A 124,786-nucleotide genomic window follows, 5' to 3' on the forward strand; every position below is an offset into this window, starting at 1 on the left:
CCAAGTGGAAAGTAGGATTCAAAAACTGGTTTCTCCCTCTTTACTTTTTAATTTTGATTTTTAAGAGTCAATCTGTAACTCAGTTGCTCCTCATCCCATCACAAATCACATTAATTTAGCTGTATGACTGTGATTTACTCAATGTGCTGACCTTCAACTTTAAACACTTAAAATCTAAACCTGTCATTTTCAGGAACATTTGTTCATTTGTTCCAGGAACAAAGTTCTAGTGATTGGAACACTGGACAGGCTGGCAATCTGTCCAGGGTGTACCCCGCCTTTGCCCAAGTTAGGTAAAGCTCTAGCACCCCTGTGACCCAAAAAGGGATGCAATGGGTCAGGAAAAGGGATGAATAGATATTGTGAATGGAAGTTTATTAACTTTAAACCTTTTAAAAGGCTAAAATGGTTTAAAAACGTCCCACATGACTGAAAATTTTTGCAGTCATCTTTAAGGTTTATGGTGGAATGGACAGAAATTGTTATATATATGTGAACATATTGTGAGAACATTGAGCATATAGGAGTAGCGCTTTGTATTTTTCTGGCCTTCTATATATATATCAAGTAATACATCCACAAGTCTTCATGTCCATTGAAAAAAATAGTCAGAAAATTACAGAATGTAACTGTATAAAGTTTGCATTCAAGCCAATAACTGAGATTTAACAAGAAATGTTAGTTTTGCAACACACTAACATTTTATTTGGCACAAGCACATCAAACTCCCCTTAAAATAATATCTTGAAACTTATTGTGCTCTCGATATATTATTCAACCCCCAATTAACTTGAAACAATCCAGTCATGCTGATTTAATTTACACAAAGCTCTGTAAGACAATCATTGTTGCTCATCCACTCCAAAGTATCAGGAAATCATATTGGAAAGAGAAAGTGTTTAGGAGTGCACTGCAGCAAGTTTGAAAAAAATAATAGATACTGTTTTTTAGTAGACAGCACATAAAAGAAAAAAAATGGAAAGAAAATTTGATTAATGTGATCATGCACACCTACTAGGTCTTGCATATTTTTTTGCTAGGCCAAACTTGTTTGTTTGTTTATTTATTTATTTGTTTGTTTGTTTGTTTGTTTATTTATGGATTTTAAAATTTACAGTGCATGTTTTCTTGTTGATTCTTCTAAGTTGTGTTTAATTTTTAATTCTCTCTCTAACATGACATCACTTTTTCATGTTTTAACTGACATGGAGAATTACAGTTTGCCCTGAATCTGTTTGTTTTTATTTATTTATTTTATTAGAGACAAATTAAAAGTATTTCTGTTTGTGTAAATATATGTCTGTAGCTTTTTTAAGCATGTTTATTCACTGTTGTCACAAAGGTATAAATCCCTTAATGTATGACAGATGAAGTGAAAAAGGTTTAGGTTTTACTTTTATTTTCTCATTTTCTTATTGATTTATAGGTTTACTACAACAAGAGAAAGAACAATGGCTACTTTTGGATTTTTTGTGTGTTCTGTTTATTTTTTTTTGTTCTCTTTTAAGTAACAACCACATAAGAATAAAGGGGAGTTTGCTCATTTAAGTTGAATTTGCTGTTTCGAAAACAAAAAATCCATTATAGTCTGTGGTTTCTTTTTTTATATAATACAAGCACACAAAGAGCATGACAAACAACGTAAAATGAACATTTCTCCATATATTTAGAAAACTGTCAAAGTTCAAGATCTGTGCTCAAATTGTTTTCATACACTATCTATAGCATATCCAATCCTTTAAGGTCAAATTATATAATTTGTCCCTAGCTGTGAAATTCACCATACAATCTCCCATCATGCTGCAAAAAGCTATGAAAGCTGCGGCTAATGTGAAAAGGGGAAATGAAATGTTCAACTATGTAAACAAAACAACGTCTTTAAATTAAGTTGTAATCTCACAAATTTAGTGACTGAACGCTATTTGTTTCTCAAAGATACAATTTCAAGCAGTTTCTCTTCAGGACCAAGGACAGCGACAGGTATATTTCTTGCCTGAAACGAAAATCCTTACCTCATCTGATGTTTTTCTTCTGTCAGGAAGCACAAGTGTGTTTGCATGACTTCCAGGAACTATAGTAGATCCAACACTCATTCTGGGTCCTACTAACATGTAGCGTTTGTCTCCAGATCTGTACTGGATGCTGTGACACAGTGTTCCATCATAATTGGGCTCTGGCAGATATTTGGAAGTATAGTCTGTGGACTTGGAGCACTGCATTGCAATCAGCACGATGATGCTGATGAGAAAAAGCAGGGAAACGGAGCCCAAAGTGATGATGAGGTAAAAAGTCACGTGACTGTCCTCATCCTCTGCTGCTGCACTTTGAACATCAGAAGCTGCAAATGCCTCTTTGGGCTCCACAAGTTTGACAATGACAGTAGCTGTTGCTGAGAGGGAAACGTTGCCATTGTCTTTGACCAGGATGAGCATTTTGTGTTCAGCCTCGTCTGTCTCTGTGAACGAGCGGAGAGTTCGGATCTGTCCTGTATAGCGGTCCAAAGCAAAGAGACTGTGGTCAGTCACTTGCTGCAGTGAGAACAGCAGCCAGCCGTTATATCCTATATCAGCGTCATAGGCTCGGACTTTAGTCACCAAGTGTCCTGCGTTCACGTTGCGGGGAATCTCCTCCACCCCTTCAGCAGAACCGTTGGAGCTGACTGGATACAGGATGACTGGAGCGTTGTCGTTCTGATCCAGAATGAACACGTTCACTGTCACGTTGCTGCTCAGAGGAGGACTTCCTGAATCTGTGGCAACAACGTGGAACTGGAAAGTTTTGACACTTTCAAAGTCGAAGCTTTTCAGAGCTGAAATCGTACCATTAACTTCATTTATATTTAAAAATGACGTCACGATTGAGCCCGAACTTTTTCGATCGAGTGAATAAGTGATTTCGGCATTCTCAGCTCCGTCTTTGTCACTTGCACTCACTGAAAAAATGGACATGCCAGCCACGTTGTTTTCATTCACGTAAAAAGTGTATGGGGTTTGGGGGAAAACAGGGCTGTTATCGTTCACATCTTTCACATCTACCTTTATAACCTTTGTAGATGACAGAACTGGATATCCTAAATCTTGCGCTGTTATTGTGACGCTGTAAACCTCTGACGTCTCCTTATCCAGATAATCCTTAGTTATCAATGCGTAAGACTGTCCGTCGGGTGATGGCTTCAGTTCAAACGGCAAATCGGCTGGCACGCTGCAGAGCACCTGTCCATTCACCCCCGAGTCACGATCTGTTACCCCCATCAAGGCAACCACAGTGCCGGGAGGCGCGTCCTCTGCTATCTGACTTGACAGGGAGGTGATATCTATGTCCGGCTGATTGTCATTGACGTCCTCCACTCTTATAATCACCTTGCAGTTAGAGGAGAGAGACACGGCCCCTTTGTCCGCAGCCATCACGTTGATCTCGTACACCTGCTTTTCCTCGTAATCGAGGTTTCCGTTCACAGTCACTTTTCCAGTTTTACTGTTCAAAGCAAACGGATCAGACACTAATCCTCTGAATTTACTTCTCAAAGAATATTCAATCTCACTGTTCACGCCCTCATCAGAGTCAGAGGCGTTTACTGTCAGCAGATATGTCCCTGTGGGTGCGTTTTCTTTTACTGTCACTGTGTATTTTTGTTTGTCGCACACGGGTGGGTTGTCATTAACATCTGATATAATAACAGTAATATTAAGAATACCCGATTTAGGTGGTTTTCCTCCATCGATTGCTGTGATTATTAACGTATGCCGAGCTGTGTGCTCCCTATCCAAGGGTCGCTGCAAAACAAGGAAGGGGACTTTCCCTTCTTCCCCGAAATCTTCCGTTTCAAGAGCAAAATACTGATTATGGTTTATTCTATATGAATTGATGGAGTTCGGCCCAACATCCAGATCCTGTGCTCCCTCCATTTGAAATCGAGAGCCAACAGCAGCCAACTCCAGCACCTCCAATGTGCAATTTCCTTCTGGAAATGTCGGTGAATTATCGTTTATATCCAGGATTTCGACAGTTACCTGGTGCATTTCCAGAGGATTTGAAACCACAGCTTTTAGATTTGTAATGCACGGAGCGACGTTTGCGCACAGCTCCTCACGGTCTACTCTCTGCTTCACGAGCAAAACTCCATTCGTCGGGTTTACCTCAAACAGATCCTGCTTTGTTCCCGATACAACCCGCAGATTTCTATCCGTCAACACTTTTAGATCCAAACCAAGGTCTTTGGCCACGTTTCCAACACTTGATCCTGGTTTCAATTCCTCTTGGATGGAATATCGCAGTTGAGCTGAAATCTCCTGAAATCTAGTAAGTATTAGCAGTGCCAAACAAAGGGAAAAACGCGCATCCTTCCATTGTCTTTTGACATCCATTGTTTGAAAAAAATATTTTTAAAAATATGAACGTAAATCCTTGCAACTCGTTTGGATTGTTCCTCTCCTTAGACTCAAGAACATTTTTTGATGAATAAATGAATTAAAATGGTAGCTGCTAAAACGTACTTCAGCCCCTCTAAGGGTTTCCACTGTGAATAGGTTGGAAAGATGCTCTCTTACTCACATCGCAGTATTGACAGTGTAACAACGCCACCTACTGTTGACACTGTGAAGACAGTGTTTCTTTCAAATGAAAAATAATCAAAAAATGATTTAATCTCTCACCGAATGGCCACGTTTCACCTCAGAGATGCTCTGTCTGCTCAGATAGTCTCCCTGGATGGCATAAGTATAGCCCCCAATTCCACAGTTAGAAACATTGGGGTTTTATTTGACCAGGATTTATCATTTAAGGCTCACATATCTCAGGCGTGTAGAACTGCCTTTTTTCACCTGCGGAATATTGCTAAGATCAGAAATATACTTTCTAAGAGTGATGCTGAAAAACTCCTCCATGAATTTGTTACGTCGAGGCTGGATTACTGTAACTCTTTGTTAGCAGCGTGTCCTAAGAGTTCCTCGTCTCTGCTCACCTGACCGAGTACCTCCTCTCTGCTTCTACTCCTACACCTGGCTGTGGTTCCTGTCTCCGGCTCGACTCGCACCTTTGACTGTCCCCCCAACCACGGCTGGATGAAGATCGTCTGCTGGACTTTATATATGTAGTTGTAGAGTTAGATAAGTTAATTCTTTTCTCAGAGTTCTGGTAAATCCCCTGTCCGTCCTGGGGGAGGATCCCTCCTTCATGTGGGCACCCCTGAGGTTTCTTCGTTTTTTCCGGAATCCGTTTTTTTTAGGAGTTTTTCCTTACCGCGAAGGGGGGTCTAAGGACAGGGATGCCAGTATAGCTTAGTCAGTTTGTTAGTTCATTTTAGTATTTTCCTATTGAACTCTTTGTATTCGTGATCCTTTTGAGTTCATGTTTTACTTCGAAGCCCATCGAGACGACTGTTGTTGTGATTTTGGGCTATACAAATAAAATTGAATTGAATTGAATTGAATTGAATGTACTATACCAGAAGATACTTTTAAACAGTTTTTTGAGTGTTTGCAAGACAATCAAACAACAAACAACAAATGAAAGTTTATTTTACTTGTGTTTAATCTACATTTGTAATAAAAAGGATACATAGAATGTTTAGTGTTTCCTTTTAGTCTTTGCAGAAGTGTTGCTTTGTAAACCTGACGGATTTTAGCAACACAAAAAAAGAAAGAGAAAAGAAAAGAGAAAACTTGATTCAGTCCCATTGTGTATGTACTTTTTTCTTATGGAAGTTACATTTTAAGCCGTTGTGCTACTCTGCACTCTACCATAGACTCAATTTCTTAGAAGAAGTAGCAGCGACACCTTGTGGATCTAATCTGCAAATGTCTAGATGTATTTCCTTTTATTCAATTAAAAAGAAACCCTTGATTTGCTTTTATTACATATGTCCATTAATTATCTTTCAACAGCTATACATGGCAGTAAAGGAAAACATAGAGAAAGTAAGCACACAGTGTGGAAGCCTTGTGACCTACATACGTTTTTCTGTCTGTGCACCCCTCCCAACTGCCTCAGTTACACGTCGGTGCTGGAAATAGGCCAAGAGTGCAATGCGCATGTGCGATTTCTGCCGCAGTCTGCATCACCTCCACCCATCACTGCAATTTTAAGCCATGGTGCTGCAATGACTTCACACATTTTTGCTGTGCAGATCTTATTCTAACAGAAAAGGTGAATCCAGTGCAAACCTATGAAAAAAGAAGACATCAGATGAACTCAAAGGGTTGGAGGATACGTGAGCCCAAGGAGGTGGAGGGAGGAAAATCACAGCAGTCACAGCACTCAAAAGAGGACACATTGTCATGGCAACGCAGCATCCCTAGGCATTTGTTGGCCATGGTGCTGAAAGAAACAGAACTGTGAATTTTATAAACAGTTCAAAATTATTTGTCACATTTGTAATTTTATTTAATATACAAACATTTAATATTTTGTCGAGCTTAACTACAATCACTGTCAGTGAGACATCTGGTAGAAAAATGGTGGCCGCGTGTCAGCCTGCTAGTGCTGTCTGGTGGCTGTCTGTGTGCTTTGTTCCACATTGGTGAATGATTGCATTATGCACCATGTGTGCTAATCTGTCAGTGAAGCAAATCAGTGAACAACTGATGATGTTGTTGTTTCCTAAACGCTCCCTTGAATCTGCCATAGAAAAGTGACAATTTGGTGTACATTAATGAACTAAAATATTTTCCTTTCTCTTTTGTGTGCTCACGTGATTCCATCTCTCCTGGGAGACAGGGTCAGTTGGGTTCACTCATTACATGAGCTCACAACAAGAGACTGATTTGTCCATTTTACCAGTCTCATTCACCAGAAGATGTGTGTGTGTGTTGTTCTATACATTTCCCACATTTTGCGAAACAAAGTTTTCTCCATTTGTATTTTTATAGTTGTTTACGTCAGGGACGTTCATTGAACAAATACCTACTCAGCATACATATATATAGCATACATATATACATAGCATACACACACACATATATATATATATATATATATATATATATATATATATATATATATATATATATATATATATATATATATATATATATATATATATATATATATATATATATATATATATATATATACATATACATATATATACACATAGCCTTGAGTGGTTAAGCACCAAAACACGAGATTGATCTCTTGACTCATTATGTACCAGCCACACCTCTCCAGACGTCTGGATCCGGTCGTTTGTCCGTTCCTGGAGTCCAAACCAAGCATAGAGAAGCCACAGTCAGCTTCTATGCTCCACAGATTGAAATTGACTTCCAGAAAGCCATAGATCAGATGAAACAATGAGGTTTTTTTATTCCAGGTTAAAGACCCACCTGTTTTCAAAAGTTTCCATCTGCCCTTTTTTTTTTTTACTTTGAATTCAGTTCTTAAACGTTCTTTAATTTTGCTTTTTAATAGTCGTTCCTTAATTTGTTTTGAATGTTTCTTTTAAAATTTTATTTAAAGAACTTTGGATTGTCTTTGTACATGACAAGTACGAAACAAATAAACTTGCCTTGCCTAGATTTTATTAATGGTCAGTGCTACAAAATAGAACTAAGATAGTTCAATAAAATCTTCACATTATGAGCTTGCAGATAAAACACATCCAATATAGGCTTGAAAAGACAGAAAATATTAAAAATCTAATAACCCCTAGAAAAAAATAATTCAGAAATTATACAATTTTATACATGTACACAAAGCCAAAAAGAAGAAAAACTCACTTAACTCATTGATCTTTAAATTTAATAGTTCATACTGATCAGATCACAACAGGTATACAGAACTGACAACATGTTCTACCATTGTGGTTACACAATACAAAATAATGGTATTTATTTATTTGGCTGAAACAGATTCAGACATTGAGAGAGACACACAATGTATGCAGTGCTAAATGTTTGGAATAAATGGGTGTTGTTGGTTTTTCACCTCTTTCATACAGAATCAGAGAACACACTATTTTTTGCAATTAATATATGCAATAGCACAATACTGAAAATGAAAAGAAAATTTTGTAAACAAACATATGATGAAATAGATAAACCATTACATCAGAAAATGTGTTGGGTATACAGATAATACAGTTATCATTGATAAGCATGAACATAGTTGAATAGGTGAAAAATAGTACTGATGATATCCATGCTTGCTTCTGACTTTTCATAAATGATTCTGAAATCAGAAAACACCTTACACACTTTTTAACCTGAAATTGGTGCTTCAAGTGTATTTACAGTATTTCAAAGGTATTACAGTCTAAACCTCGAGATGCTTTCCCTAGTACAATCCCACTAAACATTCACACCCAGTATGCATTCATTGCACCTTCAACTTGCTGTTTTTGCATAAATGAATAAAAATACATCAAGTTGAACGTTGACTTCTTTTCTTCTGGATGCATTATAATGCATTCTTCCACCCTGTATTTAAACTTATATTGTGGCTTTTTAGAGTAAAAAGGATATGTTTAACACTTTAAAACACCAAAAGCTATCAAAGTACACAGATTACTTCATGCAAAAAATCTGAAAGGCATGGTTGCTGAAGGCCATCATTTGCGGGTCTTTTTCTGAACTTGGCACTCTTGTTCTTGTACTTAGGCCTTGGTCAGTTACAAAGCACAATATCAATGAAAACGTTTAACGTTTTTACATCTAGAAAACAATTCACCGTTACTTGTGTTTATATTGTACGTGGTCGTTCAGCATTTCTGTCATTTGTGCTATGTCGCTTTTTTAGTTTACTGATGAAAAGCATTAATGCAGGTAAATAACAAGATAAAGCACAGGGTAAATGCTTAAAGGCATTTTGACATTCCCAAGTCTTCCCCAATAGTCCTTGTTGTGGCTTTTTTGAATATTATCTGGTACATTTCCATTAACAGTTTGTTCATATTTGGGTATGTCCTTCTGAAAACCTTTTGCACAACAGTTCTACAGGAGGTTGAAGTCATGCAGTCTCATGCATCATGTAGCCACACAGAGCTATTGCTGATTTGTTTTCATTAGCTCAAAGAACATGGGAGTACTGATACAATATTTCTAGCTTTAGTTGTTGATATGACAGCATGACGACTACACACAGAGTTAAAGAACGAGGACCAGACTGAGCAAAGTGGATACGGGCTATGGATGTGGGCTGGTTGCTGACAAGGAGATCTCATTTTCCACAAATAGTTTTCGGTTTCCCTTTATACAAAAAGCAGCTTGGGGAACAGCCTCAAGTGGAACTGCTGCTGCTGGTGGTGGAAGCCTGCCAAGGAGATGAGACAGTCAAACAAATGCAGACATACAGCCTCCAGTTTAGGCCAAACTGACATAGCTCATGCAGCCGACGTCTGTCGCTCAGACAGGGGTTTCAGGCAGATGAAAGAGTGGGAAGTGAGGCTGAGTGCATCCTTTAACATTTAGTGGAAAACTGACAGGTCTATCAACCCCATGCTCCAAAACTATGGGAAGGAGAGTGGTTGCTAGGCAGCAGGGTTTCTCTTTGTACTTCTCCTGCATAAATAATTAGATCAACATTCATTCAACAGTAGATTTGTCACACCCGTTCAGAAGTGTCATTCTGTAAAAAGGACAGAAACAGCACACTCCAGTTCCACAAGAACACTGAAAAACTGGGCCATAATCCTAAAATAGCAGTGATGGGTCAGTAGGGGAGTGAACACACATTAATACATACAGGTACATGCATTGCATTCTTTAAAAAACATAGTGATTAATTCAAAGTCTAGATTTTCCCAAAAAGAAATTAAATGACAGCACTGTGAAATTAGAAATTTTTGTCTTACATGCATCCCTGTACTTTTTAATAGGCTTTAGACACAAGTACAATTTAAAATGTACTTTGGGGGGCATACTTTATGTATCATGGCCTATAACCTCACACAACTTCATGTCAGTGAAAAGTCAAATTCATTTCAAAATTAGGCCAAACTTAACTGAAGAAGAGACATTTGGTAGGGAGATGTGTTCACATACTATAGCAAAAAGATAAAGATCATTAAGAAAATATAAAGTGAAAGGGCAGCTTGTTAGTCTGATACTGAACTAACACTGATACTCATGAGCATGGAAAGCTAAAAAGGAATCTGGCAAAGTTTATGATAAGTCAAATTATATAAACTTGTAAGATAATAATATTAAATTAATAAAACATATCTCTTATAAGAAACATTTTAAGAAAAATGTCAAAAACAATAACTTAATGGAAAAAAAACAACAACAAAATAAAACATTAAAGGTTAGCAATAAAATCCAAAAAGATTATCCAGGGTGGGATCTGCATACCTCCAGCTGCCGAGTGGATTTTCCTCATTTAGGGTACTTTGGAAGAAAAAAGAAAAAAAAAACAGTAAAGTGGTTAGCTGATTGCAAGAACAACAACAGAAGTATCGCTTTTACTCTTTAATTAGACAGCTGCTGTCACTACAAGAGAGGTGATGGCAGTGAAACATATCCCACACCAAGAGCTGCTGCAGAATTCAGGAGAACTGATTCAAATATTTTGTTATGTGGGAAACCCGCGGGTAAACAAACACAGTTATGACACTGTTAGCTGGTTATTCTTTCAGCAGCATAGATACTTACCTCAAAGGAAGCACGTGTTGATATACACCTAATGTAATAAAGTTTCAGGAAGAAATCCACACAAATTATTTTTCAAAAAGTAAAAAAAAGGGGAAAATGATATCACAGGGTTTGCTTTTATGCGTATGAAAACATCAGCAAAATTGTATATACAAAAACAGCAAGAATCACACAAACATAAAAGAGAGTGTCTATCCATAGATGTCTGCAGTGTTGTAATATGGTATTTACAGATAAAAGATAAAGAGCCAACATAGCAAACTAAAAAAAAGCTTACATATTATTTATATTTGCTAAAGAACAATTTGATTACTTTATTTATTCATTTTATTAATTTCTTTTAACTGTAAAACTAAGGGAAATGTTTACAACTCAGTGATAGTTTTTTTTTATATTAAACTTTAATTAAACTTCAATTTACCAATGAAAATGCTTCATGATCTGGGAATCTTCTCCTCCACCACAGAGCCGTTGGCACGTGATGGAGACACAATGACAGGAGCGTTGTCGTTCTGGTCCACAATGATGATGTGGACGCTCACATTACTGCTGAGAGGAGGAGAGCCAGAGTCTCTGGCCTCGATGTGGAAAAGAAACTCCTTCTCAATCTCATAGTCAAAGGTTTTCAGTGCGTAAAGTCTCCCATTCTCTGGATTGATGGAGAACAGCATGGACATGGAGGTGTTGGCAATCTCCTTCTCTATGATGACGTAAACCAGATACTGGTTTTCATGGAGGTCAGGGTCAAACGCACTCAGAGACTCCAACAGGGCCCCAGGGGCATTATTCTCCATCACACGGATGGTATAAAAGGACTTGGGGAACTTTGGTGCATTATCATTTACATCCAGCAGCTCTAAAGTCATGGTTTCATTGTCGGACAAAGGCGGAGAACCTCTGTCTGTCACAGTGAAGGTGATGTCATATTCTGGGACCTTCTCACGGTCTAAAGCCTCTGAAACCACTAATTCATAATAGTTATCAGAGGACTTTCTCAGTTTGAAAGGCATATTATCAGGAATGTGAAGATCAACTATTCCATTTTCCCCTGAGTCTTTGTCACTCACACTCACTACAGCGATCACTGTGACTGTAGCCACATTTTCTTTCACTGGACTCTGAAAGGATTTGATATAAATTTCTGGATGATTATCATTCATATCAGTTATCTGTATTTTAACTTTACACTGTCCAGATAAGGAGCTCAGTCCTTTATCACTGGCTATAACTTCCATTTCATAAAGCTGCAAATCTTCATAGTTAATCATCTCTTTCACTCGTATTTCTCCATTCTCTGGATTCAACTGAAACACATTTTGTGTTCTCTCTGATGTGTACAAACTATAAGAATAAACAACACCAGCGTTGGATCCCTCATCTAAATCAGTGGCATTCAGTTTAATCACCAAACTTCCAATCGGGGAGTTTTCCATCACATCCACAACGTACGTGTCTTTGTCAAAAGAAGGGGCGTTGTCGTTCACATCGAGCACGCGCACAATGATGCTGGCGGTGCCTGTGCGCGTGGGAACCCCTCCGTCCACAGCAGTAAGGGTTAAAGTGTGAACAGCCCGCTGCTCTCTGTCTAAAGGTTTTTTGAGGATCAAGTCAGCGAACTTGGATCCGTCTCTTCCTGTCTGAATCTCAATAGAGAAGTGCTCACTGGCGCTCAGGTGATAATCTTTCACGGAGTTGGTTCCAACATCTGGATCTACTGCATTGCTGAGTGAAAACCTCTCTCCAACTGGGCTGGACTCGGAAATGTCCAACTCCATCGTTCCTCGACGGAAATGAGGAGCATTGTCATTGTATCAGTTATTTCCACCTCGATGTTAAACATGCGGATTGGATTTTCAAGTGTGGCCTTCAATTTAAGAAAACACGATGTGGTTGCCTTATTTGGATGGGCACAGGGACTCCCTGTCGATTCTTTCCGAAATAATCAGCTCCCCTGTGTCGTAATTGATATCCAGGTATCTTTTATTGGCTATAACATCCACGCAGTGGCGGTTTTTGATATGGGCGATATGGGCGGTCGCCCAGGGCGGCACTTCATAGGGGGCGGCATTTGCCGTGCCCGATGCGTAATGTGGTACACACTATATTCAAAGAGGTAGCTTAAAGCTTTTAAGTTGAAATTGCTTCAGTAGCCGACACTTAATGCTTTTATTTTGAAACATCAGACTCTTAATAATGTCTTCCTCCTATTTCCTCTTCACACTCATGGTGCAAAAAAAAAATAAAAAAAAAAAAAAGAATAATTCAGAGTGAAACAACGTAAAACAGGCACATGAAAAGGATTTAGGCAGAAAAAACATCCGTGCTCAACCCAATTTCGACAAAAGCAGGCAATGGGGGTTATTTCCCACAATTCTTTGCCCAGACACAGCAGACCCGATGCGCACGTGACCACCGCCCTCTGCTGCAAGACGCTTGCGGCCACACCTCTTTGCGGTAGTCTTTGGAACATTAGTAAAAAAACTCGAGAGGGGGGTGCAATTCTCCGGTGGCTGGGTGAATCACACTAACAGGGGATTGGGAGTCTTTTTCTATCTGACAATCAACTCTGAGCCGCAGCTGCACCTCCCGTCATAGAGACGGAGCCGCGTGTGTGAGAGGGAAGGGGAAGGGGGGGGGGGGGGGGGGGATGAGCGCAGACCATTCTTTTAGAATTGAGTTTTTTTGGAGGATTTCTACTGTTGGTGTTGCACAAATTTAGGGAAATGCCAAATATTTTTGGAGTAATCCCACTGATGAGTTCTAAGATTTAGTCTTTAATGTTTTATAAGACCTAAACATATTAATCACAATAAGTTTTATTTTTTAGATCTAATCCCTCTGATATGTTTCACAAAGACACACACAGGACGTCACACATTAAGAAATTATTGCTAAAAATGAAGCAGGAGTCCAGCTCTAAAAAAAATGCTCTAAAGAATGATGAAAGAGCAAAAAAAATGGAATTATTTGATATGTAATTTCTTATTAATATTATAATATTTCCAGGCTTTCTTTGTTTTTTGTCCTGCAGCATGTTCATATTTGTATAATTTTGACAGAATATATTTCTCTGGAGAGCAAAATATTACAAGGTTTTTAAGGTTTAACTTGAGTTATACTGGATTAATGTTCCTGTTTTTATTCATATTTATGTTCAAAAAGTTCAGTTTAAAAGGTTTAAAAGTTTAGCTTTAGTGTGTTCAGTTAATGTTTATCTTCTTCGGCCCAAAACCTTAAGCGTGTTTTTAACTTAGGCCCCTGTGTGACTGAGTTTGACCCCCCCTGTAATATGAGTCTAGAAAATTCATGCATTTTTTGAGTAAAATGGCTAAATAGAAGATAGGGAACACAACAGGATGTTGTCAAATTTTGTAATGTGTGCGGGGGGGGGGGGGGGGGGGGGGCGCTGGTGGGGTTACTCGCCCAGGGAGTAAGTTAGTGTAGAACCGCCACTGCATCCACGCGCATGTTCCTGGACTTCAGCGTTTCCACGTACAATCCCAGATCCGCTGCCACATTCGCGACCACAGATCCCTCCTCCGTTTCTTCAGGAACCGAATAATGGGTTTCGCAAAAGACCGAGTTCATGAAGGCAGAGGCGCACAGAAACAAGAAAACGTACCCCATCCTGCCGACGGGCTGCGTCCTGATGAAGAGCGCGCGGCTTTCTGGAGTGAGGATGCAATGTTCACGTGCCTCCTAATCCGATGAAAACTCACATATTTCACTCTTTATGATAAAGATGGTGAAACCAGAACTTTTACGAGAAGAGACGGACTATGAAGAATTCCCACCGACCCTCAACTTTTTCTTATTTTTTTCCCCTCATCTTTTTCTCTGACCAGCTATCGCGATGATTGTGACGTCAAGCCATAATAATTTAGTAAACAACAAATGTACTGTTTTCAATAAAACAATCACAACAAATTATTCTTATTCAATTAGAAAATCGTTTTGAAAACATGAAATACGCAGAAAAAAATGAAACATCGTGTTTTTGAATTAACTAAAATTAAGCCAGTATATGCAATTGAATGTATTCATATTTTATCTGTTAACGTAATTTAAATAAGTTAATACAATGTGATTAAATAAATTGTTAAATATACTTGATTGTATCATGTTGACTGAAAGTAATTCAATTCTAAAAGTAAATTTTAAGTATTTATTATCCCTCAAAACCGGAAAAGGAAATAGATTGAAATGCAGCGGAACTGCCCAAAATTCAGGAACTTCAGCTGGTAAAGTGTCTCTTCAGTGGCGCTAATCAAGACCTAGAAGTTAAAATGGTAAGTTTATTAATGTTGTTAATGATATTAGCAACATTACCGTTCGCGTTGATATATTTAGCCTTTGTTGACGCCCTAATTTGCTGGCTAACCACAACAAAACATGTTGCTAGCAAAAGTCTAATGATCATTCAATGGAAAAGCGATTGCTTGTCACCCGCCGTAGTACACAAATCGTTTGTGATGTGTGGTGTTTTACATAATAAGACGAGTTTCCACAAACCTCTGGCACGAAGAGCAACACTTACGAAAAAAAATGGTTCTGTGCATGGAAAAAAAAAACACTCGGTGTGCGTTTATTTAGCAATCACGCGCGCGCGAGTGACTTGTTGCTGTGTGAATAATAAACTTTCTGCCCGGCGAGAGAAAATCTGCGTGAGGAGTTTTATAATTCATCATGGGGGATGCTTTTTACAATCTGGGGTGGACGCTTAGCTCGAGTGGAACAAGCATGACGTTTTTTTGGTGGTGGAGTCAAAGCTAGCTATTCCTCATAACAATAACCCACCCAGTCTTACACCCAGAAATCCCGAATTGTGGTTGTTGAAAACAAAAAAAGGGGGAAACTTGATTATTTGATTAAGTTCTGGAAAATTATTTATGTTCCTCCAAAGTTTTGAAGATGCCTAACTCTTTCAATTGAAGAAAATGTATTTTTCATTGTGTATTCATTGTTGTAAAATTTTCTCCCTTTATTCTGAATTCAAAGGAATCACCAGGGCCCCCACTACAGTCACAGCTCATGTACAGCCGGACGTCTACATGTACTCTGAAAACCAGACGAGTATGTTTTTAAAAAGAGGTCAACTTGGTCAAAGGCTCATAACAATAGTTGCAAAAATGGATGAGTGGAAAATATTTGTTAGTTATCATAACTAATGTTGGCAGTGGAATCAGAATTTTTGATCATGTTATAGAATTTCTAGATTATAAGCAGCCTAACTAACTTGATTCTTAGATTTGAGAATTGCGCATTAAAGTCATCATTTATTTATTGATTTACATTTTAATTGGGTTCTACAATTAGTACCTAAACAGTTGAAAAATAAAGACATTTTCTTTTCTAGTTTAATGATGCAGATGCCGGATGAGAGTCCATTACTAAAGGAGCATGTATTTACATGGATGAAGATCCAGAAAACCTGATCCAGGAGTATGTGGTATGTATATATGTGTATGTGAGTCATAGCTTGATTTTCCCCTTATCTTTAGCGCACCTGATTACAAGCCGCACCCGCTCATTTTCACGTGTTGAGCTACCTTCATACATTCCTAAGCCGCATCAGTGTACAAGCCGCATATAATCAGCAATGCGGCCATCATGGCACAGCACGTCCAGACTCCCAGACTGAATGCTGCTTTTAATGCCACTGTGGGAGGAGTCGGCATAGCGTCAACTCATGTACTTGAAGCTCACATATCTAACAAACAGCATGCACCTCACTCCTGGGGCCTGTTTCAGAAAGGAGGTTAAGTGTAAACTCTGAGTGCGTTAACCCTGAAATCAGGGAAACCCTGGGTTTTCTGTTTCAGAATGGGAGGTTTGTTAAACCAGAGTAAACAGAGTAAGTCAAACCCGTTTCTGAAAGAGAGGTAACTTATACTCGGAGTCAGTGTCCATGGTTACTTATGCTGTGAACCTAACCTGGTCGGGAGCAGGTTTTATCCTCTAAACTCAAGGTCTCTGCCGGTCCCTCCCCTTTTTAAAGACGAAGCGGTATTTTTCGCTTTAACCTTCATTGCCCAAATTTCCGTCACACAGAGACTAAGTGACAAGAATGGCGTGTCCTTTTTTGGAGGACCCAATAGACGAGGAGGCTGCATTAATTCATAGAGAATTGCATTTACGTCGTGCAAGGATTTTGAGACCTAGACTCGATTTTTTTTTTGTCATTTCCCCATACGTTTTTGTTTGAGTGTTACCGTCTTTCGTTGCAGTCAATTACATATATACAATGAAAACAACATTAGATATGTATTGCTATGTAGATGTTTCATATGTCAAATATTGTCAACAAAGCCTACATCCATGACATGCTCAAATTTGACCTGATTGAATTATGTTTTTATACTTCATTTTTAGCTGCTGCCATGTTCTTTTAATTCCTGCAGGATTGCATCTACATGAAAATGAAATCAGGGACATTGAATTAGATTAATGTAACAATTACTTTTTGGAAACACAATTTGCTAGCACCGCTTACTTTCTTAATCCCATATAAACCTATACCACTTGATCAATACAAGGGTAGACAAAAGCTTACTTTTAAAAACACAATTCTGTAGCAGCCCATGCAGTGTCTCATGTTTATGCATTTACTACTGCAGTTACGGTAGTGGGACTGTAGGGGGCATGTGTTCTGCTGTGCAAGATTTATAATAAAGAGACCTGTGGAGTGAACAGACGTGTGTGTCTGAGCGCCATAATTTCATTCACATCTACCGACACCGAACCCTGTGAGGCCGGCTACAATTGCATGTATTAATATTAAACTGACCAGAAGTTTGCAAGAGGGGAAGGTTAACAAAAAAGTCCTCTAAACATTACCGACGTTAAATGCATTTTCCCCCAGATTGGTTCTGTACACTAAGCAGCATTTCATGCAATTACACCAGGAATGACACTTCAAAAGTACACCTAAATATCGCCATTTTTATTTCACACCTTACGCTATTTAAAAAGTTATTACAGTCAATATTTTCTAACAATGATTTAAATGCAAACTCATGCATTAACTTGAGCAGCTATGTTTTCCCACGCTAACTGTCTCTGTTTTGCAGATGCAGCGGTGTTGCTTTTCTTCCGGAATATGTGCTCAAATTTACTGTAACTCTGCAGCAGCACGTCAAGTTCAGCTGGCGAAAAATACGCAGACCTCTTTTTTTCACGGTTGCCATGGTGACTCGTGATATCTGCGCTCCATTGATAATGGCTTCTTATAGTCGCGGTGCGCACGCTTAACTCCGAATCAGTCCACTCAGAATTGATTGACCTAACTCCGATCAGCTTCTCTGAAACAGAAAACTCAGAGTTGTTAATCTCTCAATTGACCAACTCAGAGTTCAAGTTTAACCCCAGAGTTGGTTGAACCTCCTTTCTGAAACAGGCCCCAGATCCCAAGTTCCTCAGTTATGTTTTTTTTTTGTTTGTGTTTAGTTTTTTTTAACTTATTGACAATTGAGGTATCATACATAAAATTACAAACAGTTACCATATAATCAACATTACATCCCTCAGTTATGATGAGGAAATTTACATCCGCGATTCCCCATCTCCCATGAGTCTTAGGGGCTTAAGGCGGGGCTATTCCCTGGGTCACCACACTGTTGTCAGTGTTTATAGAATGAGCAAGGAGCAGCATTGGTGGGAGGGGCGAACGGGAGAGCAGCTCTCCTTGCGCTTGTGTCGCGGCAGCATTATGGTACTAAAAGGGCTGGTTAAAAAAACACACCAGTAAAATAAAGAAGCGGCAACTGAAAGCACGCGCCTCTGTGCGGCTCCCGGTCGCTGCGCGCGGCTGCTGGTGGACAGAGCGAATCCTGTCTGTGCAGAGCAATCAGACTTAATACTGTACGTTTTGTGGATGACGGGCGAGAGAGGATGCGTTGTTACGTGTGGGAGCCTTCAGACTGCCATCTGTCCCGCAGCTCTATGTGAACGAGCAGCAGGAGAACATCATCTCGTATATTACGGAGCTGCTAATAGATGGACTAGTGTCACTATGACTCTGAGGTAAATTCACTCTTGAGCATGCGCTGTTCTCTCCGTCACGCAGCTGAGCGGCTTTTCCAAACCCGTTGGTGATGGTGGATTTTTTTGACGCTGCTTTTAACTTGAAAGCTTCATCATATTGTAGTGGCGATCACGTGCACGTTGGGTCTAATGGCACCAAAGGATTCTGGGATTCGGCTGGGCATGCGTGTTTCTTTTTGTTGAACCATGACTGAAGTGTCTAAGACCTGAAGTCAAGGCCATGCTGTTTGGCTGCTTAATGGTGTGTTGAAAAACAAATGACTTGTTACTTGGAGTTGGATCACGCTTTCAACCCCAGCTCCGAGATCAAAAGTACGTTCAAGGCGGCCGTTCAAATAAATCCACAAATTAGCCGCGTCACTGAATAAGCCGCAAGGCTGTAAGCGCAGGAAAAAAGTAGCGGCTTATAGTCCGGAATTTACGGTAATACATTTTTCAAGTGGTGGACTTAAAAAAGTTATTTTACAGTCCTTTATTTTGTTTCCAACTACTAAAGGAATTGTGTTCTTTCATGTATTTTCTACCACCAACTGCTGAGAAACATGGTGTATTTGTTTAAAGTTGTACAGCTAATATTTCTCCTTTACTAACGTCCTATCTTTGGTGTCATTCTATTTGTTGTGGCACAGGGCATCTATGAAGAGTCCTTTCACCAAGCCATTGAAGACACCAGCATGGTTATCTCCTGAAACGGCAAACTTTAAGTGCAGAGGCAGAAGGCATTAGAATCGTCTCGGAGGGCATTAAGGTGCTGCAGGATCTGGACAATGTGGCACTGGCTGTCGCCGTGCTGTTTGGACTGATGTATGCTCGAAACCCCCGCTACACTTTTGAGGTACTGCAAAAATTAGTTATGGAACGGAATGAAGATGAACATTCCAACAAGGGGCGCCCGCTGAAAAACCGAGTCTTATACTGAGAAGGTCAGAAGGCCAGAACGGTGAGCAGTGTTTTCAGAAATGCACTTCAGAGCATGTTCAGCCTCACGGTGTTCCCAGTGGTCCTTTAAGTATGATTAAGCCGTTTTTAGCCTAAATTTAAAAACCTGTGTCGTTTTTTTAAAACATTTTCTGCCGTACAGAAGGAACTCTTAGAAATTCACCTTGGAGTTGCGGCTGGGACTGTTGATGCAGAAGTTAGCTCATTTCCCATCAGCACTTTGTTTACAGTTTAGAGCAGATGTCAGCTCAGATGAGGAAAATGCAGATGTTGGTGGATCAATTTGTCTGCAAGTGGAGGCATCCGTATTGGAGCGCAGCAGGGAGATTTTGGCCCGCCCAGCGAAGTTGCTGCATCACAAACCTGAGCTTTTTCATCTGGTCCTGATTCAACACGATTTGAATAAAGAAATACTCAAACGCAACTTTAAACACATCTTAATTTGTTTTGTGTATGTCCTCCATAGTGAGAAAAATGCTAAAAAAGAACATGTAAAAACACCAAAAACATGATTTTCATTGGAGTGGGTCTTTATTAGCTTTTGGTTTTAATATTTTGGAATGCACAGTGCGCATAACAACAAAACTCATAAACTTTGTAACTTCAGTCAAGTTGTATAACTTCTTATGCTGTTTTATTTTTCCAGCTGCTCTGTGAAAGTGAGGTGTGTGTTTTAATGAACACATGTGCTTCACTGATTTTTATCTCCAACATGTGTGTCACAGGTTTTTTTGTGTGTTTATTTATTAACTAACAATTGCTTCTGTAATGCTGCTGAACATAGATTTTAATGTATGTTCAGGAGTTCCTATTGTTCTCCACAGACACCGGATCATAGACTTTCAGCTTTGTAGCCTCTGTCACCCCTTTTGTGTTTCACTGTTAGGATAATGGGTCATGGGCTGTTTCACACTATAGATTGCAAAACGTTTGTAGCATTAGGGGATTTAAAAAAAATCAGATCTCTTTTTATTTGTTGTTCATTTTTGTACTTGTGAAGCTACATTTGTATTATAAATTTACAACAGACTTACTTTGTTTCAATTTAATCATGTGTAACTTGTCCTGTGCATTTTTAGAAAACGAAAGTGATGGTAATCATTCATTGTTGTATAGAACCGTTTTGTTTTTCATTTTTACTACTAGTGTATGACTAGTTAACAAATTCACAGTTTTGCAAACATAATTTCTTAGCAAACTGGTGTACCAGATAATAAAATTTGAGGTTTGCACAATTCTGACAGATTTAACTTCTTGTGTTCCTGCATAAACTTCTGCTGACTTATCTTTTACATAAAAAAAAATCATAATGTCTATTAGTTTTATTGCATCTTGAATTTTTTTTATTATTTCTTTTTTTCTGTTTTATTTTCCTACAAAAATACACAATGATTGTGTTTGTCCTGAACCAAGTGGATTTTCAGTAAAGGTGCTCATTTCGTGAGGCAGTCATTGGTCTATTTCAGATTTTTGTCCGCTAATAAAACAGTACAAGCATTCAACTTAGTAACTAGTGGAATTTTAAGACTTATATACCTGTGCATTTTTTTCTGTTTTTCCCATGAAAATTAACTTTTTTTATTCCAGATGTTTCCCTACAAAACAATTTGCTACTTGTAGCTTTACCCCCCAAGTATTAGGAATGTTTTGATTTAATGCTAGTCATGTCAGTAAAAGAATAGAAGTTTATTAAATTTTGTTAACTAAATATTCTGAATTTATACTTTTTGTTTTAAAATTGATCTATGTAAACATAAAGAAACATGAGCATTATATCATTTTTAGGAAGATGTAAGTTTTGAATGGTATTAGATGCATTACAAATTTAATGGAAATGCAACTGCCGGTACATTGTGCTGCACCAGTTTTAAACACATGCAATAAGCTGCTGTAGTGATCCCTGAAAACAATCTTTTCTGCAGGTAGCAATGCTACTAAAGGTCTACTTTTTGCCTGCCTTACTCCCATTCTTTTCATAATTGAGTAATGTGGTTGCCTCAAATGGGAGTCGGGTTTTTGCTTCTTTTTTTTTTCTAGTATTATCTTGACGGTTTGTTTTGCATGCTGGAAATGTAGCACATTTTATATAGAAAAAACTATTCACAACACTAGTTAGCATTCCTTTTATTGACCAAAACATTTGAGATGTTTCATGATTTTATGGTTTCACTGATCATTTGAGTCTGATAGGAAGGTTATATTCTCATGTCAAGTATCTTTTTTTTAAGTTGCACTGTGTAAGCAGTCTGATGTATTTGAGGAATATATTGCAAAGTCATAGTATAACTTGTCGAAACCTTTAAACAGTTATTCACCATTCAGCTTGATTGGAGGGGCTTTAGTGTGTTTTCTGTTTTATTCTGAAATCTAGAATTTTTTGGGGGGTTGGGGGGAGGATTATCTTAAGGGTATCTTTTAAATTGAGGACTCTCAAAGTCAAGGCACTTTTTTTTAATTTAGTTCGGCTGCAGCGGATAGGGGCGGGAGATACAATGGATTTAAAGGGTTTGTATGTTTTTCATCTTTCCGAGCTTTACCAGGAGGCAGTTTAGCAGGCAAAAAGTCTATTTAATCTTTGATCGTTAAGCATTTTTTATGCGAATCAGTGACATTTAACAGTTTGGGTTTATGTGTACACACCCAGTTTCATGCGGATATTTCCCTTAATGGCAAGCTGTCAAACTTCAAAAAATGGATGAACAAATTTCAACTATTAACAATACATTAATTTAAAGAAGAAAACTTCCAGATTAAAATAAACCAAAAACGTTAGTCTCTTGATATTTTTTTTAGCTAAATGATTCTACTAACATAAGTTTTTGTGTGTAGCCATTTTCATTTTCAAAATTGTGTTTTAATTTGCCATGTCATAGCTACATGTGAACTTTTATAGTCTATTTTTGTTGTTTTATAGTCCGTGTTTTATAGGGTAATGACAAATTTAGCCAACAAGAACCAAATATAAAGAAAACGCAACATTTAAAGAACACAAACAAGCTCTCTTTAAACATAAACTATAACACATCCAAGTGCGTGTAGCATTTCACAACAGGCATTTCAACTTCAAAAACTTTTCACTGGGACTTTAAAAGTTTAGCTTCAGGTTTCTTTGGAAAAAATAGACAGGATTCAAAAAATACTGTTAATGTTATGTAATTATCATTTGCTTACACGCTATTATCACCATGATATGTTTGTCTAGGTTCTATCTTTCAGTAAGAAAACAATGACCTGAAAAGTTCTGAATTATACAAGAATAGGATGTTCCTGTACTGCTTGATTGAATGACATACTCTTATGTTATCAACCCCAGCAACCAATAACACCAGGATTCAAATTGTACTTTGAGGTGCTCTGTGGACTAAAGATTATCAAAATTAGTCATTTTTCTGTAAAGACGTTTTGACTTGATAGGCAACATTGTTGAAGCTATCTATTCCCTACTTGCTCACAATACTTAAGTTATGTTTTCTTGCTCATACCTGCAGAGTGGAAGCAGCTGAGTCACTAGTGTCTGTGAGTCCTGTCCCTCTTGGAATGCTGGACACGATGTATCTGGAGCCCTTTGGCACAGGCTGTCTAACCACCAGCTTCCCTTTCCTGGTCTCTGCCAGAAACAGACTGTACCAGTAGGCATCATTGGACACCAGAGTGGAGTCTGCGATGGTGGAGTTCCTCTCACTGATCACACTGTTCCTGCTGGGAGGAGCCGCTTTGCTGGGCTTGGCTTTCTGACACTTCAGCACGATGGTGACCAAGATGGTGATGAGCAGGAGAAAAGACACCGAGGCCAGACCAATCACCAGATACAGGTTGAGGTCTGAAAAGATGTCATATTCCAGAGGCACCTCAGTCATGTCAGAGTAGGCCTTAACAGCAGTCTCCTCTGTTGACAGCTTGATGGTGACTGTAGCAGAGAGAGCCGGCTCCCCGTTGTCCTTTGCAACAATAACCAGTCTCTGGTGGCGCGGGTCTCTGTAACTGAACATCCTCATGGTCCGGATCTCTCCGTTGTATTGGTCCAGACTGAACAAGGTGGCATCAGTCACCTGGAGGAACTGGTATGTAATCCGAGAGTTGTGCACAGAGTCCGTGTCCAAAGCGATCACCTTGGCAACCAGGGAGCCTTTATCTGTGGATCTGGGAATCTTCTCCTCCACCACAGAGCCGTGTGCACGCCACGGAGACACAATGACAGGAGCGTTGTCGTTCTGGTCCACAATGATGATGTGGACGCTCACATTACTGCTGAGAGGAGGAGAGCCAGAGTCTCTGGCCTCGATGTGGAAAAGAAACTCCTTCTCAATCTCATAGTCAAAGGTTTTCAGTGCGTGAAGTTTCCCATCCTCTGGATTGATGGAGAACAGCATGGACATGGAGGTGTTGGCGATCTCCTTCTCTATTATGACGTAAACCAGATACTGATTTTCATGGAGGTCAGGGTCAAACGCACTCAGAGACTCCAACAGGGCCCCAGGGGCATTATTCTCCATCACACGGATGGTATAAAAGGACTTGGGGAACTGTGGGACATTGTCATTTACATCCAGCAGCTCTAAAGTCATGGTTTCATTGTCGGACAAAGGAGGAGAACCTCTGTCTGTCACAGTGAAGGTGATGTCATATTCTGGGACCTTCTCACGGTCTAAAGCCTCTGAAACCACTAATTCATAATAGTTATCAGAGGACTTTCTCAGTTTGAAAGGCATATCATCAGGAATGTGAAGATCAACTATTCCATTTTCCCCTGAGTCTTTGTCACTCACACTCACTACAGCGATCACTGTGTCTAACTTGATGTCTTCACTCACTGGACTCTGAAAGGATTTGATGGATAATTCAGGATGATTATCATTCATGTCTTCCACTAGAATTTTTAGTTTGCATTGTCCTGACAAACTTTTGGTTCCTTTGTCTGTCGCTATCACCTCCATATCATACACCCTGAAATGTTCATAATTTAACACTTCTTTGACTGTAATCTCACCAGTAACTGGATTTAAATGAAAGGTTTCTTGGGTTTTTTCTGATGTGTACAGACTAAATGAGTATATCACCTCTGAATTAGACCCTTCATCTAAATCAGTTGCATTTAATTGAAAAACAAGACTACCAATGGGAGAATTCTCCAAAATGCTGACCTGGTAGCTCTCTCTTTCAAAGGTAGGGGCGTTGTCATTTGTGTCCAAAACATGAACAATAATGCTGGCTGTGCCAGAACGAGACGGCATTCCCCCGTCTGTGGCAGTCAGGATTAAATGATGACTAGCTTGCTCTTCCCTGTTTAAACCTTTTTTCAAAATCAAGTCTGCAAATTTGGAGCCATCTCTCCCTGTTTGGATCTCGATTGTGAAGTAATCACTTTCGCTTAAATGATACGTTTTTACAGAGTTCGATCCCACATCTGGATCAACCGCATTGCTCACAGAAAAGCGCTCACCAGGCTGCGTGGCTTCAGAAATGTCTAAATCTACAGTGTCTCTCCTGAAATGCGGCGCGTTGTCATTTATATCAGTTATTTCCAACTCGATGTAAAATATGCGCTTTGGATTTTCGATGATTGCTTCCATCTTCAGAAAACATGACGTCTTTGCCGGACAGAGGGACTCTCTGTCGATCCGCTCCACCACATAAAGCTCGCCGGTCTCCCTATTCACGTCCAGATATTTCCTGTTTGCGATGAGCTCTAAACGCATCCTCCGCTCCACCAACGTCTTCACATCCAAGCCCAAATCTGCGGCGAGATTTGCGACGGCGGATCCTTCTTCCATCTCCTCGGGAATCGAGTAGTGCGTTACAGCCGTGGCGCATTTCAGAACCACGACGAAGAGCAGGGATATCCAGACGTACCTGTCCCAGGGTTCACGGCAGAAAAGCCCTCCCATTGTGAACCTAATTGTTGATTCCTAAATCGAGTTTTGATTCAAGCGTAAACGGAGTTGTCAGCGGAGCCCGCAAGACGAGAAACTGGGAATGAATCAATGAAGTGGACTAAACGAAAACCCGATTCTCCTTGTGCTGTTTTGCCTTCCTCCTTGTCTCGTGCCCGTAATAAAATCTGTTGGTGGTTATGACAGGAGCAGATCCGAGGAACAGCGCCTCTGTACGCAAAAGAGCGACTCTCTCAGACGTACACGTAGCCATAAACATTTTACGCATTCAAGAAAATAGGTTATTTAAATCGCAGTATAATTTAGCAGTATACTGCCTTGTGAAAGTTTTCTTTGATCATTCTTTCAAAATTTTGAAAGTAATTCGTACGTATTTTGAAGCATGTACCAGAGGCGGTCTTGGCTAATTTGATGCCCTGGGCGAAACCCCGGACGGCGGCCCCCATCCTCATCCCCCTTTCCAGCCCCGCTCTCAATAACTCAAAGCCTGCATAAATACTAACACATAAACATATATTATTTATTTTTACTTTATTAATCATATAACTATAATGTACGTTTATAGTTGAATTCACAATTAAGACATAGTATGTAAGTTAGTTCATACCTAACAGGAATCAGTTTGTGTGTTTTCTCTTTGAACGCTGTCTGGTTCTGCTAAAAACGCCCCTTTTTTCATGAGCTGAATACAACCCTGACACGAATTATGAATGAATTAATTCCGGTCATTTCTGTTTGCTTCATGACTGAACATCAATGAAACTAAACAACACATTCTTCTGTTTTTGTGCTACAGCGCCACATAAAACTGAACAAAACAAGACAAATGATTGTGTACATTGCATCTGAAGCATTGACTGTTAATGACAATGGCAGAACATCTTAGATTAAATAAGATATTAAACAGCTAATTAACAAGACAAGTCTAATTAAGTGGAAACGTTCAATAGCCAAATGTTGCTCAAAATTTTACTACTCAAACTAAATTTGGTGGTATTTGGTTCCTAGCAATTGTTCATTTTGGACACCGCCTGCATTCCTTTATTCTTGGAGTGTTTTTTTCTTCCTCTTCTCTTTTCTTCTTTTCTTTCTAAAGTCTGCACCTGATGTTTCCCTTGAACTATTGCCCATTTTCCACACCCTTACATAAACGTTTCCGTCTGTCAAACATCCACAGTCAAGATAAGTGAGATGATTGAAACAAATTCACTTTTATGCAGACTCGTTTTTCTTTCACTTCTCAAAAAATCCAGTAAACCCAATACAGTATATTAAAATTTATGAATGAAAAGTTTTTAAATTGTATTTGTTTACTTATTAGAAGGCAGCAGTTAGTTTGTTTTGGGGTGTGGTATAGAGCTGTGAAGGTGTCGGATTTTTCATCACCGCTGTGATGAACCACCAGGGGGCGCGGTGTCGCGGTTAACCGCAGCCCCCCCCCAATAAAAAAACAAAACCCGAAATTCCCCGGCGGCTGCATCGGAAATAAATCAATACTATTAAAACATACTATTCTTTATTAACAAATAACTGTAACAACTAACTAATACCTATCTAACTAATGACTTAACTATGTAGGTGTTGTAGATTGACTGTGACTGTGTCTGTGCGCTGCGTCTTGTGTAGGACTAGGAGGAAGAAGCGCGCACACGTGTGTTGGGGGGTGCGTGTTGATTCTTCTGCCCTCTGGCTGCATGTGAGGCTTCACCTGTGCTCTCTGGTACAGACATCTTCCCAAAATATTAGATATTGCCCAGTAATAAGCAGACTGCAGACACTTTGTCACCTTTCCAGTAGCCGTGAAGCCTGACACCCATGAAGAACGCGGGACAGGAGGCTCCGCCTTTGTTTATTCAGACACGTAACTTTGCTGCAAACAAAATAGTTCCCAACAAGAAAATGTAGTGATATTCATGGAAATCTAACAGCGCGCATTCATGTTTGGTGTTACAGAGTGACTGAGAACAGTAATACCCCCCCCCACACACACACACACAAAATCCTTCGGCGGGCGGCCGTGTCGCGCACTCAAGAATGCACGCAGCGTGTAATGGAAATGAATACAATGGAAATGAATAATTAGAACGCAGTAAATTTGTCGTATTTTCTCGCAAGACACAAACTTTTGTAGAACTAGGACATGTGTGTTTCTGAAACAGCGCACGTGTGCGTGTTTAAGTAGAGTGCGCACGTGCCGCGTGCTTCTCTGAGACAGTGACAGCCGCGGGCGCGCGCAGGCGGGTGCGACAAGGAGAGAAGAAGAGTGATAAAAGGTTTCCCATAGAAACCCTTTATGTCTGAAAACAGGACTTGCAGAGAGAGTAAATTATCAGCAAAGATTAATGTGTTGAATGTGTTTATTGTAGTTCCAATCACGCACCATATGCAAAACTTTCAACAACAAAAAAAAAACGTTCAAAAAAAAGATGCGGTGATGACCTCATCACCGCGGTGTGATGCGGTTATCGTCAAAGCCCTAGTGTGGTATCATAAGAGGTGAGTCTAAGCCCCTCCCCCGCTTCTCTACCTGCTTTTCCTCTACCTGTTCACATCCTCTGCAGCGGGTATTTGGTCCCCCCCCCCCCCCCCCCCACACACACACACACAAACGCACTCGTTCTTCCAGTTTGTTGTACACATGTACACAGAGAGCGCGAAATATTGTCATTTTGGCAGTCAGTTGACACGACAGGGGCGCCCTAGCGCAAATGTATTTAAGTTTACATGAAATTGACCGGTTTTAGTCTAGGAAAACTGCGGTGGGGTTATGGCAATGGTTTTTTTAGATTGCGCCCTGGGTCACTGCCCAGATTACCCATAGGAAAACTGCCACTGCGTGTTATTTTGCCCCAAAATAAAATCATATCAAACTTTCTCTTAGTTTACAACAATTTTAATTTTAGCTCCCATACATATATATGGCTCAGCGTAAAGCCACTAAAATGTAATAAATGAAAAAAATATAAAACAAAAATAAAGGCTGCATATAGTTACCGCCACATTGCAAAAAATTAATGCTTCTGCATGAATGTGAAGCGGAATTACAAACAGATTTCCAAGATTTATCTTCTCAAAAATGAATAGAGTTTTCCTGAAACAGTTTTTCTCTCTTCTTTTTGATTTAAAGGAGTAATTGATACTTTCATTCTGCACTTTTTTTGACCATCTATAACTGGACCCCTCAGATATTATTTACAAATCAGCTCTGTACTTTGTTTCCTTACCTAAAGTAGAGAAACCCTAAAAAATGCTGTTAAACTGAAAGTACCTTTATATTCGCCTACATAAAACATTTGATTGGCATGTTTTGTTTACAGTTATTCCCCCTGTGTTTGTTTGCAGTTTTAGGAGTAACATATTACAAAAGTATTATAGAAATAAATGTTGTTTTTGCTGTAATGAAAAAGTATAAAGCAATACTAATGAACTGTGAATATTAATGTGTTTATATTTATTTTTTCTGTTTTCAAAGTACGCATGGCTTATATTATCGTATTATTAACAAAATTGACTTAATTGACTGTATATTCTGTCATTAAACAAGACTGCTCCTCATCTAAATGCAAAGCTTTGCAGTACGGTACATATTTCCTTTTACAATTGATGTTCTTCTGCAGGTATTACAAAAAAAAGTATAAAGTCATAAATGTATTACCATTCTGAGGCAGAAGTACCGTAAAGTAAATATTTTTGAATTATATTATAAGTTATGTAATGCTGCATCTGTTAGAAGTTACTTGCAAAACACTTTTTAGTTGTCAAGGAAGTGGCATGACCCTTAATTTTCAATTCAGACCCACGGAGCTGTCCACACATGAGACATTATACTATTGTCTTTTCAAATTCTCTTAGTTTTATTTAATTTTTTTTAGAATTTTAATGAAATATTTAATTACTGAGTGAGTGAATATTGTTTGGGAATTCTCTTTGGAAACATATTCAAGTTTTAATTAAATTAATTTAAAGAAGTATTGTGCCTCCTTGAGCAGAGAACATACTGACCCACACTTTCTTTCAGGGGAAAGATATTAAAAATCACACAGTTCTCTCCGGTCACAACACTGAAAAGCAAAGGGAGAATTGATTATGATTAAACTTAAACTGCTTCAAAGATGCACCAACTGGTTTGTAAATAAATAAATAAATGAAAGTTTCCCACAGTATGGATGGACTTTGCAGCTATAATATAAATTTAAAAAATGCTGGAAAGCTTACAAACTGGCGCAATTCTTTTTATTTATCATTTGTACTATTTGTGCTACATTAAATATTTTCTGTTATCTAGGATCTGTTGATGTTCTACAAAACAAAACTGTGAGGCCGCTTCCATAGTCAATCTGTATTTCGGATCTAATCAACTGATGTATCATTTGCTCTTAACAAGGTTGGGTTTATTTCTGAAAACTTTTTCTGTTTCTTTCTGAATCTATCCCGTCATGTCCTCTTTGTCCAATGTTTTTTAAAAGGAAATTAACCCTTTTTAATGTTGTAATGCACCTTTATCATTTTCGATCTATATTTTATATTATTAAAGGAATTAATTTTCATTTCTGAAACCCATCCACTAAAGTATGTTCTCTGTATTCTGCATGGCACTGCTTTCAAATAGTTTATTGTATTAATTTAATTAAGGTTAAAAGAAGGAAAACAAATAATGAACCACTTTTTAAAACTTGTTTGAAGTACTTGGCAAAAAACTAAATGGAAATGTAGAAGAAGTCTAATCTGCTGAAACAGAAACATGAGTTTTGTTAAAGCCAGGTGCATGTGGGATTTAGGCAAACTTCAAAAAACATTATTTGGGACTTTAAAAGTTTAAGATTCAACATAAAAAACAGACTATAAGTTTTATTTAAACTAGATTTACAGATTATTTTTTACCTAAAATTGGAATGATTTAAATTAATTGGATTATTTTGAAAATACTTTGTCACAGAAGATAATATTTGTATTTGACCTTTAACAATTTTAACTTTAAACAGTAACAAGATGGAACTTATCCTTGTATTTTTTATTTAAATCAAACATATTGTTTCTAATTGGAATTTGCAGTGTTTTAAGTGCATATAAGGTTAGGGCATTATTTTAGGGAAATTGACAAAAACTGCTTTATTTTTTGTGCTTTGGTGATCCGATTTTAGTTAGCTTTATTGCCACCACTATATGAAAAAACTAATAACAAATAACAAAACAATGATTTTTCTGTAAAAACATGTAAATAAATCTTAGGTAACAGTTTTTTAAGTCTTAATACCTTTAATACTTCAGTTATGTTTTCTTGCTCATACCTGCAGAGTGGAAGCAGCTGAGTCACTAGTGTCTGTGAGTCCTGTCCCTCTTGGAATGCTGGACACGATGTATCTGGAGCCCTTTGGCACAGGCTGTCTAACCACCAGCTTCCCTTTCCTGGTCTCTGCCAGAAACAGACTGTACCAGTAGGCATCGTTGGACACCAGAGTGGAGTCTGCGATGGTGGAGTTCCTCTCACTGATCACACTGTTCCTGCTGGGAGGAGCCGCTTTGCTGGGCTTGGCTTTCTGACACTTCAGCACGATGGTGACCAAGATGGTGATGAGCAGGAGAAAAGACACCGAGCCCAGACCAATCACCAGATACAGGTTGAGGTCTGAAAAGATGTCATATTCCAGAGGCACCTCAGTCATGTCAGAGTAGGCCTTAACAGCAGTCTCCTCTGTGGACAGCTTGATGGTGACTGTAGCAGAGAGAGCCGGCTCCCCGTTGTCCTTGGCAACAATAACCAGTCTCTGGTGGCGCGGGTCTCTGTAACTGAACATCCTCATGGTCCGGATCTCTCCGTTGTATTGGTCCAGACTGAACAAGGTGGCATCAGTCACCTGGAGGAACTGGTATGTAATCCGAGAGTTGTGCACAGAGTCCGTGTCCAAAGCGATCACCTTGGCAACCAGGGAGCCTTTATCTGTGGATCTGGGAATCTTCTCCTCCACCACAGAGCCGTGTGCACGCCACGGAGACACAATGACAGGAGTGTTGTCGTTCTGGTCCACAATGATGATGTGGACGCTCACATTACTGCTGAGAGGAGGAGAGCCAGAGTCTCTGGCCTCGATGTGGAAAAGAAACTCCTTCTCAATCTCATAGTCAAAGGTTTTCAGTGCGTGAAGTTTCCCATCCTCTGGATTGATGGAGAACAGCATGGACATGGAGGTGTTGGCGATCTCCTTCTCTATGATGACGTAAACCAGATACTGGTTTTCATGGAGGTCAGGGTCAAACGCACTCAGAGACTCCAACAGGGCCCCAGGGGCATTATTCTCCATCACACGGATGGTATAAAAAGACTTGGGGAACTGTGGGACATTGTCATTTACATCCAGCAGCTCTAAAGTCATGGTTTCATTGTCAGACAAAGGAGGAGAACCTCTGTCTGTCACAGTGAAGGTGATGTCATATTCTGGGACCTTCTCACGGTCTAAAGCCTCTGAAACCACTAATTCATAATAGTTATCAGAGGACTTTCTCAGTTTGAAAGGCATATTATCAGGAATGTGAAGATCAACTATTCCATTTTCCCCTGAGTCTTTGTCACTCACACTCACTACAGCGATCACTGTGTCTGTAGCCACATTTTCTTTCACTGGACTCTGAAAGGATTTGATAGAAATTTCTGGATGATTATCATTCATATCAGTTACCTGTATTTTAACTTTACACTGTCCAGATAAGGAGCTCAGTCCTTTATCACTGGCTATAACTTCCATTTCATAAAGCTGCAAATCTTCATAGTTAATCATCTCTTTCACTCGTATTTCTCCATTCTCTGGATTCAACTGAAACACATTTTGTGTTCTCTCTGATGTGTACAAACTATAAGAATAAACAACATCAGCGTTGGATCCCTCATCTAAATCAGTGGCATTCAGTTTGATCACCAAACTTCCAATCGGGGAGTTTTCCATCACATCCACAACGTACGTGTCTTTGTCAAAAGAAGGGGCGTTGTCGTTCACATCGAGCACGCGCACAATGATGCTGGCGGTGCCTGTGCGCGTGGGAACCCCTCCGTCCACAGCAGTGAGGGTTAAAGTGTGAACAGCCCGCTGCTCTCTGTCTAAAGGTTTTTTCAGGATCAAGTCAGCGAACTTGGATCCGTCTCTTCCTGTCTGAATCTCAATAGAGAAGTGCTCGCTGGCGCTCAGGTGATAATCTTTCACGGAGTTGGTTCCAACATCTGGGTCTGCGGCATTGTTCAGCGAAAACCTCTCTCCAACGGGGCTGGACTCGGAAATGTCCAACTGCATCGTTCCTCGACGGAAATGAGGAGCATTGTCATTGATATCAGTTATTTCCACCTCGATGTTAAACATGCGGATTGGATTTTCAATTGTAGCCTCCAATTTAATGAAGCACGATGTGGTTGTCTTTAAGGGACAAAGAAACTCCCGATCCATGCCTTCTAAGATGAACAGCTCTCCGGTTTCTTTGTTGATGTCGAGATATTTTTTGTTTCCCACCACGTCCACGCGCATTTTCCTTTTATTAAGACTCCTCACATCTATTCCTAAATCGGTGGCTAAATTCGCAACGACAGATCCTTCATCCATTTCCTCCGGAACAGAGTAATGAGTGACAGTAAGAACCGACTCCATAACGACTGAAAGACACACCAACAAAGACACATACCCCTTCCACGAGAACACACGAAGATTTGGAGCCATGACCAAAAATAAAATCTATTTCGATCTTCAATCCTTAAAACTTCGATCACCACTCCTGCGAGTATGAAGGGCGACGAGTGTTATTCAGAAACAAATCCGCGCAGGAGCTTGAGTCAGAAATGTCCGCCTGCACAGCATCAGCATGCAGTGAACTATCGTGAGAAAACAGATTGTATGAAGGAGCGAGTTTTTGTAGACAACAGCGACATGAACAGCCCCCTTCAGCTACGGCACAAAATATAAATAAAATGTTCATTTAAAACTAGATAAAAGTGTTTTATTCTAGTTTTTATTTTTATTTAGAAAGTATAAGTTGAAACAAGCTTTCTTGTTTGTGATTGGAGCATTATATTTTCTTTGGGTTATATTAAAAAAACTGATAAAGTACATTTTCTTTTATTTATAAACGTTATTACGTCTGCAAGTGCGCGCCTAGTGTGCACATGCGCACTTGTTTGTGCGTGTTTGTACAGGCCACTATTTGTTCAGCACTTCATGTTTTTGTATGTTTTTTCTTTAACTTTCCTTAATTGTAACGCTATTAAAAGTCATGACATTAATGTTACATTTTTTACAAAAATAAATTAATCGTGACTGGAATAAAGATATTTTTTGTCATACAAGTAACGTCAGATGTGTCTATGTTTAAATTATTTAAAACACTGCATTTGTGAAATAAGCACAAGATGGATTATTTTTGAATGTCTAAAATAATATGGTAAATCTGTGATGGAATCATTTAGAAAATAAGAACTGCAACAATTTTCAAGTCAAAAGTTAAAAAGTAATAGATTATGAAACCTGGCTTTAAATGATGACTGGATGTTTGAAAAAATGTAATGGTTTTTGTTTGAATGGAACATAAAGCATCACTAAAAGTAACCACTGTTCATTTTAAGAGTTTACATTATTTAAAACTGTAAAGGATTATGCAGCAAAAATGTGTTTTGCCTCTAACAGCTGAATTGCGTTACTGTACAGCACACCCTCATTATGATATAGATTAGGCAGGTAAATTGAACAAAGATTGATCTTATGGTTTGGAATTTTGTCATACCTGGAGAGTGGAAGAAGCTGAGTCACTAGTGTCTGTGAGTCCTGTCCCTCTTGGAATGCTGGACACGATGTATCTGGAGCCCTTTGGCACAGGCTGTCTAACCACCAGCTTCCCTTTCCTGGTCTCTGCCAGAAACAGACTGTACCAGTAGGCATCGTTGGACACCAGAGTGGAGTCTGCGATGGTGGAGTTCCTCTCACTGATCACACTGTTCCTGCTGGGAGGAGCCGCTTTGCTGGGCTTGGCTTTCTGACACTTCAGCACGATGGTGACCAAGATGGTGATGAGCAGGAGAAAAGACACCGAGCCCAGACCAATCACCAGATACAGGTTGAGGTCTGAAAAGATGTCATATTCCAGAGGCACCTCAGTCATGTCAGAGTAGGCCTTAACAGCAGTCTCCTCTGTTGACAGCTTGATGGTGACTGTAGCAGAGAGAGCCGGCTCCCCGTTGTCCTTGGCAACAACAACCAGTCTCTGGTGGCGCGGGTCTCTGTAACTGAACATCCTCATGGTCCGGATCTCTCCGTTGTATTGGTCCAGACTGAACAAGGTGGCATCAGTCACCTGGAGGAACTGGTATGTAATCCGAGAGTTGTGCACAGAGTCCGTGTCCAAAGCAATCACCTTGGCAACCAGGGAGCCTTTATCTGTGGATCTGGGAATCTTCTCCTCCACCACAGAGCCGTGTGCACGCCACGGAGACACAATGACAGGAGGGTTGTCGTTCTGGTCCACAATGATGATGTGGACGCTCACATTACTGCTGAGAGGAGGAGAGCCAGAGTCTCTGGCCTCGATGTGGAAAAGAAACTCCTTCTCAATCTCATAGTCAAAGGTTTTCAGTGCGTGAAGTTTCCCATCCTCTGGATTGATGGAGAACAGCATGGACATGGAGGTGTTGGCAATCTCTTTCTCTATGATGACATAAACCAGATACTGGTTTTCATGGAGGTCAGGGTCAAACGCACTCAGAGACTCCAACAGGGCTCCAGGGGCATTATTTTCCATCACACGGATGGTATAAAAGGACTTGGGGAACTGTGGGACATTGTCATTCACATCCAGCAGCTCTAAAGTCATGGTTTCATTGTCAGACAAAGGTGGAGAACCTCTGTCTGTCACAGTGAAGGTGATGTCATATTCTGGGACCTTCTCACGGTCTAAAGCCTCTGAAACCACTAATTCATAATAGTTATCAGTGGACTTTTTCAGTTTGAAAGGCATATTATCAGGAATGTGAAGATCAACTATTCCATTTTCCCCTGAGTCTTTGTCACTCACACTCACTACAGCGATCACTGTGTCTAACTTGATGTCTTCACTCACTGGACTCTGAAAGGATTTGATGGATAATTCAGGATGATTATCATTCATGTCTTCCACTAGAATCTTTATGGTACACTGACCTGATAAACTGTTGGCTCCTTTGTCTGTTGCTATCACTTCCATGTCATAAATGTTGAATTCTTCATAGTTCAACATTCCCCTCACAGTAATTTCACCACTGGTTGGATTTAAATGAAATGTTTCCTGAGTTTTCTCTGATGTATATAAACTGTATGAATAAGTTATATCTGAATTGGATCCTTCATCAGAATCTGTGGCATTAAGATGAAGAACCAGACTTCCAATAGGAGAGTTTTCCATGATTTTAACATTATACAGGGATTTATCAAATGTAGGTTTATTATCATTTGTATCTAAAACATGAACAATAACACTGGCGGTGCCTGAACGAGCTGGTTTTCCTCCGTCTACAGCAGTGAGTGTTAAATTATGGACGGCCTGCTGCTCCCGATCCAGCGTTTTTTTCAAAATTAAATCTGCAAACTTTGTCCCGTCTCTGCCGGTCTGAACCTCAATGTTAAAATATTCATTTTCACTTAAATGATACGTTTTCACTGAATTTGATCCGACATCAGGATCAACTGCGTTACTGAGCGAGAATCTCTCTCCTTTTGGCGTCGATTCTGAAATATCTAAGTGAATAGCGTCTCTACGAAATTGTGGGGCGTTGTCATTTGTGTCCAATATTTCAATTTCAATGTTGAAAATCCTCAATGGGTTTTCTAGCGTTACCTCTAATCGCAGGTAACAAGATGCCGATGATTTTGATGGGCAAATATATTCTCTGTCTATTTTCTCCATAATATACAGCTCCCCAGTCTCTTTGTTCACATCCAGATATTTCTTGTTCGCAACGATATCAAGCCGCATCTTCCTCTCGTTCAGCGTTTTCACTTCCAGCCTCAGATCAGTCGCGAGGTTAGCAACGACTGAACCTTCCTTCATTTCTTCAGGTATAGAATAATGAGTCACGGAGGTCAAAACGAGCTGAATGACTAACAAGACGACAAAAACACCGGGAACAACGTACCGTCTGAAAGCCTCCATTGTTGTAGAAAAACCCAGGGTTACGCGGATGTGGAAAAAAAAAACTCAACAAACAATCTACATGGACGAGCTTACGTGTTTACTGCAAATGTGTTTCCAAGTTTTGTTTGTCAAGTATAATCCAGAAAAAGATCGAGGAGAACGTGGCCGTGTCTCTGATCGGGGTTCCAGCACCGCGGAGCTGTCCTTTTCCGCTACGTCTGAACATCAGAGATTCACCGTCACTGCCTTGGAGTGCAAAGCAGCGCCACCTCGGTGCTTAATCTACGGTCACAACATACGTCTCTGCTTTTTTTGATGCTCAAATCATAGTTTGACAACGCGTCCTTTTACGGTTTAGACCCTACCTAATTTGTTAATAAAAAATCTTATAATCCGCTGTGATTTTAAAGAAAGTCATAAGATAATTTACTATATACTGAAAGTTTTAATTCATATTGTATTCCATGCATTACTTTTAAATGACGGTATTTTTTCAAACCCAATCATTAATTAATATTTTATTTTTATGTTATTTCTTTATGCATAGTTTGTTCTGTAAATTATTTGTTTTGTGTGCTTTTAATCTCAACATGTAATTATGACAGTGTTGCCTGAATTTCTTTAAAATGTTGTTTTATTACGCGGTTTTGTTTTCTTTTTTTCCCAGTTAATCATCATTTTTATTATAGAGTTTACAGAAACAAGATTAACGCTAATTCAAGACTAACAATAAATAAAACTTGCTAAAACGACATGTTATAATTATTGATTTTGTGTACAATAAAATATGCTGTTAGGTGAAATACGAAGAACTGTTTCATTTCTCGGTAAATTTACTGAAGGGGAGGTGGGTATTAGTTAACAAATAAACAACTTAGTTTTATTTGATGAACAGTTTTGATTAATCATGGAAAACACGACCTCTAAAAAAGAGAATAGTGACAAAAGGACAAAATTAGAGTGGAAGGAAAGACAGTATTGTATTTGAAAACATTGTATTGTAATAAACTGTAAAGATAAATGTTGTTTCCAATAATATTTTGAAGTTGATGATTCATGAACCTGCAGTAACTGATGCAATCTATGCATAGCTTGTATTTAAAAATACTAATTTAAAAATGAAAACCATACATATTCCATGTTTAAAGAAACAAGAAATCTATTATTTCAGTTAACACTTGATTTAGTGTAAATACCTGCAGGGTGGAGGCAGCTGAGTCACTAGTGTCTGTGAGTCCTGTCCCTCTTGGAATGCTGGACACGATGTATCTGGAGCCCTTTGGCACAGGCTGTCTAACCACCAGCTTCCCTTTCCTGGTCTCTGCCAGAAACAGACTGTACCAGTAGGCATCGTTGGACACCAGAGTGGAGTCTGCGATGGTGGAGTTCCTCTCACTGATCACACTGTTCCTGCTGGGAGGAGCCGCTTTGCTGGGCTTGGCTTTCTGACACTTCAGCACGATGGTGACCAAGATGGTGATGAGCAGGAGAAAAGACACTGAGCCCAGACCAATCACCAGATATAGGTTGAGGTCTGAAAAGATGTCATATTCCAGAGGCACCTCAGTCATGTCAGAGTAGGCCTTTACAGCAGTCTCCTCTGTGGACAGCTTGATGGTGACTGTAGCAGAAAGAGCTGGCTCCCCGTTGTCCTTGGCAACAACAACCAGTCTCTGGTGGCGCGGGTCTCTGTAACTGAACATCCTCATGGTCCGGATCTCTCCGTTGTATTGGTCCAGACTGAACAAGGTGGCATCAGTCACCTGGAGGAACTGGTATGTAATCCGAGAGTTGTGCACAGAGTCCGTGTCCAAAGCGATCACCTTGGCAACCAGGGAGCCTTTATCTGTGGATCTGGGAATCTTCTCCTCCACCACAGAGCCGTGTGCACGCCACGGAGACACAATGACAGGAGCGTTGTCGTTCTGGTCCACAATGATGATGTGGACGCTCACATTACTGCTGAGAGGAGGAGAGCCAGAGTCTCTGGCCTCGATGTGGAAAAGAAACTCCTTCTCAATCTCATAGTCAAAGGTTTTCAGTGCGTGAAGTTTCCCATCCTCTGGATTGATGGAGAACAGCATGGACATGGAGGTGTTGGAGATCTCCTTCTCTATGATGACGTAAACCAGATACTGGTTTTCATGGAGGTCAGGGTCAAACGCACTCAGGGACTCCAACAGGGCCCCAGGGGCATTATTCTCCATCACACGGATGGTATAAAAGGACTTGGGGAACTGTGGGACATTGTCATTCACATCCAGCAGCTCTAAAGTCATGGTTTCATTGTCAGACAAAGGTGGAGAACCTCTGTCAGTCACAGTGAAGGTGATGTCATATTCTGGGACCTTCTCACGGTCCAAAGCCTCTGAAACCACTAATTCATAATAGTTATCAGAGGACTTTCTCAGTTTGAAAGGCATATCATCAGGAATGTGAAGATCAACTATTCCATTTTCCCCTGAGTCTTTGTCACTCACACTCACTACAGCGATCACTGTGTCTAACTTGATGTCTTCACTCACTGGACTCTGAAAGGATTTGATGGATAATTCAGGATGATTATCATTCATGTCTTCCACTAGAATCTTTATGGTACACTGTCCTGATAAACTGTTGGCTCCTTTGTCTGTTGCTATCACTTCCATGTCATAAATGTTGAAATCTTCATAGTTCAACATTCCCATCACAGTAATTTCACCACTGGTTGGATTTAAATGAAATGTTTCCTGAGTTTTCTCTGATGTATATAAACTGTATGAATAAGTTATATCTGAATTGGATCCTTCATCGAAATCTGTGGCATTAAGATGAAGAACCAGACTTCCAATCGGGGAGTTTTCCATGATTTTAACATTATACAGGGATTTATCAAATGTAGGTTTATTATCATTTGTATCTAAAACACGAACAATAACACTGGCGGTGCCTGAACGAGCTGGTTTTCCTCCGTCTACAGCAGTGAGTGTTAAATTATGGACAGCCTGCTGCTCCCGATCCAACTGTTTTAACAAAATCAGTTCCGAAATTTTTGATCCATCTCTCGCTGTTTGAACCTCAATGTTAAAATATTCACTTTCACTTAAATAATATGTTTTCACTGAATTGGATCCAACATCAGGATCAACTGCGTGACTTAACGAGAATCTCTCTGCTTTGGGCGTCGATTCTGATATATCTAAATACATGACGTCTCTGCGAAATTGCGGGGCGTTGTCGTTTGTGTCCAAAATCTCCACATCTAAATTAAATATCCTCTCAGGGTTTTCTAAAATTATCTCCAATCTGAGAAAACAGGACGCTGATGATTTTGTATTACAGACTAATTCTCTGTCTATTTTCTCCATAATATACAGCTCCCCAGTCTCTTTGTTCACATCCAGATATTTCTTGTTCGCAACGATATCAAGCCGTATCTTCCTCTCGTTCAGCGTTTTCACGTCCAGCCTCAGATCAGTCGCGAGGTTAGCAACGACTGAACCTTCCTTCATTTCTTCAGGTATAGAATAATGAGTCACGGAGGTCAAAACGAGCTGAATGACTAACAAGACGACAAAAACACCGGGAACGACGTACCGTCTGAAAGCCTCCATTGTTGCAGAAAAACCCAGCGATCACGCCGATGTAAAAATAAAAAAAGTGCTTTTTTGTCTTCCACAGACAAGATTATTTTCATGCAGCAGCCCTTTCTCCAAGACCTATTTTTCGTGAGTGTAATCCAGAAAAAGTTGGTATAAAACGTGTCCGGGTCTCTGATGGGAGCTTCAGCACCGAGGAGCTGTTCTTTTTCCGCTACGTCTGAACATCAGAGATTCGCCGTCACTGCCTTGGAGCTGGCAGTTTACTGACCAAGCAGCGCCACCTCGAAGTGTGACTCTGACTTTAATAATGTTTTCGAATATTTGTTTTTGCCCAAACTTAAATTTTTTGAGATAAAATGTTTGTCTTTTTTAATCAATTTTTTTGGTTGCATATGCAGTTTTCACTACTAACTTGAGTTAAAATAAGCATTTCCTATCTTAACGATTGCATTAGCTGAATTTTCCCATCTTTTATGGAGCAGTCATGTGCCTAGTTTTTGTGACAAAATTTTACTGCAAATAAGCCCATAGGTCATCACCATTTTGTCTGTGATGAAATAAACGCCGTGGCTCCTTAAGGCATATACTGTGTATGGTATGCACATCATTCTTTGAAAAAGTTCAGATGTTTTTATGTTTGTTTTTCTCGTGGGCATAACGCAGACAGCTGCCAAGGCCGGCAATAGGATGACGTCAGGAAATGGGCGGCACAAACAAGGAGTGAAAGGCGGTGCCTCAGTGGTCTTGCTTCCCGGTCGTAATATGAGCTGCAAATATAACTCGTATTTCATTAAAGAAAATGTTCTTTAGTGTGCCAAAGGTGATATAAGGTCCTGTATATTATAGTTTACTATAAAACGTTTAAGGAAAAGCATGACATATAGGCCTTTTAAAAGTTTACCATAAAGACATCGTTTTCTGTTACGGTTTCTGTTTCTTTGCCCTTGTGGTTTGTTTCCTTTTTGTTCTGTGATGTTTTGAGTTTCACTTCCTGTCTTATTTTGTAGGGTTTCCTGTTTCGTTGTTGTTTTGGGTTTTACCTTGCCCCATCAGTCCTGAGTGTTTCCACCTGTGTCTTGTTGCCTTGTATGTATTTAAGTCCTGTCTTTCCCTTCCTCCTGTGCTGGTCCATATTGTATTCTTCCCCGGTTTCAAACTTAGTGCATTTTTAGAGTGTTTCGAGTTTCTAGCCTGCCGTATGCAGTTTTTTTGGTTTTGTCTTTAGTTTTGTTATTAAAACCCCGTTCTCCTGCCTCCTCTCCTTCTCTGCGCCTGGGTACTTCCCTTCTCCCCCGTTACATTTTCACCAGAATTTCAAACTACTTATTATTAGAAAGAACTATACATAACTTTACTCTATCATTTTAAACGTGTAAAGGTGTGTTTATTCAATTATAAAAATGTGAATATTCCTCAGGCTTTGTTTTTTTAATTTGTCAAATATAAAATAAATGTTATTGTTTTTTAGCCAGTAAAATATCTTTTTAATGAAATCCTGCAGTTTAAAACAATACATTTTCAGGAATTTTTTAAGAATTGACATTTGTCATAAAAAAATAAAAGATATATATATAGAAAAAACATCAGCACAGGATAGACATTCATAAACAAATATTTTCAAAATTTTCAATTCGCTGTAAAATATTTTGGAGTTAATAGAAGAAGGAAAGCTTTTAAAATTTAATGGTAGAAAAAATTTAGAGATCGATTAATGTATGTGTCTAAGCTATTCATCAATATTTTTGGAATTAAATTAATTTATTAAAGAAGAAAATTCTGTTCACATCTATAACTTATACTCATGTATTAGTCTGAAAGAATGGAAAAGAAAATTTTGTCGGATAAAACTTTGGCATAATACCTGCAGAGTGGAAGCAGCTGAGTCACTAGTGTCTGTGAGTCCTGTCCCTCTTGGAATGCTGGACACGATGTATCTGGAGCCCTTTGGCACAGGCTGTCTAACCACCAGCTTCCCTTTCCTGGTCTCTGCCAGAAACAGACTGTACCAGTAGGCATCATTGGACACCAGAGTGGAGTCTGCGATGGTGGAGTTCCTCTCACTGATCACACTGTTCCTGCTGGGAGGAGCCGCTTTGCTGGGCTTGGCTTTCTGACACTTCAGCACGATGGTGACCAAGATGGTGATGAGCAGGAGAAAAGACACCGAGCCCAGACCAATCACCAGATACAGGTTGAGGTCTGAAAAGATGTCATACTCCAGAGGCACCTCAGTCATGTCAGAGTAGGCCTTAACAGCAGTCTCCTCTGTTGACAGCTTGATGGTGACTGTAGCAGAGAGAGATGGCTCCCCGTTGTCCTTGGCAACAATAACCAGTCTCTGGTGGCGCGGGTCTCTGTAACTGAACATCCTCATGGTCCGGATCTCTCCGTTGTATTGGTCCAGACTGAACAAGGTGGCATCAGTCACCTGGAGGAACTGGTATGTAATCCGAGAGTTGTGCACAGAGTCCGTGTCCAAAGCGATCACCTTGGCAACCAGGGAGCCTTTATCTGTGGATCTGGGAATCTTCTCCTCCACCACAGAGCCGTGTGCACGCCACGGAGACACAATGACAGGAGCGTTGTCGTTCTGGTCCACAATGATGATGTGGACGCTCACATTACTGCTGAGAGGAGGAGAGCCAGAGTCTCTGGCCTCGATGTGGAAATGAAACTCCTTCTCAATCTCATAGTCAAAGGTTTTCAGTGCGTGAAGTTTCCCATCCTCTGGATTGATGGAGAACAGCATGGACATGGAGGTGTTGGCGATCTCCTTTTCTATGATGACGTAAACCAGATACTGGTTTTCATGGAGGTCAGGGTCAAACGCACTCAGAGACTCCAACAGGGCCCCAGGGGCATTATTCTCCATCACACGGATGGTATAAAAGGACTTGGGGAACTGTGGGACATTGTCATTCACATCCAGCAGCTCTAAAGTCATGGTTTCATTGTCAGACAAAGGTGGAGAACCTCTGTCTGTCACAGTGAAGGTGATGTCATATTCTGGGACCTTCTCACGGTCTAAAGCCTCTGAAACCACTAATTCATAATAGTTATCAGTGGACTTTTTCAGTTTGAAAGGCATATTATCAGGAATGTGAAGATCAACTATTCCATTTTCCCCTGAGTCTTTGTCACTCACACTCACTACAGCGATCACTGTGTCTAACTTGATGTCTTCACTCACTGGACTCTGAAAGGATTTGATGGATAATTCAGGATGATTATCATTCATGTCTTCCACTAGAATCTTTATGGTACACTGACCTGATAAACTGTTGGCTCCTTTGTCTGTTGCTATCACTTCCATGTCATAAATGTTGAATTCTTCATAGTTCAACATTCCCCTCACAGTAATTTCACCACTAGTTGGATTCAAATGAAATTTTTCCTGAGTTTTCTCTGATGTATATAAACTGTATGAATAAGTTATATCTGAATTGGATCCTTCATCAGAATCTGTGGCATTAAGATGAAGAACCAGACTTCCAATCGGGGAGTTTTCCATGATTTTAACATTATACAGGGATTTATCAAATGTAGGTTTATTATCATTTGTATCTAAAACACGAACAATAACGCTGGCGGTGCCTGAACGAGCTGGTTTTCCTCCGTCTACAGCAGTGAGTGTTAAATTATGGACGGCCTGCTGCTCTCGATCCAACTGTTTTAACAAAATCAGTTCTGAATTTTTTGATCCATCTCTTCCAGTCTGCACCTCAATGTTAAAATATTCACTTTCACTTAAATAATATGTTTTCACTGAATTGGATCCAACATCAGGATCAACTGCGTTACTGAGCGAGAATCTCTCTCCTTTAGGCGCCGCTTCTGATACATCCAGATAAATTGTGTCTCTGCGAAATTGCGGGGCGTTGTCGTTCATGTCCAAAATCTCCACGTCGATATTAAAAATCCTTATTGGGTTTTCTAAGGTGACCTCTAGTCGGAGATAACAAGTAGACTTTGTATTACAGACTAATTCTCTATCTATTTTCTCCATAATATACAGCTCCCCAGTCTCTTTGTTCACATCCAGATATTTCTTGTTCGCAACGATATCAAGCCGTATCTTCCTCTCGTTCAGCGTTTTCACGTCCAGCCTCAGATCAGTCGCGAGGTTAGCAACGACTGAACCTTCCTTCATTTCTTCAGGTATAGAATAATGAGTCACGGAGGTCGAAACGAGCTGAACGATTGAAAAGACGACAAAAACACCGGGAACAACGTACCGTCTGAAAGCCTCCATTGTTACAAAAAACTCCAGCGATCATGCGGATGTGAGAAAAAAACAGTGTATTTTTGTCTTCCACAGACAAGATTATCGTCATGCAGCAGCCTTTTGTATAAAAACCCTTTTTTGTGAGTGTCCAGAAAAAGTGGGTATAAAACGTGTCCTTGGCCTCTGATCGGAGTTTCAGCACCGCAGAGCTGTCCTTTTTCCGCTGCGTCTGAACGTCAGAGAACCACCGTCACTGCCTTGGAGCTGGCCGTTTACTGACAAAGCAGCGCCACCTCTGAACTTCAATAAGGCTCTCTTAACATTTTCAATTTTTTTCTTTAATTTAAACTTTGTTGCTCCCTTTGTTTGGGATAAAAAATATGGGTCTTTTTTGTACTCCATTCTGTTTGGGTACATGTGCTTTTTTCAGTACTATCTTAAGTTAAAATAAGCAGTTCTAATCCTAACGATTTCTATAGCAGAATGCTCACATATTTTATCAATCAGTCATATGTCATATTTTTGTGACCGAATGAACTATTACCATTCTCTCTTTGATTAAATAAGCGCTGGGGCTTGCAAATGCAGATACTGCGTACACATTATTTTTTGAAAAAATTCAGATGTTGTTAATTTTCTTATGCATAAAGCAGACACGCAGCCGAGCCCAGCTCTAGGTTGAGGTCACGAAATGGGCTCCACCAACACGGAGCGAAAGGTGGTGCCTCAGTGATGGAGTCGCGTTGCTTCTTGGTAACAAAATGAGCTACGGATATAACTCAGATTTAATTGAAAAAAAATGTGTTCTTCAGTGTGCCAAAGGTGAAATGAGATTATATATATGGCTATAATTTACTCTAAAAGGTTTATGAAAACCATGATATAGGCTCTTTAAAAGTTAACAATAGAAACAACGGTTAAACACTTTATATGGAATAAAAGATTTTAAAACTTTTTCAAATTAGAAAAAAAGAATACATAACTTTTCTGAATTAATTTAAACTTGTAAATATGCAGTTTTTCAACTATAGAAATTAGTTAGAAGTCCTTAAGGCTTTGTTTTATTTATTTTTTTCAAAGCAAGAATGAATGTACTTCTTGTAATCAGTAAACATCATCTTAATATCCTCTTGCAGTTTAAAACATAAGACATATTCAGTGCATTTTTAAGAACTGACATTTGTCATAAAAAAACTAAAAAGCACAAATAAAAGTGTATTAAAGCAAAAAAAAACGTGTTGACATTTATAACTTATATAAATATATTTGTATTAAAAATGAAAAGTAGATTGAGTCTGATAAAACTTGATTTAACACAAATACCTGCAGAGTGGAAGCAGCTGAGTCACTAGTGTCTGTGAGTCCTGTCCCTCTTGGAATGCTGGACACGATGTATCTGGAGCCCTTTGGCACAGGCTGTCTAACCACCAGCTTCCCTTTCCTGGTCTCTGCCAGAAACAGACTGTACCAGTAGGCATCGTTGGACACCAGAGTGGAGTCTGCGATGGTGGAGTTCCTCTCACTGATCACACTGTTCCTGCTGGGAGGAGCCGCTTTGCTGGGCTTGGCTTTCTGACACTTCAGCACGATGGTGACCAAGATGGTGATGAGCAGGAGAAAAGACACCGAGCCCAGACCAATCACCAGATACAGGTTGAGGTCTGAAAAGATGTCATACTCCAGAGGCACCTCAGTCATGTCAGAGTAGGCCTTAACAGCAGTCTCCTCTGTGGACAGCTTGATGGTGACTGTAGCAGAGAGAGCCGGCTCCCCGTTGTCCTTTGCAACAACAACCAGTCTCTGGTGGCGCGGGTCTCTGTAACTGAACATCCTCATGGTCCGGATCTCTCCGTTGTATTGGTCCAGACTGAACAAGGTGGCATCAGTCACCTGGAGGAACTGGTATGTAATCCGCGAGCTGTGCACAGAGTCCGTGTCCAAAGCAATCACCTTGGCAACCAGGGAGCCTTTATCTGTGGATCTGGGAATCTTCTCCTCCACCACAGAGCCGTGTGCACGCCACGGAGACACAATGACAGGAGCGTTGTCGTTCTGGTCCACAATGATGATGTGGACGCTCACATTACTGCTGAGAGGAGGAGAGCCAGAGTCTCTGGCCTCGATGTGGAAAAGAAACTCCTTCTCAATCTCATAGTCAAAGGTTTTCAGTGCGTGAAGTTTCCCATCCTCTGGATTGATGGAGAACAGCATGGACATGGAGGTGTTGGCGATCTCCTTCTCTATGATGACGTAAACCAGATACTGGTTTTCATGGAGGTCAGGGTCAAACGCACTCAGAGACTCCAACAGGGCCCCAGGGGCATTATTCTCCATCACACGGATGGTATAAAAGGACTTGGGGAACTGTGGGACATTGTCATTCACATCCAGCAGCTCTAAAGTCATGGTTTCATTGTCAGACAAAGGTGGAGAACCTCTGTCAGTCACAGTGAAGGTGATGTCATATTCTGGGACCTTCTCACGGTCTAAAGCCTCTGAAACCACTAATTCATAATAGTTATCAGAGGACTTTCTCAGTTTGAAAGGCATATCATCAGGAATGTGAAGATCAACTATTCCATTTTCCCCTGAGTCTTTGTCACTCACACTCACTACAGCGATCACTGTGTCTAACTTAATGTCTTCACTCACTGGACTCTGAAAGGATTTGATGGATAATTCAGGATGATTATCATTCATGTCTTCCACTAGAATCTTTATGGTACACTGACCTGATAAACTGTTGGCTCCTTTGTCTGTTGCTATCACTTCCATGTCATAAATGTTGAATTCTTCATAGTTCAACATTCCCCTCACAGTAATTTCACCACTAGTTGGATTTAAATAAAATGTTTCCTGAGTTTTCTCTGATGTATATAAACTGTATGAATAAGTTATATCTGAATTGGATCCTTCATCAGAATCTGTAGCATTAAGATGAAGAACCAGACTTCCAATAGGAGAGTTTTCCATGATTTTAACATTATACAGGGATTTATCAAATGTAGGTGTGTTATCATTTGTATCTAAAACACGAACAATAACGCTGGCGGTGCCTGAACGAGCTGGTTTTCCTCCGTCTACAGCAGTGAGTGTTAAATTATGGACGGCCTGCTGCTCCCGATCCAACTGTTTTAACAAAATCAGTTCCGAAATTTTTGACCCATCTCTCGCTGTTTGAACCTCTATGTTAAAATATTCACTTTCACTTAAATAATATGTTTTCACTGAATTGGATCCAACATCAGGATCAACTGCGTGACTTAACGAGAATCTCTCTCCTTTGGGCGTCGATTCTGATATATCTAAATACATGACGTCTCTGCGAAATTGCGGGGCGTTGTCGTTTGTGTCCAAAATCTCCACATCTAAATTAAAAATTCTTTCAGGGTTTTCTAAAATTATCTCCAATCGGAGAAAACAGGACGCTGATGATTTTGATGGGCAAATATGTTCTCTGTCTATTTTCTCCACAATATACAGCTCCCCAGTCTCTTTGTTCACATCCAGATATTTCTTGTTCGCAACGATATCAAGCCGCATCTTCCTCTCGTTCAGCGTTTTCACGTCCAACCTCAAATCAGTCGCGAGGTTAGCAACGACTGAACCTTCCTTCATTTCTTCAGGTATAGAATAATGAGTCACGGAGGTCAAAACGAGCTGAACAACTGAAAAGACGACAAAAACACTCGAAGCGACGTACCGTCTGAAAGGCTCCATTGTTTCAGAAAAATCCAGGGCTCACGTAGATATGAAAAAACAGCGTTTTTTTAATCTTCCACAGACAAGATTGTCTTCATAGAGCAGCCTTTTCTTAAAAAAAAATATTTCTGTAAGTGTAACCCAGAAAAAGTGGCTTAGGTGTCCGGGTCTCTGATCGGAGTTTCAGCACCGCTGAGCTGTTCTTTTTCCGCTGCGTCTGAACGTCAGAGATTCACCGTCACTGCCTTGGAGCTGGCTGTTTACTGACAAAGCAGCGCCACCTCGGAGCCTGTTTCCGGCTCTAGTAGTTTTCAAATATTTTTTTTCTTAAACGTTATTTCTGTAGCTTTTTTGTTTGAAAAAAATGTAGCTATTTTTTAAAACGATTTTATTTTGTTTTATTTGTTGTTTTCACTACTTTCTTTAACTAAATTGAGCAGTTCTAATAATAACAATATCTTGAGCAAAAAATTTACATATTTTAGTAAACTGTCAAATGTCTTTTTTTTTTACAGGGGTTGAGTATTTTACAATTTAAATGTTTCTTGTTTATTAGGTTTATGTGTGTGTTTGTTTGTCTTTTATTTTATTTGTATGCCCTGAAAGTTACTTGTGTTTAAACTTTAGAAACATAATTTTTGGGGAGGCATCTTTGGTTTTCACATTTTAAACTTTGTCCAATTGTTTTTCCATTATCCTGTGTTTTTGATTTAAAGGGCCTACCACGCAAACTCCACTTTTTGAGCTTTTAAGTGTACAGTTTTCTCCGCTTATTTGCATTTCAAAATTTGCGGTTTGCGTATTCCCGGAGTTCTGTCGGTCACGTGACACCTCTGGTAATCACACAAAGTCAGAACTCAAGACGCTTGTATGAGCCTTTTGCGTCCGAAGGAGTTGCTTCGAGGGAGGAGGGGAGCCTAGATGAATGGCACAGCGGCCCGTCGGCTTCCTTGACGGCTTCTAAGTAATATTTCTCAACTATTTCCATCAGTTCCTGAATCAGAACAGAAGTTCGTACCCTTGCATGGAAAAATGACATCAGCTGACCCAGCAATGGCCGGAAAATATCCTGAAACGCCATGGAAGTTAATCGCGGAAAATAATTGTCATATGGAGCAGGTGTTAAATAATATAGATGAAACCGGTCTCTTCCAGAAGAAGATGCCTTTTTGCATCTAACTGATGAGCATGACTCCTGGACTCCTGGTTGTATGGCACAGATTGACAGAGTGACACTCCAAATGTGCGTTGTACGCTATGATATAGTCAACTGCTCTGGAAAAAAAACCTCTATGTTGAGCAATGTTCCCATGTTTTTAACGAATGTTTTATAAAGCATCAGAAATGTTTCAGAAGTGTTTTACAAGTACATTATTTGGCCGCGGTGATGGAGTGGTTCTCACTATATGCGGATTCGTGTGACTGGTTCCTAACTCCCACGAATATGGGGGGAAAACGGTATTATAATATTCTTTCATCAATTTAAACAACCCCAAAGCGGTGATCCATTCACGCATCTCTGAGTATTCCTATAAAAACCTGCGCTCTTGGCACCAGTCGTCCCCAAGCCAAGAAAACACGAGGTCCTCATGATGACCTAGACCAGGGAGGAACGGCCACTTCCAGCTTGCTGGCTCCGCCCCCAGGCTAACACCCACACCCACTTTATCCTAGAAGCTAGTTGTCCTGAACAATACACTTTCAGTTTGAAAGCACAATACCATATATCTTCCATTTGTGTCCTGTCTCCAATAAACGCCGGGTCTAACAGTTTCCCTTTACTTTAGACAGCAGTCCTGTGCCAAGATATGTTTCCCCTGAATTTGTTTCCCCTGTCGCAGCAGGACCTGGCATAGTTGATTTTTTCCCCAGCACTTTTTTTCCCCAAAAAGCATAAAAAGAAGGTGAATGTTTACAATATACTTTATTCTGTGGCTTGTGGGAGTTTATTGTCATCTTTGAATTTTTCTCACATATTTTACATAAAGCAACGACGGAGGGCACGGATTTGGTCTGGCCGCTGATCCAGCCTGTCAGAATCTGGGCCCCCCAATACTGCAATAAAAATGCAGTACAAGCAACAATTATTTACTCATTCTCCATTCTTAAATACGCCTGTGCGAGGGGATCACAACACCCATAAAAAGACACTTTCATAAATCGCGTTTCTTATTCTAAATTAGCCAAGCAAAAAGTCAGTTCTCTTTTCAACACAAAATGTGTTTTTGTTTTATGTAGAATGTGTAGAAAACAATGCAAATATGACAATAAACTTCCAAAAGTAACAGAATAAAGTATATTGTAAACATCAACCAATTTCATTTTACTATTTTTGGGACACAATATAAATGCTACGAAAAAAATCAATGATGCCAGAGACATGGGAGGAAACAAATTCTGGCAGAGGTATCATGTTTTGTCACACCACTTGTATCTAATAATGGCCGGGCTCCTGGTTGCTAGGTGTCAGTGTAGTGAGGGCCAAGAAACGTTTATTTGATTTAGTGTTTAAGCTTCGTGCGGTGGCATTCTGGTGAGGAATCTGCAGGACATTTAGGGGTGGATCCTAAACGTATCAGAGAATGGAACAATCAGAAGTTTCATATTTAGAAGATGGCTGTAGAAAAAGGAGCAAGCGATTTCCTGGTGGGGATATAAAGAAAACAAGTGACGAATTCCAAGTTTGAACGTGGATTATTGAGCAAAGACGGAAATCGGTGTTTGTCCAGAGGGAAATAATTTGCATGAAAGGAAAAAGGACTTCTGTTAAGGAAATTGATGATGGTTCAAAAAGATAAGAAATTTCAAAGCCAATGCCAACCACAACATAATACAATGTTCTAATCATTTCATTAATTTCTAATGTTCATCCGGTGTTGTTGTCTGCCTTTTGTGACAGAATTTCACTGCAAAATGAACCCATAAGCTATCACCATTCTATCTGTGATGAAATAAACGACGGGGCTACTAAGATACTGTATATGGTATGCACATCAATCTTTGTAAAAATATGAACATACATAGCTTGAGCATACATAAACAATATAAAGAAATATATATGTGGTTATTCCATTGTGAAAAATATTAAGTCCTTAAGACTTTTTTTAAATTATTATTATTTAATATAAAAATGAAAATGTGTTTTTTTAACAGTAAATATCTTCTTAAAATCCTCCTGCAGTGTGAAACATAATACGTTTTCAGGTCATTTTCAAGAAATGACATTAATCACACAACAAGAGGAGCACAACAAAAACATTCATGAACACAGCTTTTTAAAATACTTCATTTCATGCATATAAAACTTGGAGTAAAAGAAGGAAATCTGTTTGTTTTTATTATTAGAAGATCAAGACTCATTGATCATTCAGAGATCGATACATGTGTGCTTTTAGGCTGTTAATAAATATTTTTGTAATTAATGTAATGTATTTAAGAAAATACTATGTTAACATGTATACCATATGTCCATACAATGGTATAAAAAATGAAAAGTAGATTATGTCAGGTAAAATGTGTTCTGGCATAAATACCTGGAGTGTGGAAGCAGCTGAGTCACTAGTGTCTGTGAGTCCTGTCCCTCTTGGAATGCTGGACACGATGTATCTGGAGCCCTTTGGCACAGGCTGTCTAACCACCAGCTTCCCTTTCCTGGTCTCTGCCAGAAACAGACTGTACCAGTAGGCATCGTTGGACACCAGAGTGGAGTCTGCGATAGTGGAGTTCCTCTCACTGATCACACTGTTCCTGCTGGGAGGAGCCGCTTTGCTGGGCTTGGCTTTCTGACACTTCAGCACGATGGTGACCAAGATGGTGATGAGCAGGAGAAACGACACCGAGCCCAGACCAATCACCAGGTACAGGTTGAGGTCTGAAAAGATGTCATATTCCAGAGGCACCTCAGTCATGTCAGAGTAGGCCTTTACAGCAGTCTCCTCTGTTGACAGCTTGATGGTGACTGTAGCAGAGAGAGCCGGCTCCCCGTTGTCCTTGGCAACAACAACCAGTCTCTGGTGGCGCGGGTCTCTGTAACTGAACATCCTCATGGTCCGGATCTCTCCGTTGTATTGGTCCAGACTGAACAAGGTGGCATCAGTCACCTGGAGGAACTGGTATGTAATCCGAGAGTTGTGCACAGAGTCCGTGTCCAAAGCTATCACCTTGGCAACCAGGGAGCCTTTATCTGTGGATCTGGGAATCTTCTCCTCCACCACAGAGCCGTGTGCACGCCACGGAGACACAATGACAGGAGCGTTGTCGTTCTGGTCCACAATGATGATGTGGACGCTCACATTACTGCTGAGAGGAGGAGAGCCAGAGTCTCTGGCCTCGATGTGGAAAAGAAACTCCTTCTCAATCTCATAGTCAAAGGTTTTCAGTGCGTGAAGTTTCCCATCCTCTGGATTGATGGAGAACAGCATGGACATGGAGGTGTTGGAGATCTCCTTCTCTATGATGACGTAAACCAGATACTGGTTTTCATGGAGGTCAGGGTCAAACGCACTCAGAGACTCCAACAGGGCCCCAGGAGCATTATTCTCCATCACACGGATGGTATAAAAGGACTTTGGAAACTGTGGGACATTGTCATTCACATCCAGCAGCTCTAAAGTCATGGTTTCATTGTCAGACAAAGGCGGAGAACCTCTGTCTGTCACAGTGAAGGTGATGTCATATTCTGGGACCTTCTCACGGTCTAAAGCCTCTGAAACCACTAATTCATAATAGTTATCAGAGGACTTTCTCAGTTTGAAAGGCATATCATCAGGAATGTGAAGATCAACTATTCCATTTTCCCCTGAGTCTTTGTCACTCACACTCACTACAGCGATCACTGTGTCTAACTTGATGTCTTCACTCACTGGACTCTGAAAGGATTTGATGGATAATTCAGGATGATTATCATTCATGTCTTCCACTAGAATCTTTATGGTACACTGACCTGATAAACTGTTGGCTCCTTTGTCTGTTGCTATCACTTCGATGTCATAAATGTTGAATTCTTCATAGTTCAACATTCCCCTCACAGTAATTTCACCACTAGTTGGATTCAAATAAAATGTTTCCTGAGTTTTCTCTGATGTATATAAACTGTATGAATAAGTTATATCTGAATTGGATCCTTCATCGGAATCTGTGGCATTAAGATGAAGAACCAGACTTCCAATAGGAGAGTTTTCCATGATTTTAACATTATACAGGGATTTATCAAATGTAGGTTTATTATCATTTGTATCTAAAACATGAACAATAACGCTGGCGGTGCCTGAACGAGCTGGTTTTCCTCCGTCTACAGCAGTGAGTGTTAAATTATGGACGGCCTGCTGCTCCCGATCCAACTGTTTTAACAAAATCAGTTCTGAATTTTTTGATCCATCTCTTCCAGTCTGCACCTCAATGTTAAAATATTCACTTTCACTTAAATAATATGTTTTCACTGAATTGGATCCAACATCAGGATCAACTGCGTTACTGAGGGAGAATCTCTCTCCTTTAGGCGCCGCTTCTGATACATCCAGATAAATTGTGTCTCGGCGAAATTGCGGGGCGTTGTCGTTCATGTCCAAAATCTCCACGTCGATATTAAAAATCCTTATTGGGTTTTCTAAGGTGACCTCCAGTCGGAGATAACAGGACGCTAATGACTTTGAATAACAAACAAGTTCTCTGTCTATTTTCTCCATAATATACAGCTCCCCAGTCTCTTTGTTCACATCCAGATATTTTTTGTTCGCAACGATATCAAGCCGCATCTTCCTCTCGTTCAGCGTTTTCACGTCCAGCCTCAGATCAGTCGCGAGGTTAGCAACGACTGAACCTTCCTTCATTTCTTCAGGTATAGAATAATGAGTCACTGAGGTCAAAACGAGCTGAACGACTGAAAAGACGACAAAAACACCGGGAACGACGTACCGTCTGAAAGCCTCCATTGTTGCGGAAAAATCCAGGGGTCATGTAGATATGAAATAAAACAGTGTTTTTAATCTTCCACATACAAGATTGTCTTAATGCATCAGCCTCTTCTATTAAAACGTGTTCTGTGAGTGTCCAGAAAAAGTGGGTATAAAACCTGGTCGGGTCTCTGATCGGAGATTCAGAACCGAGGAGCTGTTCTTTTTCCGCTGCGTGTGAACGTCAGAGTTTCCCCGTCACTGCCTTGGAGCTGGCCGTTAACTGACAAAGCAGCGCCACCTCGGCGCTTCGATCAGGCTCTCATAACGTTTTCATTCTTTTTATTAAGCGTAAACCTTATTGGTCTCCATGTTTTAGATAATACAATGTAGGTATTTATTTACTCCGTTTCGTTGATTATATCTGCTGATTTCACCACGCTCTAAAGTTAAAATAAGCAGTTCTAATCCTAACGATTTCTTCAGCAGAATGCTCATATATTTTATTAATCAGTTATATGTATAGTTTTTGTAATCAGTTATATGTATTGTTTTTGTGACCGATTATCACTGCAAAATGAACTAATTAGCCATCACCATTCAGTCTGATGCAATAAACGCCGGGGTTTGCAAAAGTTCAGTTGTTTGTTTTCGTGGGTACACCGCAGACACGCAGCCGAAGCCGGCTCTAGGTTGGCCGGCTCTTTAAAAGTTTACCATATGATAAGAGTTTAACACGTTATATTAACAGATTTTAAAACTATTTGAGATAAGAAGGAAATATATACATAACTTATCTATATTCTTTTAAACTTGTAAAGATGTACTTATTCATCTACAGAAGTAAATGAGAAGTCCCTAAGGCTTTTTTTTCAATGCAAGAATAAATGTGTTTTTTAACCAATATCATATTGCAGTTTAAAACAGAAGACGTTTTCAGGGCATTTTTACGAACTTACATTTGTCCTAAAAAAAATTAAATATAAAAAATTAAAAGCTCAGCACAAGATAAACATTCATAAATAAAGCTTTGAAATTTTCCAATCAATTTAAAATATTTTAGAGTTAATATAAGAAGGAAATCTGTTTTTAATTTAACTGGTAGAAATCATTTAGAAATCAATAAATGTATGCGTTTGAGGTGATCATGGATATTTTTGAAATTGACAAAATAAATTAGAGGAAAAAAAGTTTCAACATCTATAACTTATATTCATATATTAGTAGAAAAAAATGAAAAGTAGACAAACTTGCTTTAGGATAAATACCTGCAGAGTGGAAGCAGCTGAGTCACTAGTGTCTGTGAGTCCTGTCCCTCTTGGAATGCTGGACACGATGTATCTGGAGCCCTTTGGCACAGGCTGTCTAACCACCAGCTTCCCTTTCCTGGTCTCTGCCAGAAACAGACTGTACCAGTAGGCATCATTGGACACCAGAGTGGAGTCTGCGATGGTGGAGTTCCTCTCACTGATCACACTGTTCCTGCTGGGAGGAGCCGCTTTGCTGGGCTTGGCTTTCTGACACTTCAGCACGATGGTGACCAAGATGGTGATGAGCAGGAGAAAAGACACAGAGCCCAGACCAATCACCAGATACAGGTTGAGGTCTGAAAAGATGTCATATTCCAGAGGCACCTCAGTCATGTCAGAGTAGGCCTTAACAGCAGTCTCCTCTGTTGACAGCTTGATGGTGACTGTAGCAGAGAGAGCCGGCTCCCCGTTGTCCTTGGCAACAACAACCAGTCTCTGGTGGCGCGGGTCTCTGTAACTGAACATCCTCATGGTCCGGATCTCTCCGTTGTATTGGTCCAGACTGAACAAGGTGGCATCAGTCACCTGGAGGAACTGGTATGTAATCCGAGAGTTGTGCACAGAGTCCGTGTCCAAAGCAATCACCTTGGCAACCAGGGAGCCTTTATCTGTGGATCTGGGAATCTTCTCCTCCACCACAGAGCCGTGTGCACGCCATGGAGACACAATGACAGGAGCGTTGTCGTTCTGGTCCACAATGATGATGTGGACGCTCACATTACTGCTGAGAGGAGGAGAGCCAGAGTCTCTGGCCTCGATGTGGAAAAGAAACTCCTTCTCAATCTCATAATCAAAGGTTTTCAGTGCGTGAAGTTTCCCATCCTCTGGATTGATGGAGAACAGCATGGACATGGAGGTGTTGGAGATCTCCTTCTCTATGATGACGTAAACCAGATACTGGTTTTCATGGAGGTCAGGGTCAAACGCACTCAGGGACTCCAACAGGGCCCCAGGGGCATTATTTTCCATCACACGGATGGTATAAAAGGACTTGGGGAACTGTGGGACATTGTCATTTACATCCAGCAGCTCTAAAGTCATGGTTTCATTGTCAGACAAAGGTGGAGAACCTCTGTCAGTCACAGTGAAGGTGATGTCATATTCTGGGACTTTCTCACGGTCTAAAGCCTCTGAAACCACTAATTCATAATAGTTATCAGAGGACTTTCTCAGTTTGAAAGGCATATTATCAGGAATGTGAAGATCAACTATTCCATTTTCCCCTGAGTCTTTGTCACTCACACTCACTACAGCGATCACTGTGTCTAACTTGATGTCTTCACTCACTGGACTCTGAAAGGATTTGATGGATAATTCAGGATGATTATCATTCATGTCTTCCACTAGAATTTTTATGGTACACTGACCTGATAAACTGTTGGCTCCTTTGTCTGTTGCTATCACTTCCATGTCATAAATGTTGAATTCTTCATAGTTCAACATTCCCCTCACAGTAATTTCACCACTAGTTGGATTCAAATAAAATGTTTCCTGAGTTTTCTCTGATGTATATAAACTGTATGAATAAGTTATGTCTGAATTGGATCCTTCATCGGAATCTGTGGCATTAAGATGAAGAACCAGACTTCCAATAGGAGAGTTTTCCATGATTTTAACATTATACAGGGATTTATCAAATGTAGGTGTGTTATCATTTGTATCTAAAACACGAACAATAACGCTGGCGGTGCCTGAACGAGCTGGTTTTCCTCCGTCTACAGCAGTGAGTATTAAATGATGGACGGCCTGCTGCTCCCGATCCAACTGTTTTAACAAAATCAGTTCCGAAATTTTTGATCCATCTCTCGCTGTTTGAACCTCAATGTTAAAATATTCACTTTCACTTAAATAATATGTTTTCACTGAATTGGATCCAACATCAGGATCAACTGCGTTACTGAGCGAGAATCTCTCTCCTTTAGGCGCCGCTTCTGATACATCCAGATAAATTGTGTCTCGGCGAAATTGCGGGGCGTTGTCGTTCATGTCCAAAATCTCCACGTCGATATTAAAAATCCTTATTGGGTTTTCTAAGGTGACCTCCAGTCGGAGATAGCAAGACGATGTTATTTTTGTATTGCATATATATTCCCTGTCAATTTTCTCCACGATGTAAAGCTCCCCGGTCTCTTTGTTCACATCCAGAAATTTCTTGTTAGCGATCACGTCTAGGCGCATCTTCCTCTCATTCAGTGTTTTCACATCCAGCCTCAAATCAGCTGCGAGATTAGCAACAACCGATCGTTCTTTCATCTCCTCCGGAATGGAATAATGAGTTAGCGTGCTTGATATCTGAGCCGTAAATGACGAAAAAAGGATTGTTACAAGCGGGACGTACCTTTTCCAGGCATCCATTGTTGCAACGGGTCTCGTTGTTTTGTGTTAGGATTAGACGGCGTGGAAAATATTGCAATCTGAACAGTTATCCCCTTCATAAAGAAAAAGCATTTAAAAAATGTGCGCCGATTTTTTGAGAAGAGGAACGCTTTTTTTGCCGCAGCGATTTTCAGCACCACGGAGCTGTTCAGTTCACTGTGCGTCCCAAAGACAACGGTTCCGCGTTATGGCGCCGTCTGGGTGGAATTTTATTATTTAAACAGCGCCACCCATTTGAAAATGACTCACAACCAAAATCAATTGAGCATCGCATGTTTAAAAAAATTATGGTTTCAGCTATTTTTAATATTAACACTTATCTTTTTCTATAGATAAGTTACTTTATTTTCTTTTTAATAAATTTTAAAAGTGTTTAAAAACCTCAAAGAAAGGTTTAAATGTGTGTCTTTTCTTTTTCTTGAATCGAATGACTATATTAGCAAAAGTGTAAAACTAAGTGAAGATCTTACCTGCAGAGTGGAGGCAGCTGAGTCACTAGTGTCTGTGAGTCCTGTCCCTCTTGGAATGCTGGACACGATGTATCTGGAGCCCTTTGGCACAGGCTGTCTAACCACCAGCTTCCCTTTCCTGGTCTCTGCCAGAAACAGACTGTACCAGTAGGCATCGTTGGACACCAGAGTGGAGTCTGCGATGGTGGAGTTCCTCTCACTGATCACACTGTTCCTGCTGGGAGGAGCCGCTTTGCTGGGCTTGGCTTTCTGACACTTCAGCACGATGGTGACCAAGATGGTGATGAGCAGGAGAAAAGACACCGAGCCCAGACCAATCACCAGATACAGGTTGAGGTCTGAAAAGATGTCATATTCCAGAGGCACCTCAGTCATGTCAGAGTAGGCCTTAACAGCAGTCTCCTCTGTTGACAGCTTGATGGTGACTGTAGCAGAGAGAGCCGGCTCCCCGTTGTCCTTGGCAACAACAACCAGTCTCTGGTGGCGCGGGTCTCTGTAACTGAACATCCTCATGGTCCGGATCTCTCCGTTGTATTGGTCCAGACTGAACAAGGTGGCATCAGTCACCTGGAGGAACTGGTATGTAATCCGAGAGTTGTGCACAGAGTCCGTGTCCAAAGCGATCACCTTGGCAACCAGGGAGCCTTTATCTGTGGATCTGGGAATCTTCTCCTCCACCACAGAGCCGTGTGCACGCCATGGAGACACAATGACAGGAGCGTTGTCGTTCTGGTCCACAATGATGATGTGGACGCTCACATTACTGCTGAGAGGAGGAGAGCCAGAGTCTCTGGCCTCGATGTGGAAAAGAAACTCCTTCTCAATCTCATAGTCAAAGGTTTTCAGTGCATAAAGTTTCCCATCCTCTGGATTGATGGAGAACAGCATGGACACGGAGGTGTTGGCGATCTCCTTCTCTATGATGACGTAAACCAGATACTGGTTTTCATGGAGGTCAGGGTCAAATGCACTCAGAGACTCCAACAGGGACCCAGGAGCATTATTCTCCATCACACGGATGGTATAAGTGGACTTGGGGAACTTCGGAGCATTATCATTTACATCCAATAAACGTACTGTTATCGTTTCATTGTCAGACAGGGGGGGCGTGCCTGAGTCTGTTACAATCAACCTAATTTCAAATTCTGGGACCTTCTCACGGTCTAAAGCCTCGGATACAATGAGTTCATATTGTTCCGGTTTATCTGATGATTTTTTCAAAATAAAAGGCATCGCGTGATGAATAGATATGCTGACTTTTCCATTTTCTCCAATATCTCTGTCACTTGTTTCCACTAGCGCAACCACACTCCCTACAGGTATGTTTTCAGGTACTGTGTTTTTGACAGACTGAATGGTAATTTCTGGGTAATTGTCATTCACATCTGTCACGTAAACGACTACTTTGCACGATCCTAGCAGTGGGTGTGTCCCTTTATCTCTGGCCTCGATGTGCATCTCGTACATTTTCATATCTTCATAATCTATCATCCCTTTCACGGTTATGTCTCCCGTGTTTGAATTTAGTGCGAACACATCTTGTGTTTTTTCTGACGTGTAGAGGGTGAATGAGTACACTATCTCTGCGTTCAGACCCTCGTCGAGATCTGTTGCGTTAAGCCTCGTCACTGCGGTGCCTATTGGAGTGTTTTCTGTCATGTTAATTGTGTAAATCTGATTGTCGAAGCGCGGAGGGTTATCATTCGTATCCTGCACTCTGACCACGATGATTGCGGTGCCGGAGCGCACAGGGACACCTCCATCCACGGCTGTCAGGATTAGATGGTGCGCTGCTGTCTCCTCTCTGTCTAAAGATTTGGTCAAAACCAAATCCACATACTGAGTCCTGTCACTGCCCGTCTGAATCTCGATGGTGAAATGTTTGCTCGCGCTGAGTTTGTACGTTTTAATAGTGTTTATGCCCACGTCTGGATCCACAGCGTTGGGCAGAGAGAACCTTTCCCCCGGTGCCGCAGATTCAGAAACGTCCAACTCGACTTTGTCTCGACGGAAATGCGGAGCATTGTCGTTTATGTCTGTAATCCCGAGCTCAATGTTGAAGATGCGTAATGGGTTTTCTATGACAACGTCGAGCTTTAGAAAGCAGGATGTGGGCTTAGCTGGACATAAATACTCCCTATCAATGTTTTCCACTATGTAAAGCTCTCCCGTCTTTTTGTTGAAATCTAAATATCTTTTGTTTGTAAATATATCGAGTTTTACCTCTCGGTCTTGCAGGGAATTTAGATCAAGTCCCAGATCCGCAGCCAGGTTGGCCACAACAGAGCCGCGCTCCATCTCCTCGGTTATAGAGTACCGTGTCACGGAGAACGCACAGGGCCACACTGCAGCGAAGACAAAAGAAGCAGCCCAAAGCGCCATCCTCTGCTGCGCTGTCCAAAACATGATGTTCTCACTTAAGATCCAGCAGGTTTTTGGGATTATTAGAAATCCGTCAAAACAAAAACGTAAGAATGTCTCAGAAAAGTCACGAGATTTAGAACGAAAATCATCTTATTCAAGCAGCTGATGTGATCCACACACGCCCAGTGAAAAGAACTGGGACGTCACCGTGAAAGAGGATGTGCTTTGGTGTTCAACAGTGACACCATGTGAACGACACTGTACATTCTCAATAACTCGTCTTGTGGTTTCGATTTGTTTAAAATAAACATTTAAAATGTGTTAGAACCTGTTCTCAACAAATTTTGTGCATTAAAGTGAGTTCCTTGTGTTTTCATTGTTTCTTCTTCCTGTTCAAACTGATTGTCTTTTTGGTAGAGGCGTGTCAAAAATACACTTAAACAAAATACTTTGTCCCCTCTCATGAATACTTGCCTTGTCCCTTTTTAAATCTTTGGTTTTAACTATTTGCTGGTGTCGGTTGGGAGACATCTTGATTTCAAAGAGGTACAAAAATAGGCACATTTAAGAACACAAGGATATAAGGCTGTACTTTAACTTGAAAAAAGAATGAATGAAGTGATACTAATAGTAGATTTTCCTACAGGTGTTTAAAATTTAGGATACATCAGAAAATTTAGAATATCTTAATTTTTTCTCATTTTTAAAACAGCAAAGCTGTTTGCGCTTCAAAACAAAGATTGTATATAAGTAAAGACGCTTCACTCTCTCCTTGTTGCCTAATTTATTACTTGTATGGAGGCCCTCGTGGTTGTCGCAGCTGGTAGTTCCAGGTTAAAGTAAGTCAGGCAATGGAGCTGCCATCAATGTGTGAATGTGTTTGTGTGGGTAAATGGGGCTGTGACCTTAATGCAATTGTAGTAAAGTGCTACATACATATACTCCTTTAACCTTTTACACGGGGGGGGGGGGGGGGGGGGGGGGTCAAGGGAGTATATACATGTACATAGGTATAAATGTATTAGTCGCTTTTTTTTCCCTTATGTAACGCATGCTGGCATATTCAAATAAAGTGGAAGCAGGGGCGGACTTACCATTAAATGTAAAATAATTCTTATGCCCAGTACTATTTCCCTTTGTAATATATAAAAACATCTATATTTGTTTATATTGTCTTTAGATAAACAGTGAAGTTATTTATGTTAAGGTAAACTGTTGGCAAAGATTTTAAATGAAGTATTATCAGTGTTTTATTATTTTTTTAAATTATTTTTGAAGTTACTGTAAGTGTATAAAGCAGGAGTCGGCAACCTGAACCTCTCAAAGAGCCATTTGGATCAGTTTCCCACAGAAATGAAAGCACAGGGAGCCCCAACAGTAAGGGTGTTAGAAAAAATATTTTTGCCAATATATCACGATAGTTCATTTAGCAATACTTGTATTGATTCACAATGTTGTCAGGATATTTATTTAATTATTTATTTTAATTATTTTTATTCTTTATGAGCGTGATGTTTCCTTTGATCTTTTGTCCATTTTCCACAACCTTGAATAGACTTTTCTGTCTGTCAAACACCCAGAGTTAAGATGAGTGAGATGATGGAAACAAACTCACTTTGATGCAGACTCCTATCTATTTTTTCTTCTTCTTTAAATCCAGTAAACCCAATAAATTTTATCAATTTTATGAATGAAGCAGCTGTTAGTTTGTTGTGCGTCTGGAATCACAAGCGGTGAGTCTAAGCCCTGTTCTTTGTTTTCACCCGCGTGCACGCTGGAGGGGGGCTCCAGCATGTTCTACACAGACAGCGCAACATACGGTCATCGTAGCAGCAAGATGACAAGATAGTGGGGGCGCCCTAACGTAAATTTAATTCATTTGATGTGGAAATGGGTGTTTTTTAGTCTAGGGGGGAATAAAGGCTTTTTTGGGGGGCATTCATGTGTCCGCTACGAGATCGCGCCACTGACTGTCTTTCCAGAAAAACTTTCTATCCCATACCAGACTCTGGTCGGCTTCACAGCTGCAGACACGCCCCCTCCGGGCGTTCACGCTGCTCTCTTCCTGCCTGCTCGCTCTAGCACAAGGGTTAAAGGCACCACGTCAGTCTTAGAACATGATAGTTATTTTACCAAAACACAGAGAGCCGCAGTACAGATATGAAAGAGCCGCATGCGGCTCCGGAGCCACCGGTTGTGTGGGCTTGAGTGTAGGCTAATCTAATTGGATGTCAGATTGTCCATCAAGGGATTTTTCTTTGAGTGTTATTGGTTGGTTTAGGATGTTAATCCAATCACAACATCTGAGGGCGGGACGACTGAAAAAACTGTGTGCGTGTTGAACAGACTACGGTCAGAAGCTGGAAGCGTGTTGAAAGTTTTTATTGATTTATATTCTCTGACGGTGGTGGATGCAGAATTTCGCCAAAGGAGTTCAGAGCGTATGGAATACTGTTGAAGGACCAGGACGCGCTCTTGGATTTTTCATGTGGATATCTGACGGGGATCCAGAAAGTTCCCGCTGGGACCAGGTTGTGCTCAGTCAGTCAACATCGAACGAGAGTCAGGGGGGTATTCCAGAAAGCAGGTTAGTTTGAAGCTAAGGAAGTTGATAACCTCAGCTTTCGGTTCCAGAAATGGAGGTATGTTTCAGGGTAGGTCAAGTTGCCATGGCAACTCATGCTCTGAACGTAACCTCATGGAGCAGGTTTAATGAAGGTTAGTTTGTTTTCAGAGAGGTGAAGCAGCATGGCGTGTCCATTTGAAGATACTTTAGTGGATGACGAAGCTCAGATAATATTTTTTCCACCGTTAAGACAAATCATTTTTTGAGTTCAGTCAACTTAAAAATAACACGTAGTTATCAGACAGTTATTTTACTTTCATTCAAATTAATTCAATTAAGTAAGTGTAATTTTGGTGCTGCTGTTAGATCGGCACCGCAAGGGATTGTGGGATACCATTCCCTTTGCCTGTCTGGACTTATTTGGGTTTAAGTGTGTGTTTAGTTGTTTAGCTGTTTTACTGTGTTTTGACGAGTTATGTTGTCCTACATTGCTTAAGTCTCTGCACCATGAGTGAGAGGGAGGGCGAGGATGATGAGTTTATATAGCACCCCTACTATCAATTTTGTAATGTCAATGATGGAATTTTTTTGAATGAATTTATGCACTCTGTGCATATTTTTTCATTCATTTTATTGTTATACAAATGAGTACATCTGCCGGCTCAAACTTAGACATATGAGAGTTCAAGAATTATTATTAATTAAGATGGAAAAAAAATTAATTGAATTGGTAGTAATATGACATTTAGTTAAATAAATATGTAAATTTGTGTTGTATAAACAATTATTGAGTTTTATAGACGTAAGAAATTAGGTTGAATACATTTAACTCAATTACTTTTTACCAATAGAAGTTCCAGTTCCAGTTTTGGTCAAGCTCCTCTTCCCTCTTTCATTTCCAATACAAAACACCATAGAATCCGCAGTGACTGAATTAGGAGGCCGTGAGTACAAAAACACTGCACGTGCTTATTTTGTTTTGCTTTTGAGTGAAGCGGTCACCAAGTTTTAGACCTCAACGCTGCTGAGCGACGACACAGGCCTGCAAAGGGTATTTTGTTTATTTAAAAGGGACATTTTCTGAGTTTGTACTTTGTTACTTTTGGATTTATGAACTAATAAGATTCATACCTTGTACTGATTTTTTGTATTCGTTTTTACCCAACTAAATTTACATTTTATTTAAAAGACACTTCTTGTCTGGAGTTGAAGGTGTTTTTTTGAAGATTGGAGAGGGTAAAAGAGACAAAGTTTTAAGTTATTAGATTCGAAGTACATTTTGAAATTTTTCAATTCTGAATTTTGACAGTAATCAACTACAAAACAACTAGAAGTTGATAGTGATTTGTGATGGCACCAAACCATAAAAATCACACCCATAGTATTACAATATATGAGTTGTTTACCGATTCGTTTGTTACATGGAACGGGCGCTACACTGCTACGGGGCGGCCGTGGTGCAGCGGTAGGGCGGTCAACCCATGATCGTAAGGTTGCAGGTTCGATTACCGCCTTGCACGCCCATGAGTCGAAGTGTCCTTGGGCAAGACACTGAACCCCACCTTGCCTCTGGTGGGAGGTTGGCGCCAGTGTTTGGCAGCGGAGTCGCCGTGAATGTGTGTGTGCATGGGTGAATGGGACTGTGACTGTAAAGCGCTTTGGGCCTTCGAAAGAGGGTAGAAAGCGCTATATAAGTATACGCCATTTACACTAACATGTCCAAACAGTAAGTTTGGCAATGTGTTATGCATGCAGGTAAAACATTTTAAATATTTTTTACAGGCTTACAGTTTTAACATATGTTAACTAACTAACTAACTACTAAAAAAAGAACTGAGGGGAGAATAAAAAGACACTGGCCCTCTCATACAACAATCAAAAAAGCAACTAACTCAGGGGTCTGCAACCTTCAACATCTCAAGAGGCACAGCCTTTCTTCACCCTTTAGAAAAAAAAGACACTGGTTTGTAGACCTATTTATGTTATTGTTACTATGATGAATATAATTAAAATGTTGTTTTAGACCAAAATAAAATGTGAACACAAAGAGAAAATAACTTTTCAAGAATATGAAATAGTTTGTAACTTTTGACAGCGGTTCACATGACTTCCTTTCTAAACAAAAGACACCCTGTGTCGGGATCATTGCAATGCAGGAAATGTAATGTCAGAAGTGAAAATATGGACCTAAACATAATTATGCAACCCTCACTGTATTTATTTGAGCCACGAAGCGCACTTAAAATCCTTAAATTTGTTCAATTATAGGAAAACTTCTATAACCCTGTGTGCCTTAAGTATGAATTCTGGTTGAACTTATTGACCTCCAATGGATTTTCTGTGATACACTGCGCTCAAAAACTTCTCCAAATGTTTTAGTTTGACTTGTGATGTACTGTCTTTCGACTCTTCATGAATGACTCTATTAAAGCCTAAGTTAGTTTACTTTACTACTTAGATTTCTATTTTTTCTTTACAGTTACTTTTAAAGTTAAATGCGTTTTATTTTTCAGGTTGCCAGTCTGTTGCAGGGCCACGCACTCATGCACACCTATAGGGTAATTTCGAGATAACATTCAATCTTTAGGCCTGTTCACACCGGGACGAATTTCGCCTGCGATTTTCGCCGACGTTTAACGCTTGTGACTAAACAAAGGGCACCAATGTGAGTGTGCACACCGACGCGAAAAAACACCACGCGTCAAAGCGTCAAAAAAAAACCCGCCTCGGGTTCGTTTTTTTTTTTTGACGCCTCGCGTCGAAATCTATTCGACCAATGAGAATGGCGCTTTTGCACACGTGTCTGGAGCTTCTGAAGTTACAGTAAAACACAACTTGGGGGCGCTCAAACACAAAACTGCCTTGCTGAGCACACATACCAGCGAAGAAGATAGACACCAAGTAGCGTCTACACTGCCGCGAAGCAATAATGACGGACATTCTAAAATATCCCCGAACCAAGCACCAGTTGGAGCTACTGGTGCTTGAAATATTCATGTTTTCTTTGTTTGATTCTGACAAGCGCGTAAATACTTGCTCTCTTCTTCTGAGTGAAAAGCGACTTTAAGAAGCGTAAAGTTGCGCGGCGCCACCTTGTGTACAGGAGTATTTCTGTTTTACATTAAGCACCATCTAATGTCAGGGAATGAAATTGCATGTTCACTCCGCTCATCGTCAGCGAAAATCGCCTGGGTGTGAACACAAAAAACGTGGCGAAAAACGCTGGCGAATAACGCCTGGCGAATATTCGTCCCGGTGTGTACGGGCTCATTGAAGTATGGACTGTGGGAAAAAGCTGGAGTGCCCAGAGAAGACCTACACATGCATGGGGGAGAACATGGAAATTCCACACAAAAAGGTCTCAGCTGGGATTTGAACCAGGGCCTTTTCTGTAAGGCGATCACTACACTGCCCCCCCAGTCCCTGACTAACTATATGTTTATTTGTAAATATAAAATAATATATCTATTTATCGTAAATACAAAAATGTGTTAAAAACAAAAAACAAACAAGCTAGAATCTGAAATATTTTAAGGGAAGTTCATGTTTTGCTTTTTGATACTGTGTTCCGCAATGCAAAAATAGTCCACAGTGAAGAGTTTAGTGAAAAAAGTGAAACTATTGTGTCATTGGTTTGAATTTTTTCCCCTGGATTAATGTAAAGGATCAATATTTATTCTTGTTAGTGACTATTTTGACAATTATTTAAGTCTGTATTTGTCGGTTTGATAAGTTTTCAGTTTGAAAACCTCAAAGTTATTTTTCTTTAATCATGCAGAACGTTTGTTATAAGGTATTACTAAACTGTTTCTATTCACAAACAAATCTGTTTCTGATATTATTTTTTAATAACTTTGCCAACCAAAATGCTCCTTACTTTATGCATCTGCATTTTGTATTTTGCCAAGCTAGTTGTAGCTTGGCAGACCTATTGCCAGTTTAGCACCAAGTACATGTGCTCAAGATGGTGATGTAGTTTCCAGTGTTGTCGTTTTTTGTCTTGCTCTTCAGAAAGGGTTTCATTGTATGAATTTTGTTGGTCACATTAAGACTAACCTGTTGTTACTATACATGCTTATCTGTAGCTGGGTGGTCTTAAGCTTTTAGAGGCTTCTTGACTATGTCAAATTTAAGATTGTTTCTGTGCTTTCCATTGGTGTGAAATTGCATGTAGTTTCAGGTTTAGGCCAGCAGAAAGGTTCAGGTGTTGTTTGTCTTTGTAGGCGAAGCACAGACACGCTGCCGTGGACGGCTCTAGGATGACGCCATGAAATGGACGGCAACTACAAGGAGCGAAAGGCGGTGCCCTCAAAGATCGGCATCCGGGTAGGAGAATGAGCTGCGAAAATAACTAATATTTTATTTTAAAAATGGTTCTTTAGTGTCCCAAAGGTAATATATTATCATGTATATGGATATATTCTAATTTTAAAAGGCTTAGAATACGATATAGACCTGTTCGTATTAATGGTTTTCTAAAAGCTTTTGTATATCACAGTCACACTGCTGCAATGTGCATTGTGTCTAAATTGTGTCATAAAAATGTGTCATCTCCTTTATAGAGTCATGAGATCAATTTAAGAAGAGTGTCTCATGAACGCCTTGATTGTATACCTCGTAGTCGGAGAAAGTCTTGAAGGAGTATCCGGTAAGCCAATTAAACTCACCAAGGTGAAGTTAGTTGGATATTGGACACTCGGCAAACATTCTCTCCGGGAACAATGAGGCACCAAAGCCAAAAGAAGAGCCAGGTATGCTGATTGTACTTGGAAGAGGTGTCGGAAGGCGTTCTATTCATATTTAGAGAACGTCAACAAATTAAGAATGTGTAAATATACCGATATGAAGCCCATCTTGACGACGGTTGTTGTGAATTTGGGCTATACAAATAAAATTGAATTGAATTGAATTGAAAAATGTATATTTTCGCATTTTTCTATAATAACTTCTACGTTATTTCACCCAATCATGCCAAATCACTGTAGAATAGGGAAACTGATTGAGCACTATCGGGGACAGCAGGTTACATTTATTATTCTAGAATGATTTGAAAAGAAGAAAAACGTTGACATTTACACAAAAAAATATTTAAAAATATAAAAAGCTCATGTAAACCGTTGTCCCTGATAGTGCTCAATCAGTTTTACCATTTTAGAGTGATTTGAACCAATTGGGTTCAATAACATAAAATCTATTTAAGAAAAATGTACTTAATTTCTTGACGGTCCCTAAATATGAATGCAAACTTTTACCGACACTACAAAAGACCACTAGAAATGCTTCTCCGTTAAAAAAAATTAAAAACAACAACAATATAGTTTATGCGACTTGAAGCAGAGTTAACTACTGTGGTAATATAACCCAAAATGGAATGTCCAGGCGTGTGGATTCCAGATCCTAAAAGTTCAAGTGAAAGAATAACATGTTGAACTCCTTACATTACTGTATTAAATGTCAACCTTTCCACTTATTTTCAACCAAGTCAAAGAATCCAGAGCTGGATAGCTGTGCCATGGCAGTGGTGGTTGGATCCCCCATCTATCCTCCACGTGATGTTGGTATTGTTGTATGTTGTCGACAGCGTTAAAGTGATCAAAGATTTGTCACGTCGAGCACATGGTTGTGCCGTGTTGTTTGGTTTGATTTATGCACCGAACTTGAAATATCCACCTGAGTTAAAGCACATCTTTAAGACTCTACAACATTATTCATGGAAATTGAGCCAAAGATGATGTCATGTTCAATACATGACATTGCATTACATTAGCTTTGCTTATGACCAAGGAATAAGTTATGTTCTATATTAGTAGATTGAGAATGTTTTGTCAAAGTTGTTAAAGCATGAAAAAAACAGCTGGAAAAGTATATGGTCTGGAGAATGTTATATCTGAACGTGATGCATGTTATTTATTATTGTGAACGTTTCTGAGTTCTTCTAAATTGTTCAGGGGCAAAAAAAACTGAAGAGGTCTATCTTTTGAAAAATCATCTCAATTTGATGCATTTTATCATTTTATATTGTGATACTCTCAAAGGGTTGTTAAACCAGGGGGAAAAAATAACTGGAGAGAATAATTTATTTAAATTAGATGCATTTTATTCAATATCACAATGCAATAATCTGTCAAAAAGTTGTAATGGCAAGAAAGAAAACTGGACAGCTTGATTATTAACCTTTTTTATGCAAGCGTGCTTAATGTTCTGAGCAATAAAGAAATTTAAAAGGAATTTGCGTTTTTGTTCGTTGTAAATTAAAGAAACAACACTTTCTGGATTTTAATGACTTGCACTGAGTGACATTTTGATCTGCTATTAAAAAACATTGATTATTGTGAACATAAAAAAATGGATTGTGGTACTGAATCCAAAATGTTTACTTCAAATAATATAATTAAATTACATGTAACAAATTACAGCAATTTTAGTAACTAAATCTAAAGACATGTTAAATCAATCCAAGTTCAACCAAAGTATAAAGAACGGTTGTGTTCACTGGAATAACTCAATTAAGCAAAAGAAAATGTTTGCATTTGTGTATTTTTAAAAAGTACTTACATCAAGTTAAACTTGATGATTTAAATCAACTAAAAAATGTAATTTGATAAAAACTAATAATTTTAAATGTCACAGATTACAGAAATTGTATTAATTGATCCAATTTTTCAGTGATTTTTCCCATTAAAACACCAGTTAATAAAATATTAACATATCGAGATACTGACCAACTTTTATATGATGATGGGGACACTACAGTCGAAAGAGTTTCCAAAAGATCCATTAAAAAAAATCTAATGTATGCAGTCAAAGACCATGAAATAAAGACCTGTTAGGTTTCCTCAACTGAACTTGTTTAGTAGCTAAAAGTTAACCTGAAATTGATATAAAGTCAACATTGGTTCATGTAAATGCGACTTGATAAATGTGGGTTAAAAAGAGGTTAAAAATGTTTGCTTTCGTTTTTTTTAACAGTTATTATTTCTGCATTGATCTATCAAGTTGTTGCTTGAGTGAAATTACACGGTAGCACAAAGATTTTAAAAAAAATTATGTAGACAATTAAAATACAATTAAACAATGATATCATTGCAGTTCAAGATAATGTGAACTGCTTCAATCAAACTAAAACAAATTCACAATGATGCACACACGTTTATAAGCCTAATGTGTAAAATCAGTTTGTACACAGACAGATTTATACAGAAAATGCTAAACTAATTCTTTCAGCTGACCCTGGTGCAGTGTGGTGTGGCTTAGACCAGTCACATACACACACACGTGCACACACAAACACACTGAAGGAGGAGGGTTTGGGGAAGAGAAGGAGGGAGTTAAGAATGTGTGCCCTGTCTAGGCTACCCCACTTTGGTGGGACACAGCCTGGGTATATAGATACATAGAAATCTTTCACAGAACCATCACTTACGGGGCTGCCGGAGCCTGAAAAAAGTTAGACTTAAAAAATGACATCATTATATGAAATGAGACTAAAACTATTCTCACAATAAACTGAAAAAGAAAACTCTGAAGCCAAACTCTTCACTTGAGATCAAATGATTCCTACTCAATGATGCCATCTGCTGGAGAAATACTTCAACACGGCTGAGTAGAAATAAAGGGACAGACTTACAAATAAAGACTATTTATTAATAAACAAAAAACATATATATATATATATATATATATAATCTTTTATTACAAATTAAAAGTATTCAATAGCTTAGCGTTTAAAATGTTGAATTATTTTCCTGATAAACAAGCATAACTAGAGAATTAACTATTTTATTAGATTGATTTATAACCAACTTTTTATGTTCTCTTTCCAAAAAAAAGAAAAGAAAAAAAGGTTGTATTTTACTCCTTGTTATTATTATTATTTGATACATTCTGTTAATTTGCTTGTTCAGGGTAGCACAGATTTAATATTGAGCTTGATTATTTTATCTTTTGTTTCTTTTTTCTTCTCTTCTTCTTGTTAATGAAGGACCCAGTTCAGCCTAAGGTGGTTGAACTTGGTGTGTTTCGAAGGGAAGAGAATTTAAATATTTGGACTTTTTTCAATTGAAATTGATATTGACTTTTCAAGGCGCCCTCTGGCGGACATCTACTCACTTTACATTTTTCAAAACAGAAAATGTGATCAACCACTGAGATATCAGCACCACAGAAATGGACAGCTCCTGTTAAATAATACAAAGCATTTTGGAGATGTGAACTTTTGTGTTGTGTTTGCGTAAACATTACTTTGAAAAAGTATATATAATATGAAATTCATCAGGTCTTTACCTGTTATACAGGTGACAGTAAAAGATGCAGAACAATCAATTTAAAAATATATTGATACATTTTTATTCCATGTTTTAAAGATGTTTAAGACACATTTATATATTTAAAGTTTGATTTCAAAGCATTTGCCCTAACTATTCTGAAAATAAGCCAAGCTGACCTAAATATGGCTGCCCCTGCAGTCAGCCCAGTGGATTGCCTGCTGCAGAAAAGGTTAGTCTGCCTTCTCCCCATCCACCAACCCCATGCTCTCTGTGGACACCAGTTTCCTTATTAACAGAATTATTTCAGTTCCACTCATAGGACAACCTAATTACCCTGCTCATTCCTGGCCGTTGGCCCACTCTCATCTGTTGCTGATAGGAGTGTGTTCCCCTAGAAGTTTGTAAAAGGGCACGGAGAAAGAGTAGCCACTGGCCCCTGTGGCTTTTATTCAGGTGTGGCATTTGCAGTTGATCCCCTGCTTCTCCCAAAGCTTGTATTCATGTTCGTGGTCTTAATTAAAGTGATATTTCAAGAGAGGGGGGTTCTGTTTGTTCAGTTAATGAACCCTGGTATTCTCTGCGGGCAAATGGAAATGCAAGTGCTCCAATTAGCATATGTTAGCATTTTACGATGTTTATTTCTTACCATGAAAAAACAGCTTAGCAAGGCAAAAAAGCTTGTGAAAGTCTCTGCAAAACTTTTTCTGCTGAAAAAATAAAAATAAAACGTGATCTAGTTTAGCACAAATGAGTAAACGTCGTAACTATATCTGCTTTATTGATCCAGCAAACATAGCAGAGAAAATCCTGGTCTTATTGAATCACCAATGATTTCATAGGCATGTGAAAGAGTCAGAAAAGACAAGGTGGAAAAAATACTTTACTTTGATAAATGTATACAGTACGTGTGAGGAGGTATGCCCCCCCGTTATTTCAGTATAGTCTGCATCATAATGCAGCTTGCATATACATTTACACGATATTTGTCATATTTACAGAAGCTTTGTTAGCAATCATACATACAAAAACAAAAGACAGTTATTATTTGTTTAACCAAAATATGAATTCATACAAATGTGCAAAATAATTCATGGTTTTAAAAACATTTGGGTGGACCTGCTGTTCTGTATTGATTGTCTAAATAATATAATCATAGTAACAGTTTAAATGACAGTAACAGTGATAATACTAGTCATATACATTGGTAATGACACGGTGCCATGTCAGATTAAACTTCTCCACAATAGATTGTCCACTCACTTAATCCCCTTTTCATTTGTCATAGTAGGTCTAAATCATATGGTAATTCATTTATGCACTGAATGATGCCTCCCTCTGTTTTCACAATGTCATCCATCACTGCGATTATCCAGTCAGGCTGTCGCTGGAACCTCAGTCATTGTACAGGTCATTATTTATCATCGCAGCCTCGCCCTGGGGGGACATCTGAAGACGCCGCTTCTTCCCGAATGTGGAGAAGGAGTTGTGAACGTCCAGCTCGCTTCTCTGCACGGCGGGCCGGAGAGTGCAAAAGCCTGATGGAGTGCCGGGAATGTACACATTGTGGTGGTAGTCGGGTGGTGGGTGCGGATGGGGGGGGATGGGCGGCTGCTGCTGCTGTGGAGGGGGTGTGCATCGAGGAGTCCAGGGGCGAGAGGAGATTCCAGTTGGTGAGGGTGACATCTTATACTCTGTAAGAAAGGAGGGAAGAGGTAACAGCTTATTATACACTACTGACCTTACTGCAACAAGGCTACGTTCATTTGCATACGGCTTATGCAAATCAGGGTCAGGTGGATTGCAGTAAGGAGAGAAAACAACTTTATGCAGCTGAAGAAGAGGTCAGTGAGAAAATGATTAAAACAGCACATTTGTGCTGAATGTGATCCTTTTCTAGGAGAACAGAACATAATTACTTGAGGGAAAAAAGGTTGAATGAACACAAAAAAAACTGCTGTTTTTTTGACGATCAATATCATCCGGCCTATCTTGCCTTTCATGCTTTTCATATGAGTACCCCAGGTCCAGTACTGGCCAGGTGCCATGGAAGTCACATAGTTGTCAGGGTCTGCATGCATGGCCTTGCGCATGAGGGTGCCATCCATGTTAATGGAGTTGTAACTGCAGATAAATGACAAGAGAACATGTCATTTAAAATGATAATGTTGCTACACAATCTGTGTTGGATTATTTAAAAAGAGTCAGAATGATACCTTTTGATGGATGAATTCTGATTCTTTGTGAGAGTCCAGTCTGTGTTTGGCTGCTTCAGCTGAAAGTACAAAAATATAGGCATAAAAAACTACATTATTAAAAGATTTTAATTGATAAACATTATGTTGTCATTAATCTGTTGATTTGTTTAGTTCCATTAAAAAATAATTCGTTTACCAAGTGTGATAGCTTGTTATCTTAGTCATGAAGGCTGTTTGTGCTGAACTTGATCATAATTTTTGATGGACCTTTGCTGCCATCTAGTGGCAGTTTGGCAGAGTGCGCGGTCCCTTCAGCAACGAATCTTCACAGTTTGGGCTTTAATCGTCAGTGTGGAGGGAGGTAAAGCAGAGAAGCGAAGTGATATTTACTCCAGAGCTGACGGGTCGTATTAATGCATGCTCTATTAATATACCCACAGCTATAAACAAAGAGAACGCGAGGTAAGCGTATTAGAATCGGTATTTAAAATGCTCTCTTTGCAAACTATGCACAAAACCAATTAGAACCCCACCGGGATGAAACGAAACACGATTTTAATCTTCAAAGGAAACCGTGCCAAGCAGCAAATTAAAATAATTACACACGTCATTGTTTTGTAGATTTTTATGCATCATTTTGCATTAATATTTTGATGCTCCTCGAGCAAGGTTTTTAATTAAAACTCTCAGAAAGAGCCTCTTAAAAGTTTGCTGCCCTTGCAGCCGGAATACAGCATCTCTGCGCTCTGCATGGAGCCGGGCGCAGCGCGCATCCTCATCAGTCCTGCAGCTTTTAAATGTGTTTAATCCTTTCACCTTGGAGTTGCTATAGCTTAAGCAGGCCCGTGCCTAAGATTTATATATAATACCTAAAGTGTTATCCTGTCATTTGTCTTTTATGTGCCACTGCCGACCTCTGGGGGGCTCGTGTAAGTGTGAGCCGAGGGACTCGGGTTGAATTAGTGGAACCAATTTGTAAGAGGAAGGACACTCTCTCCTGCAGGAGCATCGCTGCAGGCGGAACAATCACCGTGACCTCGAAATCCCTCTGGTGGCCAGGGGTGTTTGCGCGGGTGACATCTCGCCCTGCCCGCCGGACTCTGGCGTGAGAGCGCTGACTCTGTGTCCTCTCTGCGTTTTGGCGAGAATCCGCATTACGCACACATTTACGGTCTGCTGCTCCGTCTGTTAGGATTAAGGCACAACGCTGTAGACATCCTGCTGCTGTGAATGCCCTCTCTCATTGTCTCCTTCCCTCTGTGTTCTTCGATTACACCCCCGCCCTCGCTTGGCAAATATGAAACCACATCTTCTCTTTCTCTCTCTCTCTGTCTTTCTAGCCTCTCATATCCAGAAAACAGCAACGTGTCCGATCTACAGGCTGTCCACGTTTCAGTTCAGTCATGTCCTTGCACCCCCCCCCCCCTCTTTCTCCTTGCCCCCTCCCCTTGATGTCCTCCAGTGTCTCTCCAAAACCGGCCATTTGCCATTTCTCATCAATAATTGACACACACCCGCTCCTCCTCCCCATCACGCACACACACTAAACATACACACTTCCCCATTCCTCTACTTCTCCTCCTCCTCCCCTTTGAGTGGCTCGGTCGTCCTTGTGCCCTTGAGGCACAGTTAGTGAGGATAGACGTCCTACATTGTTAGTTCCAGAGTAGAAAGACGCGCTCCACAGCTGACCGCTCCATTTGTCTGGAGCCAAACTATTTACTTTAGCGCACAGAGCATCTTCTTCAAACTTAAGTGGACGCGCTGGAAGCAGGTGCGCGCCGTCTCTCCCCTTCATTAAACTGAGGTAGTAACACTGATTTACGCAGATTGCCAATTCCAGTTATTTTAAGTGAGATTTAATTATCACCAGCACGGAAATGGGGGGAGACTGTTCGAGCTGCACTCACATCTGAAGTCTCACTTCATTCTGTGCACATCCTCCTCACAAGAATGGGCTTTACACCTTCATTAAAGTGTCTATTAAAATGTAATCCCATGTCGTTTCATCGTGTTCTTGTGTGCAGAACGTTACCACAATGGAGATTAAATTAAAATAGAAACTGTATGATGAGTTCCATCAGTAGAAGGGAGGGGAGGGGGAGTATGTCCTTAAATTGACTTTGAACCTCAGTGGCATGGATTTGACCTTCATGCTCCCAAAGGTCAAAGTCTGGATTTGGATTCTTTTTGTTGTTATAGGAAACAAAAGGTATGGATAGGACTGTACCTCGCTGGGAGTTGTGGCTCCGTTGTTCACGGATGCGCTCCGGTTGTGCGCGTTCCACGAGTTTTCCGCGCTCTTCGCCTCGTTGTTCCTCGGCGTGCTGCTCGGGCTGCACGGCTTCAGAAACATAAAGTCACTTTTGGCTGATTCGGGGGTCAGACACACTTTATAACAATATGACTGAGACACACTGCTATTTCCATTCACCTCCATACAGTTTGGAGGCACTTTGGCTGCGGACGAAATCTGCAGGTTGATGTTGGATTTTTTAAACACCTCCGTGGGCGGCTCCGGTTGAAACCCCCCGCAGCAGCAGCAAGAGAAGGGAGGCAGGTTGTAGCCGCTGTGGGTCTCTCTGTCCTTGTAACACTTGACCGCAGCCAGGATGATGATGACAACCAGGAATATAAGGGATATCGTGCTCAGTGACACGATCAAGTAGAGAGCAACGTTTGAGGGGGGCTGTGGACTGAGCGTGAGGTCTCCGAAATCTGACAGCGACTCAGGGACGCTGTCTACCACCGTGAGGACAATGGAAACGGTGGCTGAGAGCGGCGGCTGCCCGTTGTCTTTGACTAAAATGACCAGCCTCTGCCTTGTTGCGTCTCTTTCTACTAATCGGCGTATAGTTCTGATTTCCCCTGTGTACAAAGCCACACTGAACAGCCCCGGGTCTGTCGCCTGGAGCACCTGGTAGGACAGGCGGGAGTTCTGCCCCGCATCTGCGTCTAAAGCGGTTATTTGAGTCACCAGGTATCCCGCGTCCACTGAGCGCGGAACCACCTCTGAGGCCACCGTGCCGTTTTTGGGTAAAGGGGAAACGATCACAGGTGCGTTATCGTTCTGGTCCAAGACAAAGACGTTAACTGTGACATTGCTGGCCAGAGGGGGGAAACCAGCGTCCTGCGCCTGCACTAGAATCTGAAAGTTTCTCAGCTGCTCGTAATCAAAGGAGCGCAGAGCGTAGATGTTGCCGTTGTCTGAATTGATGGAGACATAAGTGGACACTGGCATGCCCTGGATCTGACCCTCCAGAATAGAATAGGAAAGATATGCGTTCTGGTTGGAATCGGGGTCGAATGCATTAACGGAGCAAATGGAAGCGCCCGGGGCGTTATTCTCGGTCACATAAACTGTGTATGAAGGCTGAGAGAACCGCGGGGGATTGTCGTTGATGTCAGACACTTGAACCAGGATTGTTTTCCTGGTGGACAAAGAAGGGGAGCCCAGATCCCGAGCTGTGAGGGTCACATTGTACTCAGACGTAGCTTCTCTGTCCAGAAACTCGCTCGTAACTAAAGTGTAATAGTTTTTGAAAGACGAATGGAGCTGAAAGGGGACATTGCTGGGGATCTGGCAGTCCACGTTCCCATTCTCCCCCGAGTCTCGGTCCATGACGCTAATCACGGCTATCACCGTACCCGGCGGCGCGTCTTCCTGCACAGGTGTGGAGACTGATGTGAGGATGACTTCGGGGGCGTTGTCATTAACATCCAGGATGTCCACCAGCACTTTACTGTGCACCGCCACAGCGGATGGCCCCCTGTCTTTTGCCTGCACGTAAAGCTCATACACGCTGGCTTTTTCGTAGTCCACAACGCCTCTGACTCGGATTTCACCCATGTACGGGTCCACGCTGAACAGTTCGCGCACCTTGAGCGGCGCGTGTCCACTAAACGCATAAGTGACCTCCCCGTTCGTGCCCTCATCCAGGTCTGTTGCGTTTAATTTCAGTACCAGCGTCCCTCTCGGTGCGTTTTCCACCAGGCTTGCTCGGTAAACTGAGCGGTCAAACATGGGCACGTTGTCATTTGCGTCTAACACTGTGACCGTTATCAGCGCAGTCCCTGAGCGCTCCGGCGAACCTCCATCCAAGGCAGTGAGAACCATCTCGTGCCGTTTCTGCTGCTCTCGGTCCAACGGTGTGTCCAGCACGAGCTCGGCAAACTTGCTCCCGTCATTGCGCGTCTGGATGTTCAACACGAAGTGCTGGTTTGCGCTGAGCTGGTAAGAACGCAGAGAGTTGGTGCCCACATCCTGATCCTGCGCGCTCTCTAACGGGAAACGTGAACCGGGGGAAGCGGACTCCGTGATGTCCAGGTTGAACTCACTCCACGGAAAAGTTGGAGAGTTGTCGTTCACATCTAAAATTTCCACTTCCACTCTGTACAGCTCTAGTGGGTTTTCAATCACCACTTGTAAGTGCAGAAAACAGCTCGGACTTCGTTCGCAGAGCTCCTCTCTGTCTATCTTTTCGTTGACGAAGAGAATGCCATTTTCCAAGTTCACCTCTAAATACTGCTTCTTTGCGCCAGAAACTATTCGAAATCGACGGGCTGACAGTTTGGCAACATCCAGACCCAGGTCCTCTGCAATGTTTCCCACAAAGGCTCCGTGTTCCAGCTCCTCTGGAATGGAGTAGCGTATTTGTGCCAGAACCAAGTCCACCACACAAGCGCAGAGCAGCAGGCATATAACCAGACTTGTCACCGGCAGCCAGCTGCGTCTGGAGAGTCTGTGATCCATGTCAGAAGCGTGCGTAAAATCACCTCATCCAGACATATTTGGCTTTGGAAGAAGCGCAGCGGACAGCCGGCAGAGTTTGAAAAAAGAAAAAAATCAAACAAAATCATCAGATGCAGGACTGTCACGTCACGTCTGTGTGCGCACAACTTTGGAGGGAAAATGAACAGTAAAGGAGAAAAAGAGGCGCGTCTCCCAGTTTTGCCTGTGCGTAACGCAGCCGGTGTGTGAACAGAGGAGGCTCGGGCTTTGATTTTCCGGTGTATTAGGCACACAGAGGAGCTGTAAGGATGGGGAGCGCACACTCGCTCTGTTTGCGTGCGCGCGTGTCTGTGGATAGAGGAGAGCGTGAGTTAGGGAGAGAGAAAGAGAGAGGACGCAGCTCCTCGAAGCTCCATTGGAGGACGCCGACACCAAGTGCGGCTCTAATTACTGAAGACGTTTAACTCTTTCTCATCCTCGCGCCTGTTCCGTCTGACCCATTAAAGAGACGAGAGGGCGTAAGTTTTGACAACAGACGTCAGAGCCAGATTTGGATTAGAAGACAAATTGTGTCGTGGGTGTCGTTTTCTGAGGATCTCCTCGCCAGATGAGGACGGATAAGGATTTGTCTCGATGTCCAGGGAATCTTAGAAGATGACAGTGATAGTCAACAGGATTTAAATGCCTTTCATCGCATCTCGTGGGGAGGGGGGGGGGGGGGGTTGAACTCTGTGGCAACAATAATACAGCAAAAAAAAAAACTCTCATTCCATTTCTCTCAAATGGTCTGGTGGCCACTACAAGTGTACTCGTGGGACTTTATAATGCTTTTTAATTAGATCCCTTTGAAGATGAATGCCCGCACTGCAAAACAGCCCCATCCATTAATCATCACAAGCGCGTTGGGCTTTGGTGTGTGACAAAAAGAATCTTTGATAAGTCAGGACATCCATTTTTAATCACCGTTTAAGCGAAAGCGCGAGACCTCGTGGAGCTTAAAACTATCTTTTTTTTTTTTTTACATTTATATGACCAGCAAATAAACACGCATTACACCACTTTAATTCACTTGAGTGGGCTTGTTTCAACACAATCAACATAAAAGCAGCGGTATAAAGCCTTAATCACACTTGCCTCATATCAGGTATTATGGCAGGGATTAGATAAATATCCCATAGGTGATGTTTTTGTGGCGTTTGAAAAGGAATGAAAAGGCTACAAACGTTTGAATCAGATTAGAAATGACGGCAGAGGATGAAAGCACACCGGCTTTTGTGTGCAACTGATGAGGAGAACACTTTAGAGTGCAGATCATGATTTTTTTTAATGCTATAATCAGTGCTGGTCAGTTAGATGGATAAGAAAGAGAGGCTAAAAGAGGAATTAAAGGATGCCTTTGTGAAATGGAGTTCGTCTCCAGTAGGACTGGAGCTGCATCCTAATGGGAAACAGAGCTTCAGATGTGAAAGTCTCTTCTTGGGACTGACGACACAGCCGTGGCCCCCCGGGCCCGTTGATTAGAGAGTGTGTGTGTGGGGAGGGGGGGGGGGGTTAAAGGGAAAAAAAGAAGCGGATATGTTATACTTCCTGCAAGAGATGGAGTTATCTTTTTATACATTTTTTTCCCTAATATATTTCCCCCCAAACAGGAGAACTGCACCCTCTGTTGAGAATTGGACGGGTGTGAGATCTGAGGCGGTGCTGATGTTGCTGTGATCTTTCCATTACAAAAGAAAGGAATCAAACGAACGCAGTGGGAGTGCTTCAAGTGGAAATAATGGTTGTTTGTGACTCTCTCGAGCAACAAAGAGAACAACTTCAGCAAACAGAAGCTTTTTGATTTATTCTCCTTCATTCAAGGAAATCAAATTCTCTCAACACAAGTCCCAAGTTTCCCCTAAATAAAACAATCACCTCCTATATGAAAAAAGCATTTTAGGAGCAGACACTGTACACAAAGTATCACTTTCTTTTAATAAAAGAAAAAGTTCCAACCAACAAGCAGGCCCTAAATGCAACACTGGTGCTTTTTCAGGAAAAAAAATGACAAAATGAAATCCCCAGGTTTAAATAAGCAGAGAACACAATCTGCTTGTAGACTTAACCTCAAGCAGATGGTTAAGCTTCTCCAGAAATGATTACATTTCTGGAAAAAGAAAAAATCCCTGCCACCAGTTCCATTGCTTTCGCCTTCCTTTTTAATTAACAGAGTAGGGGATTAGTGTGCAGCTATCCGGGATCAACCGTTCTCCGACGGAAGAATACAAATATTTTGTGATAAATAATCCCGAAACCCTCCGACTGGCACTCCCTTGGTGCATGTTACATTAACATGCATTACACGGAACATTAAGCCGGTTTCATCCGCCCCGATCGCTCGGCTCACTCAATTGTTTGACAAAAAAACAGCCATTACTTTTAAGGAATTTCAGCAAACTCGACCATGGAGAGAGTCAGGACAAACCGAGACCGAGAAGAGCTGAAGAAGTAGGTTTAGAAATACTTTAATAGTCCCAGGACAAATACATAGCTGAATGAGGGACAGGATGTTTTTTATCTGTGCAATAATTCAATAATGTGAGATTGAAAATGAACTTTTTCTAATTATTCCTGATCCAATGGCGCCATCTACTGGATTTAATCTTTAAATGTATAAAAGGTGGAAAGACCCTTTTCTAAATAATAATAAGTTATCATAGGAACGTGTGTTCATTTCCATAATTCAAAACAACTTCCATATAGATTCAGGCCACAATATTTATTGTATGTTTTTTAGTACAGAAACTGGGGTTCCAGCTCATAAAACCCACGAAAACAGAATTTCAGTATATTAGAATATACCGCAAATAAACATTTACATCTAGGTTTTTACAAACGTTTTTATGCTTCAATACTTCAATATGGGCAGGGGGAAGGTCCTGCTGGAAGATAAAATCTGCACCTCCATCCAGATCCTCAGCAGAAGGAATCCTGAAGTCCTTTAGAACATTCCGGTAGACTGTTGCAGTGATTTTGAATAGAAGAAAGCAGAGTTTACCAACACCAGTGCTGGAGCCAAAATTATAACTGACTGTAGAGATTTCACACTAGACTGTAAGCAGCATGGGTTCTGATCCTTACCAGTCTTTCTCCAAACCCTTGGACCTTGATTCGCCTTGATTGTGGTGAAATAATCAAAGCTCTTTTAATCACAACCAATGAGTATTACATTGTATAATGTGCAATAATGATTACTGAAATGTTGCAATTACATCAATAAGCTATTGATTTTCTTTACTTGATCTACAATGTGTGGCAATAATTACCGATCTGATTTGATAATATATTCCAATAATCATCAATGATTATTACATATCAGTTACTGTTACTCTTTACTGAAATCATGAATGAATGTTTTCTGACTATAATCCATCATCAATAAGCACTTGATTTTGTAATTTGAAAAGTATCTGTCTGATCAGAACCAGATTAGGAAAACTGTAAAACTATCAAATGAATTCACTCAGTAGAGGTGGGATTTTATAAATCCACTTATTCCCTCTCTTTTTCAAGCAATTAATCAAGCTCTACCTGACATTATTTATTGATCACAAATTAATTGAGCAACTGTGTTTTACATTTTTTTTTACGTTTTTTTATTTGTTTGATAAATTTGTTGAGTTGTTTCCTCCGTTGGTCCATGCTAAGAGGTGGTTTGACCAAAGGAACCCAATAGATATAGTTCATCTCCTAAATGTGTCTGAATGTGGTTTTTGAAGCTGTTCCTCCACCTCATTCCCCTCTTTCTGGATGTCTGCAGGTTCTTCAATCTTGTTCTTTTGATAATTTGCTGAAGTTCATGGTCGTCTCTTTTGCTGCTGCATCTTCTCCTTCCATTAGACTTTCCGTTGGTCTCCTTGGACACAGCGCTCTGTGAACAGCCAGCGTCCTTAGGAACGTCTGTGGACTATGGAGGAGATCAATGATGACCTTCTGGCTAATTGTGAAGTTGGAGGTCTTCCCTGTTGAAACTGAACTGAGACAACTGAACCGAAGTGAACCGAGTTGATGACATCTGGGGAACTTTGCAGTCGCCTTGAGTTGAGGAACGACAATCCATGACAGAGTTAGATCCCCTTGTCCCTCAGTTGATTGACAATCTCCACGTCCTTGATCAATCCATTTTAGGTCACTCAATATTGTTTAAAATGAACAAAATTGAAAGTAAATCGAATCGGCAACCACAAATATTAAATCAAATTGTTTTTAAAATGAATGGTATGGTCCTCTTGCTTCCTCTATCAAGCCGTCTGTCAGGAACCTTGGGGTGAATCTGGACCCGGTTTTATCAGACTCACATGTTGGGTCACGTTCTTGTTTTTATCATTTAAAAAACATTGCAAAGCTGAATCCAATTGTTTCACGTTCTGAGATGGAGATGTTGATCCACGCTATTATTTCATCTCGTCTTGATTATTGCAACTCCATCTTCACATGCTTGAGCAAAAAATCTTTAGAACGGCTCCAGGTTGTCCAGAACGCTGCTGCAAGGCTTTTAACTAAATCATCCAAGTTTTCACACATCACCCCGTTGTTAATCCAGCTGCACTGGCTCCCCATCCGCTACAGAGTGCATTTTAAAATTCTGGTTTTAACATACACAGCTCTTAATAGCCAAGCACCGGTCTACATAAAAGACCTTTTGCAGCCAAACACTCCCAGCAGGTCCCTGAGCTCATGTGACCAGAGTTTGCTGGTTGTTAAGAGAACTCGGTTAAAAACTAAAGGTGACAGAGCCTTTGCAGCAGTGGCCCCATCCCTCTGGAACTCCCTTCCTCTCAGCCTAGGATCTGCTGACTCAGTGTTTTCTTTTAAAAAGCAGCTAAAATCCTATCTTTATAAAATAGCATTCTCTTAATTTTCTATGTACTCTGTGTTTTACTGTGTTTTATTGTGTTTTACCGTGTTTTACTGTGAAGCGCTTTGTGCTTTTTATCTTGAAAGGTGCTGTACAAATAAAGTTTATTATTATTATCATCATTATTATTATTATTATTATTATTGTTATTATTATTATTATTATTATTATTATTATTATTATTATTATTATTATTACTATTATTATTACACCCCTAGAAATTACCCATGTTCTGCATCTCAATGATCTCTGTACGTAGACCACTTCACTTTTTAGCTACTTGGATGATGATAGGCTAAACTGAGCTCTTATGTCTAATCCACATTCAGGTGCAGGAGGTTGGCCTGATATTACTCACAAAATCAGGAGTTTCTAAAAAAAATATTTTATTTTTGATACTTCCCCCTAACTTCTAAAATACTAAACTTAAAAAAAACATGAAGACTTTTATATTTAATAGGTGTAATCTGTATCTAAATCTTCCGTTGCCCCACAAGTCTTTGGACTTTTTAAAACAGTTTGAAGGCTATTAATTGCAAACGTGATCTCGTGGCGCCATCTGCTGGATACTGGACTTCATTGCAATTAAGCGTGTCAACAGAACCAAAGGTCTTCACTAAACGTTCAATTTGCTTTTTTTATTATTTAATCCAGTGGCCAATGATTTGGCCAAATAACTAATGCAATTACCAATGTAACTATAGTATTCAGCTTTTGTTAAATTATGTAAAATGACGCTTTTGTGACCTATTTCAGACTTTTTAGTTAGTTTGTTTTTGTTTTTACCTTTCTTGCACAACAAAATGACCGAAATTATACAGATACAAAACTTTATAATTTTTTTTGTTTGTTTTTTTTTGTCTATTGGCTCAATCGAATTTTCAACTATTTCAAATTTAAACCGTAAAATACATTTTACCCTACAGTACAACCTAAAGTGAAAGTATTTTCTTCCTTTGTTACCCATCAAAAGTCAAGAAACGTATAAACGTTTTAACAGTAAGTCCATTTTCCTTTTCTGTCAATCATTTAATTACCACAATAAAAAAACATCGGACGGCACCCGCGGTCGAACCCGTCTATGCGAGGACAGACAAAGTTTTTCGTACACAAACGATGAAGTAACCGCTGAGCTAAACCGATGCAGCAGAACAACGTGTCTAAAATTTATATAGTAATACTATTGGTTCAACACTGCCAACTGAGCTGTTTTAACGTGGTGTCACCAAGAAAATTACACGTGTTCTTCCGGTTGACACATCACTTGTCATGAGAACTGCTAAGTTTCGGTTCTGATTTGTTCCTACTGTATTTACTTTTTTTTCCCAAACCAATCAAAGTATTGGCACTAAACAGCGGTGCTTCATTTTGAACCGAACTGAGACAATGTAACCCAACTGAACCAATTTAATGACAGGTGGCAAAGTCTTGCTGCATTGAGTTTAGGAGATGATTAGTTGGTGAAACTTAATTAAAAAATATGAATGATAGCGACATTTGGGCAGATTGCTGCAGAATAATCACATTTCTTGAAAGTCCGTGTTCTTGTGTTTAATGAGCGCCAATTTATGTACAAATAAACAAGTGAATACTTCAAATCAATTAAACAGTGGGCTCCCTTTTTAATTCTGCTTAATGAACGGCTGGGCAGCTCGGTTGGTAAGGGGGAAGGCTGCCACGCAGGAATCGGACCCGAGCTCCCCCAGGGGATGGGCCAAATGCAGAGAACAAATTTCACACACCTGTATGACAGACAGTGGGAGTTTCTTCTTCTTTAGACTTTTTTCTTTAATGATTACTCTTCATGATACTATAATTTTTTGCAAAGGATGTGATCATTTAAAAAATATTCACTTTTATTGCTGTGGTAAAATACCAGATATGATTTAAACAATTCAATGTTGTCTATTAAAAAAAACGAAAAATTTCTATGTTTTATTCAGGAAACTAAAACTAGAATTTTAAAATAATTTCATTTTGATTCTAAAACTGTGGGAAAAATTATCAACACAGATAATGTTTGTACTAGTATTAGTTTTATTATTATGATTATTATTTTTACAATTTTTACTTATTTTTATTTTCTTATAGCTTTTTACATGGGGGGGGGGGGGGGGTAAATTAGTTGTTAAAAAAATGTATATTGTCTTTTTTCTGCAAACATATTTAAAAGCCTATGGATTACTTCATGAAGACACCACCACAGTTAGGAAATAAAAAGTTTATATCTAGAAATGCAAAATGAAATAAATATTAGATCTAATAGGGTCAAATCTTCAAATAATTGCTGGTATTGGGAACCATATTAAAAGATTTTGAATTTTCTGATGAATCCCAAACTTCTGAGCTGCACCCATGATGTCAAGTATCCAGAATGCAAACCAGTAGAAGCAGTTTCATAGTCTTTGCTTGATTTATCATCAATGTGAGCCCAAATCAGTTAATTCATTAACATTTTAAATACAAAAATGCCACAATTTGGTAGCTCAATTGCTAAAAGAGTAATGTCATGAAGTATCATTGTCACACACTATGTACTTAAAACCTTTCCAGACTTCTAGTGATGTCTTGGAAATAGAATACTCATCTATATGTCTCTTTGGACATTATTTTTACTAGATTTTTGCTAAAATAATCATCCTGATCTGACTAGAATGACACATTTTATAAAAGATTTTATTTTTTAGCCATGCATTTACATTACACTCAGGTTGCATAAATCAAGAATAAAACATTTAACACCTTCAAGCAAAACATTAAAGACTGGTGCTTTTACATACAAAAAGCGTTGTGTTGTTTCAAAAGGAATACCCAAAAGCAACAAAGGAGTTCATGGAAGATTGGCTGGAATTTAAAAATAAAAATTTTCATTAACAGTGAAATTCTGCTTGTAGGTAAGAAGAAGTAACCACTGAACTAAACCATTGCAGGAGGTGAGGAGGAATCCATAATTCTTAAGTCATGACATTTGTCAACACTGTCAACTTAGCTGTCTAAAGGTGACATCACCAAAAGAATTTCAGGTGTTCTACCAGTAGACAAATCATAAACTGCTGATCAGACACCGTTGATCCTGCTTAAACACATCACAGAAGAGAGACCAAAAAAGATGGCTTCAGGTGGAATGGGAGCCTTAAGAGTAACGGGAAGAGCTGGTGGAGAGGAGCTGAATTGTTGGTCAGAAGAAATTGAGGAGGTCTTGCTGGAGCACTATGACCTTAGAAAGATTGACGATGATCAGTTAGGCCTGGAGCACAGGGGTGACTTCCTTCACAAGAGCTACTATTGGAGATTATCCAGGAGAGACTAGAGGAATACTCCTAAATCTGAAAGGATCTTTAACAAAACCCACCTTTCTCTGTAGAAAATCTTTCAGGCCGTCCAGAGCAACCAGAGGCTTCCACATGACTCACTGTTTGTAGCACCATTAAAGATGTGGCAGAAGTCTTCTTTTTTTTAAACAAACTTTAATAACAAATCTCAAGGTGTTTTCAGACGGGACACATTTGGCTCGATTAAAGTGAACCAGTGTTCGTTTCCCCCGATAATCTGGAACAAATTTTCAGTCTGAGTTAGGGGTGTAACGATACGCTAAAATCTCAATTCGCTTCGGTTCAGAATTTCATAGGGATCGGTTCGATACGATTCGGTTCGGTACTGCTGTTTAACATATCTGCCTGAAATTAACTGCCTTTTTATGAACTATTATTTTGTTGTTATTTATTGTGTGTGTTTCTGTGTGTTTTGCTGCCGGACACCTGAATTTCTCCCTTGGGAGATTAATAAAGTTTCTATATCTATTTATGGTATTTTTTCATTACAAAAAACTAAGGCAGAAAAAAAATTATTTAAAAAATGTACAACATTTATTGGTTTTACATTAAAATAAATAACATTAAGCCATAGATGATCAGCTTAATAAAATAAGAAAAACTACTAGCTGCCAGGAACCAAAAACTTGGCCTGAAAAAAAACATTTGAACTTGCACATTTTTTTCTTGTAGACCCGATTGTTAAAGTCGCGTGATGCAGTTTTAAGTTTGTTAACAGATTGGATGTGTTACTGTGGCATACGCTATCTTTGTGTAAGTAACAATGTCAACACACATCATTCGATTAATCCAACTGTCTTTTCCTTTCCTGGATGCTGACAACAAAGCCGTAGTGTTCCCACACAGGAGAACATAGGGAGATGGGGGGTCCTTATCTCTGGCCTCGCGTCTGCATTAGCCATTAGTTGACATGCTAACTGTCCGTCACCTAAAAGTGTCTCGGAGGGAACTCACGGCTAACATTACTTCCGCCTCGGCGCAAAGTTAATACAATGGCGACCCGTGGGTTAGCCCCGCCTACAGCCACTAAGACTAATGGGAAGTGTGAAATCTTGTGTGTTGAATTCTTCACCATCACCGAGAGAGCTATGAAGAGAAGTGAGGTTCATGTTCTTACGCAGTTTACGTGTGTTCATAATAAATGGGTTTACATGCTGGTAAGGAGATGGAACAATCTATTTCTCTGTCTCTCTCTCTGTTTGAGGGCGTATGGAGTGTGGGGTAAGGACAGCCAACACAGCCAGTTAAGTAGTAGCTTAGCTCTCGTTTCCCCGCTACGAGTGACAAAGCAGATGGGTCGTAACAAAACAGAAAATAACGTACCGAAACAGTACAGAAGTGAACTGAAGCGAAACTGCCGTACTGAAACAGTTCAGTTCAACTACGTGTATCGTTACACCCCTAGTCAGAGTAAACCCAAGCAGACCCTGATCCGGGACTAGAAACCATTCTAGGTCCCATCTTTCAAGATGGTGCCGGTTTGTTCCCAATCTGACTGAGCTCGAGTTCGTTCTGAGATTCCTCAATCTGAATCATAGACTGAAAACAATGGACGAATCGGGTGTGACATCACCCATAGAAAATGTCTCACCTCCGGCTCTCGCAAAATTCCTCACCATTGCTACCTGACACGGGCGCTGCGATGTCGTAACCAGTCGACAGTGATTGGTCCGAGTCACTCTGAGTCATCGTATCTACGGCAATGGCGACAGTAGTTGCTATAGATACTATGACTCAGAGCGACTCGAACCAAACACTGTCAACTGGTTTTAACAGGGCAGCGCCCGTATCAGGAAGCAATGGTAGTTTCTATTTGGGAACATGAGTAGGGAGAGGTTCAGGTGTCCATATTTTTTTACTGTCAATGGACTAAATACAATACAATCCCGGAACGGAGCAACTGAAACAAAATGGCCACCGTAGCAGATGTAGACAGAGTAAGAATGTAGCAACATGTGAGCCATGGACAAATGCAAAGCAATGATTTTCGTGTTTTTAAACAGAAAAAAGGATACAACTTTTTATTTGTTTGAACTTTTATTAAACACAGATGAAAACGCTTCTTACCTGCTTTTCTTTCTCGTTACGTTGCAGGCGCCCGACAGGTGCTGCTGTGACGTCATCGAAAAAAGTACCTTGTAGATCCTTACGAATTCTCTCAAAACAATGCCATAACACCACAACGATGAGACACAATTCAAGTAAATTTAGATGTGATCGGATGAGTTCCAACTCACCAAAATGATTTTTTAATACAGTTTAATACAGTCAATACACACATTGCTTCTCACTGGTTTCCCAACAATGTAAATGTCATAAACACTCAGTAGCGCACCTTCTTAGCCGTCTTCATGTCAGTAACGGCCCAGAAGCACACCTCCACCAGACCATATTGAGCGAGTAAAAAGTGTTGAGCCTGACGGTGATACAGACGTTCAAAACTTGTGAGCGAAATACAAAGTTTGAGTGAACTAAAAGTGGAAGACTTCCATAATTTCTGCATCTACGGTAGTTGCTTTGCCCCGCCCTTGTAATTCCTGACCAAAGAGATCTTTAGTCACATGGTTTTGTTTTATAAGCTTTAGTCCAGAAGAACACAAAGAGAATAAACAGGGGGCCAAAAAAAAAAAAAAGAAGCACAGAGCACATCTGACTAAATCAGCATAATGGGAATGGGGGAATGTTGAGAGCATCACCAGCTATATTCTTGGAATAAATTCCAAGTTTTTATAGCTTTCGGATTGTTTGACGTTTTGAGGTTTGCTGTATTTTTTTTTATTTTCACAAATCAAGAGAGGTAAAGAAGAAATAAAAAGTAGAAAAACATCAGACAGTGCCCGTGGTCGAACCTGTTAACCTGCAGATAGAGAGGAGCCACATTGTTGGTCAGAAAGAGTAGTGAAGACAGTAAATAAAGTGCTCTGTTCACAATGGCAGCAAAGTTGGATGAGTCTGTTAAATTAAGAGCACCTCATTCTGTGAGGTTTGGGGAATGAGAATCCATGACAGAGTAGTTTCTGCCCCCTTGTCCCTCGCTGGAATAACAATTCTCATGTCCTTGCAGTGACCAGCTTCAAGTATAGTGCTTCGTTTACTGCAGTAGAGCACAGCTGAATACAATCACTTACAATAGAAAGATATCAAGCATCTAGCTGCACAGAAACTACCAATGTTCTGCATCACAGTGATCTCTGCAGTCCAGCCTGCCTTTCAAGTGATCTACCTCCTTTTCTTCTTCCTTACTTTGGATGACGGTAGGTTAACTGACCACATATGTCTAATTCAGACACTGGTGGGTGGCCTGGAATCACTCAACAGTCAGCTGTTTCTGAAAACTGTTCTACTGCAGAGTCATTAAAATATTTCTGATACTTCTTTCATTTCAAACATACAAAACGCCACATCAAAAAGAAAAGAAAAACATGAGGAGTTTTATATGTAACCGGTGTGACTGGCTACCTATCTACATTTCCCTTTTTTCTATTCAAGTCAGGTTGTCTTGTCTGCCACCGTGATCTCATAGCGCCATCTGCTGGATGCTGGTCTACATTGCCGAATTCAGCAACGGAGAAATGAAGATCTTAATATCGGACTGAACGTAGCTGAAAATTACATTTTTAGTGGATTTGTCTTATTAACTCACGTATTCACTTCACTAATGTAACTAGAGTTGCATTTTTGTTTAATGATCATGTCATGACTAGTTTGTCACTTATTTCAGACAGTGTTTTTGTTTGTTTTTACATTTATTGCACAACAAACTGTCTGGAAAGTATGCGGTTCCATTGAAAAAACATGTTATTGTTTATTTACATTATTTTTATCATTGAATGTTCAATAATTATATAATTTAGTGTCCCACAGTTCAAATTTATTTGTTTTCTGCTTCTGTTCCACATTGGAGCTCAAGTATTATACATTTTTTACCAGTAAGTCTATTGCCGTTTTCTTTCCTTCACTCGTTTAATATTAAAAAAAAAAAAAAAAAAAAAAACATCGGACAGCGCCCGTGGTCGAACTTGACAACCCGCGGATCGTCAAAGGACAACTGTCGATTGTTGGAAGTAACCACTGAGCTAAACCGATGCAACATCGACGGTGTAAAGAGCATATATAAACTATAAAAAATGCGTGTTCAGTTTCATTTTTGTTCTGTTTTTTATGTCTATATACCCAAGACCTGTAATGATACAAGAACCATATTGACAATAAATGCACCCTTAAACTGTAAAAAACAAAAACATTTGTTCGACTTTGTCAACTTATCCGTGTAAAGGTGACGTCGGCGAAAGAGTAACACGTGTTTTACCGGTAGATCACGTGTCATGCGCACTGCTTAGTCTCGGGTCTATTTTGTGTTGATAGTAAACAGCAGTACTTTTGTATTAAAGCCACAAAAATTCTCTAAAGAAGCAAACCCTCCTAAATATATATTTTTTAGTTATCTAGTTATCTCGTGACCCCTTTTACCAAATTAGTTGATCATATGTGATGATTATATATGTAAAATATATATACAATATATATATATATAAATATATATATATATATATATATGGTCAAGTTCGACCACGGGCGCTGTCCGATGTTTTTATTTTATTTTATTTTTATTTTTTTCCTGTGATGTCATCGCGTTCGCTCACCAGAAAATTAATGACGTCTCTGCTGTCACAAAGACATCTGCACTGTTCCACAATGGCCACTAGAAGGAGCCAGAGGCAAATAAACTTGAGCAATTGTTCATCTTCCTCAGTTGTGTCGTCTGTCTCCCATAAAAAAAAGCCCTAAACTAAGATTCACGTAATGATGTATGTGTATCTTCTTAAAAACATGTAAGTATGTGTATCAGTTTAGCATCATCTAGTTTGTTTTTGGTTGATAAATAAGCTTAATCTATTTGTTTTCATTTCCCCCAGCATGTGTGTGTGTGTTTGGCTACCGGTTTTAGGGTCAAGGGTGAAAAGAAGGCTATGGGAAGTTAGCGGGGGGAAAAAAATACAGAGATGTGATGAAAAGGAGGGTGATTTCCACCTGCAATTAGCTTCAGCTCATCACTCTGCAGTTTCCGTAATAACCTGCTGAACTTTGTCCACTGTCCGCAATATCTATCAGAGAAGATAAACACAAAAGAGACATGGGAGTGAAAGGTAAGGTGGGAGGTCGTGCAAGACGGGGAGATATGAACAAGAAATCATGAGGGAGGAAGGCAGGTGAGCGGAGATAAGACAGGACAAAGAGCCAGCAGAAAAATGCTAGACACCCAGTAGCAGACCAAGCAGTGATAGGAAAATTTAAAAAAGTAAGGATAGGGGGAAAAAGGGGAGGAGAAAAGGTGGAGAAGAGAGGTTTTAGTCCACATGCTCCTCAGCTGTGTAAACTGAAGGTCTTGTGCTGCCTCTCGGATTCCCCCAAAGAAGGGGGATATTTATAGGAGACTGGCAGTAATAGTGAATGGTCGCTTGCACTGTCACACCCTCTACTATTATTATTATTACTTTATATGTGCAAAACTGGAAAATGTCAGAAACCTGAGAGGCCTTTAGAGACATGGACTACGTCCCATGTGTCTGTCTATGCATTAGTGTATCAAGTGGGATGCAATGTTTTTCGGGGAAAAGGTAAGAAGAAACTAAATTAGAGAAAACTGACGTACAAGTAGAAGTTGGCATGTATTAGCGGGTGTAACCTAATCTCGCAAACTTATTAGAGCTGTCAAAGAACAAGGAACCGAGTGAAGATGGAAAAGAGCTATGTGGAGCGGAATGGGACAGACGCAGACGTAAGCACATATTCCACTTCCAGGTTATAAGATTCCCCTTAAGTTGCAGACATGTTGAAACAGACTACACACACATGCACAAACACTGGCATTTAGGTCCTCAGCCACTTTGTAACAGATGCAAAGTCAGGCGCACATGCTGAAACACAAACAGTGCGATAGACATAACAGACGTGCACGCGCTTGAACACATGCTGGGAAAAGAGGAAATTCCAGAGGGAACAGGTAGGAGTGGCGATAGCAATCTATCAAAATGACTTTGATCTCCTCCATGCTTCTGTCACCGCTGCTAAAATGCCTTCGATGGATCAGGTCTGCCTTTAATTAATCATAATGCGCATATGCACGCAAAGATGAAATAGCAGCACCATGCTGGAATCCTTTTTTTGTAGAAATGGCTGTTTTTATTAAGTGAGCTCTAGTTAGAATGCCCACTGTGATGTGTTCTTATTAAAACTGCACTGTTTCTCAAATTACACATGCATTTGTTTTATCCAAAGCAAATTGAACTGGCATCTCATGTTATTTTTCTCTTATATTGTTTTTTTTTTATGTTTTCCACAGGAGAAAACTGTCTGAAGGAGGCAGTGTTGTTAAGGATGCCTACAAAGAGGCGAGGTGGGTCACGCTGGAACATTACAAATAACTACAGACCAATGTTTGGTCTAGATAGGTGAAATAAAACTAAAGTGGGCGTGCAGTCACTTTGATAATGCAATTTTTTTTATCATGATTTCCACCAAGATGATCTGAGTGGAGAGTGCAGAGAAAAACAAGAGGAAGGAAGAGAGATTGGGAAATGGAGGGGAGACAGAGACTGGCTCTGGCACCACACCAGAGGACAGAAGTCAACAGACTCTTTGTAGGTAAATGTGCATGTGAGTGCATGTGAGAGTGCATAGTTGCAGGGTTGCCTAATTTTGAGCAGAATGACTAAAATGTCAAAAAAAGTAAGTTGTGTTTGTGCATCAGCCAAGACTGTGTGTGTGCATGTGGGTGAGTGCCAAGGCAGAGGTGAGAGTGGAGAGCCCCTGCCTCAGGGGCCACAAATACAACAGACATTCAAGCTGCAAGAACATGAATGTGCGTGTGTAATCCTCTCCCTAACAAATCCTCATAATCACTCCACTTTTCATCTTTTGTCCCTTCACTCCACCCATCCCAGAACACCCCTCTTCCCGCTCCCCTTCACTCTTTCACCTTTGTCCCAAACAGCCCTCATTTATCCACTTCTCTGGTTCCTTTAGGTGTATTATTCTTAGACACAAGTTTGTATTTGTGACCCCCCTCCATTGGATGAGAGGGCGTGTTCCTAAACAGGTTTGCAAATAAACAAATTGGCATTGAACGAGCCAAATGTTGTAATCAAGAAAAGATGCAAGGAGGAGGAAAAAAACTCAATTGTGACAAACTGATTGCAGAAATGATTCATTTCCCCTTTTTATGTTTTGTTTGTGCTGACTGTACACCCATCCCACTCTCCAGTCTCTCTCTTTTACTCTCACTCTTTTCCTCACGCGCATTCCACCATGTTTTGCATATCTGACTGCCCAACCGCCCCACTCGCCGCTCTATACCTCGCTACTTTTTTAAAGCAGCTCGCCTTCCCTCTCACATTCTCTCCTTTTCTCTTTCTTTCCTTGCGCCTCATTCCCAGCCCTCCCCTCACTACCTGACATTGTGGCACTGTGCCCAATGAGTCACACCTCTGCTAAAATCATCAGAGATGGAGGGAGGAGGGCGCAAAAGAAAGAAATCATCAGGGAGAGAGAAAAAGCACGAGTATGACAGTGAAAAAAAATATAGAAAATAAAAGTGGGAGGGGAAAAAAGTTAGGGAGGCAGTAAGAGGGAGCCTCTAGGGAGAGAAAAGAGCATAGAGTGCATTTAACTTTTTGACTCCAGTAGTCAGAGTGTGCATGTCAGTAACAGTTAGCCTGTTGACAACAACAATTTCCACACGCTGCCCTGGCACCCGCTTGCATGTACAAATGCACATGCACACACAAGCAAATGCAAACACTGCCATTCAGTGACACGGTGCACAAACCTACCTGCATCCTCTGCAGACGCACACACATGCACAGCAATCAGACATGCAAACAAACCCAAAGAGAACAAGCAGCCGCAGCCCTGCCTCTCTGCATCAGGCTCCCCTTCGCTCTCCGGTCGTTGCCATTGGAAACCACACAAACACTCCCTGTTGGGCAACACTGGGAGTCAGGAGAGGACGTACATGGGTCGCACACCTCCCAAAGCCCCATAAGCTTACAAGCAATGCTAGTTTTGATGTGTTTGTGAATTTTGTGTGTGCGACTTTTGCTCTAGGGTTGTGTTCTTCAACTGGACTTTAAAGGTGGATCTAAAATACTTTCTGCTGCTCATTCAAAATTTCAAAGCAGTTCTGCCAGAGCTGAAGAAAAAACCCAGATGAGCGGCAAAATCTCCACTAGATCATCCTTTTAAATCCAGCTGTCCTGGAGAATCTTGTGAGAAACATGGATGACTGAGAATCTCCACAGACTTGGCTCATTCTGAACCTTCTGAAATTGTGCGGACATGCTCACAAACACACAATCAGAAAAAGCAGGGTGTGTTTTTCAAAATAATTTCAAAAAGATGTGGCATGACGGAAGAACAGGAGTGTAAACAATCAGAGACAAAATAGGATTACAGACAAAAATGTGAACAAAAGAAGAAAACTATGAATATCAATAGCAGTAACATTTTTAAAAGAAGCGTTACTGAAAGCATGTTGTTGTTTATTATTTTATTCTCAATAGATGGTCTCTTTTCCAGTGTGATTTTACCAATGATAAGCCTTACCCCTGAACTGTGAACTTGGCTTGCTTGTCACAGTGGGGGTGCTGGCTTTAACTAGTCTCGTGTTTTATGAACCCTGAGAGATCGCAGCAGGCTGCGCAGATGCTGCAGTGTGCCACGTGCCTGTCATCATTCTGCTGTGTTGTTTTGGGCCCATTTCTGCCTCGGTCAAACAAGCATACACTGTTCCGACAAACAGGCTTTCTCTTTCTGATGGGGAATTGATCTGTTTGTTTAACAATCTGCCACGCCGTCAGGTGGTTTTTCTGTCTTAAGGGGCTTCAGGGTGGCTTGTTACCACATGTCCAGAAGGAAGAAACAACCTGGCTTCATGTTTCCTTTATCTGTAGCTTTCCGTGAAGGGATCATTTGGATTTTTTGGAAAAACTGAAAGACGGCCCGCAAACTCTCCAGTAAGTCTTTTAATGGCACAATCTATGCTGCTTTGATGGGGTCAATCCTAAATCTGAGCTTAGGAAGTGGAACAAGCTTCTACCCTTTGCTGTAATGTTTTTAAAGCCATACCAGCCAGCCACAAAGCTCCTTCTACCCTTTGTGCTGAGCACACCAGACAAAACCTTGGAAGCCATCCACTACAAAGCACATTCCCCAAGTATTTTTTCTTCTTCTTCTCCTTTTTACAAGTGTGGGATGGGGTCGAACAACAATTACGGTAAAATGTGACTAATATGTCACAGACATACTGGTGTGCTTTTTTTCTGACCTCCCTTTTTTTTCTCTTTCCCATCCATCCCTTTTTCTCTTCTTGAAAATTCTTCCCTCTCACTTCAAACCCCTGTAATTACAAACAAAGGCGCTGACTCTTCTCCAGCTGAAACAATGATAATGATGGAGAGTAGTGTGTGTGTGTGTGTGTATGTGTGTGTGTGTCTTCATCAAAGCAGCAATTACGATGATGGGTGTAGAGAAGTGTGTGGAGGACAGTAAAGATTTACACAATCCGGGCATGAAGCCCCACAACTGGGAGAATAGTGTGTGTGTGTGTGTGTGTGTGTGTGTGTGTGTGTGTGTGTGTGTGTGTGTGTACATATGTTGACTCTGTCTTGATAGCAACAATCCAGCACACAGCTGCTCTCTGAGCTTGGCATTGAAAAAAGGCAAACAGACACTTAGAGCAAATGAAATACAGATTGAGGCGATGACAACAGAGAATGATGGAAGAGATTTTAGGAGCAAACTTAAGAGCAGGTTGCTCTCAAACATGGGCTCTAAAGGTTGTGAACAACAAACAGCTCTGTTGATGCAAACAGAGAAATCGAGGTTCGTCAAGTGTGGGGTTCGCATTCTCAAAGCGAAAAATACGCAATGTGCTTTCGATCATTAAGTTTTGAGCAGTGTGCGTGTTGCAGTCGTATCCAGGCCACATGTATGGATGGTTGCGAGGTAGAGTGTGTACTGCCTGGTTGTGCTTGGAGCAGGCCCAGGCCAGAGGAGCTCAAAGAGCTGAATGTCATCATCAGAGCTGTCGGAGAGCCAAGCAGTAATCACACCCAGATCACCTACATGCTCAGGCCAACTTAAAACACCAGTCACTCCACAGTAGTGTGTATGTGTGTGTCTGCTTAAGAAAAAGAGCTCTGATTGAGGAAAGGAAAGAAAAAAAAGACGAAAGACAAGAAGCATATGTCTGCGCAGAAACCATGCATTCTCTCTTAGTTTAAAAAGTGTTTGCACACACAGGCATGATGTGGCCATGGTGTTATGCTAGGGAGTGAATGAAGGCCAGAGATGTATTTGCTGGAGAAGAGGATGTATTTTTTCTTTCTCTCCTCCTTCGTCCTCCCTCTGTTCATGTCAGTCTCGTATCCCACCCCTCTATTTTCCATTTTTACATACAGCTCCAGATGTGAAGGCAGTGAAATATTAAATTACTGAAATGGACATGTTTCTGCACTTTCACTACATCAAAAACAACACAGTCTCTGCTTTCTGCTGACCTAACACACATCCACACCTTCACACACACACACACAGCAGGGGTAGAAACACTGCATTTCTGATCATGCTAAAAAATGTTTTAGATCATTATGTAACACAGATATTCAGTTACAGTGAGGCAAAAAAGTATTTAGCCAGCCACCAATTGTTCAAGTTCTCCCATTTTAAATGATGAAAGAGGCCTATAATTTTCATGTATACCTCAGCTATGAAAGACAAACCGAGAAAAAGAAATCCAGAAAATCACATTGTGTGATTTTTAAAGAACTTATTTGTAAATTATGATGGAAAATAAGTACTTTGTCAACTACAAACACGCAAGATTTCTGGCTCTCACAGACCTGTAACTTCTTGTGAAAGAAGATCCCCTGTCTCCACTTTTTACCTGTATTTATGGCTCCTGTTTGAACTTGTTATCTATATAAAAAGACACCTGTCCACAACCTCAAAAAGTCACACTCCAAACTCCACTATGACCAAGACTAAAGAGCTGTCTGAGGTCACCAGAAACCAAATAGTTAAACTGCACCAGGCTGGGAAGACTGAAGCTGCAATAGGTAAGCAGCTTGGTGTGAAGAAATCAACTGTGGGAGCAATTATTAGGAAATGGAAGACCACTGATAATCTCCTTCCACCTGTGGCTCCCCAAAAGATCTCAAATGATCAAAAGAATGATGAGCAAAAATTGCAGAATCACACGGTGGGACCTAGTGAATGACCTGCAGAGAGCTGGGACCAAAGTACTAAAGGTTACTATAAGTAACACAGTACGCTGCCAGGGACTCAAATCCACTGGAAGGGAATCAGCCAATCACTGCGAAATGTGACACAAGCTGATGACAGCATCCTTGTTAAAATTCCGCAATCCAGAATTTTAAGCCCGTAGTACAATTATGTGCATATCGCGCCATTTAACCTTTGCCTATTTCAAGTGATTAGAAGACGCAACATTAGAACAAACTCAATCCAGAAAATCTGTTTCCACATCCCAGGATTTCAAAGACAAGGCCACTATTACCGCATTCTAAATACAAGAGGGGTTAGTCATTTTTTCAGTTCCAAAAAAACATGCACTGAATATTTACTTTCTAATGCAACTATAACTTCAGCTATATTTGATTAAGATATGGAGCAGGTAGCAATTCATTTCAAATTTAACATTTTTTTCAAAGTATAGTTATTTGGTATGTTAGGGCTTTTAAAATACAAAAAAAAGCCTGATGTACCACTTACATTCTTTTGTCTGCACCGTTAATTAACCCCAAATATACATGTGTCTTTGGAAATACTTTGCATATGAAAAAAGCAAACTTTATATATATAAAAACAGAATTTCAATCATCTCTTTAAATCATTAAAACAGAATACCAAACCCCTGAAACCCTGCAGATAATCGTGTCATCAAGCTTGAAAAGTGTAAATGCCACTCAGAAGTTCGTTGCAGTTATCGCAGAGAGTCTCAAGCAATGAACGACACCACATGAGTGCAGTAGGTGCGCATTACGACTGATGTGATGGCTGATTTCTATGACGTATAAATCAGGCTTTAAAAGGACACATAACACAACTGTTCATATCCTAGCACTGGCTTCTTGTGGCTGTACACTTCAAAATTTAAACTTTTGCACTTCTGAATTGGTGCTTCATTATAACTGATTGGCTGTGTCATGAAAAATGATATTAACATGATTGCACATTCTTATTCGCAAGGTTTAAATGTCATATTTAAGACATTTCTGGCACATCAGAATGAGTGCATTTGATGAGTATTAGCTTACCAAGATATCTTAAACACATCACCTTTACAGATTAGGTATCAGTAATACTTAAAAGATAGTTTAAAGTCCTAAAAAAACTAAGTAAACTATTTACCAAATTTGTCAAAAATGACATAACACACAATGTGACACTACTTACTGTTCACAGACAAGCAAGGATTTCATTAGAATTTTGTAAAAATGAAATTATTGTTAATACAACCACATAATTAAACAGAAATGAGTCACCTGCTTTTTAATCTAATGCTAACAAAATTGCGATGTTTTGCATCAGGGTGCTTTAATGAGCTAGAAAGTTGTGCGGTCATTGTTGGAAACTTTCTTCTTTGATTGTGATGAGTGTGAAATGCAAAGCGCTAACTTAGTGCAGTGATTAGATTCATAATCAATGGATCTAACCTCACGGATAACTACTGATTACGCATATGATAAATACCATGTTTACTGACTCACAAAATTTGGTTGATACAAATGTTTGTTTTTACAGTTTTTCTCAGTCGCTTTAGTACAATTCTCAGATCAGAATGAAATTCCCAAAACTATTTGTTCAATCTTCACATCATGATGTGACTTGTGCACATCATATAAGCAGTTTCTCATTTCTTTGAACAAGTTGCAATTGCTTTGGTACATCCATGCAAATGATTATGTACAATTCTCTGCTCTTTGCTACATTATCAATTGTTTATGCCATGTTGATCAAAATGTATTATATAGTTCACTGTGCAATAGTCTTACTCCTCAAAACACTTAGTCATTATTTCATCGTATAAGTCATTAACGGCAAAATGGTTGACCAAGTTGTCATAATGTGACAAACATATTTCGCTGCATTGCAAGAGAGGATATTCGCTGTGATGTGGATGAGAATTTGTGGCCTAACATACAGGAACGACAAGAGGTGTAGGAAGACCACACCAATTCCTACTGCACTGCCTGTACTGTTGTACAGAATATTGTCCTATATTTTTTTCCCTTTGTGTTACTGTTTGCAGTGGGTTTTTTCTATGTTGGTATGACATGGTCTGTCAACAAATTACAATATGAACAATAAAAGAGTAAATGTGAATCTTGTCCAGTGTCTTGGAATCAAACAAAAAAGGTGTAACTTACATTTTACAATAATTGTCATCAAAACTTTAGCCATAGTTTACATCAGAACCTCCCTCTAAAGTACACAGTTATATTGACAACATGACTAAGTAATTTGACTGTCTTGTTCGTAGACAATGACACAAGGACTTGACATTCTGATGGCACTGACATGTTCAATGACATGAAGACTTAGTTTTGAGAGATGCACTAAAGATTTTGAGCAAGTTACAGGCTTTTGCAAGAAATCCATAGTGTTTTGCTGTTTGTACAAATTGTTTTGAGAAATGCACACACGTATTTGCAAACTTCAATTCTGATCTGAGAATTGTACTAAAGCGACTGAGAAAAACTGTATTATCAAGAGTCTTTGTAACAGTGGTATTACTAAGCAAATTTGCTTTAAGACAAATATTAAAAAGGATATTTAATCAAGATGTATTCCCAGAGGGTTAAACACTGCAAACAAGATTGCAGTTCATTAAAAGTAGAACATTTTGACTAATTTCTGCGAGTTTCTCTTCTATATCTGGTTTTTCTAAAACATGGAACTGCTAAAAGTTCCTAACACAATTCTGTACTAATATTATTTTAATTTTGATCTGGTAAGAACCTAATAAAAATAGATTCACTATGTGCCAGCAAGTCATTTTACCAATTTTATTGTGAAATTTATGAACAGTCACACATTTTTTGATAAAATTCAAAAATATTAAAAAAGAGCCATGCATTGGTTATAAAAAAGAAATCTATGTCTCGTTGAAATAAAGTATTTCCTCATAATTATTAAAGTTGTATAAAAACAAGCTTAGAAATTTCTGGAATTATGTGTTGTTTTATAAATTGAAAAAAAAAGAGTGGCATGTTGTTCTAGAGGTTGGTCTCATGCTTGGTAACCAAACATGGAAAAACATCACAATCATTGTCTGCGATATATAAATTATGGTGTTCCAGGAAAATTATTTGGGGATGTTTTGCTATCATAAGGCCAGGGCACCCTAGAGACAATAAATTGAGAACTAACTTTTAGTAATGACAGCATTTCTGTAATCTTTGTAATACACAATATAAATGTAAAAATTTGTCATAATCATGGGCTCTTTTGTGACCTTGGTGCAAGTAGTGTTAGGATTTTTTGTAGAGGCAATGCACAACAGTGTACACAAAACCCTCCTTTATGCTTAAGTTTGTGAGTATCCTGGTTTTTCAAAAGACTGAATATTGAGGAAATATGTTTTCTTGGGGTTGAAAAAAACACCTGGTCTGTTATTGTCCATAGTCATTGCATCAATGGAAACACACATTCACAGCTGCCTTGAGTACCATCCGTCAGTTGTGGGATAAGGCAATTGTAAATCAAATACAATGAAAATCCTAGAAAAAAAGAGTAAGTCTCATTAAACATTCAAATGTGAAGCTGTCATAACGATCAAAGCTTTAACAAAGTCTGCATGGCAACACATTTAGCAACAGAATGGCAAAAAGGTAAAGGCAGCTGTGAGTCCAGACCCTCACTAAGCTGATATGTTGTGATCAAAATTTAGAAAAGCTAGGCACAAAGAAGTTCTCAATTTTTAGTTAAATGAAGATCATAAAGAAAAAAAACATTAAACATTACTGTAAACATGAGCAGAGTTATAAAAGACAGATAAAATCACAGATGTATAAATGGACAGACAGACAGACAGACAGACAGACAGACAGACAGACAGACAGACAGACAGACAGACAGACAGACAGACAGACAGACAGACAGACAGACAGACAGACAGATAGATAGATAGATAGATAGATAGATAGATAGATAGATAGATAGATAGATAGATAGATAGATAGATAGATAGATAGATAGATAGATAGATAGATAGATAGATAGATAGATAGATAGATAGATAGATAGATAGATAGATAGATAATGTTCTCTCTCTGTCGAATGCCCAACAGTTTGCACCTTGACAGGGACACATGAGAGTAACATGCAGGCCTTTACTGGGGTATGTAATACTTAGCATTGCATATGTAAGGGGTGAGCATGCAACGAATGCGTGTCTTACGTGTGTGGGAGTAGAGTGTGTGCATACGTTTGTTTGTGTGTGTGAGGACTACCCTGCTCAGGGCATTGAAGGAATTGTTTCCACATGTGTCTTAACGCAGTGTTCTGGGCGGGTTTGGAGGACATGGGAGGAGAGGGGGCTGCTTTAGTTGGTGTTTTTTTTGGGGGGGTCAGGTTTCATAGCACCATGCAATACATCTGGGAAGCAAGAGTAAAATTAAAGTTCCCACGATTGAAAAAACACAGGCTACACAAACTCGTGTATGTATGTCCACCTTTATAAAGCACTTTTGCTGAGCAAACATCCAATATTTGTAATTAGTCCATGTGTGCACATCATAAACACAACATTGCATAACCAGTTAAATAGCTCCTCAATTAAGCTGCGCTTGTACATCACATTGCATCATGCCCTGTTGGTTTATAACCCTTGCTTTCTTGACCCTTTACTCACAAACTTCCATGCATGCTCACACTTATGCTCATTGCACACATAAACTCAAACACCACTTCTTCCCTGGCACTGAAGTGCCAAATGCTGTGGGTACGCGGGCATTTCACTGGCATGACACATGGAAGGAAAATCTGAATGTGTTCTTACTAATCAGTCCTCTGTTCCACCAAGTGCAAAAGAGACGTGGAGGCCTATGACTATAGGACTGTGCAACCTGTATAGCAGGTGTTGAAAGGTGACGAGAGGCCGGAGATAATGTGAGTGTCAGAGTTAAAATGCAAGAAGAAAGACAGAGTGACAGGATGAGATAAGAGCAGGTTAGAGGTGAAGCAAAACGGAGATAGAGCTGTGGGAGAGTGAGATGGGATAAATGGAGGCATACCAGATCCATAAATGTCTTAATCGCCGGCAGGTTTATTCATGTTAGACTGGAGTGAGGGAGGGAGAGAAGTCAATTTCTTTTCTTTTTTAAGAACAAATGGTGAACAAAATCTGTCTAGAGCCCCTAATTTACACAACAAACAAAGACAGGAGAAAAAAGACCAAAAACAGAAGAGAAGGAGAAGAAAGAGAAAAGGAGAAAAAAATGCTAATTGGCTACAGTTGGGCATGCCTGGCCTAAGATAAAAGAAGACGGCAGCCCTCAGAGAGGGCTGGGAGTGCACAATGATGAGTAAATAAAAAAAGGGAATAGATAAATGTACGAACGGATGGATACATGGATGAACAGGCAGATTAATAAGCATCTGCATAGAAGGTGTAGAAGATATTCTGCTCCTTTGTTGTTGTTTTTTTGTCACTTATATTAAAGACCCACTTCGATGAAAATTGAGTTTTTGATCTTTTTAACATGCTCTTGTGGCATTTTTCCAATATAAAGAAAATTCAACTTAATATTGCATGTCTGAGTATTTCTTTGTTCAAATTTTTGTGAATCAGGATCAGAGAAAAAAATGCAGTTGGAAAAAGCTTGTAAGTATAACGTAGAACCTACAACAGCAAGCCACAAGCTTACTGCTCCATTTTGTTGCATCCATTTGCAGATAATTAGATCCATATACATCTTCGTTTAATTATTCTCAGCGGCATCTGGCTCAAAATTGTACTGCTGGACTGTAAGCTAGTGGGAGAGCGTGTAAACAGAGGGAAGATGGGAAATGCGGCGGGCTCACTTGCCAACGGTCAGAGACGAATTTTTAATGAACTACTGCCACTCGGCAAAAACTTTGTTCAAATTTTTTTTTCTTTGGCAGAATCATAATTATAGGACTACTGGTAACACTTTTACAATTACTCAGTATAGGATTGGAGTGGGACTTTAAATCTTATTTTCATTCAATAATCAATCAATTATTTCCAAGTAAGAGGGATGGTTTTTTTTAGTATTCACATCACGTAGAACAACTTGAACAGCTTTGAGATTTAATTAATGAAAGGAAATGTAACTCACAACTTCAAAACACCTTTGGAATGAGGAAAAGGCATCACATCCCTGAGTAACCACTTATCCATCTTTATATTTTATTTCTCAAAACATGTACCTGTCGCCATCAAAGGAAAACCTCAAATGAGTCACAATGGACTTTCCCAGCTATAGAGGGTGGTATTGCCTGCTGCTGGTTCTGCAACACTGGAAGTATTTTTGAAAAGTCTTTCCCAGGTATTAGGAGAAGAGGTGTGGAGCACAAAGTCTCCTTATATGCAGATGACATATTGCTCTATGTCTCCAATCCAGCTCAGTCTCTTCCCTCTGCCTTGGCATTGCTCAGTCATTTTGGCAGTTTTTCAGGCTATAAGGTGAATATTAGTAAGAGTGAGCTCTTTCCAGTCAATGAAGCAGCACGGAACCTAGACTTTAATGGTTTCACTCTGAAAGTCGAGCGCAGTAGATTTACTTACCTTGGAGTCACAGTTACCCAAAAATATAAAGATTTATTCAAAGAAAATTTTGCTATTTATTTAAACCAAATCAAACTGATAGTCCGGCAGTGGTCTTCCCTATCAATGTCCTTAGTTGGACGAGTGAACCCTGTTGAAATGATTATACTTCCTAAACTTCTTTATCTTTTCCAAACTCTCCCAATATTCATTACTGGCTCTTTTTTTCAGCAACTAGACTCTCTTATATCTTCCTATATATGGCATGGTAAACATCCTCGTCTAAATAAAATCTACCTTCAAAAAACTAAAATATAAGGGGGGCTTGCCCTGCCGAACTTTCGCTTCTATTACTGGGCATCCAATATAAGAAATATTGTGAATTGGTCTTTCTACCATGACAACTTGGATTGTCCTAACTGGATAACGCTCGAGCTTTGCCAAGACAACAATCTCTCGCCTCTGACCTATGTTGGCTCTGGTTTGCCTTTAAGTTGTATTGCATCTCTTAACAACCCTGTAGTTAAACACACACTGAAGATATGGTCTCAATTTAGAAAACAGTTTGGCCTGCACAGTTTCTCCATTTGGAGTCCTATTGCCATGAATCACCTTTTTAAGCCATCTACTGTGGATCCAGGTTTCCTGCGATGGCATCACAGCGGTATCACTCGCTTTAAAGATCTACTTATAAAGGATACCTTTGCCTCATTTGCTCAACTGAAAGAGAAATTTGATCTTTTAAATTCAGATTTTTTTCCGTTACCTTCAAGTACGTCATTTCTTTGTTTCTCAACTACCACAATTCTCAACCACCACAGAAACAGAAATAACTGACAAGATTTTTTCACTAGATCCATCCAGGAGGGGTCTTATTTCTATACTATATAACATTATGTTGAACTTTAAATGTTCCTCTGTGGATAAATTTAAGATGGCTTGGGAAAAAGATATGGGCCTTGCTATATCAGATGATACTTGGGTTTCTGCTCTTAAACTGGTAAACTCATCTTCATTTTGTGCTCGACACCAACTAATTCAGTTCAAGGTGGTACATCGGGTCCATATTTCCAGGGTAAAGCTGGCTTCTATGTACCCCACAGTTAGTCCACTATGTACAAGATGTAACCTTACAGATGCCTCTCTGTATCATATGTTCTTTTCATGCCCTCATTTGAATGCATATTGGAGGACAATTTTTGACACAATGTCTCATGTATTTAACATAAATTTAAAACCAAATCCATTAACAGCCATTTTTGGGGTTGTGGAGGACCAATCTGTTTCAGGTACTGCCAAAAAACACTGTATAGCCTTTGCATCACTCCTGGCACGACGTGCTATACTGCTTAAATGGAAAGATACCTCTCCCCCGTCTTATTCACAGTGGCTACAGGATATCATGTCCTGTTTAAAACTGGAGAAAATTAGGTGTTCACTCAAAAAGTCTCCTGATATGTTTGAAGAATTATGGGGTCCCTTTTTGAGAACATTTCCAGCTCTTTAGTCATATAAGCCTACAGCAGCTTACCTGCATGTGGTATCATATAGTACAGGTCATGCGTGATGGAGTGATGGTTTGACTGTGGCAGTGACAGGGAATGGTATGGGTTTTTTTTTGTTGTTTCTTTTTGTTTTCTTTCCTTAGCTTTATTATAAACACTTCTTGTAGTAATTTGTCTTTCAGACTAACAAAACTCTGTAATTGTGTTTGTATAATGTAAAACTCAATAAAAATACTGGGTTTAAAAAAAAAAGAAAAGTCTTTCCCAAATTAAAACAGCTTGTTACTTAAATTGTAGCATAAAAAATCTCTGCTGGTCTTTAGCACACTTTGTTCTAAGTTGTTTATGGTGGGACAATCTTTCTCTCATCTCACCAGATTTGGATTTTTACTTCAAAAGTCTCCCCCATTGTGTCTCTCCTCATCTCCTGTTTCATTGCTTTCTACAACTCCTCTCTCTTTCCAGTGTTTTCAGTTATTCTTATTCCTTTAAACTCTCAAATCAAACCATATGTGGTGATCGCAGAGCAAATGTCACAAAAGAAAAACGTATACCAGCTTAAAAAGTCACCTTTATCCTGAAAAGTCAGCCGTTGCCAGGTCAGGCTGTCAACGCAAACGTGTGCATTTTGTGGCACTATCCATGATAAGTAGGGACATTCTTCAGAAGTCTCTGTCGTGTCTTTCTTCCTCTGTAACACACATGTCTTCAGGCAAAAACGGCATCTGTGGTTTGTTAAACATATTACTGTTATGCAAGAATCTAGGGCAAAGAAAAACAACACTAACTAAATATGTTTGTTGTTTATTGTTATTGAGAATAAAAAATGCATTCAAATGTGGTCAAGTGTACTTAAAAATGCTTAAATATAATACCTTCAGCAAGTCAAAGGTAGGCTTTAGTCTTTGGGGTTTTACCTGACTGCATTTGGATACGAGCCAGAATTAGCCGCGGAAAGCAGGTCAAGAGGTGCTCTTCTGCTGGGGATCTCCGGAGAGTCTGCTCCATGTGTGTTTTTATGTTTAGCGCGATTTAGTCAGTCTCCAATTTACAAACATTTAAGGCCCCGCTGCTGCACTGTTTCATTTTTCATTTAGTTGCAGCCCAAGGCCATGTTCCAGATTGGAGACTGTTACACAGCACACCACTGCAGTCTGCTCCACAACAAGCCACTTCCCTCCTCATTGTCTGGTCTGGACGGAGGAGATGAAGACCTGCCGGTGACCCCAAGGAATGAAACGCACACACAAGATCCCGGGCATTTCTATGCCCTCACTGAGATTCAAACCTACTCTGTTTGCAGACATGGTCCTAACTGTGCACACACACACACATAGGTAGGTGAGGAACACAGACAAAGTGTGCAGACACACACAACAAGAAGAACAAGCCGCCTAAGTCCACTAATGCGAAAAAATCTGCAGAGACAGACAGGCATAAGAAAACAGCCATCGCAAACACACAGAGACACACTGAAGTGCCGCTATGTATTTAGCACATGAGAAAACACACAGTAAGCACTCACACAGAAACTCAAGTGAACCAGTTTCATACACAGTAACGCACAAATGAAAAAAATAGACCACCAGATAAAACCCTGCTCCCGTTAAAATTGACATAAACAAAAGATGTACACACCTTCTTAATAGACACAAGAATGCTTGCACATGCACACACCTGTGGTTTCAGGCCAGCACACAGAAAACTCTTTAGTCTTTAGGCTGTCTTTCCCACTTAAAGTGAGCAGCGCTAGTGAAGAGGACCTGGCAGAAAGAGAAAACACACTCACTCACAGACACTGTGATGAGTACACCGTTGGAGCAGAAGACCTGACTAAGCTGAATTTCACACAGCTCCCTTTCCTATTTTCCATCTGCCTCAGCGTATGAGAACCTGCCGAGGGAAAAATAATGTCCACCATACGCACACCACTCTTCACTTTCTCTTCTCTCGTTGTGACTTTCTCTTAAACATATACACACACACAAGCATGCATACACTCAAACTGCTAATCCAGACTTTCAGCCTCCATTTTCCCTGGCTTTTTATTCACTGATTTTATTCTGATTTAGCCTCCTACTAATGCCTTTTTACTCTTTCTTCCATATTCCCTCAACTCGAGTTTCATCTTAGCAATATCCCATCGCCTCTAAACCCATTTTTCATTTATTTGGTGCTGTGTGGTTGACCAGCATCCAGAAAGAGACAAGTGCAGCAGTCTTGGCCAAATTTGCCTGCCTCTCTGCCCAAATTACACAGGACAGTACCAATTACCCTGTGGCCTACCAAAGCATTTCCTAGTTCAGCAATGTTGACATGCGCCCCTCCCCTTTGCTGTGGTTACAGGGGGTGTCATTAGACGCTTGTTTTACTGCAACCCCAAGAATGTGCCTGCCAGCCACATCCACGCCACGAAAGGCACAATAGCTTACATGGGGTTTATGGAGGACAAACTGTTGGGGCTACACAGAAGCTCATAGTAATTTCCTGATAACCACGAGAAACATAGAAAGGGAACAAAGTAATGATAAAAAATTTTTTTGAGAAACAGGCTGGAGACAAAGTAACTGAGCTATTGGTTTTTTTTGGACCACCAGTATTTTTCCCAAAGTGTTAGCCACAGGAAATAAATGTTTAGTTGGGAAAAAATAAGGTTTGAACAATGGGTTTTTCGAGAAACATGCAAAAAAGACTTGATAAATGAAGGTAAAACAGTTATAATCCAGTGATTTTATAAATACCCTTATATTTCTCACATGCATAGGATGTACCTTTGCAAACAATGTGCATGTGCATGGAAGTTGACTGAGGAACAACTGAAAGGGAGGCTTTTTTTCGGTTACTTGATAATCATATAGATTATGTCACAAACGCATTTTTTTAATAAAACAGAATTAAAAAGAGAAGTTAGCAATTGTCAAAGACCACAAGTATTTATACTAAACAGTGGCATATAAAGCACACACATCTAAAAGTAAGAGATCTTCTATACATTTCTTAAAAAAGATGACATTTTTCACAAGTGTAATAACAAACAGAATCACTTGAAAAGAGAATCTCACAATTAGTAAGGCTGACAGCTTGCAGATGAATGGAGGCAGGTGATTTGCTGCGGCGACCCCTGAAGGGAGCAGCTGAAAGGAAAAGAAGAAGAAGCCAGGAGATGAATGACATGTTGGATAAATAAAAAGCAGCCATAAAGAGGCAGGTTTTGCCAGAGGTAGACACCAGTCGCTGAATACATTTTTTAATCCAAGAGGGCAAAAAAATTCTCGCAAAGCCTTTTCTGTTTAGCTTGCAATCTTTTTCCCCACCTCTTCTCTACTTTTTAAGTCTATGAAACCTCAAAATGAAAATACAAACAATTCCAGTCTTCCAATAAAGTACATATATCAGCACTGAAGGAGCTCAATATTTTTCTGTTTTCCTAGTAGATTAATAGTTTATTCACATTGTTTTAATTGATGAAGTGAGACAGAGAACTAAAACACTCATGCGAGTAGTTTCATTCTGCCCCTTATAAAATTTTCATTCACACTGACATCACTAAGTGTATTGCTTCATTTGTAGAAATATTTTGCCGAGCAAAAACAGTCATACGCATACCATCCAACATACCTAAACTATTGTAACACACAATATGATTTTCAAATGTCTTGTATAACCACACATGCCTCCGGTGTTTTTCTCCGTTTCACATTTTTTAATGATTTAAAGTTCCATAAATGCTTTGCTCATTTATAGGATTGTTCTGATAACAGCTTGCCTCCTCAGCATGCGAGCAGCTGTGGTTCCATAAAGTTGTTGTTTACGTCGTTGCCATGGCTGCTCTCCTACATTATTGATCACGTGATAAGAGGCTTCCAGATCAGGAAAGAATTCTTGTGACTCAGAGAAACCAGCAAATGGGTGAATGTAAGCTGTAGTGACACCACTGTTTCAAAAGTCTGGCTTTTTCAACGGTTAGGCCCTGAAATGGTGTCAGTAGTAAAGACTGATCAATTTTTTCAACTCTAAAATTCCTAGATTGGCCAAGTCTACATGGGGAAAACGTCCATTTTGAAATCAAAAAGGTGCACTGTGGATATTCCAGAAAATTAGGATCAATGTATATGTTTGGTTTTGAACTCCTGAAGCTGTTTAAGGTGTGTTCTGCCTAGCAGATGTTAATTTTGGAGCCATAGAGTCAACTAAAGAAAGAAAAAAGTAAGCATGTTATATTTTTTGTTCTGGTCCAAAGTGTTTTGGCATTTTTTAAAACACTTCAGAGCTGCATTTTGGGTGATGATGGCTTCTGTCTTGAGAGCTTAACAGAGCAGCTCTGTTGACAGGAGGTCTGGAAGTCTTCTGCATGGTCAATTTTTCAACTACAAGATGCCAAAATGCATTGATTTCAAATCAAGCCAGAGTCATCACTGTCCAATAACTGTACTTGAACAGGGAGTATTGAGACTTTGAAATTCTGTTTGTTTGGCAAACATGGCTCCTTTCATTGGTTTCATATGCCCAAAAAACAACATGCTTAGAAATATGTTGCTTGTTCAGGTGCAAGTTTGCAAACCTTATTTGTGCCTCTATGCTTCCACATTCCCTTTGAGACATGGGAAACATCTTCCCTCCACGAACAAACAAGCAAAAAAATAGAAAAAATTCAGGCGTGACTGAAAAAATCTGGGATGTTCATTGAGGCTTGTGGAACCCAGATAAGCTACTTTTTGTTGTTTGTTTTCTGTTTTGTTCCTTGGTTTTATGTGTTTCTGTCAGCCTTTCCCAGTCAGACCCTGGGGTAAACTTGCTGGGAGGTCCTCTCTGTGTTTTGATTTGTTTGATTTGTCACTTTAGAATGTTGGACTCCAGATTGTTTGGAAATGGTTTTATAACCTTTTCCAGATTGATGTGCAGCAACAACTGCTTCTCCAAGACCACTGCCTATGTCATTACCCTTTTGGCATTAGGTCAACACACCTGAGTCCTCCAGAGCAGGAAAACTGACAAAACTTTCACTTTTACAGAGGTCTGTTGTTAATCAAAACATCAAAATGTACCAAGGGCCATTGATGAATAGAATTAAGCTACAAGTTACCCTCTTCATGAGAAAGAAGTAGAGAATAGACAAAGTTCTTTTTTTGTGCTTTTATTACTTTATTTAAACAAACGTTATTTTTGTTAATGTATTTGCCAACTTTATGTTTTTAAAGAATTTTTTTTATTTTGAGAAAATGTATGGGAAAAAATGTCCTGTGATTTCACTTTTTTCTATTCTAAAAGCAACTAATATTCACATAAAATGCATTTTTTTAAACGGATTAATCATTACAGAATGCAGTTATAGAACCTCACTCCATAACTTAGGAGATGGTTGTTTTTTTCACCTTGATATGTTGTGAGTTTCAACTACTGTCTTCTCCTCAGAGGTTATGCACTCTCTGTGACCCATTATGATTAGACTTCTCTCTGACTTTTACCCACCTGAGATGCTTTCCTCCAAGCACCACCTGGCAACGTGATCAGTCGGAGAGACCCAACAGGTCTTTTCGGATGACCACCCCTTGAACAAACAGCTGATAGTGATGCATTACAGCAGGTGTGGGACCCTTTTGAAGATGAGTGCAGTCGTCAGCCCAACATTTGGCCTTGGTGGTCGCATGTCATAAAGTTCGACAGTGGGAACACAAAGGGAAAAAGACTGGGATTGAGATCTTGCTTGAGTCCTTCAGTCATCTGATGGAAATAAAAAAAAGAATACCTTAGAAACCCTATGAAGCCTATTGAATTATGCTCATTATATTGCTATTAGACCATGATCCCTGTTCACAACAACAAGAATGACAGTGCTACCTGATGACAGGAAGATTTCTTTGACAAATTTGTCCTGGCTTGGGAAGACTTGCAGGCAGCTACACTTTTTTTTACATTCTTTCTTATGATACTGTATATCACCAGAAACTATGCAAACTCCACAATGTGGGTGCTAGTTATTCTGTAAGAGTGACACCAGAGTGAGCATCCTGAGTGGCATTTAATACTCCTTTTCCAAATCTGCTGCTGGTGAATGTTAAATGAGCAGAAAACAGATGGATAAATTCAAAATCTTGCAAGATGTCAGAGGCCTCATCATGATGAGACAGAGCTTCAAACTTTCTTTTTGTTTAAGCCAGTGTGATTAAACAGAGAAAACCCACATAGTTTATAAAAAGCCTAAAAAGCCTTGCCAAGAATTTTACCTCCTAGCTGTTTGTTTAGTACCTTACTGTGTGGTCATTCTTCCAATGTCTCCTTGACAGTTTATGCTTCCCCATCACCAACTTCATAATTTCTCTCAGTTTAAGTTAGACAGGTATGCAAAAAAAAAAAAGAAAAGAAACGAAAGGATATTTGTTTGACTGACCATTTAGAAAAAACAGCCCCCATTGCCGTATCTGAATCGTTTAAGTCAGCAGCAATCATGCTTGCAGAATCGAGCATCTGTTAGGAGATTTAGTAATTTATACATTTAACAAAAGTGTGATTAGTTTCCAGACTCCAGATTAGAGAAATGAACTCCAGCAAGAGATGCTGTCAGTGGAACTACATAAGTTGCATTCTAACTGCTGAACACTATCATTAGCGCTCAGTATCAGGGATGGCCTGGAAATGCATCATTGCACACAAATCAAGACATCCAGATTATAACAATTTCAGGTACATTCTTCCCTAATTCTACTACATTGTTTTACAACTACAGCAATTGTGCAAAAGAAGACCTTATATGATAGGATTGCATGTTTGGTCTCCGCTCTCCCTGGCCATGTGTGTCAAAGTTTTCTTGGACAAGACACTAATCCGCTCATTGCTACTGGTGGCTAGGTTCCATGGCCCTTTAATGGATAAATGTGTGTGTAAATGAAGGAAAAGAGTGTCATTTGTAAAGCCATTTGGGCCTTGAAGAAGGTGGAAAAGCACTGTATAAGTAGACATTGTTTGCTGTTTTCCAGTTTACATATGTGTGAAGAGAATAATGTAGGCTATCAGTATGCCTGGAAATACAAATGACATTCCAATGAATACAATAACTGGCAAGTCTTTGTAAAGGTAACCTATTTGTAAAAAATACCAATAAATGCCTTGCATCCTTGGGGTTTTTGGTTGAGTATCCATCTATAATCAGTGCTCCCCCCATCCGGGGGGTGGAGGTGGGTACTTCAGCTTATTCCACCAATCACTAAAGCAGTGGGCACATTGGACAAGTTGCCAGTCCATTAAAAGGCAGCCCTTTGGAGAAAGAGAAAATGCAAAACTTAACTTTAAAAGAACAAGAGCCGACTTGGTACTAGGTTAGAAACATAACTAAGTTAAACAAATGTAAAGAGTACTAATAAAAACTTCAAATACGGATTTGGAGCAACTTCTATTCCTACATTTGGAGAGGTGTTACATAATTTTCCTTTGCTGCTTCTTTTAAATTAATATATTATAAATACTGGTTAATGTCTTATTGTGTTGAAATTTATCAGACCGGTAAAGGTGTTCTTTCATTATTTTCATGTTTTTCTTGACTGTGCATTATGCACCAATTATTGTAATAAACCATGCACCAGGGGGAAAGGCTAATTGTCAAGTTTCACCTGATTGCTCAAACTATGACTGTTAGTATAATAATACTGGGAACTTGCGAATGATGAGGATGAGTCGGTCACAATTAGAGGAAACCTCAGGAAGAGGTTGCAATTGATTGGTGGCATAGGGAACGCTGTGAACTGGAAAGAGTTAGTGAATGAAGCAACAGAATGTTTTTACTGAATGCTCTTGGGTGTGTCTCTTGATGGAATTGTTGTTTGCTGAGTTTTCTTTATAGGCAGTAAAAATGAGGGTAGATTGGCTAAACTGCTGCAGGTGAATCATCTTGTGCATCTATGTTACGCATAACATTTGTAAATTCAGTATTATGCCTCAAATTTGAAGTCAAAATCCACACTTCAAAGGTGGAGAGTGGATTAGCCTAAATTTGAGCTGTACAAAAGCACAAACGTACGTTTGAAATACATCTGAAATTGGGATAATTTGAGAATCATAATTAAATACCCCACATAGACCCAATGCACATCTACCCTAAAAACACCTGAAACAGCAGCCACTATAAAATTAACTTAAATTCTTTCTAATATTATTCCAATTTTGAGGGGGTTTTTGTTGTTATTTTTTAAATCCATTTTCAAATATGTTAAACCCTTGTAAGACTATTTTATTGTAAACACATGTGTTTTTCTTCTTTTTTTCAATAAACTCAGTCGATCTTATTGAATATATTACCAGGCAACAAAACATATGAGTAAAGTAGAATGTTGGAGACTAAAGTAAGAAAACAGAAACGGGAAAGAGTAACTCAGCGGCACACCACTGTGAGTGCTGGAGAGGTTGGCGAGAGGTAGAGTGATGTAATGGATGAGAGGGTGAAAGGGATTAGCTGAGTGACAAAGATGAAGGGATGCTCTCCAGTGTCATCCATCCTCACTCTCACGCCGTCCATCATTCATCAACAGCATCATGGGGCGTGTGTCTGGCAGCTGTGGATGCCAGCTGTGCGCAAGTGTATGTGTGTGTAATCAATTTGTTTGCGTTCATTTTAAAGTCTATTTATGCACATGTGTGTATTGTAGGCATTAATATTCCTTCTGTCAGTTTGTCAGCATTAATATGCAACATGTGTCTGTGTGTGAAGTGTGTTCATGTATGTATGCAGAGTGTGTGCTTTGAGACTACTTCTGGTTGCCCATCTGGTGCTGCTATGCTGTGCCGCTCAGCCAGCTCTCTAATAGCTCCAATAAGCCTGTGGTTTGCTGCCTCATGCACACATACATACCCAGTTATGAATGCACTGGCACATAAATGGACATACACACTTGACACAAACTTCTACTCGCATGCTTCTCTTGTTGTTCTTTTTCCAAGAGAAAGAGGGCGAAAAATGACCATTTATTTACTTTGAGGTCTTGGACTATAGTAACACCGCCTGCCACTGCCATGAAAAAAAGGATTGAAAGAGTCAGAGAGCACAACAGAACAGGGAGTAATAGGGCAAAAGAGAAACCAAAGAGTTGTGGATGGATGAGACGAGAATGAGCCAAAGAAAGCTAAAGGTTGAAAGGGAGGCTGAGACTTTGCTGGTCTTGTAGGGTAGTAAGCTGTGGTTTGCACTAGTTCAGGAGTTGGTTGTGTTACAGTCTGCCCCTGGCCTGTGTGGGTTGGACTGCAACAAGCTGGGAAACAATCTCAACTTAATTTGCCTCAATTATGAAAATATATATAAATATACATTACAAAGTGTCCAATAGAACTTATCTTGTGTACTTAAATTATTTAGTGCACGATGAGGCAAATTAAAGGTCACCTCAAACATTCCAAATATTTTGAGGAACATTTATGTTTATCCAGCTCTGCTGGAGCGAGCACTCAGCCTTAGCCAGCCTGGCCAGCTGTTGGGGTTCCATTCAGTAGCAAAGTGTCTTTCCAGCTTGCACTGCCACACTGGGTCCAGATCCAACAAACCGAGAACTTATTTACATTTTAGGGGAAAATATGCCCTTTCAAAGAGGCCAAACAAGCCCTTTCTTGCCAGAGAAATATTTCTACACACGTAAACAGGACAAATTGTCAGCTTTACTTTGACGTGATTCCCCTGGATGTGGTGGATTACGCTCAGATTCAAAGCGCGGTCGTTCCAGTTTACCCAACAAAACAGGTCTCTCTTTAACAAGATGTTTATTTAAATCCCACTGGGAAAAGCCAGGTGTTGGCAGTGTACACAGGACTAATGTGGTTTAGGGAGTTTACCTTTGAGTGCAGAGTACAGGTGCTTGTAGGAGTGAGCTGCGGTGCACAGAAGATAAGATGCTAAGACGGGAGGTTAGCATGTGTTACCAAAATGTAACATGGTCTGGGTCAACACAAGGATACAAACAACTGCACCGACTGACAGACTGACAAATGTGTTCATGTGCTGCACACAGATCGCTTTTGCCACATTTACCTGCTTTTTATCTACTTCTGCACCATCTCTTTCACATCCTCACTTCTCCCCTCTCGGTCCTCTGTTAATTTGTTCCAGAGCATTGTGATCACATGGAAAAAAAAATTAGCAAGTGCACAGATGACCCCTTTTGCCAAAAGTGAAAAAAACGACACAGGGGTGGAGCGGGCTCGGGCAAGGGGGGAGAGAAAAAAAGAAAAGCGAAATAAACTGTTTATTCAAAGGCAGTGCTGAGAGCTTTTGTTGTGGTGAGGACCTGTCTTTTATTAGGTGCCTGAAAAGCCTTCAAAGGCTGGAAACACAGAGGACATGCCAACAGTCGAGTGTATACAAGGCAGAGAAGAGGTGGGGAAGAGGGGCGGGGACGGGGGAAATGAAGGGGACACGGCAAAAAAGGTTTAGAGAAAGGCAAAATGAATGGGGTCTGGGGACATAAAGGGTAGAAAGGTCACATAGAGGAGCTGATGGAGGGTTGAGAACTTGAATTTGTGCACATAGAGCAGCACAGGAGGAAAAGGGGGATGTTGGGGGCAGCTACAGCACCAACACAATATGGGGGAAACTGTTCAGGCCTCTCATGTGTTTTTTCAACTTTTTACACTAGAGCTTTCACAAGGCTTTTGTTCCTGACTGTGTCAGTGTGTGAGCATGTTTCTGTAATGGAGAGGTTGAAAGGATAATGACGTGTTGGATCAATCCTTGTAGCAGAAAATAAAAAAAGAATGACCTGTTAATACAGAATATTTGCTGTCTTTCTGGTTTAATCTGCACTTGCTAAGAAGAAACACTTGTTGTCGATATGTTTGGTAACTGTTAGTGAACATAATGTAATATGAAGGAGACAGATTTTTTAGAGATAACTTAGAGAAGCAAAAGATGTCTTCTTAACTGTTTTAACTTCTCACTCTTGCCTGTGCTTTACTAGCTGATGATAGGAGCTGTATGCCTGTATGTAATGTGTTCAATCTATTTTATGTCTGTGTTGTTCATAAGCATGTGCATGTTGCTCTTGAAGTTAAATCAAAGTGCTCTGCTTTCAATAAAAGTCACAATCAGTGAAGTGGCAGCAGGCAATGACATCACTGCAGCTGGGTCCCCAGCTGGAACACAGAAAGGACTTTGGCAAGTGTGAGTTAGTGTGTGAGGACATATGCATTACCAGAGTTTGCATTATTTATTTGAAATATGCATATTTCATGCAATGCTTTAAAAAAAATGTGCCAGGGCATTTTGCAGGTGGGTTCAGACAAATGTGGAGACTTTTTACTTGCAGAATTTGCAAAAAGAAGTGTGCACGTGTGTCTATTTGTGAGTGTGGGTATGTGGCAGCTGAGAGAAAAAGTAAGATTTCCAACCTCAGTCGTCCCCGTCATTCTCTCTTCAAGTTCTGTACCTTGTTTCCATTGGAAGCAGACAGTTCTGTGGTGAGAAAAACAACAAGAATTTCATCTGTCATTGATTAAGCCCATTAAAGGTGGTGTCTGAAGTCTTTTACACTCATTCCACATAGACCGGTATGCAGCTGCACTTAAGGTTAAAGACACTTTCCTCGACAACCCCCACCCCCCCCACCACCACCACCAAACCACAACCAAGACTACCATACAGTAAAGTACACAACATGGAATACCATCAAGATCTACACCATTACCATATGAGTGTGTACATGTGTGCATATGTGTGTTTGTGTTGGATGTGAATGGATTTTCACACGCTAAGTCATGCACGCCGGAAAATACTGATCATAAACTTCTAACCGGCATGAAAAGCCGACAGCCCCACTGAGAGCCAATGCACACACACTCACACTCAGCATGCCAGTGGGCACACAGCCTACGGAATTGATTTGCAAGCTTACAAGTGGACATACACCTTGTGTGCCACACTAAGATACTGTAAGTAAAGACTGTTTTAAGCACACACTAACCTGCTTCTGAGCAACCTGTGCAACCAGACACTCCAAACTCTAAAACAAACGTCTGATGTTGCCATTCTGGTATTTTTACCACTCCACCACTGTCATTTTATAAGCCAGCTTCACTATGGTGCATCTATGAGCGTTGTGATTCTAGCTGTGCAATAAAAGCACAGCTCTAATAATATGATAGTTAATAGTTGGGAGCACAAATGCAGATTACATCACTGTTTTTAGAGAAGAGAAGAAAAAAATGAAAAAGGTTTCCTTATTTTTTAATGGCTTTAACACCTGAATTTTGGGATGTTCAGGGAGATATTTCAAAATTAAACAATGCTGTAAATACACATAAAATGTTCCAAGAAATTACTTTAAAAGAAATCTGGAAAGGCAAATAAATCTGCTGCTGGCCATTTTGCCAAAAACAAAAATAAAACTGCAACTCAATGTTTCTCACTTTCTCTTTTCATAAATGTTGCTGTTCTTGCTTCAGTCATTAAAATGTGAGTCCATTCCTGAATTTAAAGGACCTATATCATGCAAAATCAACTTTTTGAGCTTTTAAGTTTACCAGTCACATACACACACGCGCGCACACACACACACACACACTGAAGGAGGGGAAGAGAAGGAGGGCGGTAAGAATGGGTGCCCTGTCTAGGCTACCCCACTTTGGTGGGACACAGCCTGGGTATATAGATAAATAGATAGATGATGTTAATTTCACTCAAAAAACAAGCCCAAAGTGGTATTTTGATCCATTCACGAATCTCTGAGCGTTCCTCTTAAACCCTGCCTTCTGAGCACCAGTTCCTCCCAAGCCACTAAAACGAGTTGGTTCTCACAAACATATGTATGAAAGTGAGGAACAGCCCCTTCCAGGAAGAGTCTGCGCTGCCAGGACTGCCCCCAGGCTAACGCAAACACCCATTTTCTCAATGGAGCTGGCTGTGACAGGCAAGAGTGCGTACATTTTATCTGCACAATGTGCACTTCCATTGTCTCAAAAGTTCGGATGTTGTTTGTTTTCGTGTAAATGGGTTAAGATTCCAGTTTAAACCCGATGACTTTTTTTCATTTATAGTTTAAATATTTTCATTATTTTGTTCTCATCTATTATATTGATTTTATCAATTGAGTTATTGGTTAATGAAGGTGCAGAATGTAACAAAAACTCATATGAGTGTAGCAGACTTTAGATCACTGACACAAAGTCGATGTCATTCACTCTGTGTAAGTAAGAGTTCTTAGCGGGGATGTGGGAATATTTTTATGGCTTTGCTCCCTACAAAAGCTTTTGGAATTTGGATGTTTAGTTTCCGATCTTGTCCAATTTTCCATTTTCAGTTGTCTGTTCGATGTGTTGCCGTTTCTTGTCTCTAAGGTTTCCTTTTACTTCAGTCAGTGCAGTTCTTAGAAAAATCGTTTGGGTAAAAAAGTTACTCTTATGTGAAACACATACATGTTTTTGAGCCGAAGACAATAATTCAACTGAGGGGTTGTCCTCCAGCTGTCACTACCGGATTCTTTCTGTGTTTTAGTGCAGAAGCAACAGGGAATGATGGCTTGAATTATATAGAAATAGAACTTTCAGAACTAATTCATGGTTACTACAATTCAACTAAATATCATTCCAACTTTAAGTTTCAAAAGGAAGAAAAAATATTTTATCTGTGGTATAAAACACACTGTAAGCTTCTTAGATGTTGTCTAGATACATAACCTCAAAATAACAGAACAGAAGAGAATAAAGCATATAGCTGCAAAAGAGAGTGTAGCCAGAAGCTGGGACCCAAGGGAACAAACCAGTGATGAGGGACGGCTACCAGAGACACCCAGAAAGCCATTGAATGTGTAAGGCAGCCCGCACGCACACAACCATACACAGCCCAGGAAAAGAACATACACAAAGAGGCAGTACTGACATATACCTGCACGCAAGCAAAATTACACAGGCAACACCTGAAACAGGACACATTGAATTCATCAAGTCGTTTTTATCATAAATCTTTTGTTATCTGCACGTCTCCTCTAATGTTTTTCCTCTGGCCTTCTTTCTCCATCGCCATCCCTCTTCTTCCTCCTCCATCAAATTCCAGAGATCAGTCACATTCCATATTTCCATCACAGGAGACATCGCCACAACACCGCTGCTCTCCAGGGCTCCACAGATTTGTCCAACCTGCCAGTCTCATTCTAGAGTCCTGTTGTATACCCAGCTGTAGCTCAATTCCAGAGCACCCTACTTTCTTTTGATTTTCACTATTTATATGTCATCGTCATTCATTAGGAGTTCCAGTGAAAAGGGAAGGGGCTGTAGGAGTGGAAGTATCATTAGATTCCTGTTTGAAGCTGTTGAGCATGACTGAAACCCGAATGCACTCGAACACGCCAGACGTGGGTCAAAATGACGAAGGGCAGAGATGGAAAGGCAGGTGGGTTTACACCTTTTAGGGAGGAAAAGTGTAACAACAGAAGCCAACAGAGCAAGGGAATGAGGCGAGAGAGAGCATGTGAGAAGAAAAAGAATACAGGAAGAAGGAGGGAAAAAGGGAAGAATAAAACAACAGGCAAAGTGGGAGAGTAAAGGAGAAGGAGAAATCCTCCGGAGTGCTTTTTTACTCCATTGGGACAAAAGGTTACAGCATGACGGGGGTAGGTGTCAGATGATGTGTGACAAGTCCAAATTAAGGCTGACATAATGGTGGGGGTGCGGATGGGGTCCAAACAGGGTCTTGACTGAGAGAGAGGTTGGGAACAGTCTGTGGCAACCAAATCGAGCTGGACCATGCTGAACTGGGCTAAGCTGGAACCGGGCAGCAGGGGGCTACCCTGCAGGCTCCTCCATATGGAACGCGTTAGCCTTGGGATTGCTAATGAAATGCAGGCTGACGTCAGGCAGGCACCCACCCATTGTTTTCCTGCTTAATTTGTTATAATATTTGTCTTACAAATGAGGATTTTGCAAGACGAAAGGATGTATAAGATACGTCTATAAAAGTAAAGAACTTGGGCGAAGCGTGTGGCAGTTAGAGTCTAAAGTTTTCATTTATTGTATAAGAAGAAAAAAAGATAGGGGTCTTAGCACAAGTGCTAATACAATAAAAGAGCCAGATCCTGAGCTGCCTAAGTGGGAGGTATCGTGTCTGAAGCCCTAAGATGGGTGGGTATGCTGTGAAGGGAGTGACTGCACTACGATCGTGTGTTTAAATGCATAATGGTAGTTTTTAGTCTTAAGACCTTCTCTGCTATACTCATGTGTTCCGGGGCTGCATCATCCATTTCTGTGAAGGTTTCCGTTTTTAACGCATCCTCATTTGCACTCATCCAGTAAGTGTCATTTCTTGTGAATTGCTCGCCTTTCCACCCATTCACCAAGTTCCCAACATACGGAGAATTTTCCTAAAATAGGCTTGGAGCAACACATTTAAACATGCTTTTGTTATTCCAGGAGGAGTTGTGCAGTAACTGACCACCACCTGGGTATCTGGCAGAAGTCAGTCATGAAAAAAGGGATCCAGAGGGAAAGGAAGGAGGTGTGAATGGAAAGAATGAAAGAAACAACAAAACAAAAATGAACAAATGTGGGCTGAGGAAAGACAAGAAAAAAAAGATTAATGGGGAGAGGTAATAAATGATGGAAAGTTTTTCCTGTGCTCCCCTCTTTCTCTCTTCTTTTTCTCATTCTTTCACTCTGACATGTAAATTCGGTGGTGCTTTATTGGCATGAGTAATGATGGGAGGTGTTTCAAGAGTAATTACATAGCACATTAAAGGGTTTCGTGAAAATTACAGTTCCTCCTCTGCCTGGTGGCAAGGCTAATAAGACAGGAAGGGAGAAAAAGAAAAAAAAAACAGAATGAAAGAACTGGACACAGCGAAAAGCAGTAGAAATTATACAAAGGAGAGCAGAAAAGAAGAATTAAGAGGAAATGGAACTTCCTGGTATGATAGAGGATAAAAAGGGATGTGTGAACAAGATGTACCGAGAAAAATGACAAGAAAGAAGGTTACCATCCTTATGGATTCCTTTGCTCAGTGCCTAAACATGAAACAGGAAGAAAAAAAAAAAACATGCCGGATCATCGTCCAACACAAACCACAGCTGCAATTCACATCACAGTGCACAGAGAGCACAGGATAGCTCTCACACATACAGACATGAAACACACAAACACAGCTATACCCTTGTTGACACAGTCTTAGCACATACCCAGGAACCATTCACACTACAGCCACAAATCCCACACACTCAGCTGTGCAGAGTCTGTCACTGAGGGTCATGACACACTCACTCAACCAAACACACGCAACCACAAGGACCATAATTAAACAAACATCCACCCAGCCGCTGAATGTTGCATATTTATATACAACCTCATTGGTCAAAAGTAATTACCTTATACACGATCTTAGAGCTCACAAAACGGCTCCCGCCAATCAGTGTCAGGCAGCATGCAGGGCCACTCCTACGCTTAAATCTTCTTCAGGTTTCATTGTGTTTACTCTGGTGCACTGTAGCATCTGTCTTAAGTTTTGTACATCTAAATGTCAGATATGATATTCAGATTGTCCTGGTTGTTGATGAAATTCATGACTGTCTCTGTTTTATTTTATTGGGATGTTCATTGGATCTCAAATACTTGGCCTGGAACTTGAAGTTCTGTCACGAGTTCCTGATGATATTGATTTATGAGCCAGGTGCATAACGATGTTGCCTTCCAAGTTTGATGTCTTTATGATTTGAACATACCACTTATTCAATGCAAAATGTCCAAACTTCAACAAATAGTCATGCCAGATGGCACAGAATCAAAGATGAGACATTGTTGCTGCTGGATTCTATTTAACTTTGGATGTTACCAAAGAATTATGTTCTTAGTTGATATGAAAGTTGCAGATGTTTCGGATTATTCAGCACTTTAGTTAACCTCACCCACAACAGCGACGATGAGCTTCTGAAGTCATTGAATATTTGCATTTTAACATTATACACTGCTTTGCCTTTAAGAAAACAGGTGGAGCCTGAATTGGCACATTTCTCTTGGTTAAACTAGGATTTGGCGCAACAATGACAAGCAAGATTATATGAGTAATTACCCTGACGCGTGTCCAAAGCACCATCAAATCCTCTAACTTGAATGTGTCAAAGTAAAGTTATTCCAGTGCTTCAGCTGGGCTATGTATAGAGACAACAGCTGCAGTGGATTTTGGGATGGAACAGAATAAACGTTCATATTCGTTGGATTAATCTTGTTAAGCGAGAGAAGGGAGCAAGCTGTGCACCACCAACATCGTCTCTAATAAAAACAATATCTCGCTTTTCCCTTCATCTCGCTTATAGCTCGCTATCGCCCTGCGCTAATTAATTCCTGCTCTTACTTAGCTGCAGCTGTCGATTCTCTCATCTCCCAGACGCGAACAAGTGGCGAACAGGTTCTCATTTCAAAGCCCGGCAGACTGTACACATTCTTTAACTTCACATGGGCCCCCTTGTCATCAAAGGACCTTATTAAGTGTCTCATACATTTACACATTGGGGAACAGTTTAAACTTGGCCCATGATTAACAGAGTGGGTATATCTATTCCAGAAGCCAATGTTAGGCTGACATCTCAGCATCTTATGTGAGCTTTAGGGTCCATGTCTGCAGGTATAAATCAAAGCCACAAGCCTGACTCTCCTTTCAGAATTCCCACATGCCTGCCTCTCATCTACACGTATACAGCCCATAACTTTTAGACAAAGCTAATTGGACACAATCCTCTGCACTTGACACATCTAAAAACTACAAATCTGAGCCTTGTCTCAACAGAATGATGGATTGCATTTGGTTTGTTTGGGTTTCCTAGAGTCAAACATATCAGAGTGTACAGCAAAGGAACTCAGCCAACATTTCTTTGAACACATTCGAGTTTTATCTGATTCTAACATCTTACTCACACTTCCACGCATGCATACACAACTGCTTTAATGAGTCAACAACTGGCTCTGAGCTCTGCTTCAGGTTGTACTCCAGTCACCCATAACTCAGAGTAGTGCGTGATGACCTTCAGGTCAGGCCATAATGCCCTCATATAATGAGAGTGCTGTTTTGGGATTTGTTGGGCTGTGATAGAGAAAGGGCACATACACACAATGCACCCTAAGTCTTTGTCTGGGTACTGAATGTATTGACCAGCACTGATCGATGTTAATTGCTAGACAGAATGGTCATATTGACCCAGCTCCCCGGATGAGGAAGCCTGAAGGCCCAGTCAAAGCAAAAGAAATAAGAAGAGAGTTGGGCCTAGAACTACAGCGGATAGCTCCAGATGCACACACATGCACACGGGTCTCATTCACTTTAATGAGCCAAGAGAGGAGTACAAAGGTATATCGTCCATCAATGCCAAATCTAATCAACACATCAGAAGGCTTATGTTAAAAAAAAGAAATATGTACATCCTGTCCTTGTGTGTGTCACTTTGATGTGTTTATGCACCGTTCAGTATATGCACATGTAAAATGATAAACTTTATGTGTGAGAAAGTTTATCTGTACTAGGGGGAGAAGATTTTGAGTTCTGGAAAACCTGTGAGGATGTTTCTGCATGCAGGTTTGTGTGCGTGTGTCTGCATGTGTGCCTTTTCCGTGGATCAATACGCAAAAGCTGCAGAGGCAAAGACATGAGCAATCAATATGCTGGCTGCAAACAGAAGGAGGGACATGGTAGATTAGAAATTTAAAAAAATCAGCAGAGATTGAGGACAGATTTCAGATATATAGGAAAGAGAGAACAATTAGGATGAAGAATTATGTGATGTAGAAACATCTATAGAAACATATTTGATTTAAATGAGCTTCTATTATTTTGGAAAAAAGTGTTTGCAGAAGGGAACATTTGCATTTTTATCTTTGCACAAACCCTATTGCACATATAATTGGAAATGTAAAACTTCTGCAGGTGCACATTTTGTTTTTTAAGTAGCTATTTCTTTTTTTATTTAGTGGTTGAGTCTCTTAAACCAGATGTCTAATATTCCCTGAGGTATGCACCATTACATGTG

At 40.0% G+C, this 124,786-nt stretch overlaps 6 protein-coding genes and 1 long non-coding RNA gene across 11 annotated transcripts; 1 reads left to right on the forward strand and 6 right to left on the reverse strand.

The window, feature by feature from the left end:
* Positions 1 to 7,717: 7,717 nt before the first annotated feature.
* LOC105354900 (protocadherin alpha-C2-like) lies at positions 7,718 to 27,172 on the reverse strand. 4 transcript variants are annotated; one of them, XR_002873996.1, is made up of 4 exons: positions 23,048 to 27,171; positions 10,284 to 10,319; positions 9,936 to 9,973; positions 9,132 to 9,243 (listed from the first exon to the last, which is right to left on the reverse strand). XR_002873996.1 is itself a non-coding variant. In XM_023959181.1 (3 exons), the coding sequence occupies exons 1-2, from the start codon at positions 25,448 to 25,450 to the stop codon at positions 10,308 to 10,310; spliced, it is 2,415 nt and encodes an 804-aa protein (XP_023814949.1). In that variant the 5' UTR covers positions 25,451 to 27,169; the 3' UTR covers positions 7,718 to 9,243; positions 10,284 to 10,307. The 4 variants fall into 4 exon arrangements, 2 of the variants coding, with proteins under 2 accessions (XP_023814949.1, XP_023814948.1); XR_002873997.1 differs by lacking the exons at positions 9,936 to 9,973; positions 23,048 to 27,171 and adding an exon at positions 14,206 to 14,398 and having other exon boundaries at positions 7,718 to 9,243; XM_023959181.1 differs by lacking the exon at positions 9,936 to 9,973 and having other exon boundaries at positions 7,718 to 9,243; positions 23,048 to 27,169.
* Positions 14,765 to 20,884, forward strand: LOC111948010. The gene is made up of 4 exons (XR_002873998.1): positions 14,765 to 14,872; positions 15,582 to 15,656; positions 15,940 to 16,032; positions 19,256 to 20,884. It is a non-coding gene; the product is annotated as an uncharacterized LOC111948010 (long non-coding RNA).
* Positions 27,173 to 41,941: 14,769 nt separating the features above from the next.
* On the reverse strand, positions 41,942 to 54,758 carry LOC111948008 (protocadherin alpha-C2-like). The gene is made up of 2 exons (XM_023959178.1): positions 53,713 to 54,758; positions 41,942 to 44,113 (listed from the first exon to the last, which is right to left on the reverse strand). Exons 1-2 carry the CDS (start codon positions 54,025 to 54,027, stop codon positions 41,957 to 41,959), a joined length of 2,472 nt encoding a protein of 823 aa, XP_023814946.1. The 5' UTR covers positions 54,028 to 54,758; the 3' UTR covers positions 41,942 to 41,956.
* LOC111948007 (protocadherin alpha-C2-like) lies at positions 45,626 to 48,346 on the reverse strand. Its single transcript, XM_023959177.1, has one exon. The coding sequence runs from the start codon at positions 48,113 to 48,115 to the stop codon at positions 45,641 to 45,643; it is 2,475 nt and encodes an 824-aa protein (XP_023814945.1). The 5' UTR covers positions 48,116 to 48,346; the 3' UTR covers positions 45,626 to 45,640.
* A 352-nt stretch (positions 54,759 to 55,110) lies between the features above and the next one.
* Positions 55,111 to 57,874, reverse strand: LOC111948009 (protocadherin alpha-C2-like). Its single transcript, XM_023959179.1, has one exon. It carries the CDS (start codon positions 57,651 to 57,653, stop codon positions 55,209 to 55,211), a length of 2,445 nt encoding a protein of 814 aa, XP_023814947.1. The 5' UTR covers positions 57,654 to 57,874; the 3' UTR covers positions 55,111 to 55,208.
* Positions 57,860 to 60,442, reverse strand: LOC111948069 (protocadherin alpha-C2-like). The gene is made up of 3 exons (XM_023959481.1): positions 60,368 to 60,442; positions 58,145 to 60,238; positions 57,860 to 57,871 (listed from the first exon to the last, which is right to left on the reverse strand). Exons 1-3 carry the CDS (start codon positions 60,440 to 60,442, stop codon positions 57,860 to 57,862), a joined length of 2,181 nt encoding a protein of 726 aa, XP_023815249.1.
* An 11,760-nt stretch (positions 60,443 to 72,202) lies between these two features.
* Positions 72,203 to 78,716, reverse strand: LOC101172090 (protocadherin-10). Of its 2 annotated transcripts, XM_011480196.3 has the most exons (5): positions 75,971 to 78,714; positions 75,767 to 75,880; positions 73,555 to 73,613; positions 73,335 to 73,462; positions 72,203 to 73,032 (listed from the first exon to the last, which is right to left on the reverse strand). In XM_011480196.3, exons 1-5 carry the CDS (start codon positions 78,287 to 78,289, stop codon positions 72,734 to 72,736), a joined length of 2,919 nt encoding a protein of 972 aa, XP_011478498.1. In that variant the 5' UTR covers positions 78,290 to 78,714; the 3' UTR covers positions 72,203 to 72,733. The 2 variants fall into 2 exon arrangements, with proteins under 2 accessions (XP_011478498.1, XP_004073500.1); XM_004073452.4 differs by having other exon boundaries at positions 75,767 to 78,716.
* Positions 78,717 to 124,786: the final 46,070 nt, after the last annotated feature.

The sequence above is a fragment of the Oryzias latipes genome, chromosome 10 (genome assembly GCF_002234675.1).
Source record: "Oryzias latipes chromosome 10, ASM223467v1".
NCBI lineage: Eukaryota > Metazoa > Chordata > Actinopteri > Beloniformes > Adrianichthyidae > Oryzias > Oryzias latipes.

Excerpts from the sequence above, each read along its gene's own strand:
- LOC105354900 (XM_023959180.1), bottom strand. The coding sequence starts at position 25,450 with ATGGGAGGGCTTTTCTGCCGTGAACCCTGGGACAGGTACGTCTGGATA. Across the intron at positions 9,244-23,047 it reads CAGCTGCTTCCACTCTGCAG|GCTTCCACCACCAGCAGCAG; the intron begins GTATGAGCAAGA and ends TCTCCTTGGCAG.
- LOC111948007 (XM_023959177.1), bottom strand. The coding sequence starts at position 48,115 with ATGGAGCCTTTCAGACGGTACGTCGCTTCGAGTGTTTTTGTCGTCTTT.
- LOC111948008 (XM_023959178.1), bottom strand. The coding sequence starts at position 54,027 with ATGGAGGCTTTCAGACGGTACGTCGTTCCCGGTGTTTTTGTCGTCTTT. Across the intron at positions 44,114-53,712 it reads CCTGTTATCTCCGACTGGAG|GTCACCTTAGAAAACCCAAT; the intron begins GTCACCTTAGAA and ends CTCCGACTAGAG.
- LOC111948009 (XM_023959179.1), bottom strand. The coding sequence starts at position 57,653 with ATGGATGCCTGGAAAAGGTACGTCCCGCTTGTAACAATCCTTTTTTCG.
- LOC111948069 (XM_023959481.1), bottom strand. The coding sequence starts at position 60,442 with ATGGAGCGCGGCTCTGTTGTGGCCAACCTGGCTGCGGATCTGGGACTT. Across the intron at positions 60,239-60,367 it reads ATTCCCTGCAAGACCGAGAG|CTCGACGTTGTCATAGAAAA; the intron begins GTAAAACTCGAT and ends TGCTTTCTAAAG.
- LOC101172090 (XM_004073452.4), bottom strand. The coding sequence starts at position 78,289 with ATGGATCACAGACTCTCCAGACGCAGCTGGCTGCCGGTGACAAGTCTG. Across the intron at positions 73,614-75,766 it reads GAGCCACAACTCCCAGCGAG|CTGAAGCAGCCAAACACAGA; the intron begins GTACAGTCCTAT and ends TTGTACTTTCAG. Across the intron at positions 73,463-73,554 it reads CAGAATTCATCCATCAAAAG|TTACAACTCCATTAACATGG; the intron begins GTATCATTCTGA and ends ATTTATCTGCAG.